Genomic DNA, 118,016 nt, shown 5'->3' with positions numbered 1-118,016 from the left:
GCACTTATTCGAGTTGTAAATGATGTGCTGTTATCCTCTGACATGGCCTCACCTTCGGTTCTTTACTAGATTTAAGTGCTGCAACAATATTGATCATTCTGTTTTAACTGATTGCCTTAAAAATATGGTGGGATTGTCAGGTAGTGTCCTGTCTTGGTTTCGATCCTATCTCTCAAACAGGCTTCAATTTGTTAAAATTGAGGAAGAGACTTCTTTTTTGTCGAAGGTTACATGTGGGGTCACTGCTAAAAATATTTTGAATACCTGTCTTGCTGACATCCAAAATTGGATGTTTAAAAAACCTTTAATGTTAAACTCAGTTAATGATTTCCATTACATGAGAGTAGATGTTAACACTTCATGCTGATTTGAACTAGGCTCTCGCCACGATAAGCACCAACTAAGACATAACTTTACAGTAAACTAACATGATCCATCTGCATCTCCATCCATTTGCATTTCCTTCCATCTGATGATGTAGATATCCTTCTGCCTGGTGTTGATGGCTGAAGTGTAATGCTGGCTCCAGGGATCAGTTTATTTTGCCTCCCCAGCGCATCAGCACACACAATGGCTGCGATGCTGGCTCTGGGGATCAATCACAGTGAGGTCTCCCCAGCGCATCAGCATGAGAACCGTCTGGATTGAGCTAAGTAGGGTACATCTCTGGGGTCTTCAAGTGGGCACCAGAGATGTACCCTACTTAGAACAGAGATGATGATTCTGGGATCTCAGAAACAATAAAATAATATACATTTGTCTGATTTCATCCTTGACGGCTTTGTTCCTGAATTTAGAGTGGAAATGAAAAACGTAGGTGTGATCTTCAACCCATATTTTTCTTTTGAACCACACACTAGACATCTCTTTTTTTCATCTAAGAAATATTGCCAAATTGAAAAGTATTTTTTCCCAACCAGATGCTGAGAAACTGATGCATGCTTTTGTATCTTCAAGGATTGATAACTGTAATGCCCTATTCTCTGGCACTCGTAGTCATGTTATTTCTCGTCTGCAACTTGTACAAAATGCTGCTGCTGAGTTTTAATAGGGACTAAGAGGCAAGAACACATTACCCCTATGCTAGCATATTTGCACTGACTTCCTGTCCGGTTTAGAATAGATTTTAAGGTGCTGCTTTTAACCAATAAGGCTTTAAATGGCCTTGCCCCATCTTACTTAAATGATCTTTTAACCCCATATGTTCCGAGACGCTCACTCCAATTACAGGTGCCGGGTTACTTACTATTCTCAAAACACAGGCGGTAGAGCATTCAGCAATAAAGCCCTTAAAGTATGGAATGACCTGCCTAGCCCTGTAAGGAAAACTCCCACTATTGCTGCCTTTAAACCTAGATTAAAAACACATTTTTTATAATCTATTTTATATATATTAAAATGTTTTCTTACCATGTCTTGCTTGTTTTACTGTTGTGCTGTTTTGTTTTTATTTTGTTGTTCATTTTTACTGCTTATTGTTACTTTTTGTAATATTTATTAATGTTTGTATCCTTGTAAAGCGCTTTGCAGCGTTGAAAGTTGCTATATAAAACCTTAAAACCTTTAAACAGTTACTATACCAGCACCAATACCTTAATCTGAGGGGCAAGGTATTCAGGATATATTGATCACACATGTGCAAAGTGAAGTGATATAAATGTAGGGTGGAGGTCAGGTGTGTGCAGCCTGGAAATGATGTCTTATGATTTCCACTACATGCCTTAAAGAGATATAAAACTTTATATTGTATACATTTTCACCAACCTTTACTTTATCATATTCTAATGTGTGTGTTCTATTTCATTTTCTATTGTGGCTTCTGATTAGATCATTATTGACCAGGCTTACTAACTATTCCAGCAAAACCTTATATTATGAAAACTGATTTTCTAAAGCGAGATAGTTTGAAAAATGGCCACCGAGTATGTGCAGCTGTAATTTCTATCCCCTCTGAAACTGTGATTCTTGCACAGGGATTTTTTATTTACTAACTCACAGTTGCCACAGTTGCAGAAGGGCAAAACTTGTATTTGCACATACCATGGGACACAATCAGATGGTATGTTTCCTGGCCATTGACATGTAATTCCTATTTCTGAGGCTCTCTTCTGTGACACCAGGTCCACAAAGAGCTATTTGTAAGGGTTTAACTAAAAGGGAAACTATAATATGAAAGATTGTTTTATTTCTTCCTCTAGTGCAAGTAAATACTTAATCCACAAATCCATGGCTTTTCAAAGTTATATATAGAATATAGTATAGGGTAGTGTACAATATGAGCTGATATGTACCCCATTAGAGACCAGAGTGGCTATTGGTCTTACTAGCTTGTATATTACACAGCTCCTTATACTGTATTTTTTATAATACATTGTAAATAAGAAACATTGAACAATAACGTTCATTTTAAATGTCTCCCATTTTCCCCATAATGTCATGCACTTGTATTCTCCTTATAAGGCGGAGCACAAATTGGACATTCTCTTACCTCCTCACTACTGCATTATAAAGTGGGAGCACTGTATAGTGGGAGAAATATTTTAAAAAGTGAATTTGGTAATTGTTTGATGCCTTGTCAAGTGTTGTTTTCAGCTCTGGGTTAGCTTTATCTTAAAATAAAGATGGAGATGATTTAAATGTCAAGTTACATTTGTTAGCTGATGATTAAGATGTCCATCCCCTTGTTATTAATGTAATCAGCTGATGACTGAGATGTACAAGGAACGAAGAATGTGGTCATGAAGGTCTTTGGCAGAACTGTAGTATTTTTCCATGCGTGACACACAAAGAGATGAAGTTCATTGGGACAACATTTGGCCTTTCGCTGTTTTTTTTGTTTGGCACAGGATGTATACTGGATACATAATTATCAGAAATGTTAAGCTCCTCAAAAATATTTTGAAAGTACAGTTATTTATTTTACTACAGTACTAGACATTATGTAATGTGCCCTGGTGTTTAATATCTGTAACCTTAAACACAGCGTCCAGTTTGAAAACTGTCCCAGTTCTATCAAATAAACAAAACACAGCAACGGCTCCAAAAGACTGCTGGAATACATATCTGAAACATCCTATATATGTAATGCTGTGAAACAACACAAAAAGAAACAGTCCCATCCTTACTCACATGTACAATTTGGCACCATTGGTTGTTTTTGCTCCAGGGAGGGAGGCTCTTCATTGAGCAAAACTACTGACTACACTGTGTTTATCTGAGTGCTAACCCAGTGGAGGTTCATTCATCCAACAATATGTTGTGAAATACCCTGTCACCCAAATATACCCAATACAAAAATCCATCTGCTATCCATTGTTAATATGAAGCTGGTTAAATGTTTTTAATATTTTTTAAAAATGTTCATTTAAAAAATATATTTCACCAGGTTCAAAACTTGAGATGCAACATTTTGTTTACAAGGACATAATAGACATAAAACAACAACAGTAAAATAAATATGTTATTTTTTTTACTTCTGATTTAAAAAGCGGTAATATGGTAATATTAAAAAAAACACACAAAAACAAATACCAATCATTTCAATGCGTTTCAACAGGATGAATACAGCGCTGTATCCAGTGTGTTTTAAGTCCCACTGGCTTTCATACCAGTACTCCTCAATTCCTAAAAATGACAGTTACCTTGAAGTTCAAAGACATTTTATAGGAAAGCTAACTACAAAAGAAACCTCAACTGAACAAAGCTGGTAGCTAAATATTCCTAGTCAAAGGATGTTTATTATACAGTATTCTATACAGTTAGTCCAACATAGATTTTGTCAGATAAACAATTTCATATAGTAAACACATAAGAAGATTAAGTTGATATACCAAATTTGAATGTATTCGGTTTTATAAAAGTTTGAAGGAAGGTAGATCAAGCAAGATACAATATTGCACATTACAGCACAACAGCCATTTGACCATTTTGACTAACTATGTAGTTTTACTTTTATTTCTTTCTTTTTTTCCCAAACAGCCCCACATTAGGAAATTGAAAGGGGATAAGTGTATTCCTGCTCCCCATCCCCCATGGCCCCCATCCTGAGTGTGAATGCAGGCCGAATTAGGCCTGAACAAAGCCCATTGTCTCAAGCCCATGAAAGGCCCATTAAACCATGCTGGAGCAATAAAAGCCAGGCTTGATGGGTACTGCTGGAGCATGTGATTAAGTAGGACTGCGGAGAAAAATGTACTAACCCGTATCCAAATCTGAACTCACAGAGGCTTTGTGTACCAGCACACCTGTATAGACCAGGGAATTTAGAGAAACAGCAGCTTTGGAATGTCATGCCTCCAGTAACAACAACCGGTTGTTTTGGTTACCATGCAGTTCAATAATGACTGAAGGAACACATTTTGCCTGGTTAAAAAAAAAAAAAAAAAACAGGCTATATATTTTTTTTTGTTTTGTTTTGTTTGTTGTTTATTTTTTTACAATTCAAATTTTGACAGAAGAAAGATCTGTTTATGTTGTTCAGCTGAAACCTTAGCTCCCACTCAAGCATGTTTTGTCTTTACAAAAAGTTGTCATCCCCAGTTACTGAGATTTCAGGTTAATAAATAAATGTGTGTAAGTGATACTGCTTCCAGCTCATGCACCAAACTGTGAGCCTTTAGGTCTTCTATGAAAAGAGGAGACTTACCCTGATTTAAATGGATACCATGGCAACCATTCCCCTACTATGTATCAGGTTCTGACCTTAACAGCTGTGACACTTCCTAATGCACTTCCAAAAGAGGGACCAAAAGAACCAAATGAGGCAAAACTACATGCAAATGAGCACAGAAGCCATACATGGCAACGAGTCATTTTAGCTGTTTTTTATGTAAAGGTTACCTATGTCTCTCCATTAACACAAAATCAATAGCATGTAACAAATAGCACTTAAACTGTGTCAACAAGTTTTAAAAATGCTGGGTACCAGTCTTAAATCTGTTAGATTTTTTATTTTAATTTTAATAAAAGATAAAGCAATAACACAGTTTTAAAAATATATAAAAGTAGACCATATTACACCATTATGGAAAAGTTTAGGAAAGATAAGAAGAAGAAAAAATGATGCACACATGCCAATCCATTGCATTTTTTTGGCCTGTAACATCTTCCTTGTCTCTCCCAGCAAAGTTAATTGCCACTACTATGTTTACACGTACAAGTTAGACCAAAGTCAATGTAGGGCCTTCTGGCTGTAAAGATTTGTATCAGTTGCAGCTTTCGTTTAAATGTACCTGGTCCCTTTATTATTATTTATTTCTTAGCAGACGCCCTTATCCAGGGCGACTTACAATTGTTACAAGATATCACATTATTTTTACATACAATTACCCATTTATACAGTTGGGTTTTTACTAGAGCAATCTAGGTAAAGTACCTTGCTCAAGGGTACAGCAGCAGTGTCCCCCACCTGGGATTGAACCCATGACCCTCCGGTCAAGAGTCCAGAGCCCTGCTACTCCACACTGCTGTCCATTTAAGCAGGCTTTGGTCCAGAATGCCCTGTGACGTCATACATGGGACGTAATGATAATATGATTATCTGTGTTACAAAATAATTCAAATATCCCTTGCCCTTATTTGGCCACTAACAAAATATATATGACACAATTGTTTTCCTTTTGATTAGTATGCAGAGAGAGCATGCAGTAGCACATTTTCTATAAGTTACTGGTTGCTATGTGGTTAAATGCATCCATTATGGTAATGCATCAGTGCACTAGTAAAACATACACAGTGTCTGTTTAATTGCTAAAGTTAGTCACAGTTTTTGCAAATAAATCAGTGGCTAGTCCTATAGTACTAATATATAGCATATTTGTTTGAATATGAAGTGTCTTTGTTTGCATATGATACTTATATTCATTAAAATCTTGTCAACATACTAAGTCCTGCTACATACAAATGATACATTAATTCAATAAACAGAGATACTGATGCAGCAGGCTTTGTGGATTTTTTTTTAAAATATTTAATTTTAACCAAGGACATGTTGGTAAGTATTTAAAAGAACAAGTATAAAATCAACAACTTGGCAACATTTAATGTTAGCATACAAGGTGGCTCTATGTGAGGGCTGGGTTCACATTTACAGTAGAGACACTGTGGCTCTGTGGTGTCTGAGCTGATCCTGAGCCCCCTCTCGGGGTAGACTAACTTTCAGAGTCAGATACCTAATACATTTTTGTAAAGGGACCAATGTCTTTTACATGCTTACTGTATAATTGTAATTAAGTTAAGGGAATGGCAGTTTATTTGTTTGCCAGTACTATAGATTACTGTATTATTTTTGCACATGGTGTAACTGTATCCTGTAAGTTGTATAAAATCCCGTCTGCACCGCAAATGGAATTGGGCTCCTTCAGTATAGCAGAAAGTCTGTTAGTCTGAACTTGAAAATAAGAGTTTGGTCCTCAGTCGTGACATCTATATTGTGTTAAGAATGCTGGTGCATCACCGCTCCAGGCACAGGGATGCACCCGGTCCATTGCTTATGAAGTATTCTCACTGCTTGTAGACAGCAACGGACATGTTCTTCAGAAAGCTCTCATCCCTCATATTCACCAAGCCTGACAAGTTGTGACTTTATTAAGATTACCTTGAAGAATGTCTGTTTTGCCTTCAGTGAGACTCTCCAAGAAGCTGCAGAGGAGTGGTAAATGGATTGGAACTATTTGAATACCCCTTATATTTTTTCTACCTGCATAATGAGAACGAATATATACCCAGACCCTTGCCTGCAAAACCTCAAATTCTGACAGAGCTTGTCAGAAACATACCTCAAGGAGGTAGGCAAGATACTGCAAGTCTCTCCTGCCCTGGAGACATTTCATTTCCTGACATTTTTTTTTTTCTCCGTTTCGTAAAGTGAGCTCAGATTGCAATCTGAGAATTTGATTTGGGCTGAGGGGGTAATTCCTTCCAGATGAGGGCTGGCTTTTTAATTGGGCCTGGAGCCGTGTGGATTGCAGACTCAATCAGCACAACAGCACATTAATATCCCTGAAACTTGGCTGGGGCTCTTAGGAATAATGTAAAAAAAAAAAAAAAAGAAATGAATGCAGGCAATGTCTTGATGGATGATAAGGACCAGGTCTGTGGAAAAGCACAGCATCAGCTTTCTCCCATGGAGGGAAGCTTCCTTCAGCAGAGTCAGGAATACTTTGAGGGGGGACCATTTGAGAATCCCTCCAGGAGGGGACTGAAGGTTTGGGCCTCAGCGCTGTCCCATTAAACGTCTTCTGTTACATCTTTATCACAGCTTGCCAGCCTTAAAAGAAACGTTTTTATTTCGGAAAGTTTTCACTTAAGAGGGTTTTCACTTTCAAACTTTTGTCTTAAAGAAAAAGAAAAATGTTTTTATCGTCATGTTTCACAAACAGCTGTTTTTGCTCTTTGGATTCTAGGGTTTTTATTTATTTAACTAGGTCAAGCAGACAAACATCATTACACTGACAATGGCATTAGTCAGAAAGTTTAACCTAAATTCATTGTTAAGTTATGTAATAAACAAAAACAGATGATGACTTGGTGCCCTCACTGAGGCAACTTGCCAAAATAAATGTATCATGCTATCTGTTCCTCTGGTTGCTACCGCTGAGCCCAAGGATAGAAAAAAAAACTAATGGGGTTTAAAAGCTCCACACGGATAAGATAAACATTAATACAGCTATTCATCCATAGGAAAACAAAACATCCACTTTGACAACAATCTTTAGCAAGTCTGCACCTTTCATAAACACGGGGATTCTGCAATCTTAAACCTAACCTTGATGTTATTGAAAGAGGTGCAGTGGCATGAGGGTAGAGAGTATTCTGCTGTCTCACATGCATGCTGGGGTAAATGACCTCACTGGGCATAATGACAAGTCTGTTCAGTTGATATCTCAGTCCCCAACACAGGGTGGATTGCTTCTTGCAATCCAACCTTTCTTCCTAGAGGGATAACACAAACAGGGGCAGCCTTCACTTTTTATTGGTTAATTATTTTGAAATCAGATGTGGTCAGCTTTATCAGCAACCGTCTTTTGGCATTCAAATATTACAACAATGTATGTATTTATATATTGACACTTATTTATTCTGTTATCACATTTTATTGTAATGCAGTGCAGGGTGTGTTTTGTTTTATAAATGGCATTGTACTGCCTTTCAATGCAACAAGAAAGCTGAGAATCCCCAGAACCCTCTGAAGATTTGGAAATACAGTTGATGGGTTATAATGTCTTGTTACAGTTACTTTAAAATGTTTTAGGAATAACTGTAGAAATGGTTTCATTTATGCAGATTGGTTTATAAATAATAACTGCATATTGTAAACTATCATTTATTGAACATTAATATAGCTATTACTTAAAGAGCAGAGTCAATCATTCTTGGGTTGATATGGGTCTAGGAAGGAAAAAGATGACAGGAAGCTACACCCAAATCCTTCGAAAAATTATTTTAAACTCCACCCCACTAGAGATTTCTCAAAATAATTTATTTTAAAGGACTACATTCTGAAGCAAGTTCAATCCTTCAAATAACAAAAAAAAAGAATACAAAGCCGTAAAATTACTGCAAGCAAGATTCTGGTCTCTTCATGTCAGCAAAGACTGTACGTTATTCCTTGGGCTGCCGAGTTGGATTTGAGTCCAGGGACTGAAGCCAGGCTAGAGAGGAAAGCATTTGGTTTGGGCAAGCCTGTGGTCGTTAAGAATAAGAAGTGAGCAGTGTGCCAAGCCCAAGGTGAAGTCTGTCTTCAACTATTTATTTTCCTACAAGAAAGACTAGTGTTTTCAAGTTTTAGACCACAATGCAGGGTGGAGCACTCTGTTCAGACTGTAGGGGCTGATGTCAAGAAAGTGTTAGACTACGCCAGACCAGCCTGAAGGCATCTACAGAAGAGCGAGCAAAAGAGCAGGCAATAGCAACAGGACAGGATGCACTATGGGGGGCATTGCTCGGCCAGTTTCAACCTTCTGCCCCCCCCCCCCCCCCCCCCAGTTTGTTCTTCTCCCATCCTCAATAAATCTTCAATAATGCTTTTTAGTGTGTTTTGTATTTCTGCTATGAAGTGTGTCTGCTTCAATATTTGGGGCAGCAGTGTGGAGTAGTGGTTAGGGCTCTGGACTCCTGACCAGAGGGTCATGAGTTCAATCCCCGGTGAGGGACACTGCTGTTGTACCCTTGAGCAAGGTACTTTACCTAGATTGCTCCAGTAAAAACCCAACTGTTTAAATGGGTAATTGTATGTAAAAATAATGTGATATCTGTATAATGTGAAATAATGTAATATCTTGTAACAATTGTAAGTCGCCCTGGATAAGGGTGTCTGCTAAGAAATAAATAATAATAATAATTTATCCATGTATTTCCCATTTGCAATGCCCAGAATGTCTGCTCCTGAGAAACCCCCTTTTATGGTCCCTTTCCATGTAGATAACTGGTGTACGTTCAGTAAATAGGGGTGGGCCAATGAAAAAAGTATACATATTTTAAATATATCAGTATATAAACTAAAAAAGCTACAATGATGGATATTAGAAAATTGATAAATAAAAGAGTGTCTGCTACTAGTCGTAAATTCGTATCTGAGACTAGCGGCAAGGAAGTTAATAGTGGGATTCCTGATGAACAGCACGTGAGCATCGTAAACAGCTTTCAGGATGCAGCAGCAACAAATCCCCTGGATGATTTAGGCAATGTATTTAATTATGTTGGTAGTTGTTATTTGCTTATTTATGCTACCTGCTCTTGTAAACTTTTATGCACTGCTTTTCAACCCCATATTGTTTCATTAACCCATTTCATGAAACACTTTCACAGGGAGGGGATTTAATTTGAAAGCCAAAGTACAGGATTCGCATGATTCAAAATATACAACAAAGCAGAGTAATTATTCCTTTCGACAGGAATTATCCAACCACTTTTCAAAGTGCCCAAATATGTGCAAAGCCAAATAAGAGTGCAAGAAATTGGCATGCAAACAGCACACAAACCATAAATTATATGTTATACATGCAAAACTGGAAAATGTGTCAGCAATTTGGTACAGGAACCCTTCCGCCTACACAAATAGGTGAGATAGAAAAACACATTTAGCCAAAGGGCCAACTTACAGCATACCTCTGCAATAAAACTAACAACAACTTAACCAGATTCTGATATCAACTAGTAAAAACACGAGCTTGCATTATAAAATACCAGTGCACCGTTAACATTTTTAACATGCTTTATCCTTTCTTCTTCAGAAAGAAAACACACAGATTTTTTTTTAACTGTCAAATTTAAATCGTTGGATTTTTTTTTTTTTTTTTAATGACACTTTTTTTTTTTTTTTACCTGCACTGGTTCTGTGGCATTGTATCCCAACATGTTTGGATATTCAGTTCAAGAAGCAGTTAAGACTAACTTTTGTAATCTCTCAAGGAGTTAACATCAGCTGACAGTGTCCCAGACCCTTGCTGTGTCCTATTTTTGCACTGCCATTTTTGTCAAGCAGTGCTGGAACCAGGGTTTGAAACATCAGCCTGTCAGTGTTAATGGCCCCAGTCGGGCAATCGAAAATTTGCAACGGCACTTTAAAATATATATGTTTTTTAAATGCAAAGAAATGTACGTTTAAAAAAACACTGATGTTTACAAAATATTTCGATTCTGTACTGCAAGTTGTGTGGTAGGAAGAGGCTGTGAAGAGATACAAGCTATATTTCCGCAGTTTATGAAATGTTCTTGAAAGTACCTTATCATTAAATTGAAATGCGCCAATGACTGAAGCAATGGTAAAAACAAAATTACCCTCCTTAAGCACTGAATAGAAATTCTAGCACCAATACGACGTAATTTGTTTCTCAATTAGCTATACAATTTCAAACAAAAAACAGTCCTACAAGTAAAAGTACCCCACGGCACAGCTCAGACAGTAAACAGAGCCTGCAGTCTTTCTCATGATACAGCCAGTATATGGATATTCCTTTTAAATTAAAACTTGATCAAACACAATTGGATTCAGTGAAATCAGGGATTTACAGCAGGGCTTACCAATTAACGTATTATATAATTAATAATAAGAAAAAAACACACTTGGGACAGCAGTTTAATTATTGTAATAGCTTTTAGCTCTATAGCCTTATAAAATAATCACTTTTGCATTTGCTTCAAAATAAGGCTCCTGGACTGTATTAGTGCCGTATTATATGTTCTGTGTTCATTGTTTTTGAGATGTTTTTTTGTAGGAATTTGACTGCTGCTATCTACCAAGACCCCCTTGTCTATGAGATCAATTGAATGTCAGACCATACACATTTTCTCAGCTTACAAAATTCCACACCACCAGTGAAGCCCCTGATTACATTCCTGCTTCTTTAATTTAAAAAAACAACAAAGGCTGTGACAGCATTTAAGCAAAGGGAGACCAACCGCTTAGAACTAGCTGGAGTGCCGAACATCTTTTTGACTTGATTTTCAGTTACTGGCAAAAAGATGGAGATTTTCCACTTGCTGCAATTAATCTAATGAAATGGGATCACGGCAGGGACACCACACACATAGCAACGTGTTGAGAACTTCAAAAGGCAGCCTGAGCTTGGGTTTAATTAATAACTGGCAAAGCCGTGGCAAAGTTCTAATTTGCTTGCTGCTTGAAGGTCTCCCAAATGCCCTGTTCTGGGGGGCCTGGGTGACTGCTGTGGCTTTACAGGAATATTATGGGTATTTTTGATGAAGTTATTCACGTGAACAGTCATATTTAACCCTTTACTGTATTTATAAAAAACGCTTTTTTTTGTAAAGCAGGGCAGGGCATTTGGTACCATAAAACCTAGGATATTCAATTGTAAATATTGTAATGCTATTAAATCTATTAGTATACCTAGAAAATAAATTGTCAGGGACTGTTTCTCCTCATCAGCGGACCCTATCGTCCGCTACAGCGGACCCTATCGTCCAGGTACCTAGTGAGCTCAGGTGGACACCTGCAGGGCTGGCCTTTGTCCTCCAGAGGCCGGTAGCTCGCTGGCATTGCGCTCTCAAGTTCCTGGGAGTAAAAGAGGTAGCTGGCTTGGTCGTGTGTTTGGAGGACATCCACTGAACCATCAGTTCTCCTGAGCTGTGTGAGGAATTGCTACGATGAGGGCAATTTGGGAGAAAATGGGAGTTAGGGAGGTAAAATAATTGGTTGCTCTAAAATTTTTAGAAAAAAAAATTGTAAATAGGTAGGTAGGTTTCTTCAGTAGGTTTCTGGATTCAGCATCGTGCACATATCATGCCAAACAAATCACACATGAAACTCTGTGGTCTGAGACATGCAATCAATCATTTAACTGCACTGTTGCTACATTCTTAGTTGACTTCCAATGATGACCTTGCTTTTAATGACAACGAATATTTTTTTTTTCCCAGTGAGCTGATATCTTAAACACAAATATTTAAGATTAAAATATGGACTATGGAAAGTCCGAAAACTACATAGACGTAGGTCTTTCAAATATTTAGCCAGCACGTACTGTAGTCTATCTATGATGCAACGTTGTGGTTACTGCAGGGCCATGTTTCCTGCCAGTTTTACAACACAAGGAAGAAGCTCAGGAACGCAACCAAGCCCAGCTTCACACAATGAGTAAGTGGTTAAGATGGGATTGAAACCCACGTTCTATTGACTAGTCCATTACACTAACCACTATAGACTAAATTGACTCCAGTAGCCACACTTGGAACTAAATACATGTAGCAGCTGGGCTCTGAGGGTATGTTTATCCCCCATTTTTGCTTACTGCTTAAATCCTTGGGGAAAAAAATGATATTCTTGTTGCCAGTGTGAATTTTGAATGCTTGTGAATGTAGGGGGCAATGGTACTGTATTGGCTACAGTGAAACAGAGGGCAGGAACCACAAGAGCTTCCCCTCATAACTCTGCAAGTGTACCATAAACCTGACCAGGACCCCCCCTGCCATTCTGTCGTCAAGCAAACACAGGGTGGCTTTGTGATGGGGGGGGGGGGGGGGGGGATTCAAACTGGTGAAAGGCAAGAAAGGATAATAGATTAGCTTGCAGCGCTACCTGGTCCCCTTGTGAAGTTTTAGAGCGGTCTATCTAAATGTATAGTCTAATTATTAGGGGATTTAACAATTAGTACTCATTACAGTACGGAACTCTTTTGTGATATCCTCTGAAGACGTGGAACAGTGGTACTACTAAACAGCTTGGTAGCCGTTTCGAAGACAAATTGTGATTGCAATTGATCTAATATACTGTACATATGGCTAGCCCGTATCAACGCTCACACTTCCTTTGAAGTGAAGGTGTTAAGGCTTCTCCTGCTAGGTACTGTTTTCATTTAGTTCCTGATGACCTTGATCAAGGAAACCTTTTGGTCAGGAGACTAGCCAGAGGGTCTCTGATTTTGTAGATTTATCTAATTACTTAGATTGCTTAGTGCCTGCATTGTTGATGAAGGCAATATGACCTACAATGGCAACCCAGACAGGGCAGAAGCATTGGCCCTTAGCCTCTCAGAGACAGAAAAAAAGGCCGCTCTACTGACCAGAATGGAGAGTCCTCTGGGACAAGGTCTTCAGATTTCAGCTATCCATTACTGTTACAGATCTAGGACAAGCAGGTAATTCAGTTAATATGCAGTCACCGTACCTCTCCAAAACAACCCACCCTTGAAGAGAATCAAAACCTTGAAAACATTGAACTAAATGAGTAAAGCAGTGCTCTCTTCAAAGACTAACAAGGAGCAGCTGCTTGGCCTTGCATCTGGACTGTTCAGAGAACATCAATCTGCACTTATCTCCAAACCAGACTTCAGAAGAGCGGCAAAGGTGGAGGGGATGGATGGAATAGGCATTACCGGTGCTGGAATGAGGCCCGCCACCTCATTGCCCTCCCTAATAGTTTCTCTCGTTCTTGCTTTACTTGGAAGACTGCCAATTGCAAAGGGCTGCGGGAGAGTACAGCACAAGGGAAAAACACCCTCTCCCTGTTTCCTGTGTTCACCCCGAGCCAGACGGACACAATTAAAAACAAAACCGATCGGGCTGCTGGCCATCTCCCTTGTGACCGTCATTAACAAGAGGGACCTGAGAGGGGGCAAGGAGGCCGTCTCGGACACAACCCAGATCCAGGAATGGGCTGAAAGAAAATCAACATTAGTACAACAAATGCTGCTCCAGTGATTAAGTATTGTGCTGTGAGCTATAGTTATGCTAACAATACAATTTATAAAATTAGATATACTATACCATAGATTAATTAGAGTTGTTACCCAAGATGCTGTTCTGACACATGGAGGTAAACTATGTCAAAACTGGATTTACGTCCCTTGAAACCAAAAGCTACATTTTGACTTTACATGTCTCACAGGAGAGTGTCTTACAGCTCTTTTCTTGTTGAAAGTGGTGATCACTTTTAAAATTCTTAAAATAATATATATATATAGAGAGAGAGAGAGAGAGAGAGAGAGAGAGAGAGAGAGAGAGAGTTAAAAGAAAATTCTGTAATAGAGGATCTTACAGCTGGAACAGATTGTCTGGTGATGTTACAAAAGCCTGTACAGCGTACAGTACATTTATAATTAGGGCTTCTGATTTTCGGTTTTAACAAAAAAAATGAAATCGGTGGATAGCCAATAAACACCGGAAAACACCGGAAAAACTGTGGAAATGGTTAATCTATTCACGATGACTTTACCCTTTTCCCATTAAAAAATAAAACCTACTATAAAAATAATAATAAACACATTTCTCAGTACTGCTGGGCAATGTCCCGCCTTCCTGACTTGCATCTATCAGTGATTCGTACTTTAAACCCACCCCAACTACAGAATGACAGCACATTCCTACATTTCTATTGGAGACACCGCTTGCGAGATTTAAAACGAGATTACAATCAGGATGGAGGCTTGTTAGCGGGATTTCAATCTGTATTACAGTTAAGATAGGGAGGATTTAAAACAGAGTTGTGGCGAAATGTACAAAAATGCCTACACACAAAAACCCTAGAAGAATGTGCCCGTGACCATAGGGATTTCGTTGTGGAAGGCAGTAAAGGAAAGAAGGTACAACTTAAGTGTGCAAGTACTGTCGAGTTACTATACATATTGTGACAGAAAAAAAGCATTTTGGAAAGTAACCGAAAACACAAATTTCATACAGTATATCAAAAACGAAAGCCCCGAAAAAACCCGATTTACATAAAACTGGAAAATAGCTAAAAATAAGCACCAAAAAATACAATTAATAAAACCCCCAAAACAGAAGCCCTATTTATAATTAATATTACCTAGGTTGGTTAACTATAGTTTTTTTTTTTTTTTTTTAAATAAAGCAATAACTACCATAAATAAAGGAAAATGACATGGCTGTGAAAACTCCCATTCAGACTTACTGCAGGTCAGTTGCACTGACGTCCACCTTTGGTTAAACTTTGTTAGGGTCAATTTAGAAAAATATGTATGTGAGCAGAAGGCACGAGATGATCTTCAGCAGTCTAGTTGATGTACTGGATGTAATAAACAAACTAAGGCAAGGGAGTCATTAACAAGTAGGAGTCACGCTATCATTTCTTGCTCATGACAAGGTGACCTCACTTTAACCTCACTGCCTCTGCCAACCTGAACAAATGAAGGAAGCGTGGGAGATAGAAGCCTGCACCCTGTTGTGTTTCAAACAGCTAAGATGTATGATAAAGGTTATCCCTGGAACCGTACATCACACACACAAGGCCATTCTTGCCTGCTGAATGTTTCTAGAAGCATTATTATTTCATCAGTGTGCAGGTCTTACCAAACATCACACATGGGATTGAACGTTTTGTTCTGAATGCCCAAAATGGATCTGGGTCTCCTAACAGACTCCTAAATTTGACATCTCTCCTCTCTGCCCCCACTGTGGGCACTGTAGAAAAAAAGAAATAAAGAGACTTCATGAAAATGCACTAAACCTGTGCAGTAGAACAAATGTTTTTCCACCAAGAAAATAATGAAACCTGATGTTTACAGTCCCCTTTTATATCTATCGTACCTCTAATTGAAATTTTTTTTCAGTTCAATACAACTTGATTGTAAAGTTGCCTGTTAACACAAGATAAGCAGACAGACCAATCTCTTATACGACTATAACTTATCATATTTCAGCCTTTATTTCTGTGAATGCCTACCGGTTCTTTTAAAATGTTTTTTTTTTTGTTTTTTTTAACAAAATGCCTGCAGTTTTTCCCTAGAAAACAAACCAGAAACCGCTTCTTCCTTTTCTGTCTTGTGACTCTTCCATACTCATGTCCATGTCAATATTTCCCCCTGTTCATCATTCACTATAACCATTCAGCATGTCTGCAACAACAGCTAGGTCTTTAAAAAATATAATCTGGAGTCTTTCACAAGTTTGCTTTGGACTTGCTCTCCTGAAACATTTCTAAATAGTAATGTGTATGCTGGTGCAGATGTGTGAAATTAAACATTTGTTATGGTCAAGCAACAGTGCTTCAATGCGATAGCCTAGAGGCATTTGAGTTCCTGTTATTTGTTCCTTATGAAAACAGTTTTCTTTTTGAAAAAATAGCGTGTTTTCTTTTTTATTTGCCTTTCCTGAGCTGGATAGACAGCTTTTTAATTCCAGAATGTCATACTAAGCATGCCCTTTATCATGTCCCTCAAGCTGTATTTTGCAGGAGGAGAAGGATTATCTGTTGCCTTAAACCTATTATGACAAGTGTCCCAAAGGTTGTTTTTTCTAGTTCACTTCAAAAAAGACTTTTATAATATATGTGGTATCTCACTCTTACCGCAGCCCACGGCTCACATGATAGCAAGACTTTAAAATATAATTTTTCAATCATGTTTGAAAAAAAATAAATGACACTGCTGAGCTACTTGTTTTTGTTATTTGTTCTATTCCAGTTATACGACTTACCACCACATTTCGAATTTTCCATCTTATCAAGTAAAAGTGGTGTGAAATGGAATGTTGGTCAGTGGAAAACATTTAGAATTCTGTGATGACATTTTGAGAGCGAGATGACACTCAGTCCTTTGTGCAAAAACACAATAAGGGCATTTTTTGTTATTTTGAAAAAGTGATTTGCTGTATAACTTTTTGACAATGGATTCTGGTGATATGCCCATGCAAGGACATGAAAAATGCACAAACACGATTGTGTAAGCTCTCATGGAAAAACTAATGGGCTTCCCACTATCAAATTACTCAAGCTGTGGTTCTTTGGATGTCACCCTCAAAACCTTGTGTAACAGAAACTCACGACTGATAACGCTGCTCTGTCTCAATACAATCCAACATTCTGTTTTAAAACAAACACAGCTTTAGAGAACATGAAGCTAAAAAGTAATGATCTCATAAATGTATGCATTTTTGGTCCAGTGCAGTTAATCAGTATGTGGATTCAATCTCCATAAACGGCCAGTGGAACCCATTTTTCCAACAACAGAAAAACGTGGGACTGATAAGGGTTATCTTCAGCGTCCATGGATTAATGTAGCCGGAAAGCGGTTGGTCTGCCCTGCAGTGATTACTTTAAACTTGGATGTAATTTGACCACTATCCTGAGTACATATGTTAACAGGCCAATAAGTCGTACAGATGAGACATGAAATTGAGGCCCTGTCTACTCTTTAGATACGTATTAAAAAGCACTGTGTATTATGGCCTACAGTCTCGTCCTTCCCAAATTGTCCTTATACCCTTGAACAAACAAGCCTTCAGATACCAGACACCTAAAAAGGACCCTAAAATAGGGGGGAAAAAGACCATTAGGTATTTTATGTTTAAACGCTTGACAATAGTAGTGGTAATATCCATTGACCTTCAGTTGCAGTAAGGGAACTAAGTTGAGGAGAAAAACAGGGGTAAAATAATTGGGCACTGTAAATAAAAAAAATAAAAAAATAATGGCAATACAATTTTAAAAGTATGATGTGCTATATTGCTATGTAATAAGTTTCACTACAGTATAGTGCAGATTTATTTTTGAATCGTTTGGTATTTAATCTGTGTGTAGTATTCTTTTATGTATCATGACGCTACAACTTTAAACAAGGTCCTTGTTTGCTACTTTGTAAGAATATAGCCAGGTCACCAGGTTTAACAGTGCAATTTGATTTGAATCCATTTGAAATTAGCCTCTCCTGACAGGGTTCCATGTGCTCCTTGTTTAAAAAGGCGCCACAGGAATTATTAAATCGACAAGGGGAAAGGGCAAGGTCCACATCTGCTAAAAATGTATTGGGGGCCCCTTAAATAATCTTTAAAATACCTCAGGTATGCGCAGTAATCAGAAGCACCTTTCGTGTGCAGCATATTTTAAGAGGGGTGAAAGGCCCACCTTGACCCCGTTGAGTTCTGCCTCTAACCTCTACATTTTAACAAGCTCATTTCCCTCCCGCACTCTGATTTATTAAAGAAGAAAGATTGGAGCCCCCCCCCCCCCCCCCCCGAGCCATTTTATTTACAGCCGTCTAAATGGTGAAATATAAGACACCTCAGCCCCTTCAACAGGCCCCGTCTCCCGGCCTTCTACCACCTGGAGGTTGTGAGCTCTTGATTACTGATAGAATGGTTTACAGACACATACGGCACAGAAACAAAAAAACTCCAGCAAACCTGTTTAACATAAATGAGGGAATGTGTGCCTTTTGTATGTGTTTCTGTGTATTGGTGTGCGTGTACGGTTTGTTTTAATGTGTTTTGTATTATGAAAAAAAAAGTTATAAATAGTTTAATGCAAAAAGAAATGATATGGAAGTAATTTTCTTTCTTGGGTTTAGTTTTTGGTAAGAGAATAGTGTAATTTAGATATCGCACAATGTCACAATTGTATTATATCTTCAGTAAGTATAGACTAGACATGTGTGTGTGTGCCCATGTGTGTCTGAAAGGGTAATACGGCATTCACAACCCAATTAAGATCAAGCTTCTGTAAAAAGAAAACTCAGCTGACATTATATTTCACTTTAAAAACAAGTGTTGAAGTTGTTGAATATCAAATCACGTCATAGTGTCTTCACCCAGACTATTGCATGCATGAGCGTATTAGCGTCTGTATAGGTGCGTATGTAGGGAGTCTTGTGGAAAAATAAACAAGAGGACAGCGGTCTTCACGTGGCACTCATTATCACGACTCTAAGAAAACATATACGTTTTCCCTTTTTTTCTTTAAAACCCTCTCCATCTTCTCCCCACATGTGCTTTCAATAAGCTCAGTTATTTTTAGCAGTTTTGGGTTTGCTGTGGAATTTCAATAACTACTTGTATTTTTGTTTTCCCTGAAAGCGGTGTTTATTTATTTTTTTTAAAATCAAAATCATTTTGCTATGCTGTGAAATCCGTTTTTATTAACTAGCTGAGATTGTACTAACAGTGGCCAAGGCAAAAATTCATCTTCTGCTCGATACACACAACTTCATTCACTGTGAGAGAAAAGACAAACAAGCAAAAACACAGGAACTGGAAGCATTGTTGTCTTTTACACTTAAGCCACTTAAAACCAGCAGTAAAAAATAAATACCACCGCCACAGAACCTTGCTTTAGTCCCATTAAGCAAGCTAATTTCTGCTACAGTAGACAACATGCTGTTTGATAAACAGCTGAAAGAAGCTGCAGGAATACTAATGCAGTTTTTAACTTAGCTGAATTTGCAATGTGACCTTGTATTTTTACCTTTGTTTATAGATCCATTTATTTTTTTAACACAAAAGCATATAATTTATATCACCATTTTTGATATTTGGCCTGCAGATCCCTGCTGTGAATGAATGGGAATGTCACAAATGAAATGCTCATTTATGCAAAAATGAAACTCCGGAATGGCCTTGTTCCTGAGAACACACATGTAGGTTAGTGGATATTGTAATACAACCTTGTAAGACAATACTATTATTTTTTTTTTCGGAACGTTTTTTAACATAGGTGTTTAACATTAATCACAAGCCAAATGTTACATTTTAAACATAAAACTTCTGAAGTGGTTTTATGTTTAAAGTTAAATATTTTGTCAGTAGTTATGTCTATTTGTGCTGAATATTTTTAAAACCATTAAACTCCATTTCTTTGAGTACCAGACTACAACCATTACAAGTTAACTATTGTTTAAGAATTCAAGAAATACTGAAGTAAGATACCCTAAATCCAGGATAACAAACTCGAGTCCCTGATAAATGGATAATGTATTATATTAGCTCAAACTAGAAATGTACCCAGTAAGGATGAAATCCAAATTATAGCCCCACAACAGCAATCATGGCACTGGTATAATTAGCTTAACCAAATTTTTATTGGCACAATTCTTTACTCAAAGGCAAAAACACCAAAACTAATAAGTAACTACTTATATGCTCTTTAATTAAATTTGAATAGTTCATTTCAGATCAGTTAACTTTGTGGAAAATATTGTGTTAATGATGATTTGGAGTCAAACTTAGTCAGTATTATAATTGTGGCTGTGAGAAAAAAAACACTGACATGTGATGAAATACTTAAAATGGGTTTCTGTGAATAGCAGAACCCCCCAAAAAAAACAAAACTTTGAAAAAACTATAAAACAGCGATGAACTGACAGGTGGCAATTTAGTACTTCAAGGATGAAGCTGTCTACTTGTCATTTTAACTCTCAATGCAAAAAAAAATCAAGTGAAATATATATATATATTTTTAATTATTTTAACCAGAAATGCTTTGAGGTAGGCAGTGGTCCCAGCTTCTAAACCTCATCGCAGATTCTTTGAATGCAATTTATTATTCGCCAAAAAAGCTCTGATTAATTCAAAATGTTCATTTGCCTCGTTCAGTCACATCTGGTTTGCATCCTATTTCCTCTGTACCAAAAAACAAAATATGACTTCATCTGCAAAAGCAACATGTTCCGCAGGAAGCAGATTCCGTGTCAGTGTCATCCTGATAAAAACAAGCTCTAATAAAGACTCTCAATAAGAACCTAAACTGTGTCAGTGTGGACTGCAACCAAACCACTGTTGGCGGACTGAAGGAGTAATTACACCACACGCTCGTGAAGGACCAGCATAGCAAGGAAACAGATGCAGTTGTGTGTACAGTATCTGCACTTTTATTGTTGGCCAACACAAAATAAACGATACAGGCTGCATCTTTCAGGATTAAAAGGAAGACACAGCTTCCCCTGTTACATATACAGAATTAAACAGCATTCTGTTAGCAGAGACTGTGATTCTAACAGACAGCACTGTTATCTAGTAGTTTATACCCTTTAACAGTGCTCGAAACAGCTTGGTTATTATCTAAGCCGTTTCTAAAGTCTACTGCCTAGTCCCGCTTATCTGACAGGGCAGTCCTTTATTTTTAATTGGCTGCATTTTGCTACTTTCTTACCATGATGCTGTAAATTGTTTTAATGTTTGTGTTGGATTCAAAATCACGTCTCTACTGAGCACCCATGCTTATTGCATAGGTCTGCAAAGTACCAAAGTGTGCCCAACTGTGTGTTAGGTTTGCCATTTGAATAACTGCACAGTGTGAGTTCATCAAACTCATTTCTCTGAATTTTTAATCCTGGTATCCACTATGCAGACTTGAAAGGACAGTCTTTAAACCACAATGTAATCCAGACCTTCAAAAGATGAGGATTAATGAAGTGAAACCTACTTCTCAACTCAGACAGTGCCATTCATGCTGACCAAATGCAAGTGTTTACTTTGGATTTAGGGGTTTATAAAAGTATTTATCTAACTAACTAAACCATCTCAAATATTTGTTTTTCACTTTTTTTCTGTTTCAAAAGTGTGCCGTGATGACAAAAGAGAACAGAGATCATTTTGTTATTCACATGCACACTAACCCTCAATTGCTTTGAAAATACTTTGTGGAACACTGAGCCTTATTGGATCCAGCGCATTCATGTTATTTTTTTAAAAAAAATTGCATTTACTGCTACTTATTACAATGTCAAATTAATACTGAGCATCAAAAGAAACGTATCACTTATATTTAAGCAACAAACTTTGTTTTAGAGCAGGTGCAATGACTTTTTATTGTGCCGATTAACAATTGAATCATAAAGATGCTGCAAAATGATCTGTCAGTCTTGGGCAGGTGTTGTGACTCTTGGTCTCCCAGTTCGTGGCCTGTCATTGACAGTGTGTTTGGTTATACCGTCTCGCCAGGTTTGAAATTGCTGGCTGTGAGCACCCAAGACAACAAGCCACAGTACGCTGCCCTAGTCCAGCCTCCAACATGCCGATTGCACAAAGGCGCTGCTCTCTTGACAGACGTGGCATATTGTTTTTTTTTGTGATTTTCTTTATTGCTTTTACTCAGGCTTGCAATTCAACAGCTGAAATCACTCCATATCCAGTGTCCAATCAACTTTCTCACTAATTAGGTGATTAAGTGCATATGCTTCAGTCATAGTCACTCAAGCATGTCATGGTCAAGGATGAATGATCGAGTGATTAAAAAGAAACCAAAAACAGTTTGTCAATGTCCATCATTTATATATATGGCTCTGGACTCTTGACCGGAGGGTCGTAGGTTCAATCCCAGGTAGGGGACACTGCTGCTGTACCCTTGAGCAAGGTACTTTACCTAGATTGCTCCAGTAAAAACCCAACTGTATAAATGGGTAATTGTATGTAAAAAAAAAATAAATAAATAAAAAAAATAATGTGATATCTGTGTAATGTGAAATTATGTATAACGTGATATCTTGTAACAATTGTAAGTTGCCCTGGATAAGGGCGTCTGCTAAGAAATAAATAATAAATATATGACATATTATTAAATAGAATGCTGTGACGGGGTACGCCCCGCCCCTATGTTTATTTGTATTTTTGTATTATTATTGTTATTATTGAAATGTATTTTGTATTATTATTATTGTGGGGTAGTGGGGCAGGGTGAAAGCCCTGCCAGTGCACACCTGTGTATATGTTATTCCTTTTGTTTTGAGATATCTTTTTTTAGATTTTATTCTAACAGAAGGCTGTGGACACAAACATGGCAACCACACACTCTATCAACCAGCGTTCCAAAAGCTGTACGAATGAGTCAGGCTTGTTTGCATGAGCAGTTATAGAGCTTATAACTCTCTCTCAACTGCAGGGGTCAGAATCCTAAACAGCAGTTACTTTATAGTCCTGATTTCTAGGGGGAGTATCAAAAGAATGAATGAATGAGTGAAAGTTATTGTCATAAAAAACAGCTGCCTCGATATATTTGTATTTTCTTTTCGGGCTCGGACCTTAATGAAAGATGCTGATTTAGTGAAAAACAGAACAGGCCACAGAGCGTGTTTTTGCGTGGTTACACTGTGAGGATGCCTGATTTTCTCTCAATAGCTGCTCACATGTATTTTCCTGGCTCCTTGTACCCTGGATATGGGAATATTTTAGGATGTGGCATTAACCAAAATCCCAAAGGATAATTATTTATCTGTGCAGCTTCAATAAACAACATTATTCTGCACAGCATCTCAAAACAGGCTTATTTCTTACTACCAAACTGTTCTACACAAACACTTTTTTTTTAATTAAATCCCTCCGCACACAATATAATGCCCCAAGGAAGAAATCTTATGGAGTCAAGTCACACGATGCCCAACCTGCATCATTCCAGGAATTCTCATCCCTGTGCACACATGGAAAGCTTTACCAATTCCAAACAATGCTGCTTTTTTTTTTTTTTTTTTACAATATAAATTATAAAATGTGTGCTTTCAAATGTTATGCAAACGGACCAATAACTTCAGACTCCAATAAATCAAATTGTATAACCAAATTGTTTCAAACAATCAGTGAACCAGTTGTGTGATGTATGCCACCACAAATTTTAGCTTCCACACTCATAGTGTTTAAACAAACCACAACAAATAGCCTCGGTCAGTTCCTTCATACAACCCTACACCGTCCTTAGACCTTATACTACTTTACTATCAGCATCAATTAGTTCAGTTGCTTCACGTGTCATGAAGTGCCTACTTGATATACTGTTTGTAAAAAACTGACCACACCCCCTGCATTACATATAGATTTAGTTTCCCTGTATAAGCAATGAGCATTTAACTGCCCTTTAATCTTCTTTATGTATAAACTTCACTGTAGAGAATGTGGAAATTGTTTTTTTTCTCAAATTCAATGCTGCCCTCAGAAACCTCACAGTCTGCCCAGTTCTCTTGAAAGAGCTTCTGAGAAAACAAACAGAGAAATCGCTACCGCAGCCTCTCATCGCTCCTGAGGATCTGACTCCAGGACGCAGGCACAGACTCTGAATCTGCTCAACTCACAAGAGGGTTCAAAAGATGCTTTATATCAGAGGTGTCAAACTCAGCTCCTGGAGTGCCGCAGTGTCTTCTGGCTTTCGTTCCACCCAAGCTCTCAATTACTTAATTAGTCTAATTATTTGATTAACTGGACACATTTAACACTTCTCTTCAGGCCTCAAAATGTTTCATAGGTAGTGTACCTTGAATCAAGTGCATTTTTAAAACCATTAACTGTAAAATACCTTGACAAATATTAAATATGTCAAATTCAACAAATAATTAGATTAATTATGTTAATTGAGAGCTTAAATTGGAATGAAAACCAGAAGACCGTGCAGCCCTTGAGGACTGGAGTTTGACACCCCTGCTTTATATCATCGACATTTTCATAATATTTGACGTCCTACCTGTTGTGTTCTGTGTGTTCTCTATGGAAGGCCATCCGGGTCAAAACATATTATTTAGTGCGTATTTCAGACATTTAGTATGCATATTGATTTGGACCAATCAGAATACATAAAATACTACGTGTTCTAAATAAATGTAAATTAATTATATAGGGGCTGGTCATTTTACAGTAGTGCCCATGTAGTGGCTGGTCATTTTACAGTCATGTAGTGTAATTACTAGAGTAGACAATCACTGTCGGGATAATATCTTTTTAATTTCAGACACGGAATACATTTTAAAAAATAAAAAATAAGGAAAATTGCAAATCATGGTGGCGAGAGATTTTCTTCTACTGCGCAAATATAGATTTGTCTTGAGACAGACAATGTTGACCGTGACAGTTTGTAATAACAATGTACACAATTTATTTTTTATTTTCTAATTATATTTATTTCAGTTTTACACTAAAATATTGAGTTACTATGGCTAATATTAGATTCAATCTCAGATATTTCAATACTTGTTTAAAATTACATATTAGTTACAGTGGGTTTACCACTGAATTAAAGCGATTTCTGAGGCGCTGAAACCGTTGGTTGATGCTCGTCTCGGAGGTTCCGGGTCTATCCATCTTTCACTAGACTTTACCCAATGCCAAGTCCGAACACCGCCACGAATTGGGCGGGAATGGCAACTGTAAGGCGACTTTTAATTGGATAATTTACTACACATACTATTTTCTTTAAATTCATTTGTTCTCATTTCATGTTCAGTGATCCGATTGGCCAAATTAGTATGTGTAATAATTATAATTACAACACTTACTAAATATCTGAAACTTGTACTAAATAACACGTTTTTGACCCAGATGACCTTCCATAGTCCTCTACCACTCTGCTGTCCTTTTGATTTCATTTGCCATTAAGCATTCCAGCAAAAATTCACTTTTTTTCTGAAAGCTGAGGTCATTTGAAAAATAACCACTAGGGGATTGAAGATGGTATTTCTGTTCCCTGTGAAACTGTGATGTTTGCACAGAGATTTTACATGTACTAACTCACAGTTACAGAGGGGTTAGAATTACAGTAACCTTTAAAAACACCTTACCTTACCTAAAAAAAAATAAAAAAAATGAAGTGAAAGGAAAACACTAAAATATCATTTGGTTACAGCTTTTGATACTTTTACTGATCTAAATACCACTGTTGTGCATAGCATTAAAATAATACAAGGATGTGTACTATTTTAATATTTAAACAGTGGCTGTATGTATTTTGATCTGCTGCGGTTTAGATCAACTGACCACAAAGTGATTTACTGGAAAAGATTTTTGCAACTTGCCCTGCTGTCTGTGCCCCAAGGATATTCATTTGAGGTATTCCTGGACAAGTTTCCATATTTTTGGTCGACAGTGATTTTTTTTTATTTTTAATAAAATTAATGTGTGTGTGCGTGCGTGCGTGTGTGTGCGTGCATGTCTGTGAGTGACTAAGTCTGTGTGAGTGTATAATTATGTGCAAGTGTGGATTGGTGTTCAGTGTGTGTGTGTCTGTGTGAGCGAGTGTGTTAATTGGGGGGGGGGGGGGGGGGTGTTCGGAGAGGGAGTTGTTTTTCGGGTTCATTAAAAAAAAATGTACTCCTGCCTGGTCTGGTGTTACACTCACAATCTTCCCTGATCTATGCTAACAGACGCACTCTCTATTTTCCTTCCTGACCCCCTTAAATAAACTGTGTCATTATTATCTGGACGGCTGAGAGCAGAGACCACCCCCCTCCCCCTCCACCCTCCATGGTTTGATTAATCCGTTATGGGCCGAGGAAACTGCACTCCACTGGGCACTCGAGAGGCCCAATTCATGTCTCAACAATACCAAGGAGAGCCGTCAGCTCAATCACCCAAAACGGTCTTCAGCTTTTCTGAGACAATTAACATCAAAGACCCTGGGGCTTTGCACCGGCAACTTCTGGAGTTCCTTTCAAAAGACATTTTAAAACGTTTTCTTTACCCTCCCGCTTTTAAAATACAAGAAAGAAAGAAAGAAAGAAAGAAAGAAACTCCTACCTACTATAAGGAACAGACGGCCATAAATGAATGTTAGTCTCTCTTGAGATATTGGGTAAACCTTTTCTTTTTTCATCTGTTTATTTGTAAACATTTTTTAACCACTATACCTACTACATCTTTCCTCTGTTGGTTTCAATGGAAGATTCAGACAGCATTCAAACAGCAGCAGTTACTTATAACTATTTTTCTACATTATAGTTATAGTAAAACAAAACAAAATAAAAAACAAATCCTGTGGCTCTCTGTTTGTGTTGTGTCTTTAAAAAAAAAAAAAAGAGATTGTTTTAAAATATTGTATTGTGCTGCTGGGTTAGCTGATTCTGAAGACATTGTTAAAACAAGGGGCAGCAGTTATATTCAATTCATTTAAACAGGATTTGGTAGGCCCCAAATAAGGTACATTTGTGATAAATTACTTTCTCATTATTATTATTATTATAATTATTATTATTATTATTATTATTATTATTATTATTATTATTATTATTATTATTATAGAGACAACTTGCTGGCCTCCTAATAGCCTTTTAGATCAGTTCAGTCATAATCCTGTACCACAATTCCATAACACAAATGCACACACCCAAAATAAATCACACAGAGATCCTACAGTATGTGGAACGATATTTAAACATCCCTGCAGTAACTGCCAAAGAAAAGATTATTCACTCCTTCTGAAAATCTGCTGAAACAGTGACTGGAATTAAATAAGAATTACGGCACCATTGTGGGTTTTGGAGAATTCTTAGTTAATGCCTTTGCTATGTAGGAACAACCATTTTGATGTAAATCAAAACTAGCCTTTTATATTAAAAACGAAGAAAAAACAGGAATACTGAGAGGTTTACAATAAGGGACCAGTGGCTGGAGTGGAGCTGGTTACAGGTTACCTGTTTTCAGTTAAGCCAGAACAATCTCTTACATGAAGGTATAACAAAGCAGAAGTGACTCGGCTGAAATGGTTGGAGGCTCTTTTACTCTATAAAGGCCTCCATGTCCTGCTTGGTCAGGATTGCGGTTATCAGTTTACAGTTTTTCTGAGCGTTTTCCACGGGGATGTTGGCTTTGGAACTTGAACTACCTAACAAGACAGAACCTCATTCATGAAGAATGGAGGGAAGGAGTAAATCCCACACACTTAACTTGATTTGTGTTGGAGGCGCGGGAGGAAGTGACTGCACTGACTTTTTTTTAAAGATGGGCCAGATATAAGTCTGTGTATTAGTCGCCACTGACACCCACACAACAGGGGAGAACTCAAAGAACGGGCGTGAAGTCTAAAAGAAGGTTCTGTTTTAGATGGCAATCACTGTGGGAGTGAAGACGTAAAGGAAGGGTTTGATTAATAACGGACACCTAGTTTGAACATGCATGCATGTGCTATAATATATTGCTTTATCGCCTCAGCTTTCAACAGTCTGGTGCCTTTCGCTAATGGGTCTCTAAGTGAGGTGTCCTGAGATGTTACATTTTATAAGTCCATAAATTGAATGTTCATCGAATGGACTTCTTCAGCAGTCGTCTTGGATATTGTTATATAATACAATACAATTATGATTTCTTTACGTATGTGATTCAATCACCCCAATGCAGCAATGAAAGTAGACACCTTAAACTGTGATCTAGAAAAAAACAAACAAACAAGCAAGTCTGGACCACCTGATCTCCAGCAGTAACACGGAGTAGAATTAAGAATGCACTTATTGTAGACTAGAACTCCAGATAGGAGTCACAATCATGAATTACCCAAGAAAGGACATTCCAGAGCTTGGGTGTGAGCCTGCCTACAGGATCTCCATTCTCCTTTATAAAAGTTTCCATTGTAAATTGATGACATTTTCCCCTCTTCTCTAACAGAGTGTATAAAGACAAAGATGCAGCAGAGCTTATGAATATAATGTAAAGTGTGTCAGTAGAGGTTCATGTTGAACCTCCAGTCTGTAAAGTAGCTTTTCCCTTGTATAAGAGATACCCAGCCACACAGGTACTTAGATATCTATCTATCTATCTATCTATCTATCTATCTATCTATCTATCTATCTATCTATATAAGACTCAACAGGGTGTTGAATATTTTTCTGTGAGTGAAAGACGCTGTTTTTCAGCAGAATGAGAGTAAAGAAATTAATTAATAATGATGTCACAGATGTCTCAAAGTCTGAGAGGGGTGGATACTGTTTCTCTGTAACGTTTTGTAGCTCTGGCATTTGCGCTGTTATATATATTATTTTATTTATTTTTTTTGTATTTTCTATCTGTTTAAGTTGTATGTCAGTTGGTCCTGCTAACCCTGGTTCTTTCGGGCTGTGTTCACAGCAAATGAAATCTGGCTCAGTCTGCAATAAGTATGGAAGCTGCAGTGGAAGACGCAGTGCATGTTCTGCAGATGTGATCACTGGTATTTGGGGCAAATGCAGCAGATAAGCCCACATGAAAGGTATCTCAGCTGGACCAATCTGTGCTGCTAACTACAATCATTGAAAATGCTTATTATTCGCATGCTGGAGAGGATGAGGGGCTGGACTGTTCCATATCGCCATGCTTTGTTCTCTTTGAAAAAGTTTTGTTTTCTTTCATCAGTTCTTTCAAACGGGTTATGTTTGTTTCCCTGCAGGCTAAACTCCATGATAAAGTACCCACTTACGGTTCTGATAGCAAGACGAAAAAAATACAGAAACAGAATACTACTTTTTGCCGAACAAAAAGCGGACTGTTGTAAGAATTTGATCCTGCACATAGTGGGGTCGCTGTTGAACGCTCATTAATGTGGTAACTGAGGCCCCTGTGGGGTTCATAAAGGGATGGAAATCTTTGTGAATTATCAGTCCTCATTCAGGTGGCTCTTTTGTTAAAAGGTTGCACTGAAGTAGGAAAGCACTAGAAGTGGCCCTCCTCAGAACACCCACACACCAGCAATAAACTCACCCCCTCCTACCCCTTCTACCTCCCCATCTCCATCCACATACACGCAATACAGTGAACCCTGTATTAACCAGAACATTTGTAGCTACTTAAGACAAGTGGCTATTTCAAGGTGCCCTAACTTGTAATGAAGAAAGAAAACAGCAAATCTCTCTGGGGTTTACTGATTGATGAGAGGAGGTGACTGTATAATTCATGAGACTGTTAATGCCAATTTTACTGTACTGAATCCATGCCTCATGTTGCTCTAGGTTCTGCAAGTCTAATTAAAGTTAAATGATCTATGCTGCCCTCTCAAAACACACAATGTAACCCAAACTGCCCTCGTTCATGTAATGTTGCAACCCGCTCGGCGGTGAAGGAAAGGAAACCAACAGGTGCGCTACGCCACAAAATACTAGGCGTCCCATCCACTGACAATGAAACACTACCGCACAGAATCCAGCTGACAAAACAGAGGTCTTATAGCCTCCGGGGGGACCTGAAACCTCAACCAGCAAGGCTGCCCAGACCTGGTATAGGTGGTACTGGAACTGGAACATACATCCTCACAATGCCTGTCTGCCAACAAAGTAGCCTGCCAGCTCTACTGTCTTATTGAAAATAATCCCTTTACAAAGCATTGCTCCCCTTTTTATCCACAACAACAATGTGGACATTTTAACTAACTAAGGAATAGCGGGGGTCACAGAGTCTTAAACAAACAAAAGAATCCCTGCTGTACTAATTAGAAAAACGAGAGGACTCATTAATAACCAGAGCCAAGCTCTTTAAAAAAAACAAGAAGAGGGAAGAAAAAACGCTCCAGCGGCTGGCTTTGTTCGACCCCTTATTTACCTACCGCAGTTTTTTTTTCCAAGCCAATTTTTTTCCCCCTCTATTTTGCCTTATTTCATAGCAGGGTAATTTGATCCTTATTTTTTGTGGGCCAGGTTTAGCTTTGCCAATAAAAGCACATGTTCCCAGTTAAGAGCCTCATGAGTTTAAAATGAAACACAATCTTTCATGAAGTTATTTTTCTCATTTTCCAGACTCCATTAAAAATCTTTCGGTGGTTAGCTTGCGAAGAAGAAGAAGGAAAAACAACCATGAGATTTTTGTGGCTTTTGCTGATTCTAGAATTGGAACCGTCTAAAGCAAACACAAAATGAAAGAACAATGCACAGTGTTGACCACAAAGAACTGGTTGAGTCAACTGGTTTGACATCACAATACACGCTAAAACACTAGCAGCTCCTCTCTGCAAAAACCTCAACAGCTTTTTAAAATAGACAATAAGGTTCCAACACAAAAAGCGTGCTTTATCTTTGACTAGTTAGTAGCTTGCAAACCAAACATTTTTCTTTTACTTTTTAAGAATAAAAACCGTTGAACACATGTTGTCAAACTGTTGTCAAACATGCATTAGGTGCCCCAATCCTAGTAGTCACAATGGAACTATTTAGGGGATTTCATTCTATTTTAATGATCTAAACAACATCAGCTCTTAATACTGCCATCCCTACAGTAATCCTACTCTATCATAGACCTCTTTCCATTTAACTTGCATTGTGATGTTATATAAACCAGCCCTTGGGGGAAACACACATGGATTAATGTAGAATTAAAATGTGGCTGTATTTAGATCTGCCACAGTTTAGATAATTAAAATAGATCCCTTAAGTCTGTAAGAGAAGTGCTTCTAGGAACAGCTAGCGCCAGGATTCATTCCCGAGTATAACAAACTATATATTACAAAACCACAAATGCAAAGATTTTCATTTCTAAACAGCACTTTTAAAGGGCTTTTTAAAAGTGCTTTACAGAGAATGCAAATCGCAGGAGTGAATACATGGGACACAGTTTCCTATGCTTTTACTATTTATATGCTGTGCTTCATCATGCTTTACCATAAAACCATCTTAAAACTGAGATACATCATGATATAACTCATCTGATTTAGAAACAAGCACAACCTATTAGAACACTGACTAAAGCAATACAATACGACCGTTAGCCTGAAAAAAAAAAAAAACAGGAACAAATTATATTAAATAAGGTTAAACTGTTCAATAAAGTGTAAACATACCAAACTAATAACTGGCAAAAAGTAACATTTTATTGGTCCCTGGACTGGCCTCAATACCCTGTCTTATATTTGAATGCATGCATTTACAGTATGTACAGTAAATATATTAAAGACAATATTTTTTGTACTAAAATAAAAAGGTTTTAAAATCGCGTGCTTTGGAATTCATGAATATTGATTTCTATAATATCCTTTTTTAAATTAAATTTGCTGTGTGTCAGCAGCAATATGATATGATGAATCCAAAAAAAGTTGTTGAAATTTAAAAATAAACAGCCGCTTTGAAAAAAGTAATTTTGCGTTGGTGAAAATGGCTCTTTGTACTCCTCTTCAAGGTGAGCAAGTGGGGATACATTTAAGAAGTTTACCCTGGCATGCCAGCCGAAGTGTGAGAAACTAAATTAAACTGAGGAGTCTCAGGGGTGTGGCCACCCATGCAAAAGTCTAAACTTTTGTTTTGTTAGATTATATTTAAAAACCACAGGCCTGGTTCAGAGGGGATAATATAAACAATGACCCATTATTTGGACAAATGAATTAAATTTAACATATGAATCATTCAACTGATTTTAAGCTACAAATACGATAAAACTAATAGGATGAAAAACTCTTAAGAAAAGAGAAACTCTTTGACCGACATCGGTTTCTCCCCCAAACCAGTTTTATTATATATATATAAAAAAATTCTATAATCTTAAAATATGTTAAAATGTAATATAAGTACATTGTATCTATCCCCCGCACAAGCTACTTGCACCGTTTTTCTCCCAATTTGAAATATCCAATTGTATTTTTTAGGCTTATCTCACTGCTACCACTCCTGCGCTGATTCGGGAGTAGCGAAGACGAACACACGCTGTCCTCCAAAACGTGTGCCGTCAGCTGACCGCTTCTTTTCACTCTGCAGGCCCGCCATGCAGCCAACCCAGCATCGCCCTGTGGGAACTCCCATCCACAGTTGGCAGTGGAATAGCCTGGACTTGAACTGGCGACCTCCAGGATATAGGGCGCATCCTGCCCCTAAGTTAAAATATTTTAAGACATCAATTGTATGACTGTGTTTATCATATAGAGCCGTACACAAGGCAACCCTGCAGAACACTGCCTTTTACCCCAGTGGAAAGATAATGCGACAAAATGAATACAAAACACATTAGCCACCTAACACTTCAGAACCTCAAAAACTGTTTTCAAGAAACAACAACGTACATAGACTTTCCTAAAAATCCAGCACATATTATTTGAAAATAAGAATGTGCTAAACTCCATTTACATCTTTCATCTTGTTAAATGTACTTTTGTATCTTAAAAGCAAAAGCATAACTAATGGGATCCCGGTCTGTATTACAAATCAGTTTTGGATTCCTTTCACTACTAAGAAAATCGGTCCCTAATATATACTATAAGGACGACTCTGGTTCTCTGTTTTACACTTGTAAACCTGGTGTCTTCGAGTCTGAACCAGACAGGAGTTGACAAGACCAAGAGGCATCGTGGAGGTGAACTCTGAGGCCTGAAAGGGGAAGTCAGCAGGCATCACCATTAGCAGGATCCATGCTGTTCACTGCAAAACCCTAGCTGGAAATCAGAGAAACCTGTGAATCTCATTAGCGCCGTTACAGCTAAACATAATCCAGCACACTAGAATGGCATGTTAATAGGGAGTAGCTTTTGTGGGACTTTCAACTGACTTGTCCATATCCTTTGTTAATTTTCACCTGTAATAGTTGAGCAAAGAGGAGCTGTTACTTACTAAATTACCAAAATGTACCATTTAAAAAAATAAAGAGTGCAATTAATTAGTGTGTGGTTTTATTTAACGGAATCTGTTTAGAGTATTGTTGAAGGCATGTCTGATTTCCAGATGGTGTTTTATCACGGCTTGAGGCAGCGGCTTGAGAATCATAAAAACCTTTGGAGCGGGCTATAAATTTCAGAGAATTTCAGTGTGGCTCATATTGATGAAATTACTTTTCCTTGCCTCTACAGAGCTAAATCAAAGGCTTCGTAAGATGGCTTCTCATGTGTGACACATCAGGCCTGTCTTACTGGCTCAGGTGTGCATAGTGAGCTCTGGTAGACATTATCATAAATGTCATAAGGAATGTATTTAATAGTAGCTACTACTCAGACAGCAATCTCACTGATGCCAGTTATTTATTATTGTACTAATGGTCCTACCTGAAGTATAAAGGTTACAGTTTATAGATTCAGTTTTGTAGCCATGCCGTTTATTGTCTTCATAACTAGTTTCAGACACCTTTCTTCAGACATCAAGGAGTAGCTTTCCTTTCTTTGGTTTTCTTTAGAATTTTGGAACTCAATCCTCAATCTTCTGTCTATTAAAAAATATGTACATCTTCTATAGCTTTGTCTGTTAGTGAGTTGATGGAGAGGGTGAAGCAACTTTTCACAAGGTGCTCGCTATCAAACATCGCAACCTCGATTGTGGCATTTTCTTTAAACAATACAACTAAAGTACAGTTGCAGGGGGGCGTATTCTATAGTACAGAAGCGACTGGCAGCCAGAAAGACTACTTCAGTAAGGGGGAAAAAAAAGGTTAAAAATAAATTATCTTTGACTTCAAATATTAAAACACAAAAATTCTGAGGTAAAACTAAGAAACCAAGTCAACATAACATAACATAACAAACATTTTGGCTTAATTTTATTTTATATAAAATATTTAACCTGTTGAAAATCCCTGCAGATTGTTTACATGGGTGATAACAAAAGGTGGCTTGCAAGCTCATTCATAAGTTTATTTAGATATTAAAGGTCATTCATGCTAAAAGATATAGTACCCAGTCTAGTTTTCACACTTGTACTCTGGGTAATGGCTTGGCATCTCAACCCATTGAATTGGGTGGAGGGCTGAACACAAAGCGCTAACCTCACGGTTCATAGACAGACTTGATTAAACTAAAGCCACTGTCAAGCCACAACATCTGCTAATGACTAATTCATAATCTTACCCTTGAATTAAAAAAAAGAATACTAACAACAATTATACTTTTCAAAAAGACTTTTACAAGCGATCATGTTTTCATCTCTTTGAGTGGCTAGTCTGATTTGAAGCGAAATACTGTTATTCATTAACATTGGTATTACAGTAAATGTGGGGAACATGAAGACAGACAGCTATGCATGTCTTAATGCCAAGGCAATTTAAAAATGAACTGATTGTCTGGGTCAAGTGATAAAAAAAATAAGATGAGATTTACAGTTTGGGTCTATTCTGTTTGGACTGGTTGCTGTTCTTTGATGTCAGTTAAGATGACATATTATGACGGGGCATATGCTTGTAATTCTTTAGGGATTTTAGCATGTTATCTATGATCTGCTTGTAAGAACGAGATATGATGAAGATCATTCCTGCGTTTAATAATGATGTCAATTAAGAACATCTGGATGAAATATGCTGCAATCCCATGCAGCGAATAATCCTGCAGAATGCTGAGCTGGATGATTCACAATGCTGATTGTATATTAAATGCAGATGTTGGAAAATATTAAAAGGTTTCATCAATCCATACATGGAAAGCCAAATCATTTTATTTGAGCTGTGTTTCACGCTTGAATTGTAACTTATGTAGATCCTGTTGTCAGAATCTCATCGATCACTTTGCGATCCTTGCTGTGGAAGATCTACCATCCAGAATTCTTCCAGGAGTACTTCTGTCCCATTACTCAACAAATAAACAAATCCATAATCCAATACTGGTTCTTATCCAACAGTCTTGGACACCACAATCCAAGACTGTTAGGCAAGCACCAAATAAACGCCTCATAGTACTTATTCACAGAAATAGTTTTGGTAGGCCTTATTTAAAAAGTATCGCAAAGACTTGAACCCAAGTGAAAAATCAATGTCTTTAGGTGTGTGTTGATTCCAAACAACCCCAGAATTGTGCACATACCATTTCAACAGGTACTTTGTCAAGTGGATTGTGCCAAGCATGCAAAAACTGCCAGACAAACCACTGTACTACATATGCTTTCAACTATAAAGTAAACCCAAACCCTGTTTACATGAAACATTAAAAGGGTTTCTTTAAAAGCAAAAGCACGACTAATGGGATCGCACTATTCAATCCTACAATCTCAACAATGTTTTATTTGAATTCTGAAGCACTGTGTGGTTACTGCCTTGACCCTGACTGGAACGATATCCTCCTCCAGAGGCCAGATCCACAATCTCCATGTAGATTCCTAGCCAACCTTTTTTTTCCAATAAATATTTAATTGCACTCACATGGGCTGATTATTTAGTTATTAACATAATTGTTTGAAACGTATACCTCCATTCACCCAGTCTGACCTGGGGGGCAGCAGTCCTGGTGAAAAATGTTTCCCTGTTAAATTACAGCCAGCTTTTGACAGAACGCTGTTTAGAAAGTCCAGGGCCACATGCATAAAGCATTAGTGTGCCAGTAATTGAAATTGGGGTTTGTGGCAGAAGCCCTGCCGGTATAAAGGGTGTGTGTGGGTTGGCAGGGAGGGGGTTAAATTTCTCCCTGACAAAAAGCATGTGGGAATGTGGCTGGGGCCAGAATTGAATGATTAATGGTTAATGAGGCTCCAGCCCCAGTTTAATGAAGGTGAAGGTGAAGGTGAAGGTATGTGTTGCTGTGCTGTTTGTTCGTTGTTATGTCCGTGAGTTTTTGTAGACCTTTTACTCTGGCCCTTGTGCCTTTTGATTTGTTAATGTGTTTTTGCCTGTACTATACCGTGTGAATATGCGTGCACAATATCGCTTAACCTACAGCTTCTTCCTTCTGAGTCTCTCTTCCTGCCAGTAACAGCTTGGGCCGTGACGCTGCGCTGTCATGGGGTTCTATGCATTGGCATGTTAATACTTTATGAATAGCCCCCCACGTGTTTTAATCTCGGATATGTTGGCAATATAGACATGCAATAAATGCATTGCAGTTTGACTAGCCTCTGTTTTAACTGAACAAAGAAGAACATTATATAAGTTATATTTTCTCTTCCTGGCAATTATAGTTTGGCATACCAATTCGGTATGGTTAACATTCAAATTGTTTTCCGGTTTCAGGTTTGTTTACATGCCCATTTAGCCAATCGTTTGTCATTCGGTGAATGCCAAACTAGCACCGATTTGAAACATTATTAAAAAGAACTGTACCACCAGCATAGGAACTTGCCTTCAGTTCAGCAGAGTAGACTACTGAGAAATATATTGCAGTTCAATGCCTTTAAAATGACTGCAGATTTAACTATTTTGTAAATTACAAGTTTTAAATTTTACCACTTTGATTTTGTATTCAGTAGTACGTTTTATGTTTGGGTGGCTTTTTCTCCATATTGGGGGTTACATTAGAATTGTTTACATGTGTGAAACATCTGTGCAACCCTATTTAACCAGGCTAACCAAACTAAACCCGAGTGAGGTGACTCCCCTCACCCTGATACAGGCCTGGATACATTCATATTAGGGTAGAGTTGAGGTGTTAGGGAGTGTCATGACTTTCACTAAAGGATCACGCTCTAGGTCTTCAATTCCTCAAACCCTGTTAACAATAGCAGGGTATGCCTGAGTACTAGAGCTTTCACATCAGTGGATCTACGGTGCTGTATGTTACAAAAATACAATAAAAACAGCATTTACCATGGCTAATGTACCTCACAACAGGCAGCCATATATATGAACATATATATTTATATATTAGATCTTTTATTTAACATCATGTAATCAAAGAAACTACAAAATTATATCGCAAAAGTCTACCGGTAGCCATCTACCGGTAGCCATAACAGTAGGTCAGTATTTAATGCGATATTTGAAAATGTCACATTTTTCACTTTTTGTCAGTTTTTCATTAAGTACTACATGGAAAACTACAAAGTGGTAAGTAATTCAATATGTTAATGTAACATTTTTCAGCAGGTTTCATTAGTTCATTCTTTAGGTTGATGCTAAACTTTTGGCTATAGATCAACCATTTTTAAATGAAAGCTCTTATTTTGATCATTTCTAGCAACCTCACTTAAATTCTGCACAACATGAGCACTGCGGTTTTGCTGATTGTATTAGTACAAAATGTATGGGCTTCTGTAATTCACTAGGAGGGAAGCAAAGGACTGCCGTCTGCTCAGCAGATCAGCTTAGCCCATGACTGAATGGAAGCCATACTTACTGAGAACAAGGTTAGTTAGGGAGTTGAAAAAATGTTGCTGAGTAAATCCATGCTCAGAGAACCCTTAGTTTGTACAAAAACAGACCGAAACTCCAAAGTGTTTATCCAGCCAGGACTACGGTAAACTTTTTCATTTTTATCCCTGCCCTTTTTTCTTTTTTTTTTTATATTAAATTGCATGGAGTTCAGGCGAGCCGGTTTAGAAAGCATGCATTCCCCCATGCGGAGAGATTTCTTTTTTTTTGTGAGAAAACTTTACTTCAATTGTGATGTGCTGGCAGGAGGCAATTCATTCAGAATAACCTACTGGGTGAGGTATTTCCATTCAAGACTGACTGATGACCATATAAAATTGATTTATGAATTGAAACAGCCATTAATTGATTATATGTGCTTTAAGAGAAGAAGAAAAAAAATGTTCATACACCGAGCAATATTCTCATAGCTCTTCCTGACACGTTCCCTCTTCAGGGTTCATTTTAAAAATACACTGTGATGGACTTAGCTGAGCAAGCCATTATTTACTGATTTCAAAGGCTCTTTGAGAACATGAAATCAAGTACATTAAGTAGGTTGTCTACTCCAGCTATAAGTGCCAGCACATTTCAATAGGCATGCAGCAGACAGCATTATTTCAATTTGCAATTCATTCCCCCATTGTGCAAGGATGCCAGGACGTTTTCATAGCGCTTTCGCAAAAGCTGGGTTATTAAAGCTTTTATAGTCTGTGACAACAACCACAGGAAGTTTTGTTTTTCCCCCCTCCTGATTGATTATTATTAAAAAAAAACGTTTGAGAATAGCATTGGTTATAATTGTCCCCCCCCCCCCCAAACAAGTAAGATATTTAAAACTGAAAACCATCCATTTTCTTTTTTTTTTTTTTTGAAAAATAGCTACTGTACTTTTTAAATTGCAGCATTTCGAGCTGTAGTGGTTATAATGGAGACATTAGCTGGCACGTTGCAATGTTTTGAGACAGATTTTCTCATTAACTACACTGGCTAGATTTATTTTGACATGATTCTCTTCCCAATTGCATTCCACTGATCTATGCTAAGTAAACCATCCATGCTTGAATAGAATATTATAACACAAACCTTGGCTGTGCAGCATGCTGATCATGCACAGTAAACCAAAGCTGACCTTGAAGTAAAACTATAGTGAGTACTGTGCTGTGGCTTTTTAATATACAGTAATATAAATATCAAACTCTAAAATGAACTGGAAAAGGACTGGTTAACTCTGTTAAAGTTCTGCTGGTCATTCCAATACTTGTTTTGACCACAAGATCCTTAGTATTTTTATAGTCTTGTTTTATTTGTGGAATTCCAGGGGTCGGTTTTTCAAAACTTGTAATCTGGATAAAAGAACACTTTACTCAGTCGAACATATATATCCCAGAAAGCCTGTTTGTCTTTAGGCTCTTTTGTGGCAGGTGTTGTTTTAGATTCCTTTACGTTTTCAAGGTAATCAAAGCCACTAAATGTGAGCGGTGGTATGTGATTAACACAGTACGCAGTTAAACACATTCAGAAAACATCTACTACCTGAAGATTATACTGCTGTTCATCAAAAGTTCAGGTATGGATTATCTAGTTTTGTCAAAACTGGTGGCTGCCTGGCCAGATAAAATTGTAAAATAGTGGTAACTCAAATATTTATATATTTGCATATAGAATACAGCATCAGTGGTATTCTTAAAAAAAAAACAAAAAAACAAAAAACAGGCTGCACAAGAATTGCCTATCAGGTTGACACAGACTAAACTGAAATACTTTATTCCGTATTAACAAGTTCTTGAATGCATGATATGCAGAAATCTATAGATGGAGAAACCTCATCATTTATTAATCAATACAGTGAAATTTCTTGTGTCTGAGAAAGTGATATTTTTTTGCTTATGTTTATAAAACACAAATATGCAATTTACAAATTTTAAACGTGAATTCAGGAAATCAACACAACACAGCATGATAATATATTTATTGCATTTATATAGCGCTTTTTATACAAAAGTATCGCAAAGCACTGTACAGTACATAGCAGAAAAAAAGAACAAACCACAATACATTTGTATAGCATGTCACACATACAACTGCCACAATCAGAGCATTTAAATAACAGATTTAAATAACAGTATACACATAATAATACAAAAGCAGCAATTTTAAAGTTACATTAAAACCCACTAAGATAAAAAAGCCATTTTACATATAGGTAAGATTGGCTGTTTACCACTAAAAACTGCAAGCATTAAGAAAGCTGAAGTATTACTACTAGGAATCTTGGATATAACAATGAAAATATGAACCTTTGAAAGACTACACCAAATCTGAATATTTTAAATCTTCTTTTATTTTAGACTGAAAATGGAGACTAACCTATCATGTGTTCAAACTGTTTATTGGTTAAGGCATTTCCATTTTCTGTATGTCTGTATTTGTATTTATTATTGAACCCTGCATCTATAAATTAATAGGCGTGCACATCAGGGCCAAATGGTACAGAACGCAGTTTTGTGGCATTTCGTTCTGTGCTTTCTTTTACTTACCAGGTAGCCTGCATTCGAAAGAGGCAAATTGTGCATCATATTTCAGAATTCAAAAACATGCTAGTTTTATTATCAACACAACACTGACTGACCCAAATAATCTAAACAGGGCATTGTGAAAACTGAAAGCCGAAGGCTTCAGATGGCTAAGATGCTTAAGGTGGACTTTATGCTGTGCCTAAACTTATTTAAAAAGCGCTTGTCTTTTTCTTCTATGGTGTGTGTGGAAGGATGGTGGGTGGAGTTTTAAGTTGCATGCTGAGAAAGGTATTTCTTTAGAAGAACAGCACTACTCCATTTGAAAAGGCCCCTCTTACCACCCCCAGAAAGAGACCATTTTTTGTGCCTTTGGCTGAGCTGTCACAAATAAATCCCTGCGCTGTTCCGTAACTAATCAGTGGTAATAGGGGGCCTTCAGGAGCGCGGGGATACAAGGCATTTACTACCCAGCATGCACCACGGTGGGAAGGAGTATTGTGGGAACTGAGAACTCTGACTGAGGCCTGAAAATAAAATATGGAAATGGTACTGAAAAAAAACTTTTCAACCCCCCTCATTTTTTGCTTTTCATCCCTAATAGTGCATGTTTGTTACAATAGAATCACTTGGAAAATAGTTTTTTGTATATTATTGTACTGTCAAAAAATGTTCCTTAACTTCAAAGTGTAGTATTCCACTTTTGGACCTACAGCAAACGCATTACGCATGTAGCCTGTTTTAAACAACATCAAATGTCAAAATCATGACTCATACCTCACAAATTAGATTTGATAGATTAGAAAATTCTGGTTTAATTAGGATTAAAGGGAGTCAGTTTTACATTTTATATTCTATTCTCTATGCATTGTTAATTTTTTTTTTTACCATGCCTTACCAATGTTCCTTATCATCCTTGCCTGTGCTTTACGTAGTGTTGCGTTTTTTTATGGAACCAGCTATTGGATAAACCATTAAAAAGTGGTAATTAGTTGCAACCTGGCTTTAAACTTGGATTATAAACTGCTTGGTTCAAATGGCAGATTCTCTCCAAAGTGGGGAAAACCTGATGACATCTGATCTAATTCTACTCCAAACACACGAAGAGCAGGAAATCCCCTCTGTGCTGGAAGAAGAGCCGAGTGTTTACACTGCAGATGGGCGCACTCTCCAAAACTAACCATTCCATCGGGGGGGGGGGGGGGGGGCCTTTGCACTAATAACCGCTTCACATAGGCAAGATTACCTGGCTGGATTAACCTGGAAGAGGTTAAATCCGCTACCTTAGTGTTGGGAATTGAGGGGCAGCAATCCAGCTGTGAATGACACCTGTGGGTGTGGATATAATCACTTAATCTGCTGTTGTATTCATAGTCAAAGACTTGGGGGGGGGGTGGGGGGGGGGGGGGGGGTCTTTTACATGTAATTGATACATAGATCAAATAAAGTACTTAGCAGCGTTTGCTTTATTTAGTTATAAACTATTACGGACTTGCAAAATTCTGCCTAGTAACCATTCACAGATTTAAGAGTGTTGATTGAAAAACTTACTGTGGGGTCTATTTAATAAATAAATATACCTTAAAATGTATCAAGCTTTGTTTTTTCGTGGACCTCATTTCACTGTATTTGCAATCCTAGCAATAGGGTCCATAAATCAGTCTGGGGGGTGGGGGGGGCTGCCAGCACCAGTGATGTTTGTAACTGGGGTCACTCTACAGTATTTGAGCACATGAAGTGCACGTTTTCAAGGACTCCCCCCCTCTGCTTCCCAAGTTCCAGATTTGAATCGCAGGCACTTCAGTTCAGGGAGACAAACTAATCAAATGCTTCTGAGGGCTTTTCCCAAGGGGGCCCTCGATGAGAGAAAACATTGTTCTCGTTCTTTTCTGCTTTGCCTGTCTTCCTTCCACTGGCCCTTTAATTACTTCCCTCAAAAATGTTCATTAAATGTGAACTATCATGAACTTTAAAAGAGAAACAAAAAGACTGGAGGAAAACTCTGCAGGGTCAAACACAGTCTGATTTTGTTATAGAACAGGAATGTAGTAACATATGAAAGCGTATTATAGCACTGTAAGAAACCCTTTAGCGCTCATATGCTGTTGCAATTTGGGTCAGGTTTTTTCTTTTTTTTTCAGTGCTTAAATACATTTTACCATAAGTCAAAAAGGCTAGAACTCAATAGTCAATGTTTTGTGAAAGTAATTTAAATGACACAGCTAGTATTTTATTTTAAATTTGGTAACAGAGGATTAAACTCTGGTATGAAACCTGCAGAACTTGGATAATAAATGAAAGACAATATAAAAAGAGCAGCCTCATGCTACACTTAGATACAAGGTGCGCTGATTTGCCTTGTAGCGACTTGCACCCATCTGGGGTTTAGTGCCAATGTCTTCAAGGCTTTTCTTTTTTTCCCTGCTAAATAAACACTAGACGTGTGAAAGAGGTTTTAAAGAAACCATAGAGAGGGCTTTCCCAGCCACGTTTTAAAATAACCTAAATATCCACCTGTGGTGCACTCGTTGATTTGTCCGATGCCAAATGCTCGAGGATCATCCACACCTCCACGAGAAGCTGAACGTAAAAACATCACCCTAATCCTAACCTTAAGCCACACTTGTACCCCATCTTATCCTAAACCTAAAGTCACTATCAGATTGCAAAATGACTATTCCGTCCCCCAGGTCATCAATTGTATAAAGGCAGAATAAAGCCTTCTTGGCCCAAGTTGTTGTTGACATTTACTGAATCATTCAGACAAAATAAAAGGTGGTCAAATGATTTGTGGAATATTAAGAAAGAAAAAAAACACTCATTGATTAGCATTGTCATACCTGTATTGCCACACATTGTAAATATCAGGACCCTTTTTTTTTTTTTTTTTAAATAAATAAATATTAGCAAACGATTTTGTACCATCAACCAATCAGCTTCCAGCTCTAGCGGGCTTCGATCATACGGTAGATGTCCGCTGCTGCGTCACACCATCAAATGTTAAACAATCCGCGCAACTACCATTGTTATTTCAAAGAAAATAATAAGAATTGTATTTTCTAATAGTGATACCGCCCTCTCGATGAAGGCTTTACCATGTGGTAGTTGACCTTGACTCTCGCCTTTGGCACGGGACGCATAACTCCAGTCGCGGTCAATTGCCACGCGGTAGAGACATTCATCGACGAGCACTATAACAATGATTACAATACCATTCTGTAGCAATAGAAATCAGAATCACTCAGAAAGAGTAAAAAGGTAAGGGAAAGATGAAATGACAAATAACATTTGAAGCTACTTCCCCTTCATATTATAATGAGTGAGTCAGTATAAGATGCTCGTTCAGGTGCTGGAAATGGGCTTTATATCAAACAGTGGTGCATCATTATTAAAATTAAAAAAAGCTTGGTAGAAACAACATTTTTCTATGAACTGATGAGCTGTTGTGTTATGCAGCAACTGTGAAAATATTTTTGACAGCAGAAAAAAATTAGATCGATGTTTACTTGTCAGCTCCATATCAACTGGCCTTGTGTTTTGTTTAAATTGTAATTTTATTACCCCGCCCCTGGGTAGTGAGACTTGACTGGCAGTGCAGAGATTTCATTCCTGGGATTTTCAAGGGCAAGAGGAGTGATTAATCTTTGTTTATAAAATATAAAACAAATAAAAAAATCTTTCATTCCACACGAAGAGGATTGTAAGTGCTAGGTAGGAGTACAGACATGTTTCAGTTGCAAAGATGCCTTGTTATCTGTGCCAATCCCTCTGGGGTTTCAATGCAAAATTACTTTCTTGGGCAGAATTTTGAAACTCAAGGCTGCTGGTGTTGGAGATGGATTAAAAGGGATTTTTAAAAAAAAGAAACAATCCTAGATGATCAATCACTCCCTGGTGATAAGGAGATGAAAGGTACACAGAGAAATGTTAGCTAATCAAAGTTTGCAAGAGGTGACTAAGATTAAGGCTATAGCCTATGTGAATCTGTCTGTGGCCTAAATTCCTCCAGTTACACTTGCATGCAAAATGTCGAAACTGTACCATATGCTTTGGATGTGCCATTTTATTATAGAGAACTGTCATTTAGAATGATGCTTGACAAGTTCTTAGAAAGTAATTATATCATATTTATAAATCACACTATATCCACACATGCTGTTGCTTACAGTATCTAGCCAATGTAGCATGCAGAGGACATTGCTGAAGCCCATAAATGCATATCAAATGATAAAATCAAGTAGCTGGTTTATTTTTGATGTTGTTTTATCCCCCCCACCCTTCCCTTTTTATGATGTTTTCAATCAATCATTCTCATTGGTTCTTATAGAAATTACTCAAATACGGTCTTTTAAAAGTATTTAAGTCTGTTTTAGGGTGCTTTCACTTGAGCTGAGGAGCTGAACTTCAGTAGTAGATACCTGCCATAGATACAGTATATGTAACTTTAGATCAGTCCATGTCTATATGTCTAGCAATACAGTGCTTTGCAATAGATTGTGTTGGTGCTTAGTAATATATCAACAAATACCTGATACAAAGGAAACATGAACCTGTTAGATGAAGTAATTACAAAATAGTGAACAATATATCACCCCATAACACAGAAGCCTTTGCATGTACACTACTTGAAATTGAATTACCTTGCTAATAGTTTTGAAAGATACAAATAAAAACATTTCAAATGATGTCTGTACCACCTTTATCAACATTCTGTATTTCAGGTATTCTAATATGAGGTCTTTAAGCACTGAGTATGCACTGTTAAAAGCATAATTAGTACTTCATTGTTTTGTTAACATATTATTATTACTCAGTCTAAATCAAAACAAGCTATTCAAAGATATGCCTCTCAAGAATGAAAACTCAACATTTGTGTAACCTATGGAAAGCAAAGACATGATATCCGAAAACAGGCTCTCACTGAAGTGTTTTCATTCATCCCTATCAAAATGAGATCTTCGATGACCTTATCATGAGTAGTAGACAAGCAAACACATACAAAAAGGGGGTGGGGGTGCATTTAAACAGAGTTGTCCCCTCCCAGCGTCGCGTAACCCTCATTAAGGTTAAGTAGAAGTATATTTAAATGAGAGTTAAGCAAACACTCCAGTGAGTGACTGGCCTCCAAGTCCTTTTAATGCCTATTTTTGTCAGACAAAATTTTTTTGCAGAGGAGAAGGGAGGGGGTAGTGGCAGAAGGGAAGAAAAAGGCAGGCTCTATTGACTCCTGAATAGGGAAGATAAAGGGGACCACATGGGAAACGTCGGCAGAATGGAGAGAGCAAGAGCCCTGTTCCTCGTTCCCATTTTCTTCTTCTTTTTTTTTGCCAGTCCTATTCAGGCCCCACTGCTTTGGCCGTTGAGTGAGCTTAGGATCCTTTCAGAATCACTGGATCAGGTTAAATCCCCATTCAAGCCCTCATCAGCTGTGCCTAGGTCTGAACAAAGGGCTAGGCCGTATAATTAATGGTCTCCGTGGCGACCCTGCGCCCTGCATTTACCTCAGCTATTCCAAACCTCTTTACAAGTGCACATAGTTATTATGTGTAATATTTACTCCCTTTGATATTTCTACTGGTCATTGTGATGAGAATGCACCCCCCCCCCCCCCACACACACCAACTTTTATACTACAATGATTTAATTTATTCGGTTAATATCTTAAATATCCTTTTGGGAAGGCTAAAAGTAAAAGAAAAAAACGAACTACATTTTAAATTCTTACCACCTACAAAACCTTCCTTATTATAACTAAAAACATATCAGAACACATTTAAGTTTATCCTAGTTTGCTTATGTAAAACAAGTCCTGCCATTTGCATCATTTGCGAAGTTACATTCTTTTGAAGCAAAAAGTTTAACAAATAGCTTCAATATTAATAAACTGCTGGTTATGCTAAAAAAAACAAAAAACAGTTACAGCATATTAGGTTATGTACAAAAATAAAGATACTATAATACAAAGTGGGCCTTTTTTATTTAAGTTTCAGTGAAGTTTAAAAACCAATTGTGTTGCCCCATGAAAACAGTGAAAGTTGGTGAAAAACTAAATTTCCGACGGAAACCAATACCAAGCAAACAGCACCATCTGTGGAACAACCTAAAATCCTAAATAACTTGTTTAGACTAAAAGCTGGGTGCTTCCTGATAAAATACATTTTACATCAACAAAATAAACAAAGCAAAACAAATTTTTTTTGCATTTAACTTTATTTGCAATGTTATTCAGTGCTATTTATATTTTGCAAGTGATTTTAAATGTTCCCTAAATTATATCATTGAAGTTGCCACAAATATGTGAAAAACAATAGCTTGCTATCTGTTTAAGAAAATAAATTAGTATCTGTATATCACTTATTTTATAGTGTAGTAAGAGGGTTCCTAGCAATGGGTGCTAGACGACGCCCTGGCTGCTTGTTGGGATGGGTGGCTGGGCGGGTGGGAGGATGTGCCCCCCCTTCCTGGACAGGAGGCTGATCTCCTCTCTCAGAGCTTGTATCTCTTGGGCCTGCAGCTCCACCAGCTGGATCAGCCGCTGCCTGTCCTTTACCTCCTCCTGCCGCTTCCCCTGGAACTCCGCGGCCTGAAAATCAGCAGCAATTTCAGGTTAAAATACTGGCCGTTTTATTTATTTATTTATTTATTTATTTATTTATTTATTTATATGGTTATTTAGGAGAGTACCAATTAATGCTGTGCTATTTACTTTTTTACATATTAAATATACGACTCTCAGTACTAGTATGTTTTAATTGAAGCTTATGTAATTTGTTATTGTACTGTGTAACTTGTCCCCACTCAAAAATGACGGTCATATTCACTAGGGGTAAATGCTTGTGAATATGGTCCTTAGTCTCAGTGAGTTAACTTCCCAGTTATCATTTTATATAACAAAGGTAGCTGTGATTATTTTTAATCTCTTCTAACGTTTTATGGCTCTTCGCTCTTGTTTTGCTTTTATTTTCATTTTCTGCAAATAATTCATTTATTTAGTTTCTAATTTTCCATGTAATTCTTGCAAAAAGCGCAAGTTATGAAAGCATACCATTTTCTTTTGACGTGTGTCCAGGCTGGTTTCAAGCTCCTTCTTCTGATTCAGCAGCTCGTTCATCTGCACTAGTTTCTGGGTGTGCAAGCGAGTGACCTCTTTCAGGCGATCCTTAACCTCCCATATCTTATCCTGGATTTTTATGAGAACAAATAAAAAAAAAAAAACATTTTCAGATTTGTTTATTTTAGTACTCAATCATCTCATTGTTTTGTGTCAGGATCTTATTATGTCCAGACCAACTGCCGAGTCAGCCAATCACAGCCTGTCGGGTCGACTAGAGCTCAGACACAGCATCTTTCAACAACAACAAACAGACACACGGACAGTTCAGTAATATTGCTCCATTCAGATATCTGGCGCTGTTCAGATCAACTATAAGTAGCTCTGACAAGTAAAAAAGTTATTTGTTTAATAAAGGTTTTTTTTTTTCTCTAATTATGTGTGTGATCCTTTATGAACATTTTTGGGACTATTTTCCTAAAACGTTTCTCAGCGGAAGGGTACCTGACTAATCATTACAAGTTCAAGGTAAATGTAGGTTTTAAAGTGAAAATCATGAGAATTGTGTTTTCTAATAGTGATAGTGCCCTCTCGATGAAGGCTCCACCATGTGTTAGTTGACCCTGACTTTCGTTAGCGCCTTCACCTTCAACTCAACTTCCACAAGGTAGAGCCTTCACCGATAGGCACTATCGCTTAAATAGAGTTCAGTCACTGACTTAAAAGCGTTTAACCTAAACTAGAAATTTCCATTTACCAAAATGAAAGTTATCTATTATCATTAAAAGCATTTACCTCCCACAGTTTTAAGTCTCTGGAGAACTCTTCTTCGTTGATTCTGGCCTTCAATTTCAATTCCTCCAAGTTCTTGTTCATTGTGATAGTTTTTAGGGCCTCCAAGTCCACCACTTTGCCAAACTTCGCCAGCATCAGCTGCTTGCTCTTCCCCTCCAGCACTACAGTGTCATAGGCACAAAACAAAAAAAGAATATATTGTTCTCCACAATAGAGACTGCTCAATGCCTTTTTAACTACAATCAAAAGGGGAATAAAACTAAATGAGCAACTGACATTTTGTGATGATCATAAGTCAACTGCTAAAGATGTTTGATAATACAGGGAACATCACCATACAAGTACAATCTACTTTGTGCACATGATGGATCACATAATTTCCATATTAACATCTCTCTATTGTACTTATTGCATTCCAATAAAGGGTTCCATTTGCCCTGTCAAGAACAGTTTCATAAATATCAAACATTATTTTATTTATAAAAAACAGAACTTTGAGTTAAGGAACATGTTATATACATTTTCCTAATATGTATTTTTTTTACTGATTTTTTCTTTTTTTATTTTGCTGGAATAGTTTGCAAGCATGGCAAATAATGATATGCGCAGAAACAACAATAGAGAATTACACAGGACATACATGACTGGATGACAGTTAATAAATGTCAGTAAAATGTATATCACTCAAACTGCATTGTGATTAGGGCCTGATGCATGTTAAAATATAGCGAGAAGTGCTGACTCTGGATCTTAGCCTCCATGTCCCTCCTGTCTCGGATGAGCTGGACATGTTGCTGCCTGGCCAGTTTGTAGAGGTGCCTCTGCTCTGACTTCTCAAGCTGCAGCTCCTGGATCCTCTGCTGCAGGGATACCAGCGCCTGATTTGTGAAGACCAGTGCTGAGGACAGATCGCCAGGGACTGTACCGTTGGACACAAACTCGATCTGTAACGCCAACCAACAAACAAACTTAAAAGCTGTAAGTAACACCCAGCCAGTGGTAATCATACCAGAGTTCCAATGGGTAAGACTGCTGTCATGTAGGAGTTTCAAAACTGGCAAATCTTTACCAGAATTTTTAACAGCATACCTGATGCAGTCTCAGTGGCACAACGACATTCAGCTCATTCAGTTTCTGTTGTTTCTCTCTTTGAAATGACTCAAGATCGCCCTCTGCTGTTTTCAGACTTGATTGAACAATTTTCACCTGGCAAAATATTAACATCAGGGATGTGGAATAATGAAATCAGCTCTTTTAAATCAGTTTGATACCTCTAGAATGTTTCGGTGTTATTTTGCGTACTTTTTTGGCCAGTGAATCATTCTCCTTCCTAAGGTTATCTGCTATTTTCTTCTCCTCAACCAAAACCTCTTCAATGTCAAGACGTTTCTCTCGAAGTTGGATGGTGTTTTCAAAGAGGGCTGGATCACAGTCTACAAGTAAGGAAATGTTTTTGTATACAGTCTAGGTTAAAATCTCTATGTGGAACATTAAAATGCAATTATAACTATACACTTTCAATCATACTGTATATTACTCTTCATATTACTAAATTGTGTTTGTTTATTTGGGAATTGTACCAGTATTACTGAAATTAAAATAGAGCTGTGGCAGGTTGGCTGCACTTCAGAGTTGGTGTAGGAGCGCAGCACTGAGCTTACTTACGCGGTGGACAGACACTGTCATCGAGTGCACCACTTTCTGATCCTGAATCATCTTCATTGCTGTCCCATGCTGACTCTTCATCTGATTCTTCACCACTTTCCTCCTCTTCCTCTGTGGGAAAAGAGACAAATATACATAACTGGGCCCAAAAAAGTCATCTGGATTTGGCTAGGCATACTATTATTACTACACTATAAAACTGTGCAAAAAATTACAATATATACAACAACATACTATCCTCTAAAATACTGTGGGTCCTTCTTTCCTGTGATGAATCTTCTGATTCAGGTAATTGCTTTAGACAGCAGAGACACTTAATTGGGCTGAGATTAATAACTCTTTGGCTGCTGTGTATAATAACTAAATCTTCATAAGATCCATATTTAAGCACAATTTTCTGCATGTATGTAAGACCGTGTAGATTGTATATTGTGCTCCTATAGTATAATGCACACCTCTTGTATATTACTTTGGCTAAAACACCAGAAATGATAATATATACATAACTACAACCCACACTCATATACTCCTAACATTTGTAAAAAGGTTGTGTGCCACTATCTGACAATTACGGTATATGGCAGAGAGAGAAGGGGACACACCTTCATCTCCCTTTTTCTCCTTCTTCTTCACTCGCTTGATTTTCTTCTTGAAGACTTTAGTGAGAAAGTCTGCAAACTTGTTGTTTTCTCCAAGGGAGACATGGAAAGTACTGTGCAAGGTTTTCTCTCGTTCCTGCAGTTTGGCAATGTCTCGCTTCTTAGCCTCCAACTGCTGCAGACATTCCTCTGCCTTGTCCTGAACCGTTAAAAAAAACAAAACAACAAACAGCACAAATTAAATGTGAGTTTATGGTTAAGCCAGTAATTTAAAAGTATATATAAGTACTATCTTCCTAAAAAAGAAAATAATGCTCTTCAGTCCTATAAACCATAGGATACAGGGCCTAGGTATGAATGTCTTTCTGTAATGTGATTGTTTTGCAAGTCAACCCCGTCTCATTTTGAGTGTCTGACCTGAATCTCCAGCTGCTCCTCGATGCGGCTGTTGACCTTCTCCAACAGAGAGTTCTCTCGCTTCTCAAACTCCTTCAGCAGCAGCAGCTCCTCAAAGAGCGTGACATGTCGCAGGTCTGCCATTTTAACATTGATATCTGCCTTCAGCTTGTGGTGGCGCAACAACCGCAGCTCTGCATCAAAGTTCTTGATGAGATCCTTAATCTGACATGAGAAGAGAAGGAACAAAACATAAAGAACCACTAACACCACCACAGCACCCTACCTCTAAACTCTGTGGAATGGATTTACTTCTTCAGGGTCCTAGAACACAAATACTATGCTCCAACAAGTATTGGGGCTTATCAGACCTTTGTAGGACAGTTTCACTGAAGTGTGTCTCTGAATTCTGCTTAATATTGCATGGTTCTGAAGAAAATAATATTTACCTCCAGTAATCAAAGTACAAAGCTTCTTGGAGCAGGACTACTAAGGATGACATTTTGTTCGCAAAGACTAACAATGGTTTTGCCGAACTGAACCTGGCATACATTGGTGACATTAAACTGTACTGTAATTCTAAATGTGTTTATTATCCTAATGTAATAATGAATTCCCATTAGACACTAAAAGCAATAGCATTTTGTCTTATTTCACAACATTTTCAGGGCATGGATATACAGTAACATGAGTTTACATGAATTTGTTTACTGTCATTTCTTACCTTTTTCAGCAGACTATCTTGAAGATAGAGGTTTTTAATCTCCTCTGCCTGTATCACTTCCAACTCTAGTTCTGAAAGTGGCGTCTCTTGCTGGCAAGCTTGGCTGGTATCGGAACAGGCTGTGTCTGCCCTTTCAGAGTATTTACTGGGGGATATCATGTCCCGCTCTTCCCCTGGTTCTTCCAATCCCCTGCTGAATCCTCCAAACCCCTGCTCTCCTTTATTGGCCTGTTTTGCTTTGGTGGAAAGTTCTTGCTTATACATGAGCAGTGTCTCTGTGGTGTATTGCCTCTTCTTCTCTGGTGTTTCCTCTGGATGAATTCTGGGCACTTGTGGAACAGGCAGACGTTTAGAAGGGTTTATCTTGGCATGCACTGCCTTTAGCTCGTTCACATGGCTACGGATCTTCTCGATTGATTCAATTTTAAAATTTCGAAGGTCAAGGATTTTTCTGTTCATCTCAGATTTTAGCTCATGTGTCTAAATAGAAACAAATTGAATAGAGATATCTAAGAGATTATTGTTACTCCATCCCCAACTGTAAATGACTTCATAAGTCTACAAGTAGGTTTCCATTATGACAACTCAATAGAAGAAGAAGAAGAAGAAGAAGAAGAAGAAGAAGAAGAAGAAGAAGAAGAAGAAGAAGAAGAAATATTATTACTGGATGTGGGTTAGAGAGTAAGCTGTATATTAAATAGTTTGTTTCCCAAACCTGTTTTTCTAAGATAACAAGCTGCATTCTCTTTTTCTCAGTGTTGATACGCTGATGCTCAGGTACAGTGAAGTCCTTTGCTGTCTTTAGTTTGAAATCCCCCATGTGTTCACGAGCCTCTTTAATAGCCATCACATCCATCGGGTCCTCGTAGTTCTCATCTGGCTTCCTGGCATATCTGCAAATTGATTGTTGTGTTTACACAGATTAGGTGACATCATCACTAATCATTTTTAAGTGCAATCTTAAAAATGATTTTGGCCATGTTATTTTAGTAAAAACTTTCAATAAAAATCTTGTTTACTTGATTATATATATTAGGTAAATGAGATTCTAGGACACCCTTTGTGTAATAAAACTACTCACAGCTGCTCCCACTCTCGCTTCCTCTTCTCCACCTTGGCCTTAGCTTTCTCTGCTTTCTCAAAGTTTATTTTTAGTTTTTCAGCCTGTCGACTTCCAAGTTTGGTTTGCGCACCTGGTTTCTGAAGCAAGCCCTCCTTCTTCAGTCCATCTCCCTGGTCCACATCATCTGAAAGAGAAGCACATGGCTAGGGATATATCTTGTATTCATAACAAGATTTTGTTATAGCATTTTCAGTTGAAAGGCTATTAGATTTGTTTTCATTGTGGATTTTCAACACAGGTAAATTGTTTTCTCTACAGGCACTGGGGGTTTTGTTAAGGGGGACACCATCGACTGGTAAATATATAAATGTGTAGTTAAAGACATTGCTTTAAGAAATATTTTTACAGAATGCTTTTGAAATTGCAAAAACACTCAATGTCGGAATCATGAATAGCTTAGCAGGGTGGACCATATGTTTTCTTTAGAAAAGACTAATTATAATGAAAGACCGTTATTTGTCTAAAGAAATATAGTATAACAGAAATACAATTTGCTGTATTATAATAAATAAGCAAAATAAACTGTTAAAATGTCATTTAAGCCTCTTTTTCTTTGTAATAATAACAAAATGTTCAGATGCATAGATTACTGACAATTATCACCCATAACATCCTTAATTACAATATATACTTGCCTACTGCATCTTTGCTGCCGTCTTTCCAGGACTCTCCTGCTTTGCTCTTCCTGCGATCATTCCCTTCCGGGCCTTTCTTCCCAATCCTTTGCTTCAGCGTGTGGTATTTCTTCGACAGAGCCAGGAGCCGGTAAGTAGATACTTTGTGTTCACTTTCAAAAGCGCTCACCACAACTGTGTCAGACTCCAAAGAGTCCCAGAACCTGCACAAAGCGCACATTCATGTTTTATATATTGAAAGAAATACCTGTAGTACTTTTTTCCTTAATTACCAATAATTATTTTTTATTTTTAGGGTGCTCATTAAAAAAATGGGGATTCTATGTACTGATCTTGTCTGTCTTCTGTCCGTCAGTCATGGTAAGCATGATAATTGCCTTTACCCTTCCTCTAACTTAAGCAAGGCTAGTTCTGCCAGATTTTAAACAAGTTCTAAAATAATTTTTAGACCAAATGTATTAAGTATTTAAAATGCATTGTTGTTCGGCCCATTGAAAAATATGCATATCCATACAATGAAAAGTGTAGCAAGTCAAAGCCTACCTATTAATAAATTTCACAAAACTCTGGCTGTCTATATTGTACCATGTCAATTGTGCTGCTAGCAATGCAGAATGAAGCAATGATGTACGAAAAAAGTGGCAGTTATTGCGCATAGACTATTCTATTATCTATTATTGTCTGTCTTCATTAGATGAGCCAACTAGAAAAATACTGTTTAAAATGTTATTGAAAATGACACCCCGGTGTACATTAGATTGTGATTCTGCATGTTTTACCTTGCCTGTAGTTTCGCTAGCCCAATTCTGCACTTCTCTTGCTCCCACGCTAGCTCTTTGCGGACTAGGCGGATTCTCTGAGCTGTCAGCCTTTCTGTCTCCTCTCGAATCCGGGGGTCCAACTCAAACTCCTATATATCACAGGATGAGAATGAAGCTGAATGTGTATCACACAAATAAAGACACATCCACGGATCCATGTACACAAAAACACATGACACAGCAACACATTTATGCACCGATTCTATTTTAAATGAACTGCTACCTGATCAGTTGTGATATTCCACCGACATCAATTGGATCTGAGGAATCACTAAATTGTTCTGGATTGATTTTCTTTAAAAAACTATGCCAGACACACTTGTATAATTCAGATTTTGCTGCTTTTTCAGAAGTCTAATATGTAACTGTAATCTAAAAAAGACAAAACCTACAGCTCTGTCAAGTCGCACATGTTCAGGAAGCTTTTTGTTCTTCAGCAGCAGCTGTTTAAAATCATTCTGCAGCTCGATAAGCTTCTTTCGTTTACTGGCTTTCTTCTCCTCTGCCTCTTTCAGCATCTTGTCCATTTCAGTTTTCTGCTTGGCGGTCTCAATGCTAAACAGAAAAGAAATAGGGCAAACTTTCTAAGGTCTTCTTTTTTATTTATTAAAAAAAAAAAAAAAATTATATATTTTGGCTCTGGAAGTTGGCTCTTTTGAGCAAAGACTCTACATACCTGTATGCATTGGGATCCACAATATCATCTGCAGCCTTCTCCTTCTCAAGATTAATCTGTGAAAGACAATAATCAAAAACATTATAAGTAACAATAGCCAGAGTTCTGATATATGAGTTTATATTATAAATAACTGCAGAAAAGCTACAAAATATGTAGACCGGTGCAAACATTTTTTTTTAATATGCCACCATCTTTTGCATCAAAAATGCTTTGTAAGATAACATTTAAGAATCCAAACTATTTAAAATATTTTGTTAATGTATTTATTACTGTTTGACTCATTGTTATATTTATTTTTCTGTCCTAGTTATAGTGCCCCTGTGTGCTCACCCTAGGAGAAGGAACCTTTGCCCTTCTGTTCTCTATGGCTTTATTAATGTCCTCCTGCGGAAGGAGGCTGAAAACAAAGATGTTGCCGTCCTCTCCAGTGGTCAAAACAAACTGGTCATCGTAGCTGCTGCGGATGTTCTGGATGTGTCCATACTGGTTATCGTGGACACTCAGGACCCAGAAACCCTGCATGGAGCTTAGATTTGGGTCGTTTGTTTGCACGGTGTAGACCCTCACTTTACCACTCTGCATCCCACACAACAGCAGCTGCCCATTGAAGCTGCAAAAAAGACACAGTCACATGGGGAATTAGACAGTGACATTTTTTTTCTATGGCCCTGGGGAGGCATATCCTTGCTGAAGAATATAGTGCAGGCGCTAGCGCACACTTAAATATATAACATTTCAGAGTTTTATAATTGTCCTATTGTGAGAAAAAAGTTATGTATTTTTGTCTTGGGCTGTTTGGAGGCTGTCTGTCTGATTGTCTGTATGTCATGCTTATATTTTTCCACATATAAATCAACAAAACCATTTATCTAAATGTGATGAAACTTGCCCATGTCCATACAGTGGATATAGAACACTGTACTATCTACTTTTTCATATTATTAATAACCTTGCTGGAGATAAAAGGGTGTTTTGCTTCATAGCTAACTATTCTAAAAAGCATGCTTGAATACAAAATCACAGAGGTAAGCCTTAAATGTTTTGAAAGTCGCTTTAAAAAAGTGAAATATTGTGAATGAATACAATACACCCACCTGAAGCGCATGTTTCTGATGGCATCATTTTCAGAATCCTGAATTGGTATGAAACCGAAAGGTTGGTCCTGTCTCTTAGAAGGGTCCATTTCAGGGCCTTGCTGCTCAGAGAACCTACAGTGATACAAGAACCCGGAATCATAGTCCCCCTACATGGAGAAAGAATAGAGTGAAATAGTCAACAGCAGTAGTGTTGTGAAAATGTGGGCTAGGTTTAAAGGAGAAGCTTCATAAAGATGTACAGTAATAACAGTACTCAGGAAGTACTAAATAGCAGTACTGCTAACTAGTACTATTGTATTTACAACATTCTGAGTCTCTAGACACAGCTCGTCTCTAGCTCTTTGTTTTGGGACCTTGCATTTTACTTCATTGTCTTGTTTTAAATCTCTCAAAAACAAACTTTATTTAGACTATTGTGATTACAAAAGCGCTGTGATAAGGAAGACATGAGGCATCAATCACAATTTTGGGACATATTCAGTATTGGTAACTATTGTATGAGAAAATTAGCAGGAGTACAAAAAAGCCACGTTATTTATAACTTCATCTTTAAATAACGTGAAGATCTGGGATAACTTTGTTATTATGTAAACGTATACAAGTCTAGCAGTTATGAAATGGATTGGTGCTGTACCAAAGAGAGCCAGAATTCCCCTGGACTGGAGTAAAAGCCACAGTAAATGGGGCTGGGCTTCTCGGGGATGTAGAGAGCTGGCAGCTCTTCTTCCTCAAGCTCAGGCTCCTCTTGCAGTTCCTCCTCTGTGATCTCCAGGCCCAGGTCCCTCTTCCTCTTCAGCTTGGCCTCCTTTTCCTTCAGCATCTGCGCCTTCACCTTCTGCCGCCGCTCAATCTCTGCATTTCTCTGCAGAACAGAGAAGCATATACATGTTTTTAAATATAAAACTATACCATTTAGTTGAATAACATTCTCTATGTTGGTAATGTAGGTTCTGCTAACAAACAAGCCTAAACATAAACAAAATAAAAATGACAAGCTTATGAGAACATGCCCTGGGTGGTTCAAGCTAATTTATAACATTGTGTGACAGCAAAAGCCCATAAACACATAACTGAATGGCAGACATTTAGTGGATGTGTTGATTGCTGATAGTTACCTTGATCTTAGATTTGATGCTACGGAAGTGGAAGTGCCGACTGTAGATGTTTTGGATCTCAAATGTGACGTCTGTGATCTGCTTCTCAGGATCAGGGGCCTGGACCTCCACAACATGTCCATTTAAACAGAGGATCAATAAGGTGTTCTTCTCCTAAACCCAGTAGAGCACAGGGCTCAGTTAGTAAAACCAACTTGTATAAATAACTTCTAGCAAATAAATAAATACATAAACTTAGTTCCTACATTACAAAAGCTGCCACCTACTGATCACATACACAAAATCATTCATGCACTGCCACAGTTTACCCGTCACCACTGCCACGCTCTCTGACTTTGGAATTGAAATGTTACCTCTCCTTAGCTTTCAAACTGAATAAAAGCAGGACAGTGTTAACAAGATGGGTACATTTCAATTGGGGTACCCAGCCCAAGATGTAATGAAAAGAAGAACAAAAGAACAATTTAAATTCTAATTTAAATAAAAAGTAAATATTAGAAAAGGACGTACGTAAGAGGATGGAGACCACTCCAGTGCCTGCACCGGTCCAGGTACCCTGATAAACCCTATGGGTTCATAATTGTCTCCGACAGTGAAGAAGAATACAGTATTGTCCGAGCTCTGAAAAAAGAACATGCAGGCACATACATGAGGGTCCTCATAATCTTGTAATAAGTGTAAGGTTACAGTGAAATGCATTCTGAAACTTCTATAGCAGGTAAAATAAAAAGAAAGTTTGGTGGTGCAAAATTGCGATGAAGAGTGTGACAGTCAGTTAAATAGTTAAAGGAAATATATCATTTACATTTTAGTAATACTAACATAAGTCATGGTAGATATTGTACTTTGTAGAACACTGATTCTATCTATGTAACAGTTTAAATGTAGTTGCATTATAGTCATAGGCGTGGACAAAGTGGGTATTTTAATCTAAATTAAGGAGCAACAATCTATTTGGCTAAAAATGCTGCCTAATAGTCAAAATAAATTAGTTGTTTAAATGTGTATGCACAGCAACAGTACACAGAACAAATCAATAAATAAATATCCCACTGCATTGTCACTCGCCAATGATAGAAGGATGATTGGTGATACACATATCTACCTTTTATGAAATAAAATATTGTGAAAACCAAGAACATATAACCATGAATGTTTGTAAGAATTGCATTTAGGTTTTCATGTCAATTAAACTCTGACCCGAAATCCCTGTCGATGTCAACAAAGATCGGTGCACTGTTTCATTGTAAAACTACATCGGAACCCAACAGAAATACATGTCGCTTACATCATTACATGACATAGACATGTTTATCAGCATTTATTTTCATTTACCATGCAGCAATGTAAATCTGTGTGTTTAATCACATTGAGGGCTTAAAAATAGTTTTGCCTGTTGCATAGAAGTATAATTGACATTCCCCCCTCCCCCCCAAGAAATAATAATAATGATAATAATAATAAAGACAATAAAGACTACGGGTCTCAAAATGTGACTACCAGGTAATTGACGGGTGCAGTAACAGTGACTTACCCCAGTAGCCATCATCTCCCCATTCCTTTCATAAGCAATGGCAGTGACAGGAGCAGTGTGAGGTTTGAAGGCTTGTTTTAGACGGATTTCGGCATCTCCAATGTTGGTGCGGCCAGCCACTAGAGTCAGGCCTTTAGGACTGTAAATCTCTAAAATACGTACAACTCCATCATCAAACCCAACAGCAATCAGACCTCCCTTTGGGTTTACCTTAATAAAAAAAACATGCATAGAAGACAATGCATATCATAAACATATCATTACAAGAAAAACATTAACTATATTTATTCATAAGAATGAGCTGGAACTTACTCAATTTCAAAGGCTCAATTCATAAAGCATGCATATGTGCTACAATGTACCAGAGTCTGGAAACAGAAACTGAAGTCATGAAGTTATTGTCTGCTGGTGCTGGTGTAAAATACAAATTGCACTCTTTTTTTATTGAAATGCTAGTCTCCAAATGTATTGTGGTTGGCTAATGAAAAAACTTGTCTTATCATGGTTGAGCACACTATCTTAAACTCACCACACGTGGCGCCCAAGTAAGTGTTGTTCCTCCTTGTTTGAATCGGATATCTGTCAAGTCCTTTTTAGCAATGAAGTCAAAGATTTTCACTGAACCTAAAAGTACAAAAGCTTATTGTACTTTCACTATATGTTCTTTATAAGCTGGTAAAAGACAGTGAGGGAATTTACCTTAAAATGACTGTGCAGGAAGGAGGGGGCAGGGGTATGTTCAACGCATACCAAAATAGTAACATTATAGGTTTAAATTACATTACTAGAAAATGATATGAGGCAGTTAACATGGGTGTCAGTATGCATGATAATAAAAGGGTCGTTAAGTGTGAATCAGGTGTCAGAATGCATCTTTCTCTTACGGTCCAGAGCAGTGGTAGCCATCAGATGCGTGGTCAGAGAGACGTCCATTCCCTGGATCTTTCCAGAGTGAAATGAAAATAGACATTCTGGATCTTGAGTCTGTAAAAAAAATAAAAAACTGAAACCAAAAGTGTCACATGACATTCATGTCAAAAACAACATGCTATGACATAAAAGCAAAATTAAAATGTAAGCATAAATCTTTTTATAACAATCTCATTATTGTTGTAGCCTCCTGCAAATGTATTTCTAGTAGTTTCTGTGTTTTTATCTAAACTGTTTTAAAATAAGTGTTTGATAATGCTTCAATATGTAAAGAATTGCTAAGTCTCTTGCTTTCAATGCGTTTCTGTAATAAATTGCATAGCAAGATATTTGCTGGGATTTTGTCTTGGGAATTATCCTAAAAGTGACAATTGAAAAATATTTTTGGTTACATGCAGTCCATCTCACTTGTATATTGTCTTGTCAAGAATTGCTCTACAGTATTTATTGCTTCTAAAAAATAAAAATAAAATAACTTACAATATTTGAAAAGGAAAGATCAAGTTTCCAAATTCCTCCATTAGCATCCTAGAAGAGAACAACAGATGAAGTACTTCATGAACATATATTGTCAGCTAACATATCTACACAGAAGTGTTTTTTAGAATAGGGTAATTGATGATCTAGGTATACCGCCCAGTATCAATTGACATAATTTAGTTTTCCATAGATAAATCAAATTATTAAAGGAGAACAGTGTTTAGATCTGCTGCTGTTCTTTTCATCACTAGATCAATAAAAAGATGAACACACTCATAAGAGTAACCTACTTGAGCAAACCATATGACTGAGTCTGGGTCACACGATTTAACCATGGAGTAGAGGTTAACATTCTTATCAACCACCATTTCATTCATGGGTTCAATCTCAAAGAGTCCACTGTCATCCACTGAATCAGCAGCGTCGATGCCCTCAAAGTCCCACACCTGATGAATGTAAAACAAGAATTAATGAGCAAAATGCTTTTGTTTACTTTTGTGTTTACTGTTTTGGAGCACGTTGTTCTCCTTTAAAAAGTGACATAAATTTTACCAAGTAAAAAGTGTAGACAAAAGCTTCAAAAGTAAATTCCTCACTTACCCTGATGCCCCCATCAGCTCCGATGGTGATGAGCTCTCCTTCGTCCAGCACAAACTGGTGGATGGGGCCACTGTGGCAGGATTTACCCCCCTTCCTGCAGATCTCCACCTTGATCAGCCCTCCATCCCAGAGCAGCATGTTCCCCCACTCTGAGCCTGACACAACCTAGCACAGGTAAAACCGCACTGTTAATCTTACTCTTTTAACTGTGGTTCCTTTAAATAATTATAACATGGTACTCCCTACTATCTTGCAAAGCATTATTTCATCTATTTATTTAAATACTGTTGGGCCGTTTGATTTAATGGCCACAAAATGAGAAAGTATATTTGTACCCTTTCAAAACATTTAAAACATCTAAAAGTTCTAATAACGGTTAGTTAGAATAAATGGGCCATATGTACAGTATAAAGATGAAATATTATGTTTTTATCTTTTAATTTTGTATTATTTACCTTTTTGAGACCTTTCAAGTGTCCCCAATTTGAAGTCTATAAAGTGTCATGAACTTTCTTCTTTATTTTGCAACATGTTTAGTTTCTTCAAAATGAAAAGGAATTTTAGATAGTAAGGCCGAGGCAGGGAAATCATGTTACATACTTTAGTGAATTGGTTTCCAAAGCATGAACCTGGAAAGGACTGAAAAGACCAAGCATGGCAATGTACAAACCTTCCCATCTGGCAGTTCTACATATCCTTCGATGTCCGTCAGTGCTGTTTTACCAAACCGTCCAAGCATACCCTGGAGTTTAAGGCCAGTAAAGGTTCTTGCCATCTTCCAAAATCTATACAGAGGACAATGTAATAATCAAATACTAATAGCTAACATGGGAATAGTAATCACATTTCAAATAAATTACCTTCACCTCAAGATATTCATTTAAACTACAGTATAGGGACCCAGAATTTACAAAATCTTAAACACAGTTTTGAACACGTTTGCTACTTCACATACTTGATGTGACCAGCCCCAGATGTAGTGAGCTGCCCTTCGTTGTCAGAGGAGAAGGTGACTCGAAAGACATCCTGGGAGAAGGCTTTGGACCTCAGCACGACCTGCTCCTGTTTCCAGTCCCACACTGTCAGCATGAAGTCCGGGCTGCTCCCCACACTGGCCAACAGAGTTCCAGAGCTATTAAAATCCACAAAACTGTACGCTTCCTCTGTTCCACCTAGGTACAGAATATGAAAACAAATATAAAACCTTACTGTTGAACAATAAAAAGAAAATGGTAAATACATGTTTTCATTTTAAAATAATTATGTCTCATCTGGAATGGAAAATTATTTTGCTGCTTTTTAGATTAACCCACCTCTCAGTATTCTGTAGGGGCGCAGGGAAGGATATTCATAGATGATAATGTTTGGTTTCACACCATTTTCTGCAACTACAAAGTACTTTTTACTGGGGTGTACCTAGAAAGATGTAAGACAAAAATTAAATAAAAGATCGAACAGTCAAGTGACAAGGATTTTATTATTGCTAGAAGGCCTGGTTTAGTCAAATCTCAGCAGTTTTACAGAACATGCAAATGGAAGTGATACAGAAGATATGAGCGTGTCCACATCTCTTTTTTTTTTTTTACAATATAAAACACAGAAACCATGTAATAAGATTATACTTTACCATTAGAGTGCCGATTCCTCTGCCACTGCTGCTGCTCCTCAGGTATTTCTGTGACTTAGTCTTTATATCCAGAATAACCACCAGGTTTCCTGCAGCAAACATCAGAGAGCAGTCATCCAGGAGTTGTAGGTTGGCTCTCTTAGTACAGTCATAGCCAAAAGAATGACTAGAATTAAGACTGTTAAAGAAAACTGAACATTGTCATAAACTAGAACGGCTATTTCTATCATAGTAACAGAGTATGACAATTCAGACTCCTTTTCACACCCACCACTAGAGATTAAACTGTTATGCTTCTAATAGAAGGATACGTTAGATGAAGCAGGTTTGAAGGTATTTCTGAATCAGGGGATACAAAAGGTTTGGAGCAGATGTCTTCATATTCATAGTAAAAGTCTTCTAGGATTTTGTCCTGCGCCTCTTTGTCCTTTTTATCTTCCTCTTTGTTGTCTTCTCCTGCTTCTTTTCCTGGTTTCTCCTCCTCGGCCTGGTGTGGACCTTCTGCAATCGCTTTGTTGAGAATACATTATGTTACATATTCATACCTCATCAGGACAAGCCATTTTTGACACATAGCTGAGAAAGTAAGATCCAAATAATTGTATACTTCTACATATCTGAATGTATAAGGCTTTATGCCATTGGAAAAACATTCCATTACTTCAAATGTCCATCTTAAAACTACAACACTATAAACTACTCATACAGTAACTTAGACAGCTATTTCATTTCATATTCTAATATAACATTGCTTTTAGATTTAGGTAGCTATCCAAAACAGGGCATGTAAATAGCATACAGTTCATCTCCCCAAGACCTGACAGGTGTCAATATTATGACCTACAGTACATCAACAATAAGTGGAATAGAATCTTCTAATAAATCCAGTGGAGGATAAAAATGAGACATACCAGCCTCCTGCTGCTGCTGTGTGCTTTCAGACTCTGGTCTGTCTGGACCCTGGGCACTGACGTCATGTTGATCTGTTGTCCTTTCACTGTCTCCGGTTGATGCTTCACCATCAGTTTTGATGTCTTATAAAAATCACAAGATACTGTAATTAATATTTATTGAAACACAATTTGGAAATAGTAACCTTATGTTGTTTTGTCATGGTTCCTGGTTCTTGACCTTATATTGTGATTGTTTTTTTTTTGTTTGTTTGTTTTGTTTTTGGCTCCTCCAGCTTTGTAGTATAGCAAAAATTGAAAGGCTTTAAGTTATACTGTATAAGAAAAATAAATCTTACAATCATTCAGGATTATTGCACAAATCATGAAAAGGTAAATTAAACAAAATTTTAGATGAAAACCCTAATATTGCAAAGTGTTCTAAACAGTTGAATGATAAAGCATTCCTGCAGCATTGCAATATTAGCAATTTCACTGCAACTCTTTTGATGTTAACAGGATGTTAACAATGAAAAGAGAAACGACAGGTATGTGCAATATTAATTTGAAATCTGATCGCCTACATGTAAAAATGGATTGGATGGATTCACATTTTTTTTACATGAAAATATTGTGTCTCAGATTAGGAATTTCAGAAATGCTGTAGCACTACTGGATTTACTATGAACTGTAGTTTATTTAAAGTAATAATTATGTGTAGCACGCACCAGGGCACAGAGGTTTAGCCATATTCTGTTAGAATTATCCTTACTCTCAGGGGAGTTCATGCATTTTGATATTTTAGATATTTTAGAACAAATGCCTTTTCTAGATCTGTTTATATTGTAACATCTAGGCCCTACTAAATCTTACAATTCTTTGGAATGGCTGTACAGATTCAAATTTTAACTAGGATTACGTTTTAATTATGTCACTGCCACCCATATAGTTTTTTTTTTTTTAAGTAAAAAACAAGAACATAAGTTTCTGCACTTATTCACGCTAACACCTCATAAAACAAAAACACCGCTATATAAAAATGGTTGTTTCATTGTAAATGTACTTGTTAAAAGACAAAATAAAAATGTAAACCAGGGATTTGTTTTATTTATTTATTTATTTATTTATTTATTTATTTATTTCCTACCGAATGTATTGTATTTTATAACTGCTCTTCTCTGTAATGTGATACTTTGTAATGTGATATTTTGCAACAACTGTAAGTCTGTTAAGAAATAAATAATAATAATAATAATAATAATAATAATAATAATAATAATAATAATAATAATAATAATTTGTAAACTATATTTTGTCCTTTTATTTGCAAAAATTAAACCACAGCATAATGTGTAGGCCAATCTCTTTTTTATATATAGCATAATAATCTGAGAAAGGAAACTAAAAATGACAAATAGTTCTAAAATGTAATGTATGTCGTCCTAGCACCGGTAAAACTGGAGAAATTCAGTTATTAAGGCTTTATAAAGCACCGCATTGGAACACTTTATAAAGGATATTAACATTATATGCTACCAGATTATACAATCCTAATTATTATTTTTTACCTTTTTCTTCAGCACTTTCTTTCCCCTGCGGTTCTAAGGAGTCCATATTCGTTTACTACCGTTGCTAGGTAACAGTTACTCAGTTTTCTCAGCCGGATAAATGATGGGGACGCGCTGTGGATTATGGTAGTTGTAGTTCTTAAGGTTTGACGACGCTCGATCTGTATAATTAAGAAATCCGTAGCAAATAAATTAAAATAGGACTGAACATTTAACTTTAGCTTCCAGAGCACTTTTGCGACTGCAAACTAGAATCTGAAAGGAAAAGCAAGGAAGGAAGTAGCAGGAAACATTCATGCACCAACTTCCTATTTAAAAAAAAAAAAAATTCTAAACGTATTTATAATTCGTCGTCACAGTTACAGTTGTGAATTACCACTGCTTGTACAGGCTGTTTTATGAACAAAAACTGTATTTAAAAAAAACAAAACAAGCAAACCCAATTTTATTGTCATGGTGGTATTGTTTTAATTGTCCAGCAATAAAACAGGAAGTGTGGCGACCTGGAGGTACTTTACATTGAAAACAAATACAGCACTTCCGTCCATACAGTGCCACTCCTGACAGCTCGCGGGGAGGAGGAAAACATGGAACAGGAATTATTTGGAATAATGCCACGCACTTGCTTATATAAAAAAAAGTACTCTGGATACTAACTACAAGCATGTGAGTATTCGTTTTATTGCCATCATTTTATATTTCAAACTCATTGTATTTATTTAGAATAGCTGTACAATATCCAAACTAATTCCAACAAATAGACGCATTTTAGTCGATATATTGTTCGTATGTTTCGTGGATCATGCTCAGTAGTAGATTAGACTTTTCTTTTTATATACATATAAACTAAACACGCCAGTATCGCCAATGCAGTTATAAACCGACTGGACGCGTATTTGAACTATATTTAAACACTACCCTGTGTGATTAAATATAGTTTTCTTGTTGTTGTTGTCATTTTTTTTATATAAATAGTTCTCATTCACCACCGGAGCTGAACCCCTTTCAAATGTCAGCTGCGTGTTTTTTTTTTTCTGCCAAACGAGGTAAAGTTGTAGAAATCTGTTCCCTTTCTCTAAACTGAAAGCTAATACAATGTTTATTTAAATCTTTCTTCAGTCATGAGGATGTTAATCAGTAAAAACCTTTCCCGGCCACTTGATAAATTCCTAATCCTAACCTCTGATGTTTACTTTTAGAGTTTTTAATATAACTACCCATCTCCCTTTCTCTAAACTGATGGGCAATACAATGTTTAACATCTGTTTCATTTCCACCCTAGCTGGGATGATTTGATCAGTTTCTTTACTTTAGTGGAAATGTTACTTGTGCATTCAAGAGAGGGCATTCATTTAGTCCATTTTCATTTCTATTGCATAATCGAAATTATACTTATGAACTTGCTTGCCAACGGTAATATCTGTTTCAAACTTTTGTTGCCTGTTTTTCAGCTGTAAAAGCTTGATTCAGAAGTCTTAGCATGATGGCATCCCCACCAGAAATGAACAAAACTAAAGGTAACTCTATTACTGTTTGTTTTATTTATTTATTTATTTTATATATATTATTATCCCCACTAGGACTGAACAAAAATGGTGACAAAAGGTGGAGATGTCTTCATCAGAAGTTCACCAAAACCTTGATATAAAGCATTACAACACAGAAAAACAGTTAAACAAATATGCCAGTTTTCCCGTGGACACATAATAAAGGTGTATGCCATGTGTTGCAATTTGTATGCCGTAGTATTTGTCTCGGTTAACGCCAATTATTTTCTGGGCAGTTTTTTAAAGTGAGTAATTTCCAATAAATCATATAGCCACGCCTTATGTGCAGGGAAGTAGTTGAGAATAGATGGAAATAATTAAAGATGTGTCATATATGAAGTCATCCTACTCTACTACTTGTTATGCTCCTATCAAAAACCTATAAATACCTCCAATGTTTTGATTCAAACACAGGCTCCCTTGAGAAAGATATGTACAACATATCGAAACGTTGGGCAGCTGGCTCTTTGAGCTAAAATATATATATATATAAATAATGTTTTGGAGCGCCCTATTTATTTGTCTCATCTTCAATGTGCTGGTAGATGAGGGTGTGGAGCCCCTGAAGAAACACATCCAGAACTGGCAGGACCTGCTGGTGGAGGCTCTGTACAACATCGCACCGCTGCTGGATCACATGATCGCCGCACACCTCCTCACGCAGGAGAACTACTTTGACGTGCAGGCTGAGAAGACGCCCCAGAACAAAGCCAGGAAGCTGCTGGAAGTGGTGCAGCACCAGATGGACGAAGAGAAAGCACTTCACTTCATTGAGTGTTTGAAGAAGTGCAAGGAACACTACCCTCGACTGAAGGACTGGCTGACAACAGATGCAGGTACATTTGTGTTTTAGGTTGCAGTGTAAATGACCCATGTACTCACTAGGGTCGTTCAAGCTAAATATTCTAGGAGTGTACTTGCATAAACAGTACCATTTCCCATTCCCATCCACTCTATGTTCGAGTGTAGTTGTATACATTAATAATATATTTTGGGAATAAAATATGCATTATTTCTTAGGTTCATAATATATCCTTATATTATTATTTATTTTCTTTTTCTATAGGAATCAAGCGTGGACCAACAGGTATGTTTGTATTTAAATCTCATATAAAAAGTATTGATTGTGTGGGGGCTCCCAAGTGGCGCATCCGGTAAAGGTGCTCCACGTGGAGTGCAGGATGCGCCCTATAGCCTGGATGTCACCGGTTCGAGTCCAGGCTAATCCACTGCCAACCGTGGATAAGAGTTCTCAAGGGGCGGTGCACAATTGGCCAAGCGTCGCCCGGGTGGGGAGGGCTTAGGTCAGCCAGGTGTCCTTGGCTCACCGTGCACCAGCGTCTCCTGTGGACTGGCTGGGTGCCTGCGGCCTTGCCTGTAAGCTGCCTAGAGCTGCGTTGTCCTCCAACTCTGTACCTCTGAGGTGGCTGCATGGTGGGCCTGCAGAGTGAAAAGAAGCGGTCGGCTGATGGCACACGCTTCGGAGGACAGCGTGTGTTCGTCTTCGCCACTCCCGAGTCAGCGTGGGGGTGGTAGCAGTGAGCTGAGCCTTAAATAATTGGCTATTTCAAATTGGGAGAAAAACAGGGTAAAAAATCAATTGGTGACTTCTAAATTATAAAAAAAGTATTGATTGTGTAACTAAACTGTGCTTTCACATACAATGTTTTAAAAACATGCCATACTTCTACTTCATAGTTTGTGGGTTTTCTTAATATTATCTCCCACAGAGGATGCATGTAAAGTATCACGATTCATCGATACACATCTAAAGGTTACAGCCCTGATCACTGCTGTTCCTCCACAGAACAGAAGCTCCGCAAGCAGATGAGCGAGCTGTGCCTTCGTCTCGGACACCTCGTCACCCCGATCTCCATGAGGCTCTTCTCTGGCGGGACCCTCTCCCAGTTCGAGCTGGAACAGGTGCAGGCCAGCACCACCCCCTTCCTCCAGAACAAGACCCTCCTCAGCCTCTGCCTGGCCAAGGGGGAGAAGACCTGCCTGAGCTTCTACCAGGCCTTCCACAGTGAGGACAGCATGCTGGCCAAGGATATTGACGGTAGGAGAACAGATCTCTTCACTCGTGCCTCCTTTTGTTGCACGTGACAAAGTTTGTATTATTTTTTTTTAGTTGTATTTATTAGTGCGTTTATTATTTGTGAGCATACTTGCTGTCAAAAATCATTTATCTTTTTTTTTTTTTTTTTTTAATGTATTATTATTATTATTTCCATAGAGTGTTCATCATCCTCATCTTTAAAAAACTGGGATTGCACATTTAATCCTGTCCAATCAGGTAAATGCAAATAAATAACCTTCTGGGGGGTTGTGAGGGTTTACCAAACAACCACATATCTAGACCAAAGAGGTTTTAAGAGAAATGGATGTATTGCTTCACGCATTACACTATGTTTAAATATGGCAGTCTGGTTCTAGGTAGTGATACAATATAGTGAATAAACTATTCTGTGACTCAGAAAGGCTTCTTCCTGTATATTGAGAAAATAAACACAAATGCCATCCTTCTTGTATTGCTGGTTTGTGTTTGCAGAAGCAGGTTTCCAAGCACCTACAGGCAGTCTGGACTTTTCAGTTGGACATCCTGTACCTGGTAAGAGATGGTTAATAGTGAAGTTTGTATCCACGGAGCTGTAAAAGGGGTCTCTGTATCTGCTGAGACAGAGGTTTGAAATGCTGCTCCGGTGTCTGCCTCATTCACAGTCACAGATATTGCAATATAACAAGCTGTCGCTGGGGTACCAGCATTGATGTACTCTGCTCATCCTGGTGTTAAACAAACCCCTCCTTTTAAAGCTTGCCTTTTAAAATCCCATAATAATCTAAGAACTTGACCTGGAAGTACTTACTCTATCATTGATATGGCTAGATGTAAAAACAAAATGAACAGTACTTATTATTGTATACAGTAGAAAGCAACTTTGCACCAAATGAGTTTTAAGGGTGCTTGGTGCAATATACTGTACCACATGGGTGTTTATACTGTGTATTTTGTTTTTGTAGTAGTAAGCAGACCATTTGAATCACTGCCACCTTTAACAACAGCGAGTGTGGCATCCTTATCCAGCTGCTCAACAGCAGTGGAGGAAACACACCCACTTTCTGCACGTATGTATTATATTGAAAAAATCCACTTGTTTTTATGACATCTTGTTTGCAGTCAGATTGTCCAGTTTTAAAATTCTCAGCCACGAAGCCTCTCTACCACACCACAGAGATATACATACTGTATACATGTGTCAGTATGTCTTTGATATAAGGTTGTGTGTTGATTTGGAAGATACTGGCACTGACCTGCCAGAACCTGGACCACAAGGTGTGTTGCCCTGAAATGAAACACGATTTTAAACCTCAGTATGATGGGCTGATGTTTGAATTTTAAAGGAATTGACCAGTTCGGTACACCTTTTCACCAGTTCTTTCATGTTTCACAACAGAGCTCCAGGATTTGACCCTGAAAATGGAATATGGGGGAGAGATTGAGCTTCGTCCAGAAGAGAAAGGTTGGTTTCCTCTTTATTGACATGTTCTTGAATGGCTTGTTTGAAAGAAAGATTCAGTTTACAGATGCATCATGCAGTGAGTCATTCCAAGCTTTAGTAAGGGGGCTAGACAACTGCTTCTCAGCGCTACTGTTGGTCTAAACAACGTTGCAGTTTCCATCCCTGCATTCAAAGCAGAACAAGTAAGGGTTTTCAGTATACCAGCACAATATGTTTAAGAATGCAGTGCTACTTAAAGCCACAAATAAGAGCAATTAAATCCTTACAGAAGGTACGATAATGCACTTATTTTCCTTGCTTAGACCAGCACAGTTAGTCAAAGATAGTGGATATCTGCGGACGTTCAGCTTTCCACATGGCTAACTTGAGATGCTGCCTCAATGCGGTAGTTTAAAAACAAGCTTCTGGTAGATCCATTCAAAAAAGCAGTTTTTTGTATTTCTATTGTGTGTGCTCTCCTATCCCTTGTTTATGTCTTGTGGCCCTGGCAGAGCTGATCAGGGAAGTTACCCGGCTGCTGGGTCTGGAACTGGGCTCTGGAATGACCCTGAACCTGTGTGAGCTGGGCCTGGCGCTGGGCCTGCCTCGAGGTGTGGTCAGGGAGAGCCTGTTTGAGCTGGAGAGCGCAGGGGACCTGACTCAGCTTGCAGCCATCGTGCACTGCTTCATGGAGAAAACCCAGGACCAGAACCGACTCCTGCACAAGATAGGCGCCTGCAACACCAAGAGTACGCCTTTTAACCAAAAATAAACAAATATCTTGTTTCCAAAGTAAATGTACCAAGTTCATATATACTGTGACATGCAGTTGATGTAGGCATATTTAAAGATAGCCAATAACATTTTAACACTGCTTCTAACCTTCTTGGGTTTGTTGTGAAGAGTTGCCAGTAAATACATATTTCAGTTGCAGAGGCCACACAGGGAAAGTTTTACTTACAGCTGGTTTACACATTTGTTATAACTGCGATATCAATTTACTCGCACAGTGCCAGCAAACATTTAATACAGTCAGCACTCGGATAGCCATTATCCAGATACACGTCAGTCGCGTTTTACCGCCCTTGTATTAAGAATCATTCCCCATAAATATGTAACAAATTAATGCTCTTGCCCACCAGACGCAATTTCCGATTCCGTCACCAGTTTTCTGATACAAAGCCCATCTCTTCAATGTTACAATTTATCTGAATATCTGTCACAGCCTGCATGTCTCTCTAATGCCAAATCAGTCTGTCTTATGTTGTACAGTTTCACAAAATAAAAAAATCAACATGCCCTTTTTAATACCAAATTTCCTAAATCTGTAGTTAGGATATCCTAACTCTTAAGGTAAGATGGGCATGGCAGTTACTTCTATAATGTGAAAAAGAGAGGCTCATATAATAGTAGCTATGTGCTAAAGGCTAAGCAGGTGGCCACATACAGTTGTGGACGGAATGTCAGTGTGTGGCACATGTAGAGTAAGTTGACTGTTCCACCTCTTGTGCAGGGCTGATGCTGTCAGAACGGGGGAGACTCCTACTGGCGCTGCTTCAGGAGGTGACGGCAGACATAAACAGCAGTTTCGAAGATGTCTTGCAGAAGTGCCGGCACCTCTTCCACTTTGTCATGCGGGACTGCTTTGCGGAGGTGGAGGAGGACCCCTCGGGGGCGTCCTGGACTGGCCCGCTGGCCACGGTGCGGCTGCTGAAGGAGAACGTCCTGGTGGACCGGGCTGTGATACAGGAGCTGGAGGACTGCTGGGGTGAGGAGACAGCAGAGAGCTACCAGCAGAGCCTCCGCATTCTGGCCCAGCTCCTGAGAGACCTCTTCCCTCTCCTGGACTCTGTGGAGTTTGACGGAAACCTGCAAGGGGAGATCTACCGCTGCAAGCCACGGCGACTCCACAGGGTCACAAAGTTTAAAGGACTGCCACCCAGGATTATTTACAGGGTTCTCACTCGAAAAGGGGCTCACTCCGTGAGCAAGGATGCCACTGGCTCGGTAAGCAGAACTGCGGTTACAAGGCAGTATAAAGACATTTGCCTCAAAGTGGCCAATCTGCTTGCTAAGGTTTCCACAGAGGGGAACAGTAAAGACCTCATGCAAGCCGAGATATCGGATATAATCCGGGAGATTCAGTTAACCCTTTCCAAACCAGAATTTACGTACGATTCCTTTGATGCTGGTATTAAGCTCAGGCTTCTTTCGCTGGTTGAGTTTGATCCCATCGCCTTGGATATCCCAGCCTTAATCACACTACACTGGAATACGGTCTCAATCCTTGCCAAGTACCTGAAGACCAGCGATAGGCACGCTTTCCAGTTCAACATTGAGTATGTCCGCATGCAGCAGTGCTTGGCTTCCCTTCAAGGAATATGCAGCGTCCGCGATCCAGTCACCATAGATAATGGGGTGGAAGAAGTATTTTGTTTCTTGACTTCAGGACCAGCTCTGTTTCTGGTTTGTCTGCATTGCAGGGGCTACAGAGATGGCAAATATTTTATGTGCAATGAGCCGCTCTGTTTCCAGGTATTCGGCCTGCCAGAAACTGCAATGCAAGAGGTGGAGAGCTTGGGAGGAAAGGTGTTGACTGTAGAAAAGGGGAAAATGTGGCTTCGGGAGGATTGTCAGGAGGGTTTAAAAACCAGACTGGAGGCAGTGAGTCAGAGCCACTCCACGCTGCTGCAGGAAGGCAGCTGCTGTTTTTTGGTCAAATCCTTCAGCACAGAGTGCGAGGTCAAGTTCACGTTCAAGAACAACAAAATCACAGCTACAGCAGAAAAGAACTCAGAAGTTTTATAAAGCCATGTTCTGTTACTGGATGAAAACAGAGAACATTATTCCGTTATAAAAGCCCAAGTTTCTATTGACCTCTGGAAGCACGTCCAGATCCAAAAAGTGTTGCTGTGATACTGTAAAAAAGTCTAACTTGACTCCACTGTCCACATATGGGACAACGTTAAAAAATATATATAAACTTTTTGTTTAGTTTTTCTTAAGTATTTTATATGTCAGGGTTGTACATTTATGTACAATGAGTTTATCTATCATATCCAGGGGTTCATGAACAACACAGTGCAACAGTGTTACTTCTCTGTGGAGAGCAAAACTACTGTGAAATGTTTAAGGTCACTTCTTTGTCAATGATGAAGTTGCATTGACCCGCATTGTCTTGTTACACAGTTCGGGTCAACCTCATTCTGTCCTGTACCTCCGTATGTATTAGATTTTCAAAAGCATAATCTGTTACTGGATAGTATAATGTACCAGAGTACCGGCCAAAGAGTATCATTGTCTCATGCAATGCTGCCCAAATAGTAATTTCTTGCACTTTATGAAATGCTATGAGTCTAAGTGTACTGTATATGAAATGTGTGTGTCCTGCTGGAGTTATCCTCCCATCTAAACTTTGCGGTGCTTGGTTATTTTAAAATACGATCCGGCTTGATATTTTTATTAATATTGCTGTACTAAAACTGTGTATTCAGCATGTTTAAAGCTATTTTGTATTCTCAATATTTCTTTATTTTGTTATTCATATTTTAAAAAGGCACATTTCATATTTATATATTTTAAAGTAAAAACGACAACAATAATGATGATGAACTGGAAACATTAAAAGGGGTGTTCATAAATGCAGTGCTGGTGCAAACTGTTAGAAACAGTAATAAATCTAAACGTTACGAAGGGGTGTACAGTGTGACTATTTTTTTTTGTTTGTGATTTCTTTGTATTTTATGTTGGTATATTTTTGTATAATTGTATACTATACAATCCTTAAAAAACATAAATAAATAAAAAGGGTCAACAAGGTTAACCCTGCTCACTACTAAGCACAGCACACAGACCAGACAGCTGAATATTGAGTGCAGAGTGGTTAGTGGAGGAATGGGTTACTAAATAATCCCTAATGAAAACATTCAGTATAACATGGGTTAAAAACAAAACCAACAACTTAAAATAATGGCCTTTAATACAAGTAAAAACAGTAAAATAACTATCAATTAGGTTTTCTTTCAATGTTCCTTTAAACTGCGTAAAACATCTCAACACTTAAAACTATAAAACAAAACCCCTTACCATGAATACATAACTTACAAAAGGAAGCATATAAAAAATAATATAATATAAAAATACTTTCAAGGAAATCCTCAACAAGCTTGATGACTTCATTAAGTCTCTTTTAAATTACGAGCCTGCACACCTCTTGAAGCTAGTCTTCTCTGCCTAGATGAGTAGACAATTTAATTGGACTATTCCGTTTAATGACTGAAGGCAGAAAGTCCATCCAATTTCTTTCTTTTTCAGGGACCGTGTCACTTTATTTGCTGTTCATTTAACATGAGTGGACAAAGCAAACCACCCTTCTTCTTTTAATGTATCCACCTGCAATGAACGCAATAGAATTGTAAATGAGTTATTCTTTGAAATGGACAGTTGCATCTCATCAGTGTCTTTTTAAAAGCAACAGTGTGTAAGTGGTGTTCATTACTGATATATCCCAAACACAAGCTGCATTGTATTTTATAAAACAAATGCCTACTTTTACTTGAGTTAAAATATTTGTTCCACGTACTTTTGCCCTTGTGCTGACAGGTGTTGCTCTCCCATCACTTAATGGGGAACAGCTCCTAGCAGCCTCCCCTGCAGACCTAGAAAAGCAGAAAAAAAGAACAATTCAGCCATAATGAAACAACGATCATGTATCGTGTATCATGGAACACTTTATCCCTTCGATCAGAATGTAGGAACCTGAATAAAACATCTGGAATTATTGTTTGTATTCCAGAACCCTGTGAAGTCTGTATACAATGTGCTTAAGCTGCATGAAAATACCCTTTGGTTGAAATGCAACATATTCACCAAAAGACTCCAGAATAAGTAAGTATAGAGATTTGATATTTAAAAAAAAAAGAGATTGATTAGAACTGAAGAATAACTTACCTTCTCCCGCTGGTTCTACTGACAGAGGAAGAAGGGGTTGTCCAAGCAGAGGAGTCCATATCAGGCAGTGGGATGGACACCTCAATGGTCCTTCCTCCATTTCCTAAAAAAAATAATATATATATATATATATATATATATATATATATATATATATATATATATATATATATGCTACAATACTTCTGAGAATGCTTGCTGTGATAAATAAATAGCGGCCCCTTTCATTTAAACGTTTTCAAAGTGGGGTAAATCACTGAATAAAATAGAACCCAAATAAAGACTATGTCCACTGAAATGATAAAAAGTATGAAACTAAATATTAGTTTATGTTTTGAAATATTAGTAGAGCTGATCAAATTTAAGTGTTTTTTAATCTTTTACCGGTGCTCCATCTGCCCTGTGCTGGGGGAATGGGAGAGACAGACGGTGAGGCCGCACCAGCAGCTTGCTTTTGCTGCTCAATCAGTTCCAGGAGTTTACTGCGTGCCTCGACACTCTGTCTGTTAAGCTCCGCTATACGCTGCTCCACACTGCCCGGGGATGAAGAAGGTAGAGGGCTCTAGAGAAAAAGAATTGAAAATATTACATCAAATCAAGTCAACCTCCCAAAATACTGTTTTCTGTTTGTTCTCTTTTCATTGTGCAGACTGGATTTTTCCTTTTAAAAGAAACATTAAAACATAAAATAAATAATTTAAACAGCCAGCCAACATTTTTATTGCACATCCATTTCAGCCTAGGGATTGACCTTTGACGAAGCGCCGTTGTCATTTTGTTTGTTACAACAGGTAGTAAAAACAAACAAGTCTTCTAATTCTGTAGTTACTTGTTTACATACTGTAGGTAATTTTCAGGCCAATTTTACAACAAAAATCTTAATCTTGCTTTTCTGCACTGGGAAATACAGCACTTTATCTACCATTTGAAAGTACCTTTCTGCTTATTGCATCAGTCCCAGGTTCTGTGACCGCTCCGGTCTTGTGGGTTTCAGTTGCTTGCTGCGAAGACTTCCCGGCCCCCTCTGGCTGAGCCCTGAACTGACCCAGCTGGGCTTTAATAATGGAGTTCTGCCGGGTCAGCTCTGCAATGTGGCTCATCAGCATCTCCTGTTTCTTCTCCTCATCAGCGGATACACTTCCTGGTTTCTGCTTGGCAGCCTGAAACACTGTGACACTGTGCTGGCTTCCCTGTGTTTTGGAAGGAGGACTCGCCAGAGAGTCTGGTCTGTGGAGGCCAACCTTTTGGAGGGGGTTTGCCTGGGGTAGGCTGGTGAACGAGGACGCCATGCTGCACTCCTCCAACTCATCCTCTGGATTCCCACCCTTCCACTGCTGCATTTGAAGACGAGTCTCACCCAGGCCTCTCTGCTCCTCTGCTGGGGGCCAGTTATTTGGATGTAGCTCCCCCACCAGTGGGTTCATAGCTGGCACCAGGGTCTCTGGATACAATGCGCTGTTGTTGGGTTTGCTGATGTTCAACCTTTGATTTTCTTGAAAGACGTTTCTTACAACTGAAGAAAATTCCAGAACATCCGTCATATTCAGATGTAGATTTAATTATTTGATACAAGTGTTCTCTCTATGAAAATAGACAACTTATAAAAACAATATAATCAGGGTGATAGTATTTAGCACAAATCAGGGCAATACTTATTCTGATCCAGTGCAGGTATAAGAGGTGGAGTTTCAGGATACGTAAAAATGCTATGGTAACTTGATTGTCCTAAACACATTCAGCATAATAACTGACAGTAACCAATGCACTGTAAACATTTGTGCAGGTAAAGAAGATCTCCTACCTGCTTTTGTTGGTAGCTGTGTTTGGCTGTCCCTCTGTCGCGGTGGCGACAGTAACACTGCTGGCTGGAAGAGGCGCTCGGGTAGAGGTTTGCCTGCTCCTGCCTTCAGAGGGCTGTCAATATCCCTCTCTGGATAGTCACTCGGAGCAGGGTCCAGCCTGTCCACTCCGCAATAAGGCATTCCACGTGATGCTGGTCTATGCTCTGGAAAAAGAAAAGGCTGTTTAGTCTTTTTAATTAAAGCTACCATATGTCCTGTGGAAGGCAAATGATCAATCATTTTTATTTACAAGCCCTTGAATTAAAATTGAGTTATTTATTTAATTTCTATAAACATCAGCACCTTTTTAACTAATTTTTCATTTGAAAAGGTGGTAAGCATATTAAACCTGGCTCGCTACTAAATAAGTAAGTTCATACAACTTACAAAAACATAGTTAGGGCTTCTGATTCTCGGTGTTTTATCCAGACTTTTCTACTCTCCATTAAATGTAATTGATACCTGGCAAGCCATTCGTGTATCTCAATCACAACCGAGAGGTTTTTTTTTTTGTGAAACAACTAAATCAGAAGTCTAATAAAGTGTAATAAAGTGTGTCCAGCATAAAATACTTTATTTTTCATTATAGCTTTAATAAAGATTAGTCCCGTATTAACATGCTGCGACCTCGTTTGTAAGTTCTGCTTTTAAATTAAAAATGAAAGCGTGCCCGATTTAAAAGGCCAAACGTTTCTCAGTTGTTGCATATACCTTGACTTATTGCTGCATTAGCTGGAACGCTGCTGTTCACTGGTCTAGCACTGAATCTTTCGTTGTCTGTTCGCCCCGTCAACTCATTTAGCTCCTGCTTCAATGAGATCAGCTGTTCATCTGCGACAATCATGTACTGCTGCAGCTTGGCCTGACCAGAAAAGAGATGCTCATAATATGTCACACCTGAGAAGGGCCTCACAGCCTGGAAAGTGTTACTGCACTCATAAAACTGCTGGGAGATGGCCAAGATATTGATATGGGTTCAGATTTGGGGGATTTTGTTTTTCATTTTATGAAGCAAATAGAACCATGTTTCAAGTTCATGCTTCTCATGACGTGTATATTTAATATCAGAAAAAACAGATAAGTACCACGTGTGCAATGTAATGATATTCAATTAGCTTACCTGCAATTACCAGTGGCAGATACTATAGGCAGTCAATCACGCCCTGTACATTTTTTTTTTATGTAGATTGCCAAAAAAACACCCAATTACATTTTTTATTGAACTAAAATATCTGTAGAAATGAAATACAACTACTTTTAAATATTTGTTAAACCACCTGATGCTACTGGATATCAAAGCGTGCACTGAAAGGAATTTAGATTTTTAAAAAGTCACACTTCAAGACATACCTGCATAGCTGCGTTCTCTTCTCTTACTGCAAGCACCTCTGCTGTCAGCACGTCAATAAGCGTGCGCTGCTCCTGCGACTCCTCTGCCAGTCTCTGCCTCGCCTCCGATTCACGATTCAGCTGGATCCCACTCTGTCCACGAAAAACAAACAGTCATCAAGATGGTTGGTTAGTGAGTCTCCTGCCCCTTTCAAAACCCTTTCTGACACTATACAACCAACTGGTTCCACTAAAAACTGACATTTTTAGCAAACAGCATGTTTTGCAGAAAGTAACAGATGCCCTTGCCCTATCTTTCCCATAAGTATCCAGAACACATTAAAATGAGGGAAATCATATTATGAAGTAAAAACAAGAAAGTCATGCGACTCAGAGTAGAAACCGAGTAGAAACCCCTAAACTAGAAACCATTATAATTCGTAAAATATCTAAAGATTTTTAAATAAATGGTCAAAAGTATTTATTATTGTAACAGCTTATCTGTGGTTATGCACAATGTCTTGTTACCTCCTTGAGAAGGCGCACAAGTCTGCTGAGAGTTGACACCAGCGAGACTGAGAACCCCGTTAACCCCTGAGCTCTTGGCAGTGTTGTGCACTCGTTGACCTCTCTGCCTGTCTGCTGCTCGAAGTCCTGCAGATCCAGCTCCACCTCGCCCATCATGTGGTGCAGCAGCTCCAGACTCGACTGGTTCCCGCTCAGAGAGCCCAATGCTGTGCTGTCCAACTCTGGAAGCTCAGCACGAGACCTTGAACTGGACGACGAATGTTTACTTTTTTTACCTGTAAACACACACACAGAGAAACACATTTACCTGGATATGTGTTTGTAAAAGACTGGATATGTATTTGTACAAGACTGCTTTGCAATCAGAGATACACCTAACTTTATAGGATTCCCAAAGGTACAAATAAACTCAGTATATTATTAGCATTTATGACAATATTTTGTGTGTTTCGGGTTGCCATTGCAAATGAGAATGTGTCTTCAATTGACTGACCAGGTTAAATTAACGATTTATCGGTTTATTATCCCATAATCATCATTTACTACTATTTCTGCACCTATGGATATTAGGCATGTTTAATAAAGCCACAACCATATATCTTACCTTTGGACAATCAGTTCTACTTTCACAAGCTCAGAACAACCCTGGTCAATAGAATTAGCTTCAGCCCCCTATCATAGTACCAACCTCTTTTCTGATTTTTGGGGTCAGGGTTCAGGACATGTCCAATCATTTTGGATGGCCGTGTAGACGAGGAGCCATTCAGTGGCGTGCAGCTCCCCTCTTCATTGTGACGCCTGGAGCGGACTCTCTTAACTGCAGTGGTGGCGTTCAGCGCAGCTGGACCACACAAATAAAAACAGTTACATTCATAGTCTTATGCATGGTTTATTATTACTTATTTATAAAAAAAACTCCCCCATTGTCCTCAGTAAAAAAAAAAAAGTTCTCTTGTGGTTCTTGGGATCCCTGGGAGTTGCACCAGTCTCTATGAGAAGTATGGTATAGTATTTAAAAGCAGCTCCACATAGGGTTTAGTCACTTAACCTACCCTCCTGGTTCCCCAAGGATGTAGCTGGCGTGTGAGGGGTGCAAGGTGTCTCAGGGGGGTTCTCGTTTGTGGGTCTCTCACACCGAGGAGCTTTCTCCTGTAAATAGCGACTGTACCTGGGGACAGAGATGGGCAGGGAATCAGAACTATCTAAACTGTAACAAATCTCTCTAAATGTCTGTTATACACTATCCAAAGAGTATGCTGCTAAGAATGTGGAAACATTGCCTGGAGTAGGGCTGCATTCAATCTGTCTGTCCTACCTGCTCATGTCCATGTTGGAGTTGAAGGTAACCGAGTCAGACGCATCCACTTCATCCTCACTGCGCTCGGAGTCTCTGAGATACAGGCTTTCGTCTTCGACTTCATTCAGAGCCTGAATCGCACATCAAGAGGCAAAATCAGAGGTGCGCAGAAGAACAGATTGTAGTTTCATCATTATAAATGATTTAGTCCATCCAACTTGCACTATTTCTGAATGTTTTGAGATTACTTTCATCATGTGCACGGAACTCAATCCCTTGACAAACATTTTGAAATGATCTTAAAACTTTAAAATTGTATGTACTACTCTTTCTAAAAAGGAAATGTTGAAGATGATAAGTTATTACATAAAGATGAAAAGTAGTGTCTTCTTGCTCACAAAGTGCTCAGAAGAACACACAGTACAGGGCCAACAGAACAAAGTATAAAATTCCAAACCATTTATAACATTTGGCTCTGAGGGGCACATTACAGCAAGTTAAAGCAGGTACAAACCCCGCAAAAACAGTGAGGTAAGTTTTGTATTTTCATTTACATTTTTATCTGGGTTCAGTTCTTTTTAAAATAACATTTGAATGTTGGTATTTGTTTACATTGATCAGATAAAAATGCAGATACCTGAGAATCCATGACCGACTCGCTGAGGATGGAGAGCTGGGTGGGCGGGTGTTGTTTCTGCACCACTGGCAGCACAGAGGAGTCAGGATCACAGTCCGGAGCCATGGTCACATTGGGGAAACCTAGGGACAGACAAGAAAGATAAAGGGGCTTGGCTTTATTGAGATACTGCAAGAAGAAAACTTTGAAGGTAAGCTATAACTGGACAAGCTTTATCATCTGTAACTAATTTTATAAATACAAGGTCAGGGGGTTGGGGAGTCAATTTAAGTGACGATTATGGGTTTAACAAAACACCAATGATACATATAACAATATGCAAGCTACAATGTAACATGCATGACAGTAATTTGATAACAACAAGACAACATGTTTAAAGCACCTCTGTGGCCTCAACAGAGATCTCAAAATGATGTCTAATCTCCAAGTACACCACGATATAACTATTAACCCCTATGTGAAATGACTTGTCAATATAAAGAGATATAGAGCTACTAGAGGCAAAGAGTTGCAAGACGACAGGTTAATATTACACTCTGGTGTGCTAGCTGTACTAAGAGACAATTTTCAGAATGTAATGAAGCCACAGACAGCTTTAAACCTCTGAGCTTTATAGTCTCCAGGATGTGATGACTGAAATATAATGTGAATCTAAAACTACAAGAAGAATATGTTAGTAAAGACAAATCTGATATTTCACTCCCATGCCAAGTTGCACTTCAGGTTTGCATTTCAATACACATAGTGTAGCTGGCAAAGATCTTCTAAAAAAAAAGTGGATGTGCATACCCGTCTGTCTGCGTGGTGCATCTCCAAATATATCCTTCACCACAGCCATCGCCCGGTCTGACCTCTCCAACACATCCTGCATGTGGTACTGCTCAGACAGGTGGTACACAAAACATACTACTGGTTCTTATGCAAATATTAAAAAAAACACTATTGATAGATTGCTGTATCTTGGTAACTTTGCTGTAGGTGAGATGGTCTGATTGCTGCTACACTATTGGAGCGAGATTGAACTACAAAACACAAAGTCCTGATGTATGGAAATTGCAAGGCAATGGTAAGCTTGCAACCATTTCCAGGTAATCGACTATGGGATGCATACTTGCAACAACTGGAATCAGAACAATGCTGCATATCATTACTAAGCATTACACCCCCCCACTGTACCTCTCTCATGATGGCCAGTTTCACTCTCTCCAGGGGATCTGGACTGTCCTGGCCTTGCTTCCTCAGTCTCCTCTGCAGCACCTTCTCTCTCAGCTCCCACTGTGCAACCGCTTTGTTTTTTGACTTGTGCCTCTCATGACGCTGGCTCTACAGAAAGAAAAGGGCATTATGAGATCAACGGCAGCTTGTGACAAGGGCACACTTTCACTCATTTAACTTGCTGATCTTGGTCTAAGCAACAGCCCTGCCCATAACCATGGCTGGGTTTTTCAATCAAGGCCCTATCAGATGAACTTATCCAGGAAAGGCACCCTCATCCTACTCTTATTGTTCAGGGCTTTGGAAGAAAATTGGTCACTTATACCTCAAGGAACCTATAATATACATTCGTTGTACAAGTGTGTCAACACTGATATAGCTGTAAGAGGTGTTCAATGTCCTCATTTATAGCCAGTAGAGTACAACAGAGATAATGGTTAGAAAGAGAAATGTCAGGTGTATAGGTGTACTTCTGTAGCAGTGTAGAGTGGTGTTTCAGATCTACCTACCAGTTCCTCTGGAGTTGCACGGTGTACACTCAGGTCATTAACAGTACTCTGTAAAAAATAAATAAAAAGAACACATTCTGTACAACAAATAACTTTTTATTACAAAAGCAAAATAAACAAAACATGCATGCTGTAAATTATATGTACAGGTATTGTTTTTACACTTCAAGTGTTTTTACACTTCAAGTGTTTTTACACTTCATTTTTCACAGAGAGGGGGAAATTACTTTTGATAACTGGATTTATCCAGAACACAGGCATGACTTCATCAACAAATTTGGCAGGACAATGGTCAGACACACACACATACTCACAACCCATTCCTGCTTGGATGCTGGCTTCCTCTTCACCTTGACAGCCCTCTTCCCTACCCCATGAGGGTGGTAGGAACGGTTCACTTTGAGGAAGGACATCTGTAAAAAGCTGAAGACTGGGGAGCAAATAAATGAAATGCCCTGAGCCTGCAAAATCAGCAAAGGTAGATATAGTAAGACCACAACACGGTACACTAATGTCCTCCCTATTCTGCAGTAAAATATATCGATTTTTTTCTTGTCAAATACGCAAAGTTTTACCTTTTTACTGTTGCTGTGTAATTTTGATACAAGTCGAAAACGTTCAGTTTCGTGAAAACTCAAGGCAGTTAACGTGCTCATCGTTTGGGTGTAACTAACACAGGACATACGGACACTTCCACTACATACGGTCCACATTCTGAATGAAGACCCAATAATATAAACACCGTACAACAGCGTTGCATTAACACACATTCTTGCGTTTAACTCGAAAAATGAAATGTCTTACCTGGTCGTTTATCCTTTTTAAATTATTGCGTCAATGTTGAACTGAGCCATGCATAAAATGCAGTTCTGTACAGAAAGCAACTCAACTTCTAGTTACGTGTGTATGCTGTTGTTGCCGTTTGCTTCAACTCTGCCGCTTCAGTATCTCCTGCACCCGCCAGTAGGTTAAACCGGGTTCATTTCCGCATGTTACCAGGACAACCGACGCTTAAAGTAGTTAAGGATTGTGGGAAATGTAGTTTCAAGTGTTTTGAATTCGAAAATACTTCCACTGGCCGGTTGTATAAATTCACCAATGATTCCCAGGTTCACTCCCAGTGGAACGTGTTGTGTTGATATTGGCGAGAGTAAACATGTTTGTGTTATCATAAAGCAGGCCTTGTTGATGTATTGGTTGGTTTACATTTACCAAATTGATTTAGAATTTTGCTTGTCACTGCCAAAATAAGCACGCTCCAGCTTCTGTTTGCAGCAATGCAATTCTTTATGTGTGATGCACACACAGGCACGTTGCACGTCCTCTAACACGCAATGTATAACAACAAGTTCTTGTGTTGTATGTTTGTATAATGTCAAGATATATTTTCCATGAAAACATGCCCAGAAAGCGCAAATGCTGTTTACAATGTATATGCTAAAGGAATCACGATTGGTTATGTACAAAAATGGGCGTGTCAAAACAGAATAAATTAGAACAATGTCCCAAGATGTATAGAATCATGAACAGACAATCTTTTCAATGAAAATCTTACAGTTCAGCTACACGAGGACATAGATTTTATTGGCATAATTCTTTTATTATTTAAGCAACAAAAAAAAAGAAAAGAAAAAAGCAAAAAAATCTTGTTTTTTAAAGAAGCGTTATATATATATATATATATATATATATATATATATATATATATATATATATATATATATATATATATATATATATAATTGCTGTTAGTTCTGTTTTTCTAGTGTTGTCTTCAAACTGCTACTGCAAAGCAAAGCCAAATACGAGGGATGATTTTATGAATTGCCAAAGAATAGTACCTCCTTGTTTTGATAAAAAAAAAAAAAAAAAAAGAATGATCTGTTTTCGCATCTGTGAATCATCGGCTCTGAAATCCAATCAACAAGAAAAAGAATATTTCTTACTGTCTGCCTCCTGTCTTTAAACCATCAATATTTTATTAGATTACATCGGGCAAGAAAACATATAAGACGGTTTGCACTGGAGAAGAAACCAAATTACCAGCGCCTGTGTTGATCGCTAATCACAGACAACAAAAAAAGCCAAGTAAATACACCGGTCAGGCATCAGCTGCGTTATTCAGTTAGACAGCATACTGTACATTACTAGTGAATCTGTATTGTCACTGGGTAGTTTACTTGGTGAAAAGGATCGTAAAAAGAATGATTTTAAGAGCTACTGTCACGTCTGAAAAACGGACTAGAATAGCTGGATTTTCTCCTGTGGGTTTCGTTTGGAAAGCGATGCTCGTGCTGTCAGTTTTGCATCGGAAATGTGAATGTTCGGGGATTCATAACACTGAAAACAAACCTACAACATCCAAGGGAGCCGAATTCAACCGAGTCTACAGTGGCTATGTGAACCGGGGAGTGGAAGAAATCTATTCCTTTAATTACACCACGAAGCCAGAGAAGGTAAGAAAAAGAACGATTTCAATCATGATTCACTCTCAAATTCTAGTCGTTGTAATGAAATGAGCGTTCGTTAAAAGATAGCTATAATAACAACGCGTATTGTGGAGCATTGGTAATATATATTTAATGAATTTATTTGATGTTGTTTTTTTTTTTTTAGATTTCAATTTTAGAATTTTTTCCCCACCTTAAATTATTAAACAAAAATCTCTCTCTCTCTCTCTCTCTCTCTCTCTCTCTCTGTCTCTCTCTCTCTCTCTCTCTCTCTCTCTCTCTCTCTCTGTCTCTCTCTCTATTTTTTTTGGGCGTCTTTTGTGTGTGTGTGTTGGGGTGAGTATATTGTTTAAGTGTGTATGTTTGTGTGTTGTTTGTTTTGTTTTATTTTAACGCAGGGAGTAGAGGACAGGGTCCATTATGTTTTTCTCATAACCCTTAGCAGGCTATAACCCTGTAATAAAAGCCCTGTGGACCTCCAAACTGCCAAGGAGTAAGCTAAAGAGGGGACTCGATACAAAGATATACTGTACTACAACTTATAAGAAATATTACTGTAGGCCTACCTGCACTGCTGTCTTTGTTATATTTATACCATTTTTAAAATCGTTTCTTTTGCCACAAATTACTTTTTCATCAGTTGCCTGCCCTTACTTTTTGAAATACCACCTGCAGCTTTGACTGTAATCTATAGCCTTTCTCCTGAAACCTGGTCCTGTCAGGTGACCAGCACAGCGTGGGTCTCAGGGATATGGCTGCATTGTTTGTTGTGGTAATACTAATGTCTGTACCCAATGGTTTCCCAATGGCATCATCATTAGACATTTCTGAATAGCTAGCAAGGAGCTTTACTTCGTATTCATAAACCTTTAGTAATGTGCTAGTACATGCATATGCTTTTAGCACATCAATGCATTATGAACACATCCCTCAGCTATGTACAGCTTTCCTTTATGGCTTTATTATAAGGACAACATCATACAACCACCGCCACCCTGAGCCTAGCTTAATGATAACCCAAGGCTGGCATCCTTTGACTCGATCTCAAGCCCAGTCTACCGTAATACATGAATTGAACCCCATTCTCCAATGTGTTCTACTGGGACAGCATTCCTGACAACCACAAAGAAAAGGATTTCCAGCAATGTTTCCCTGTCTAATACTGTGCCTGTGTTCAGTGTGTGTGTTACAATATTGTTGCAAGATAGATGTACATCATCACCCATTAGCTCAATCCAGTACCTCTTCTAAATAAATGTTAATGTCCATACTGTTATATCTGCTGTGCGGCCATTGTCCAATCCACCACTCCACTGCCTGGCCCCTAATGTACTGCTGGGTCCCCTGGGTCCTTCATACAGAATATGCAAAAAAAGAAGCATGACCTAAGAACTGGCAATATTGACCAACTCACAAAGCCCTGATTGTCACTGGTCATAGTATGCACCAGGTCTGGGAATCATATCATAGTTTTAATTGATTATCTGATTTGTATTTTAAACAGAAGAATCTAAAACATTTGTTGTGCATTTTACAGTACCAAGCACAGGTGCACATGGTAAAGAATCATGATAAAGCATGGGAAATGCATAGTACTATATTAGCATGGAAGCCCAATTAAAGAAATAATTGTCTGTAATTGTATCAAGGCTTAGTTTATAATTGCATAGCTCAAAGCTGTTGGTGTCATATCTCAGACTTATTTGCCTGACTTAATTAGAATGAATCTGTCACGATCTATTAGATTTTATAGAAATCCTAATGAAGTTTTTATGACGAGCGATTGCTGACCGTCAATAGGTTATAACTTGTTTTTAATGAAACGGCACACTTTAATACAACCTTTACACACTGCGGCTGTGAATATTCAGGTATGGCTGTGTGGTCCAGTGGTTACCTTTTCCTCCAATGTGTCAGAGACGGAAAAAACAGAGAGTGAAGAAGAAAGAACAGAATCAGAAAACCTAGCATGCTCAACTGAACGCCAGTAACGAAATTTTACTGTGCATGAAGGGATAAAGTGAGAGACTGGAAGTTCCAAATCAAATAAAATGGCCATGTGGTCGGATATACCCAAGTCTAGATTAGTCAGATGAGAAGCAAGAGGGCAGTTAATAATAACTAAATCCAACTTCAAGTTACTCTTTAAGGTGTTCACCTTCCACCCTCTGAGGGTTTGAATCCTGCCACTTACAGTAATCACCTGCTTAAAGAAGGCAGTGATCTTTTGTTACAAATGCATCTCCATTGATTTTTCCTGAAACGACTGTTTAATGCTCTTGTTAAAAACAGATCTGTTTGTCAAGAGGGAAAAAAAACAGTGTAGTTTTCTTATGAGCTACTGAACTCGAGGGTACTGCAAGTAGGCTTTATTAATGACTTTTCATGTCCTTCGGTTCTTATGTCCTTTTTATTGATTTTGTTGTAAATGTTTGTGAAACTAACAATGTTATTGGATTTTTGACTGTCTGCCATCTTCCAGGACCGCAGTCTACTATGTGGAGTAAATAACACCAGAGTAAAGACTAAAGCTAACTACAAATGAATGAGCCACATGCTATATATGCTGATATTTTCAAGGAAAGTCTTTTAACCCGTGTGTGTGTGAGCCTACAGTATCACAAATACCTATCCCTGATCTTTCCTTATCTGACCAAAAACTGTTTGGGTCAGATATCAGGTGACTTACAGTAAGGTTCCTGTTTATAAACTCTTTATGCATTCCAATAAGTGTATAGTATTACAACTGACAACACATTGATAATTGTGCAGCAAAATGTTTTCTCAACAGACTGGCAATTTATTGTGGCTACATAGTGAATGCAGCTGCAATGGTGGTGGGAGGCCATTCCACAACACCATTGAACCTGTAATTTAACATTAAAACCCAGGATGTGCTAGTCCTGAGACACCTACCACAAAATGGGGACGTTTCAGGGAAAATTACATTAGGACAGGTGGTATCATACCTAGTTGGGTGTCAGCTCTGTGAAAAACTTTTTTTCAAGGAGAGTATCCTCTCCTGAAAAAATAAATACCTTCATTTTGTATTCTCCTAATGCGTAGAAATTAATTATTTTTAGAAATGTGATTGCCGTGAACAGCCAATGATACCAGATGGTTTTAAAGAGCCAGGGGGCAGCAGGCCCCCCTCTATTAAATCAGATTGCCTTGATCGGTTGCTATGGCACAAGTACATCTTGAACCGTTGCTATGGACACGTGGATTAGTTAGTGGTTTAAGATGGAAAAACTGAATGATGGGTACAGAACGTCAAGAGGACTTTTGTTTTGCCATGGAAACTAATGAAAGTAGGCTGCAAGGTTGAAGGGGGAAAAAACTAAGGGAAATAAATGAGTTGTGTATGAGATTAATCTCAAGTATCTTGTAAGATGAGCTGCGAGCGTATAATAGCAAAAACTCAATGGGCTCTAATGCCGTGTGTTGTTTTGATGAATTCGAATGTGGTTTGATATTCATGACGCTGCTGTTAGTTTGTTTAATATCTTTAATGTCAAACTGGAATCAAAGGGCCACGTTTCCAAAGCCTTTACAAATTCAGTTTATCTAAATACTGCTGTTGTTTAAAATAGGACAACTTTTGGAGTTTAACACATTTTACAGACAAAAATATGCTAAAGAGACTAGCATACATGTGTTATGGACAGTGTTGTGTTATATACTTCCATTACAGATTCTGTCCCCTGTCGGTGAGATGAGATGAGCTTAAAATCACTTAAACCACTGACGAGTATTACTCTTTTGCATTGTGGTTAAGATGCTTGCTTGCGGTGCACAAAGTCGCCAGTTCGCCCCCCTGCCTCCCCCGTTACATTGGTGCAGTGATCCGAATTTCATCGCCGAGGTTAAAGGGGAGAAGAGTATAATGGGGCAGTGTTATGTGATACACTGCCGTTACAGATTCTGTCCTGTCCCCTGTCAGTGAGATGAGATGAGGTTAAAAGCTCTTAAACCATGCATGCGGACAAGCCTGGCTCTGTTGCACTGCAAGACGCTTGCTTGCTGTGCTTGAGGTCGCTGGTTCTCGCCCAGCCACAGCCCTTTACACAAGGTTAGAGGTTTGATTTTCATAACTGTGATAACCTCCCCTCAAATTCTCTAAACAGTGTTTGTTCCTCAGTTTGTATTAAAAAAATTAGGAGATTAATAAAGATTGCTCCCTCTGAGCAGCAAACACGTCCTCTTTGCCAACTTCAGTGACAATAAAAAAGGAAATATACACCTTTGACCAGTGGCCAGTGGCCAGTAACTGAAAAGGTTCTGTTGTTACCCTGTGTAGCAAAAAAAACTACATAAAAAATAAAAGACATCCACTTGGCTTATGCTCATTGTTAAAGTATTTCTTGCAGACAAAATTATATTTCAAATGTCCTGCTTACACCCAAGTACAGTAATCAGCTTGTTAAAGCTTGCTCCAGGCTGAGAGCAATCGATAGAAAAATCATATAAACTCGACTTAAGTACAAGAACTAAAAGGCGTAACGCATACACCAATTAAATAGTCACAACAACATTGTACAAGCTAACTTCTGGAGGCATAGGGGATTATTCAGCTGATCAAAAAAGTGGCAGATCAAGGGGTCCCCGTGTGACTCCCCTGGTAAAAGCACAGCCGTGTGGTGTGCAGGGTGAGTCACACAATCAGGGGAGCGCATTCAACAAACTTCATTATTTTCAAAACTTGTTCAGGAAGAGTGTAGATTACAAAGCTTCAAAGATTAGGCTGTTACTGTATAATACTTTAGCTGGTTGGTGAAAAAAGTATTTTAATGCAAGCCTCTAAAAGAAAAAAAAAAACATGCAGTTGCTGATTAAAGCCTAGGCTTTACTTGCTTTGTTCCCAGGGGATGCTGGCCAGAAACCCGGCAGAAATTAGACCCATAAATTATTCCTTGAATGTGAGAGATGAGTCATGGCTTATGAAAATCAGTAACATGTTTAACTGTGGAGGCCCTTATGGGAAGAAGTATTACGGCCCCAGGTGCCAGAGATTGGATCTTGAAACCTCGGGCAAGACAGAAAAATGATGATGATGTGCGGATTGTTAATAACATTGCTAGCACAGCAGTGATGCTTAGGGACGAGCAAATCAGACTACTGCCAGCAGACTGAGAGGAAGGGGGGTTCCTGAACAGCAAGCTGTAATAGAGCACCCTGTAAAATAAGATGAAATGCTAACTGGGGCATAGCAGCCTAATTAAAGGACAAGATGAGGGTCTTGGAGTGCCAGATGATGATGATGATGATGATTATTATTATTAGAATTAAAGGTTGGACATTTGTCTTGTTTCCGTGATTATTTTTTCACTATTTCAGTACTGTATTAAGGAAGAATAGCTGTAATGGTTTCCACAAGATATTACTCCCAATAGGTTGTGATCAATGGATTCTGCTTTGTAAATATGCCATATTGCATTAATTTTAACACAATCCTTAAATTCATGTATAATGTTTTCTGCATGGAAAATGTAGGTACGGATTTATATCGGTTTAAATAATTACTCCTGGGTCTTGGTATTTTTCGTTTGTTTGTATATAAATAATTTTAGAGGAATGTATTAAAATACTGTGCAATTCTTACACTAGTCATTTGTTTCTGATTTAACTTAATAAATGGTGTGATTTGGTAATTGGAATATGGTTTGCTGTTGTGGAGTATTCAAAGTAAGGAGTTGGGTGTGCACAAGCCCAGAACAAAGCAGATTTGGGGTTATACACTAAGGTGAAGTTTGTAGTGAGTTCTTTCATGTCTAGCATTATTTAAATCAGATATAAGAAGCTATAGAGGATCTTCCCATGAACTTATGACAATGCCCATACTGTAACCCTAACACGATTTTACTAAGTCCCTTATTCATTTGATTTATTTTAGCAACTGTTGGCACCAATGTCGTATCTGTCCTCGTGCCTTTACTAGTTTATTACAGCTTAATATCAAAATAACTGACAACTCAGGGCAACAGAGAGAGCCAATCATCACTTAACCCAGAACTCAGGACAAATTCTCCTTTAGGACATTTTTCTGGCACCCAAGTAAATTAACATTGTGAAATATTCCTTCACTGTCATTTATTTTAAAAACCTATACTGTTGATGGACAGAAATTCAAGGATATTTATTACCCATGTTGCACTTCATACTGTAATTTTAGCTGCTTTCCTTTTTTGTAATTTCTCTTTTTTATATTTTTCATTCTTCATTGGTTAATGGGCAATGAATGCCCCATCATGGCAAACCAGCCCAGGTTTTTCAGTTGTTGATAGGCCAGGGCACATTTACTTCAGTGTGAAGTGTGCAGAAAAAAAAAACCCTCTCCCTTTGTCCAGGTGGATGCTGTGCGGGTGTACGTCAGCGCCAACTCGGATGACCAGCACTACCCAGTGATCTTTGTGATTCGGCAGCAGAATGGAGTGCTTTCATGGCAGGTGCCCCTGGTGCTGCGTGGCCTGTGAGTAGAGCTCCTCACCTTCTTTTGTTCTTGCACTGCCAGATCTGAAGCCCTTGACATCTGAAGGGGTTGTGTAAGAAAGCAGTGCAGACCTCTCCTGCTGTGCCACACTAAAAAATATCACTGGCTAAAATTCTATATTTGATCACAGTGCAAATTGACTTATAGCTGCTCCCCCCCACCACCATATGAGGCGCTGCAGTTTTGCTTCTGTTTAACCCAATTTGTTGCATCTCTTGAGATTTAAAACGTTTTAACAACGTTCACCAATATCTTTTTGAATGACACCACTCTTTGTGGGGGCTTTTAAACACTGTTAAGACCTATAATTTTAACAATATGTTTATGTAGACTTCGCTGTTCATTGTTCCATGAAGAAGGACAGTAAAAACAGAAGCCCTCTCGTCAGAGGCACTGATGAGGTCTGGATGTTGAAGTTTGACTAAATAGCACAACAGAGCAAGCAAATAATATCAGTCATTTTTTTTTAGATTGATTTGCTGCCTCTGATTCACTTATATATGAGATGGGCATGCCTGTACACAGTTAGTAAAAGTAAATAGATTTTAAAGCATACAAAATAAAAGCAACCTGAAAACATTTAGAACAGAAAGTTGCAGCTCTTAGAATATTGTATAAAGAATATATGACATTGTGTGTGTGTGTGACAATAGTTGTTGGCAAATAACCATGAATGAACAATGAACTAAATGAACAAACAAAACTATTTTACAAGCTACGGTTTCCACATTGTAAATTAACTGCATGCTTTAATGGCATTGGCTAATGCATCAGCAATCTAAGTACAAACGCCATTTTTCCTTGGCAGTGTATTCACTTAAGTGATATGTACATGCTGGCAGCACAATCAAGGCCAGCCTCCGAGACAAATTCAAATAGAAGTTACTAAGAGAAAGAAAAATGTTTTATTCGCAGTTGCCTCTTGTGTGTGCATGTTGTCTCATGAGGCTCTTGTAACAATTATATGGAATATTACACACCACCTTTCTTGCTTAATAATGCTGTAATATCTTTTTATTCCGATTTTTTTTCTAATCTGAGGAACAGGAGTGGTAGTTTTTTGCTGTTTTGCCATTTGGTGTGTAAACAAATAGTAATTTTCTTCCTTAGACATCGTATCCTAAAATATATTGTTACAGTACAATCTTGTTATTTAATTCTTGGAACAGGAAAGCATTATTTTTTTTTTTTGCAACAAGAAAAAAATATATATATATTTTTTCATACGGTTAGTCATTTGAAAGCTGTATGTAATTCTTGCCTGTCAGACAAAAAGGGTCCGGATCTGGGATCTGGTGTGATCTGGCACACATTAACCCCTCTGCTTACTGTGTACCATAACAACCTATACTCTACTATGTGTACTATATGTCAGGATGTTTAAGCCATGGCCTTTGTTTACATTGCCTATGTGTTTGTTTCCATAGTTACCAGAGAAAGTATACCTACCAGGAAGTGGGCCGCACACTCTGCCCTTTGGAGCCAATGCAGGAGGAGAGGTCCTCAGAACAGTCCATGTTTATTGACGTGGCCTCCATGGCTCCATTCGATGTGCGTTATGAGCTGCTAGTCACCAGAGTCAACCACTTCACTCTGGAGTAAGAGGTTTTATGGGTATTTGGCTGCATGGTCATAGGAATAACATCTGGTTTTCCAACATATTGACTTTACATTTATAGGTGCTGAATTGAGATTCCTGCAGACTAAGAGTAGTCATCTGAGTAGCTAAATGGCAGTGATCTTCCCCAATGTGCCTGAACAGCCCTGCCCTGGAGGGATCACCCTTTCACTTTGGGGGTTAGGGAGTCGTTCAGTCTCCATGCTGTTCTTTCTAGGGACTATACCATTTAAGTTACTATATGCAAGACTTATATACTTTTTTTGTACAGAAGCTCTATCATTAATTGCAAGGAGCTGTTCTTGTTGCAAAACAACAAAAGAACAAAAAACATAAATCAATCCACTATTTTTAGTTTGGACAGACTGGACTTGTTTATAGTACATCACCCTGCCCAGGGAATTAAACAGAATGAAAACAGATGTAAAGAATCGGATGCAATTGTAGGCTCTGAATTGTAGCCCAGTCTGTACCTGCTGATTGAAAGAGAGTGAGCAATGCAGTGCATGACCGGTCAAATAATTCCAGACACAATTCATCCAGTGATAGTTCAGTTTGTCTCACAGACGCACCAGTTCCAGGTACAGTGTAGCATGCATGTGCTAACGATGATTCATCCACTCACTGATGAGAATACATACTGCAGTTTATTACTTGAAATGTCAGATTTACTTCAGTGAGTTTAGAAGGCCAAACTGTTAATCAAATCCCTTTACCGTAAAACCACAAATTGGATTGATCTCTGTTTCTGCTATAGGAAAGGTCATTCCTAACAAGGGAACTGTGAACTGAGAGACTCGTTCAAATGGAATTAGCATAATAGCCACCTCGGCACTTAACAGCTGCTCTAGAAGGTATTTGCAAGAAATCTGATCAATAAAAGATGCAGCGGTGACTGTATATGCTGCGGCCTAAAGCATAAATGTATGAAGGATCAGTATAACATTAATTATTCTCTATTTGCAGGACGGGAGTGATGTTTAACTTCAGTGCTACTCCATCCCAGCCTCGGGTGTGTACTTTTTGTTTGTATTTTGTATGTATCTGAGCTTGACTTTCCCTTCCCTTCTGTGTTAATTGCGTTAACTGTAACGTTTCAAAATAGAATGACGCATGCACGAAAACACTTAATTTATTTATTAGAAGTGGCTAATGAGGTATGAAGTTGATGTATAGATTCTTATAGATTTACATATGTGTCGTCCACAGTACTTTTTATACGAGTTTCCAGACAAAGCCGACTCTGTTGTGATCAAGGTGGTGTCTAAGCGGGCGTCCCCCTGCACCGTGGTGTCTGTGCAAGATATTTGGGTGAGTCCCGACAGGAGCTGTTGTGGTGACGGCTTCAGGAGAGTGGAGGGGGGATCTGAGCATTGCTTTTTGCCCATTACAGTTGGTACAGTTTGCCTTTATTCCGGCATTGGGCTCTGTAAAGAACAGTGGAGCCACTTCTAGATAGCCGTGCTCTAAAGACTTCATACAGGAGGAACTTTGCATCAGAAACAAGGGTGTTAGTAGGGTGCATGGTGCTCCTAAACATTTGGCTAATCGCATAATTTGGTGATGAATTTTTTGTACAGATTTGACCTTTCAGAATAGAATACAGTTCAATGCAAGAAGAAAACATGATATCCTGGTCTTTCTCTTCTAGTGCCCAGTTTATGATCAGGACCACAACGTGGAATTTATTGGGGTGTACCAGTCCATGACACTGAAAGCTGCAATCACTGTGCAGGTAAGGGCTGCTACACCTGAAGCAGAACGAGCCATTTCTGTACAGTGTAAGAAAGACCAAGGGCTGAAATTCAGTTGCAATCACATATGCCCCGGGAACACCAACATTTTGGATAGATCCTTCTCTTTATGTCAGCTCTGATTTGGAAGATGACTTCCTGTCATATGGTATTGAGAACCTGTGGGATACATACTGTACAGCCTCAGTAATTACACTTTTGGAAATTCATTTCAGTTCCTAACACAGTACAAAGGATACTATCATTGTCAACAGCGCTGAATTTGATACAGCTCTATCCATGTTACCAGTGCTGTATGTCTTGAGATACCTAATCCCTGGGGTGTCTAAACTCTTAGGTCCTGCCAGTTGCTCTGTGTAATTCATAGGCTCGTCTGACTGTCTCTCTTGTGGTTTACAGAGGAAGGATTTCCCTGGAGGAAAGTTCTACGTGGTTTTTGTCATTAAGCCCGAGGACTACACTTGTGGGGGCTCGTTTCCTTCAACAAAAGGTGACTTTCTGAATTCTTAGAGCAATAGTTTAATCTTTTTCTAACAGTTGAACACACTGGGCCTGATTTGCAGAGCTATTTGTCTTGTTTTCATCCTTTTTATCTCAAGATATTTTTCCCAAATTTACAAAAGAGCTTCATTTTAACTTAAAATCTCCATTAAGGATGTGTAAGTAACGTTAATATGATCAGATTTAGCTTGTATCCTAAATAACGCAATGCTGGGTAAAACTAGTCTAGAAGACCATAATCTGTGACATTGAGTGTATAATAAAATCTAATTTGAAGACACTTACTCTTTAAGTAAATGAGGGACTTAGACCAACACAGTGTGACCTTCTTTTTTCTACCAGGTAAAGGAAATCAGACATGGAATCAGGATCGTATAAAAGACCTTCACGTTACCATAGTGCCTTCCATAAATGGTGAGTGTTTGATTCCAGGTTTGATGTAAATTGAGGAGAAAATACATTACACAAGAGCAGGGGAGTCAAACTCAGTTCCTGGAGGTCTTCTGGCTTTCATTCCACCCGAGCTCTCAATTACTTAATTGGTCTGATTATTTGATTAATTGGGCAAATGTAACACATCACTCCAGGCCTCAATGTTTCATAGGTAGTGTACCTTGAATAAAGTGCATCAATTGTAAAAGACCTTGAAAAATATTACATATGCCCAATTGAACAAATAATTAGATAAATGATGTCAATTGAGAGTTGGAATGGAAACCAGAAGACCCTGCAGCCCTCGAGGCCTGGAGTTTGACACCCCTGCACTAGAGAATATATAATCTGTGAATGGTGTAACGTCAAAGCTTTTTACTCCAAAGGGTGCTTTCTGTATTGCTTTATTGATGTTAGTTTTATAAAGGATGATTATGGAAGCACAGATTTGATCTCCCTTGATTTCTGTTGAGATTGTCATGCTGGTTCATGAATGCATGTCAATGTGTTTTTCTGCCAGAGCGGGTGTATGTTCATGCCATGCTGTTCTCCTTCGTCATCTTCCTGTTCTTCTTCTTGGGAGCTGTGATCATCGCCTTCGTTCACTATGTCAGGTACCCCCACGACCTTCATCTCAAGGGCATGGATAAAGAAAAAATGACTGAGCACAAAAAAATGGGGGATGCAGTTTTTGTTCTTTAGTTGACATTTTGGGAAACACAGTATACCAAGCCAAGAGCATTCTAAGTTGTGACATGTTGTATTATCCCAGTGCTCACCCTGTTTCTTTTGTTAGACTCCAAAGGCAGGAGTTGGATGGACTCTACAGCCCTGACGATGGTAATCCAGTTTTTAAAATGTCCTGTTGAAGAGTGTTTGTTATACAAGCTCTGCTGTGCGTTGGTCTGAGCTGCATTTTAAAAACCTGCTGAGCTAAACAAAGGAGGACAAAACAGTAGTTAATCCAGGTAGCCGGACAGCACCTACTGTCCACCGTTCATTTGGATCAGACGCCACAGTCTGTGGGTGTTTTCGGGAGCTTGATGTCTTGACTGCCCAATGTTTATAAACTATACTGTTAGATAACAGCAACACAGCAGCATCAGCCTGCACCTGGTTCACTTCTTAATCTTTCTATTCTGAACACAGCGGGGGGTTAGAACTTAAATTGGATTTTGTTTCATACACGTGCCATTCATACTCCTTAGGGCTTTCTGAATTCCAGGAAGGACGGTGTGATGATAAAGGGCTGTTCTTCTTCCCCCAGGCACTGGAATGGTGGCAGCGTCTCATCCCCTCGCCAGCAGTGCCTCGGAGGGGGGGAGCTATGGGGCGATTGGTGAGCCTCAGTCATACCGGGTTATTGACCTTGCACTAAGCAATAGCCTCTGGTCAGCAGAGATGCTCGGTTAAAACACTTGCTGACAGTGTACTCCCTAAAGGCTGTCACCCCCTATTACTCACATGCAAAAGGGCATTATCATTACAGACATGAATAGAGATATTTAAGGTGGTCCAATCAGGTATGCAGTATGTGCAATCCAAACAATGAATCATTACGAAGCTCTGTTCAGTGCAGAAACATGGACTGCTATGATAGAACATATGCAAATATCGCCCTCTAGTGGAAAATAAGCCTTTAAATTCAAAAGGCAACTGATTTTATTCTGAAAACTCACTTCTCCAGTGGAATGTATATAACAAACCTACTGCAACCAGAGTAGAAATATTAGTACCCAAGCACAGGGAATGACCTAACCTTAACCTAAAACCACAAGCTAAAGACCTGAAAGGACAGCAAAAATTAATAGAATTCAGAAAAACACTCTGGACACTTTGAACTGATTTTCTGAGCTTTGCTAATGCATTTATTTATTTCTCTTTTTTGTAATCACCTAATTTGAACTCAAAATGTACTTTATGCATTCTGTTTCCAATTCTTTGAGTACATTTTTACGGAACGTCATTTTGTATGTGTTACCATGCTTGCCGGACCCTGGGAAGGCAGATTCTTATGTCTCCTGGTTCCTCCCCAGATGAATCGAGCCCAGCAGCTCCTGGCAGCCACTCTGCCTCCCCAATGGACACAGCGCGCTGCCGCTCCTACTCCGACAGCTCTGCGGAGGAGGACAGCGATTTAGATACGCTCCAGGACATGGCCTGTGACAAGAACGTTGTTACAGCCAAGGTATGAGGATGATAAAGGAAGAACCATAAACTACTACTTGCCCCCCAATCTCTATTCACTATTACCGCAGAGGCCCATTTTAACACCTTTACCTGCATTAATAACCACTACTTGACACTTAATAGCAAATGAATCCTACAAAAAACCTCGATGACATAGACAATTAATTGGTGGAAGTCACAGTGACATATTTATTTTTAAAAATTGTGTTTTTGTTTCAGGCCTACGTTTATGTGTCAGACTTGGCTCGTAAAGACAGCAAAATTGTCAGCAAAAAGTACAAAATCTACTTTTGGTAAGTTTTTTTTTTAAATGTATGTTAAATTTATACCGTGTTTAATATTAACCCCAAAGTTTTACTGGTTCTTACCAAAAGTGTCATCATCTTATGAAGCTAGACTTTGTGTAGCAGGGAAAAAATTGTGTTTTTCTTTTGTTGTGTTTTACCACAGGAATATAACCACCATTTCCGTGTTCTATGCACTTCCTGTAATTCAGCTGGTCATAACATATCAAACTGTAAGTATGTGAAATGCAGTTTGACTTGTGCTGTGAAATGTTTAATTTCACAATAAATAAAAACAAACATATTCAATAGTTTGTAAAATAGCATACTGTTGCTGAGTCTTTTTTGTATTTTATTTTTTTTACTTCAGGTGGTGAATGTTACAGGAAATCAGGACATCTGCTACTATAACTTTCTGTGCGCCCATCCGCTCGGAGTGTTAAGGTCAGCGCTGTATTCCCTGAAGCGTGTAGATGCTGTTAAAGGTGTACTAGCTTATCATTAACATCACAGCATTCTCACCAGTGACCTGTTGTTTTGAAGACCTCCATTTTCATTTTCATAAGATGGAGTACAAAATGGTGGTACTAGCAGCTGTTAAAATCTTCTTTTAAAATGATTTGGAACTGTTACCGTCGATCCAGAGGCTGTAAAGTTGTGTAAATGAGAGCAATTGAAAAAAGAAAGAAACTAAGTTAATGCATTTATAATTGTTTTTTTTGTGTGTGTTTTGTTTCAGTGCCTTCAACAACATCCTGAGTAATGTTGGTTACATCTTGCTGGGTTTCTTGTTCCTGCTCATCGTGCTCCGAAGGAACATCCTGCACAAGCGCGCCCTGGAGGCCAAAGATATCTATGCTATGGTGAGTGGAAAGCTCTGAAGGCACTAGCTACGCAACAAAGATAACTTGGCTTTTACAGTAAGGCACACCTGAGCATTTGGAGAGAGATGGCCTCTTTTATGATGTCCCTGTGCCCCGTCACCCTCGGCCCATGTTGTTTTGATGATATTGCAGGCCCACATATGGAGGATACCTGGTGTCAAATGCAGCCCTTCCTGTAATCTATTGCTCCGCATTGTCACTGAAAACAACCCGCATTTTGCTGTTTGCATACAGGACTATGGCATCCCTAAACACTTTGGCCTCTTCTACACCATGGCTATCGCGCTAGTGATGGAGGGGGTGCTGAGTGCCTGCTACCACGTCTGCCCAAACTACTCCAACTTCCAGTTCGGTAAGGAGAGGCCACAAACACCTACCAGTTGTTTTTATGTTTAACAACAGCAATAGCATCTTTGAGTACTGATGTCTAGTTAGTTATTGCATTGTGTGTAGGGTGCCTGAGATTTCACACAACACGAGCTGCCAAAACTGCACAGCTTCACTTTACTGCTCCCATCTCGTATAAGAGACACACGAAACACAAAGGATGATGTTGGATAGTAGCTCCAATATCACAAACAGTACCTTGCAACAGTTACTGGAGCACGGGATTATCTCTCCAGCTTTCTCTTTACAGAAGCCTTTTTAGTGTATATGATGACAGGGCCCTGCGGAGCTGTCTGTATGAATAATTATGTTAATATTGATGTCTGTGTGCAGATACCTCCTTCATGTATATCATCGCGGGGCTGTGCATGCTGAAGCTCTACCAGACCCGCCACCCTGACATCAACGCCAGTGCCTACTTTGCCTATGCCACCTTTGCCGTTGTTATACTGCTCACGGTCCTGGGCGTGGTAAGAAGATCCTCTCTTTAACTGTGACAGCCTGTTAGCACACAAAGCTGCCAGCAAGATAGGACAAGCCCACAATTGTAATAATAATTACTTGCCAAAATATAGCAAGTAATTTGCCAATACTGTTTACAAACTGTATTTGAAGGCTCCTGCCTAATTTTCAGTACGTTAAATATGTTAAAGTTGAGCATGTAACTACAGCCAATAATATGTCAGCTAAGTGTTCTGGTTCTGTGGCTTAACACTTTGTGCTGTTCACAAAAAAAAAAAAAAACCCTTGATAATCTTCCCTGTCTACCCGTCTGCTTTGCAGATCTTTGGAAAGAATGCTACCTGGTTCTGGATTCTTTTCTCCCTGATTCACGTCATCGCATCCCTGACACTCAGCACACAGATATACTACATGGGCAGGTTCAAGATAGGTACGTGTCAATAAGATCCCATGAAAGAATTCCAATTCTACTATAGACTGTACTGGAGACTGGAGGGGGGACTGCTGGAGCAGCAGCAGTGCTGATAACATGAACAAGAGCACGAGCTCACAGACAAACATACAGATACACACATTACCATCAACTCCAGTGTAGACGCCACTTACAAAGGGTGTCCCATAAAGCAGACATGTGAAATGGGGTGGTCACACCCTATTGACTACAGTATCAGCACCACGCATCAAAATGATCTGAATTGTTCCTCTGGTTAAAAACATTTCACCCTTGAAAGAAACAGAGACAGCCAATAGCAAAGCCTATTTTGACAGTCTGATTCATGGGGCATCCTGTGGTAGAATTTAGTAATATGAACTGAGTAAAAGAAATCACAAACACCTGTGAGATTTATCATAGAACAAAAAGCAGAATGGTAATGATTCAACAGTTCTTTCTGCCTGTCAGTAAATATCATCACCTGTATTGAAAGACCAATTCTGAACCTTGTTTCTCAATTCTCTTCTTTTTTCAATGATGTCCCTCTTCCTTCCCCGCTCAAGATGTTTCAAATGCAGGTATGGTTCAATATTACAGAGTAATAAATACAGTAGCTTACGGGTATTTACTGCTGTCTACAGTGAGAACATACCGAAGACCTGAAGTCCAAATCAGCTTATCGTTATTAAACTATGTATATATAAATATATATATCATCCGTTTGATGGACTTTCCATGGACTGCAATACATTTTAAAACATATGGTTTTGTGTGTGTGGGTGTGGGTGTGGGTGTGGGTGTGGGTGTGTGTGGGTGTGGGGATACCTTACTGATTTACTAACTCAAAATGTCCCCCTAATCTCGTTCCCACAGACACCCTACACTATATTGTGTCCCCCAGTAGTTCAGTTGATTTGTAAAGCAATCGAAAGCAGGACAAGTTGAATCGCTTTCCCCTACAGTACTGTACTGCGGCTTGGTTTTCTCGGAACAGGTCCCATATTCATGGGAGGGCTGGGCTGTAAAGGAGCAGCAAAGACAGCAATAACAGCCTAAATTAAATTAAGCCAGTTAGAAACGAGTCATCTCTGGCATCATGCAATCAACATCTAACAGCTTTACCCATAACACAGATCCTGGAATTTGTAACGGAAAGTTAAAGAATAACAATAGCTATTGTGGATTGCTGCATACTTGACTACAAAGTGATTACATTTCATTTTCTCATTTCTAATACCAATAAACATTTAAGAAAATGATTGGAATTTGGTTCATATTAAGTCAGTTACTCTTTCTTTCTCTCCTTCTTCTAACTTCTTGCCAAGAATTCAACCAAATAAGCCCTTGATATTCAGGCTTCAGGTTGAATCCTGAATGTCTCCTATTCGGTACGGCTTTGGATTTGGCTTTGTGTGCACCTCAAGCTGTAACATTATAGATCGGCTGAGGTGTTAGTTGGGCAGGCAGCTACAAATAAAGTACTCGGTGTTGGCATATGTGATAGGGTTTTGTGGGTTACCCCCTGACAGACGGGGAGAGACACAGAGGCTACGCCTCTATTGAAGGAGGTCCTGCTGACACACCTCACTGTACTAGTGGGATTTAAAATCCCTAAAGTAATCCCTGTTCCAACAAATAATAAAAAACCCGACCCCGCTTCCACACACGGTGGTCGGCAGTTTTTGTCTTATTGGCCAATCCCCAGCTGCTTTTCCCTGCAACCAAACACAGTAGGTAGCAAGTCCCAGACGGAGTGTCTGACTCACAGCACCCCACCCAAACCATAATGAACAAAACACAAACATTTCTATTTCATGTACAGGGCCTCAGCCCTGACACAACATTATATACAGCTCACATTTCTCTGGGAGAAACTGCTTTCAAGGTTGAAAAGGTGATAATGATTGGTGGAACAAACAAAATGTTTTTGACTGTTCGTAAGTTTATATTGCCACTGAAAGATGATTTCAGTTGAAAGTCGTGTAACAGCCATTGACAAGCTGAATCTTACTGTTCGTCTAAAATAATGTATTTCTTTTTCATTTCTAATACAGACATTGGCTTTTTCAAACGCATCGTGACAGTTCTATACACCGACTGTATTCAGCAGTGCAACAGACCAATGTACATGGTAAGCGATTCTACAATAATAGTACAAAACATTGAGATCAAAACTACACAAATCCAGCCATATAAGGATGGCTGTGTTATTCAACCATCCTCATTAGTGGAATAACTACAGAACTCCATGATTGTTTATTGTGTAGCCTCTAAATATAATAGTATAACCCCAAGTATACTGTGCACATCATATATAACATGAAACCCATTAACCTAAAGGGTATGACAGAAACCCTGTAATACAGAGTTTTACTTTACAGTATACAGCGCCGTAAAGAGTAAGTTTGTGGGTTTCCGAAAAATCTAGCCGATAAATATCAAATATGTCCCCATGTGTTGCTACAACTGTTTAAATAACGTACCTCTAATTTTTTTTTCATTGTTAACATCCTTACAACTTTCTACACTTATAACTTTAAAGTCGGTTTCAAAGCTCTTTTCAAAATGTCTGCTTTAGAGCACTGAGTGTAAGGATTATTGCCTACATTGTAAAGATCCATGATGTGGTACGGAACAGAAAAGCCAGAACACTTGTTATGGTTTTTTTTGTTGTTGTTTTGTTCCTGCAGTGATATAGAGGACAGACCTCAGTGCACTATAGCGGACATTTTGAAAAGAGCTTTGAAACAGACATTAAAGTTATAAGTGTAAAAAAGTTGTCAGGATGTTAACAATGAAAAGAACAATGACAGGTACATTACTTAAACAATTGTAGCAACACGTGGGGACGTATAACGCTATATTGTTCGGAACCCTGCTACTTACTCATTAATAGAGGAATATTGGAGAACAAAAATGCAATAGGGGGCAGGTCATGGTGAATACATGTCGAATTGATCATGAATTGATGATTGTTTTATTAGAATGCATTTTGAATTACTGGATCCGCTACTCGTAGTCCCCCAGGATCACTAATTTCATTTAGGTCAGTTTGTGGTGGGAGCCATGACACGATGACCATCAATACTACTGTAATGAACACGTCTGGAATTACTTTAAACATTGGGGAGGGGGCAACTGGAAGATTGGGATATATCCAGCATATTTTAGTCCACTTTTCATTTTAATTTCTTGTTTTACAGTATGACGACAAATTTAGACATGACGTTTGATAAAATAATAATATTGAAAACCCACAGTGTGTTAAAGGGGGTTGAAAAACCAGTATGTTTTATGTCTCTTTAATTTGTTTAGGACAGGATGATTCTCCTGATTCTTGGGAATCTAGTCAACTGGTCCTTGTAAGTAACAGAAGTATAAGATATCAGCAATACTATAACTCACTGGCTGCAGTGGTGTGTTTATTAAAATAAATGTTACTCTAGTTTATTTTTTTGGCATGCGCTTCACATTTTCCAAAATGTTTTGTCCGTGCTTAAGCAATAAATGATTTTGACCGATACTTCATATCTTTGCTGCTGTGAGGATTAATCTTTAATGTTTTTCAATAGTTAGGCCCTATTCACAAAGCATCAACTAACATGTATTATTCATAGAAAGTATGGCTTATGAATAAAATATAGTTTTATTTTAGAGTAATAAAATGCAAACTATAAAGAATATTACCGCTATCCCACAACCCGCCCCCCCCCCCCCCCCCAAAAAAAAACTAACAGCTAAATGTTTCTGTTTTTTTAACATCAGAAGTTTATTTTATTCATGAATGCATACTTTAAACAGTCTTTAAATCAGTCATAAAGCTTTGTGAAATGGGCCTGTTTAATCTGCATTCCACCCACTGACCTCACAGGCATCGTTTTCTTGCAGTGCTATCTTTGGGCTGATATTAAAGCCTAAAGACTTTCCCTCCTATCTCCTCGGCATCTTCATTTGTAATCTTCTGCTCTACCTGGCATTCTACATCATCATGAAGGTAATGGACCACACAGGAAACAGCTTCTCGATGACATGTTTTATTACACATCCTGTCTACCCGAGGTCCACATTTCCTTGTTTGTTTTTGGTGAAATGTACAATGATACCAAAATAATTAGAAGATACTACAGTAGGAGACAATTTGAAGCTACAATTTGGAGTAAAGACTTAAAAATCTGGTAAAATCCAAAAGCGTATTATTATTATTATTATTATTATTATTATTATTATTATTATTATTATTATGTTTAAATGAGTACATTTTGGTGGTTTGTAGAATTTCTTTACCTTGGTGTGCGTTTTGGCATGCGAAAGTTGTGCAGGTGTCAAATGAGAATATGAGAGTTTGACACAGTAACACAAGCTTAATATCCTGCCTCTGCCGGGGGTAACTTAATGATGTTGTTTTGTCAGTAAGTAGGGGCCTGTGTTGGACTTCCTGCCCCAGCCTCAAACTCTGCACTTTCTTCATTGACAGCTCCGGAACTCAGAGCGTTTGCGGCCCATCCCCCTGTTCTGTATCATCGCCACAGCCGTGATGTGGGGGGCAGCACTCTACTTCTTCTTCCAGAACCTCACCAGCTGGGAGGTGAGGAGAAACAAAGCGAGAAATACTTTACAATGCAATGTATCCTTGCTGTCAGGTTCACAAACACGCAGGACGCTGTGGGGACCCTCATCTAGCGATCTGTCAGGATGGACACACATCCATTCACACCTCATCAAAACTGTACGGATTCCAGCCAAAGACACAATACTTCATGTTGTAAAGAATGGTACTTACTTTAACAAAGCTTACCCTTTAGCATACACAAACCCAAGCTCAGAAGGCTTCTGTGCTGAAAACGTTGCTGAGGCATCAGACGCATCTTTTAATTACTCAACTTAATCCCCATTGTGAAGCAGAGGAGCAGGTGGTCAGTAGAGTTGAATTTAAAGGTCATAATATCACGTGATTTCTCAAGACCAGGAGCCAAAAGATAAATGGAAAATGATGCACGCAAGCAAGATGGCAGCCAGTTAGATGATAATAAAAACCTCAGAGCAACAGAACCATTCAGAACTACTGTAGACGTCATAAAGGGTGAGCTGTCCATAGTATCCAACTCGGTTCATTTTAACACACGTCCCCAGTGAGCTGCCCTATTCAGATTGGATGCATTCACCACATGATATCTGAGAGGGAGATTTATCAGGAGGTCCAGATGTCCTGTGAAAACAGGAGAGGTAGGGGTCTGAAATATCTCAGTGACAAACCGACATGGCTAGTTCGCTTTGGATATTCATTATAAAGGCAACATGAAAGCCTGTATCAGTTCATACAGTTAAATTTCAATAACTGACACTGTTACCCGATGTCCAGTCCCATCCTCCCATCCCCCCGTCCTCGCGGAACTGCTGGACATTTTGTGCTGTCAGTTTAACATCTTGTTGACCTCAACAGGAAACACCTGCCGAATCACGGGAACAGAACCGTGAGTGCATCCTGCTCAACTTCTTCGACGATCATGACATCTGGCACTTCCTCTCCGCTGCAGCGATGTTCTTCTCCTTCTTGGTAAGTGGGGAAACATCTTTAAAGAGGGGGCATTGAAGAGTAATGGAGTTTGTTTACTAGGTTTGCTTTTGCTGTTTGTTGCTTTGAAGCTGTTTATACGGGGTGTCCCTTTGAGAGTGTGGAGGCATCTTCTTCCCCATGCTGGGTGGGACGGGATCCAGGCCAGGATGCTTTGGGAACTTTATCAAAGTGGACAAGCCATCTGTTTTAATTTCAATTTGGGAAACGTCCAGTTTAACAGTGGCGTGCACTTCCCATGCTCCACACATACAATATACCAGCGTAACTTTGTGAATACTACTTACTCATGTAACATAAAATCCATGTTTGATCTGCATGACTAATGTTACGCTCGCTTATATATATATGTAAATAACATTCATACCGTTTTGATAAGGTAACAAAACAAAGTAACAAACTAAAAACGTGAACATTTTCACTCTGTAACTAAATCATATTATCTGGACACTTCTGCACACTCTTGTCTTGATACAGGTTAAATTTGGCTTTTTGTAATATTTTATTTGTTATTGTAGGTTCTCCTAACTTTAGATGATGACCTGGATTATGTCAGAAGAGACAAAATTCCCGTATTCTAGACTACGGACACGTGGGAACTGGAGGTACCAGTCAAGGATATTCACACAGGGCAGTGGAAGCACCTGAGCAATTGAAGCATGGAATCAAGTGGAGCAAAAAAAAAAAAAAAAAAAATCATATAATCTGTGCCTTAGTGGCAAAGGGAAGTATTCAAGATCAGCCAGCATTGGTCTTCTCCTCATATTCACCCCACGACACATTGATTTCACTTGAATGAAACAAGAAGGAAATAGGTGAGAAGGAAGGATACTGTTATTAACATTTTCAGTTTTATAGCGTGCCATCTACAGAACAGTGGTGCCACAAATTCTAAAACAAGGAGGTTTGGGTTTTTTTGTCATTTGCTTTCTGACTTCAATTAGCTTCAACAGTTTCACTGTCTATAATATGCATATACAGTATTGAGTGTATTAAAACTGCATCTCAAACAACCCAAGCCTTTATCTACTGACCTACTGGCATTTCCAGGTAGTCCCTAACAAGGGAGGAAGTAGAAGAGTGATTTTGTGGTAACCCTGTACCGAAGGGTTTCAGCTGTGAATCTGAATTGAATAAATGCTGCAAGACGCCTGTGTTTGGGTAACACCTCTGTAATATAAAATAGACCAGTGCATCTGCCATCCAAAGAAACTGACATTTGGATCCTATGAAGCAAAATACCCTCCATTAGTTGTCTTCGTTTAGCAACAAAAAAAGATAATATATATTTCTCTTGATTATAATTTTGTGAATTACATGTATGTGAAGTTTAAGCATAAGTGACCTGTGTGAAATATTAAACTGAAAACTAATTTTTAGTCAAGACTACTGCTGCTGCTGGGAACTGCCAAGTCACTGCATGACAACAGATTGACAGGACAGCCAAAGGTGTTACTCTTGCCAAACAATTGATCTGTGCGCTCAAGTAACTACAGTAACCATTGCCTTGATGATTTTGTGGTGTGTCTTTGTTTCAGGGTATTACTGCAAAACAATTATTTGCACGACTTGCTACATTATTTGTTTCCAAAATTATATATGTTTTGTGAATCCTGATATGAAAATGTCTCTCAAAAGTGTGACCTGGTAACTGAAGCAAAGACTGATTTGCTGGATAAGTGCTGTATATCCAAAGCTTCAGCTGTTTTAAAGTCTGAGGGTCAGACTGAATTCACCAAGACGAGCAAGAGCAGCCAGAAAGACCTCCTATTGTAAAAAGCCAGCAATGCCCTCAATATGCGACCAAGAACTTCCAGCTCCAACTGGACTGCATTTTTCCAGGAAAACACTCCTTTTATTTACCTTAAGGGGAGTTATCTTCCCGTTTCAAAAAGATAACAACTGATGTATTGTATCTGTTATTTATGACATGTCCTTGATTTGTACGTATGGTGTGTGATTCTGTTAAGTTTGACAGTGAAATTATTTGTGAAAATGTTTACATTGCCTTTTTTTTTTTTTTTTTTTTTTTTGCAATGCTTTCTCTGGCATTTAAATTGAGAATGTCACTAAAACTGAGAAAGCCTGCAAAAGAACTCACCCAGAAAAAAACAGCATAAAAAGGGGCTAAGTGCTCTGACAGGTGTGTGCCCAACTGATGGAACATTTTGCAGTCCCTATTGGCTCCATTACATTCATCTGCCATTTCATTGCATGGTTTAAACAAGAATAACTGACCAGTTGACCTTTTAGATCTGCTACGTGCCGAGCCAAAGAGAAAATGCAAGGTGATATGATTTTTTTTTTTCTTTTTAATGACTGGCACAGTATTGCTTTTACCTTGTCTGCTTTTCAAGTTTTTGTTTAGTTGGGCTGTAATGTAAAACATTTTAGATTCTGTTTGTAAAAGTGTATTTCTGTCCTTATAAGTATAAGGTTTTCTGATTGCATTCTTATTTATCTGTTTTTTGTATAACTGTATTGTTGTGTTAATGGTATATTCAATTTGAAGTTGGACAGGTTTGAAAACGCATGCCTTTAGTAATGGAACATTTTGCATTTTAATAAAGGCTGATATATGACATCAGTTTTTACATATTTCTTTCTTTATTCATGCATGTATTCTAAAGCTAAAGGCTTCTTTAAAAAGCACACTACAGAACCACACACTTAATATAGCTCTGCCTCTATATTGATTTTTGAGTTGTCCTGTTGCTGTTCTTTTGAATATAGTATATTCAGCATACAAAAACAAACCTGTGTTCTGTAGAGCTCCGTTCTATTAGAAATCACTGCTATGCTATCCCAGATGAACACCCTGGACTTTATTGCAAGGTGATCCCCATTCACCCTCGCTGATAAGGTCTCCAATAGGCCAAAGACATTCCATCGTTTTGCTGTGACTGAACGGCTTGGTAAAGACAGCCAATATGGACTTCCTAGCTGCAGACCGGACTCCAAAAAGCAGCTGAACAGAGAAGAGGGGCAGCTTGTACAGGAGAGGGGAACTGGTCATCTTGACTGTCCAACCAAGGTGAACAAAATGAAGATAACCAGCGTTATAAAAACTGTTTATATTCATTTTTAAGTTTGTATATGAAATTCACAATAGGTGCATTTTTTTCACATTTACATTCCCTATGCGCTATTGGGTGCCAGTCTCACCCACGGAGTGAAGTAAAAGGAAGCAGCAAAGATGCTTCAAGAGTATTCGAACAGTTTGTGTTTGTTTGTTTGTTTGTTTGTTTTATTTGATGGGTGACTTTAAAGCCAGTAAACCCTTACAAACAAAGTCTAGAGTGGTTTATACGGCTCTTACAGAACGAGTTGGATTCAAGTAATCTAGGTTTGTATCTAACTAGTTGCTATAATGAAAAGACGCAATTTCTCTGTATCCAAGATATGCACTATTTGGCGTATTTTCATCTGATATCTTTAATGTCTAATGACTAAGGGGTGATTAGGATCACAGATTTAGATGTTGCTATGACAGTTGATTGCAATACATTTGTCATTTTGTCCCATATGAAATGATTAAGTAAATACAAGCATGAATCTGTTTGCGCTTCGCTAATAAAATGTAAATAGCGGAAAGTCATAAATAATGTTGCTTAGCTAACAGAAAATTGCATGTGTATTTTTTCCATCGGAGGTGCAGTAGGTTATTTACATTTTGTTTTTGTGTGGCGGGGGGACAAGGGGGGGTAACATGTGGAAGACACTGTGAAAACATATTAAAAATACAGTTAAATGCTACTTGAAAAGGACGTGTTTATCATGTGAGACGCTTGATAGGTTTTTAATATAGTAGATATGTGTGTCATTTAAAACATATTATTATTATTATTATTATTATTGTTATTATTATTATTATTATTATTTTACTTTCAAGTATCATCATACTCTTAATTACCTCTACAAATCCTAAAACATTAACATAACACGAGATCAACGTTCCATTTGATTTGCGTACAAATGTCCACTACCGAATAGTACCAAGGGATTACACATCAAAGCGGGTGACGGTAACTGCTATAATACAAATGTTAAACTACACACATTGTACATTTTATACAATGCCCCGTTTAGAAAACTTGAATTTAAAGGATTAAAATGTACAGGACATCTTGCGTTTGGTCTCTTTTAATAACAATTAAGTTTCTATCAATGGAGGTTTCGTCGCGTTTTTTTTTTTTGTTTGTTTGTTTGTTTTTATTGGCAAAAACATTAATTTTATTACGCAATTAAAAGTACAGGCTTTAGTTTGAGTCTATGGATCCGTAACACATGCAGTGTTCGCGAGCTGTTTCCCACAGTCATAAGGAATAGACTGCCATGGCATGTAAAGTGTTTGTAAATGAACTTGTAAGTGTTTGGCATATACAAATAAAACTACATTACCTATAATCCCATTGGCTAGAGGACTAGTCATGGGAGACAACAGATGTGGAAGAGAGACGGGGTTGGTGCTGCTGTGCATCATCGGTATTCGAGTTGATGCAACTGCTGAATAGTACGGTACATATCAGTTATCAGATCAGGGCGTCAGAGGAAGCAACACATCGTTAAATGTTTTAAAAGGATTTTAATAAGAAGTTTGAAAAAGACTATCCATCGATTTACTGGAGTGGAGTGAAGCTTCCAAAGTAAGAAAGATTGTGCATTTATCTGGTTAATTACGTTTGTGTTTCTTTTATTATTATTATTTATTCAGTTAATGTATGTGTTTCACTACTTGATATCTAAAACTTGTTTTTGCTTATTCTTAAACGTGATTCTTTTTTAAAATGTTAAATATGACAGCCCATATAAAAATACAACAGTGTACCATGCAAAAAAAAAAGCTGCAGTTTACTATAGGCTAGTAAGAGGGTTTATTGGGACAAAGATTAATGTTGTGTTTTCAAAACAGTATTTAAGGAAGTTGTTACATTGTCATTCCATGGTGTAAGTAAAAGCTGTGTTGGTTGAACAAAGCTACAAAAAAACTGCAACCTTGTCTGATAAGAGACCTAGTCTTGTGTGTCTAGGCTTTATTTGGACACCATATTGCATTTATTGTAGTTTCCCACAGTATCCACCTTCATAAATCGTGAAAGAAATTATAAAACAAATTGTTATAATGCTACAAACTAATATTATTTAATAGATCTCAATACTACAGTACAATTGTTAATGAGTAGGAGTCACCTACACTTGAAAAGCTGAATTTTTAATTACATTACATTTGGTTTGGATTAAATGTTATGACAACATATTATGAATATGTATGAATGTATGTTTTTAAATAGATTTTAGCCTTTGGATGTACAGTAGCCTTTATGAAGGTGTTATAAATGCCATGCCTTGACCAATTCAGATAAAGCGGTACTGGTATCCTTGTTGATAAGCCACACTTCATGCAGTCTACACAAACAACAGTTTCATTAATATCAAACATTATTAAATCCACCAAAACAATCTTTAAGAAAAGAATATTTCATAACTCTGCTGAAGTTTTATTGAAGGTCCCTTTTTACAATTCACCTATCATCCTACTCAAATCCGAACGAGCATGTCATTATGACAGAGTGATTCTTATTTAGGTAAGTTCAGACTACCCAGGTTTTGTTTAGTCTACCATACTGTTTCCTCCAAAAGGATTGTATTTTACTTCTGTTGGTCTATACGCCGTGTTATTCATTTGGCAAAAGTAAGAAAAGTATCAACATTAAATACCAATAAATAAACACACAAATATAGTGTTGTTTTACTCTGTTTATCGCGAAACGAAATCGCCACGTGACTCGTTGAGAACCCCGCCACTGATTGACGTGCTTTCATTATAGATTAATAGCATGTCGTTTTCATTTCAGTGATAATATATCTGCTTTGTATACGCACATCACGAGCGCCCTGTACCTTATCTGGCCCTCCAGTGAATCTAATTGAGTACCACTGGTCTGTAGGGTTATGTGTTAATGTTATGTGTTCCTTCATAGTTTCAAGTTCGATAGTGGCTATCATACAAGAACAAACACTAATGTGTTAGTAGGCTTACAAATCTGCTGCAGGGTGATATAAACTGTGCAGGTTGATACTGCAGGGCACAGCATTTTTACAGTTTTATCATGCTTTTCCCATACTTATACTATGCATTTACTATAGTTTACACTGGTTTGCCTTGCTTATTAATATAGTTTACACACCTCACTATTCTTTACAGTGCTTACCTATACCTTACCACACTTTCACTATGCTTACACTTGCTTACTATGGTAAACTTTTGTATATTGTATCTGGACCACAGATTTGAAACCTCTGTAGTGTTGTCTTTTGGAATGGTGTAAATGTTTAAAATGTACAATAGGATAACAAGGTGGTTCTTAGTACCCTTTCCAGGATAACACAGTGCGATTAATAAATAGCTAAGGCAAGGTTGCCCAGGAATAGGAAGGACTTAGATTTAACCCTATAGATTGTGTACATCAAGAGCAGCCATACCTCCCCTTTTAATGATACACATGCGAATGAAGTGAGCTTGGAGCATGCAGCAGGCAATCAGCGCATTTGCCATCCCCTCCAGGCATGTGTAATGTAGTTTGTAGTTGCAATGTGCTAGAATAATGTTCAAACCAGTAACAGGCTGTTTTCACTAGTTTGTTGCCTTTAACAGCGAGGGCACAGGGTCACCGGACGCCCCCGGCTCCACACAGGCACAGCTTGTAATTTCCACCTGAACCAAAATAACATGTTGCTGGTGACTAATTAGCTAATCAGGTGTGTAAAAATGTGGCTGTGTATCCGATAAACGGTGTATCACAACGATGTAAGTTTGATTGTAAGTTTTTTTTCTTATAGTTTTTTTTTAAAATAACAATTAACCAATTGTCCTTGACTACATCTTTCTGCGCTATAGAAAGCTAAAAACAAAAAAGGTATAAAGCATTCAAAAACACACTCAAAGATGATTTAAACAGTAGCCCAAGGAGAAGAAAGATACTGACTCTATTCGTTTTGTAGCACTTGGCCTAATTTAGTGCAGGTCAGAGTGTAAGTAACTCAAGAATTAATGAATGGGGCCTATTATTTGTTTTTATTTATTTTTCGAATGTATCCCACTGCATGTATAGTTCTACATTTATTCATCTATGTTTTTTTTCATACCCTATATAAGGATGCTAAAGTCATTTTAAAGTCTGTGTATTTCAATGAATATTGATTGAATACATATTAAATATACCCTACATTGAATAAATTAAAAAAATATATATAAAAAATGGTGTTGTATTTGAAAGGAATTGAATGTTTTACCATTTAATGGTAAATATAGTTCCACATGTATCTTAAAAACATGCAAATTAAAAAATAAACACAAATGCACTATATGCTTTATCATTCAGTACGAGAGTACAGCACTTTCCCATGTGAAACACTGTTTTCAGACTTGTATGTGTATTACAGTATGGTTGGTTGCTGTTGCCCCCTGAGTTACGCACCACACTTTCTGGCATTTTCCAAGAGCGATGAATTCGGTCATTCCTGGAAATATTTTGCATAAATGGAGGTCCTTTAAGGATCCTGTTCTAGGTTGAATTCCGTCATGCACATCAGAGCCTAAACTCACAATCAGGATTTTCAGGCTGACAGTGTTAAATGTCTTTTTTTACAGTACTCGGCACTTTCTCAAAACATGATGTTTAATCTGCAGGATTCTGTCACGTTAAAGATGAAGCTCCTCGTAATCATGTATTTTTAAAGGTTTAAAGGTAAAACTAATAAAAAATAATAAAAAAAAAATAAATAAAAAAAACTAAGTACTAGTGCCTTCATCAGTGTGTTGATTCAGATTGTATGTGGCGACCCCTACCTGTGAGAGCTAGGTGTAACAGCACCCATCATCAGGATTATTTATGTTACTGGAGATTAGTTATTTTTTGATGTCTATCCTGGTACAAGTTGGAGATCAAGCGATATCAGAAGGAGATGCTGTTGGCAATGGTGTGTGAAGTAAACTTGGCAGAAGTGTACAGTTCTGAGTTATACCAAGAGGCCATTGCTGACGTTGATGCTATGTGCACTGCATGAAATCAAAATGTAAAATGTATCAAATATCTTTAATAATACAAAAGAAGTGTTGCATTCCTGTTGTAATGTTTTTGTTTTGTATTTATGTATTATTATTATTATTATTATTATTATTATTATTATTATTATTATTATTATTACTACAGTTTGCACTAATGGTATCTCTACCCTCTTGCATCTTGGATTTCTTCCTATTGATACGAATGTAAAACACTGAAGATGGGTGAAGTTTGTTTGGCTCTACCATAAGGTGAGACAAGCCTGCTGATTTGGAATTGAAATAGCAAAGAAAAACCTTTTAAAATGACATCACCACTACGGAACCTTCCTTCTCATGTTGAAAAAATACACAAGAAGCAAAAAGTTACTGTTCCAAAGCCATGCACATGCCTTTTTAAATGTGTTTCTCATTTGAATAGATATTTTATTCCATCGATACATTGCTATAATGTGAGTGAAAAGTAATTTTCCAATTAAAAAAAAGAGCATTTTCATTCAAATGATACTTTACATATTACAGTGCAGTAGGTGTGACAAGCAGAGTTGAAAGGTAACGTTGTCACATGATTTGTGTGGCATGTGAAGAAGAAAGCAGTAAACACAGACAGCAAGGAGTGAGATTTCAGTGTAAGACATGACTGTGGGACACAGCGACTTGAAAATAAATCTGTCACCAAAAAGTGCCTCAACTCTGAAATGCTTGCCCTCACAAAGAGGCTTCTATTAGTGCCACTTGAGTTACTGACTAGGCTGAGGCAACACGTTTCACACAGGCCATCCAAAGTCATTGTACAGAAATTATTTTTTCTGTCAGTACTGACCACAGCTGGATGAAAATATTCAAAACCCAGATTATGTTGACTGAGGTGGGAGGTTACTGTCTGTCATCATCCAGAGGATTGTGTGAGTCCTTAGCGCTGCTCATTGCTCAAGAAGACACCCCCTTATACACAGCATTTTCTTGGACTGCTGTGTTTTTGCAGCTAACGGTCAATGTGACCAGTTATTACAAAGCTGGGCAATGCTAAACACAGGCTTCTTCTCCTAGGTTAAAGGGAAAAAAGTAATCTTCTAAACCAGTAGAAAGAGGCAGGATTAATATGTAACTAAGGTTAGAAAGCAATGCCCTTTTCTGAAAGGCACCGTGCAATGAATTAATGCTCAAAGTGGGCGAAATTACACAGAAAAACTGTGAAAGAGACAAGCGTTAGCTGACACTACTGAAAATGAAATGTTTCCAGTGCCCTTTGCAGGAATGGATTAAATGTTGCTGATCTACTCCAGCTACTAGGATGCTGAAAACATCAAAATACTTTTCTTGATTAATGTGTAGAATCTAAGCACATGTACTGGGACATCTTCTAAAAGGTAAGATCTTATTATGATAATAACTGAAAACTTTCCTTAACCTTGAAAGGCTTTCTCATTTGCGTTTAGGATTTTAACATACTTCTTAAAGCTCTAAACAGAGATTAAAGAAGAGGTTGACTCGTTCAGGTTTTTCCTGGTTTGATAAAAGCTGGGTACTGTATGTGTGGTCCGTGCAAAAATCTCTGTACCAGAAAAATGTTTGTTTTAATCAAATCTCACCAGAAAATCATAAGAGCTTCTACTTCTTGTTTTGTATTTGTAACATGACTATGTTTTTTGTACTGGACTAAAAAGTGTATTTAGTTGGTTATTTTAAAAATGCATAAATTTATATTATAACATGACATTAAGCAATGAACAAGAAACTTAGTTTCATTATTCATCTTATACACTATATATATACACAGAAGCATTGCCTTACATTTGCATTTTTTTAAGAGAATACAAAATTGACTGTAGGTGAAAACAATTTACACCAAAATCATCTCAATTCATAATTATATGATAATAGTATTTTAGTTTAGACTAAAATGTATTTCATATGTCGCTTGATTAATAATAATATTATTCAAGAAAAATACTACAGCTGTGGCCAAAAGTTTTGCATCACCTAGAATTTTAGGATTGAACCATAATAAAAAAATATATCTATATGAACATAACGTAGATCTTTTATTTAACATCATGTAATATAAAAAAAAAATACAAAATTATATCACAAAAGTCTACCGGAAACCATAATAGTAGTACAGTATTTTCATGCTAGAATTTTTGTCAGTTTTTTCATTAAGTATATGGAAAACTACAAAGCGGTATGTAATTCAATAAGTTCATAAGAACATTATTCAGCAGGATTCATGTGACTTTCTGAATCAAAATGTGTTAATTATACAGGGTGATGCAAAACGTTATGCCATAGCTGTACATCTGTGACAAGCATTAGCTGTGGTTTAATTACTGATTAAAGCTCTTATTTTGTAACTGTCCATCAAGTATAAAGTAAAATCCCAAGTCCATTGTCGTCACATTTTGTATTCTTATTACATGCTTATATGATCCAGTTTATACAGTTATTACAGAAAAGTTTACAAGTCTTTTTTTAAATTTATTTTAATTTTATTTTTTACAGATTTTCACCCAAAATTTGGCAGAAATAAATTGTGAATTATACCAAAAAATCAATTTTCCTTTGGCAGATACATTTATTTCAATGAATTTGTTTTACTGCATTACGGGTACTGTCGGATAGCGGCACGTTAACTTCACCAGCTTCAAGTGGTCACTCAGATAATTGTTAGTAATAAAATGATGTGCACTGATTTTTGATGTTATAAACCCCCAAAAATGTTAAACTATAAGTAATTAAAATGGGGTGGTCAATTTTGCCTCTGAGCCCTACTGTTCAAGGTACCCTTTGATGGCAAAAACAGGCATTGCTATCTTCAGGTCAGCCCAACAGAGGATAACAAGAATGTTTTATTATTTAGTGTTTGTAATTCAGAGTATTTAAAATGGCAGCACTGGTTTGCATGATCTCCTTCAAGAAAACACAAAATGCTACCACAGACTAACAGCTGGTTTAGTAAGAGTATCTTCAGTCTGGCTTGTTTTTGGCTTCCCATCACAAAATAGACAGAAACGATCAACACATCTGATGCCTTGTTTGTAAACGAATACTGCTTAGAAGGAAAACTAATAGTGATGACGTGTTTTTGCCAGTAATGAGCTTGAGCTGAAAGGGCCTTGCGGTGGGTATTATTGCTGTTATACATTATAGCAATGTGACTGCATCTCTGCCCACTCCATACCACGTGCTAAGCCACGAGAAACTCTGGTGCCATTGGAACCTCGTTAATAACTGCCGACTCCACCTCCGATGAATTTGGGGTTTCTGTGTCACTGGTCTTGTTCAACAATGAATGTGTTTATTTGGGCCCCATCACACAGCTATCAAACACTAGTTGCGTGCATACCAGGAGTCCACTGAAGAATTTAAAAACAGTAAATATTGCTTTGTCTCTTATTAGAAACCCTTTTGCATCCATTCTAAGCAATCGCATTGCTCAGTTGCAGTAAATGTTCTCACCTTACATCTAATGGAACAAAAAACATGCTGTCACACTGCTATGGAGACTGCTGTAAAAATAGCGCACTCTTACTCTTACAAATTATAAATTAAATTAGCACCAAAGGATACAAATCATTAGTTATGTATTAAATATCCTTGTGCACCAATGTGTATACAATATGTTTGTAGGTGTCTGTAAAATGTGTTCCTCTATACAATCTGTGCTCAATCTTTTTCCTACTGCTAAAAGAGCAGTGCTCTGTTCATTTTATCACGGTCCTGCCGCTGCATTTTTCCAGTGCAATTAGCCCATTACTGCAGCTAAATGAGGCATGGCGCCTGCACAAGTCACACCATCTCCATGGTGATTGCGCAGGTTTGCTGTGGAATTGGCAGGAAGGTGAGATGTGTGGGGTCGCTCAAGTGTGACCACCCTCTTGTCACCTTCAGTGTGAAAGGACCTCATTACAGACATCACATGGTCACTACAGTGGGACGGGACCTTGTAGGGATCTTAGTGGACAATAACTGCATGTAGCTTTGTCACAGGTCTTGCAGTCTTTGAAGGTGTAGTCTCTGATTTGACCTTGGTATGTGTTTTTATGAAGAACCAAACCCGAAGTGCATTTTACAGTTTGTAATCAGAGAGCAAGATAGTTAAACCCAGCTGCCCTTGAAAATAGATTGTTTTGTTGAAATATAAGCATTAGTATGATTAAACCAAGACTTGAAACTTGCAGTAAAACGCATTGAGTTTTGACGCTATGTTTGGATCCAAAATTTCAACCTCCAAGGTACTTTATTTAGTAACCCCATTGCTGCATCACTACAGTAGCCATGTATCTCAAATTAAAGAAACCCACAAAACCAAAAAATAAATAAAAAGAACAAAAGTTTAAAAAATGGAAAGGGGTCCAAGCGCATTGTGTGACATCCAAGATCGGTAACTTATAGGAAACCATAAGGCTACCGTTCCCCAATTTGTCGTGCATGAAATATTGAAATATTGC

The 118,016-nt window shown here is 38.2% G+C and overlaps 4 protein-coding genes across 8 annotated transcripts; 2 read left to right on the top strand and 2 right to left on the bottom strand.

Moving 5' to 3' along the window:
- Positions 1-46,538: 46,538 nt before the first annotated feature.
- Positions 46,539-65,134, bottom strand: LOC131737710 (cilia- and flagella-associated protein 44-like). Its single transcript, XM_059028400.1, has 34 exons — positions 64,691-65,134; positions 63,144-63,266; positions 62,544-62,742; positions 62,233-62,398; positions 61,919-62,021; positions 61,561-61,777; positions 61,276-61,390; positions 60,606-60,770; positions 60,296-60,451; positions 60,006-60,053; positions 59,480-59,579; positions 59,125-59,219; positions 58,596-58,805; positions 57,572-57,682; positions 57,062-57,214; positions 56,581-56,808; positions 55,944-56,092; positions 55,180-55,459; positions 54,847-54,902; positions 54,563-54,725; positions 54,129-54,259; positions 53,350-53,552; positions 52,673-52,838; positions 52,307-52,484; positions 51,592-52,071; positions 50,889-51,092; positions 50,475-50,670; positions 49,873-49,983; positions 49,510-49,640; positions 49,297-49,413; positions 48,950-49,151; positions 48,208-48,368; positions 47,407-47,541; positions 46,539-46,944 (listed from the first exon to the last, which is right to left on the bottom strand). Exons 1-34 carry the CDS (start codon positions 64,734-64,736, stop codon positions 46,756-46,758), a joined length of 5,487 nt encoding a protein of 1,828 aa, XP_058884383.1. The 5' UTR covers positions 64,737-65,134; the 3' UTR covers positions 46,539-46,755.
- A 2-nt stretch (positions 65,135-65,136) lies between these two features.
- On the top strand, positions 65,137-73,426 carry LOC117972770 (uncharacterized). Of its 3 annotated transcripts, XM_059028404.1 has the most exons (12): positions 65,137-65,356; positions 65,666-65,736; positions 66,142-66,207; positions 66,783-67,073; positions 67,304-67,324; positions 68,045-68,296; positions 68,474-68,533; positions 68,789-68,848; positions 69,259-69,363; positions 69,693-69,758; positions 70,250-70,486; positions 71,251-73,426. In XM_059028404.1, exons 3-12 carry the CDS (start codon positions 66,171-66,173, stop codon positions 72,543-72,545), a joined length of 2,424 nt encoding a protein of 807 aa, XP_058884387.1. In that variant the 5' UTR covers positions 65,137-65,356; positions 65,666-65,736; positions 66,142-66,170; the 3' UTR covers positions 72,546-73,426. The 3 variants fall into 3 exon arrangements, with proteins under 3 accessions (XP_058884387.1, XP_034778820.1, XP_034778819.1); XM_034922928.2 differs by lacking the exon at positions 65,666-65,736 and having other exon boundaries at positions 65,138-65,356; XM_034922929.2 differs by lacking the exons at positions 65,666-65,736; positions 68,474-68,533.
- A 209-nt stretch (positions 73,427-73,635) lies between these two features.
- On the bottom strand, positions 73,636-83,043 carry LOC117972688 (spindle and centriole-associated protein 1-like). Of its 2 annotated transcripts, none has more exons than XM_059028403.1 (18): positions 82,848-83,043; positions 82,358-82,473; positions 82,044-82,091; positions 81,496-81,642; positions 81,109-81,196; positions 80,320-80,441; positions 79,701-79,813; positions 79,438-79,553; positions 79,074-79,226; positions 78,386-78,660; positions 77,879-78,010; positions 77,240-77,390; positions 76,489-76,692; positions 75,623-76,200; positions 75,072-75,249; positions 74,688-74,790; positions 74,320-74,395; positions 73,636-74,129 (listed from the first exon to the last, which is right to left on the bottom strand). In XM_059028403.1, exons 2-18 carry the CDS (start codon positions 82,454-82,456, stop codon positions 74,076-74,078), a joined length of 2,637 nt encoding a protein of 878 aa, XP_058884386.1. In that variant the 5' UTR covers positions 82,457-82,473; positions 82,848-83,043; the 3' UTR covers positions 73,636-74,075. The 2 variants fall into 2 exon arrangements, with proteins under 2 accessions (XP_058884386.1, XP_058884385.1); XM_059028402.1 differs by having other exon boundaries at positions 82,358-82,504; positions 82,848-83,042.
- A 774-nt stretch (positions 83,044-83,817) lies between these two features.
- On the top strand, positions 83,818-108,087 carry LOC117962458 (SID1 transmembrane family member 1-like). 2 transcript variants are annotated; one of them, XM_034922457.2, is made up of 26 exons: positions 83,819-84,499; positions 90,841-90,962; positions 92,411-92,581; positions 93,568-93,613; positions 93,811-93,912; positions 94,253-94,336; positions 94,755-94,845; positions 95,199-95,270; positions 95,809-95,902; positions 96,085-96,128; positions 96,556-96,627; positions 97,325-97,476; positions 97,698-97,771; positions 97,929-97,995; positions 98,133-98,206; positions 98,502-98,625; positions 98,881-98,998; positions 99,367-99,503; positions 99,817-99,925; positions 100,492-100,506; positions 101,983-102,059; positions 103,244-103,290; positions 103,817-103,922; positions 104,403-104,513; positions 105,369-105,482; positions 106,019-108,087. In XM_034922457.2, exons 1-26 carry the CDS (start codon positions 84,248-84,250, stop codon positions 106,079-106,081), a joined length of 2,538 nt encoding a protein of 845 aa, XP_034778348.1. In that variant the 5' UTR covers positions 83,819-84,247; the 3' UTR covers positions 106,082-108,087. The 2 variants fall into 2 exon arrangements, with proteins under 2 accessions (XP_058884382.1, XP_034778348.1); XM_059028399.1 differs by lacking the exon at positions 96,556-96,627 and having other exon boundaries at positions 83,818-84,499.
- The last annotated feature ends 9,929 nt before the right edge of the window (positions 108,088-118,016 follow it).

The sequence above is a fragment of the Acipenser ruthenus genome, chromosome 8 (assembly GCF_902713425.1).
Source record: "Acipenser ruthenus chromosome 8, fAciRut3.2 maternal haplotype, whole genome shotgun sequence".
Taxonomy (NCBI): Eukaryota; Metazoa; Chordata; class Actinopteri; order Acipenseriformes; family Acipenseridae; genus Acipenser; species Acipenser ruthenus.
This window is presented reverse-complemented; position numbering and strand designations above follow the sequence as displayed.

What these genes read in the sequence shown, in the direction of transcription:
- LOC131737710 (XM_059028400.1), bottom strand. Translation starts at nt 64,736, where the DNA reads ATGGACTCCTTAGAACCGCAGGGGAAAGAAAGTGCTGAAGAAAAAG. An exon ending in GAGCTGATGGGGGCATCAGG is followed by an intron (nt 60,452 to 60,605) that starts GTAAGTGAGGAA and finishes TACATTCATCAG; the next exon opens with GTGTGGGACTTTGAGGGCAT. An exon ending in ATCAGAAACATGCGCTTCAG is followed by an intron (nt 55,460 to 55,943) that starts GTGGGTGTATTG and finishes TCTTTTTTGCAG; the next exon opens with CTTCAATGGGCAGCTGCTGT.
- LOC117972770 (XM_059028404.1), top strand. Translation starts at nt 66,171, where the DNA reads ATGATGGCATCCCCACCAGAAATGAACAAAACTAAAG. An exon ending in AGTTGGACATCCTGTACCTG is followed by an intron (nt 68,849 to 69,258) that starts GTAAGAGATGGT and finishes TTGTTTTTGTAG; the next exon opens with TAGTAAGCAGACCATTTGAA. An exon ending in GCTTCGTCCAGAAGAGAAAG is followed by an intron (nt 69,759 to 70,249) that starts GTTGGTTTCCTC and finishes TGGCCCTGGCAG; the next exon opens with AGCTGATCAGGGAAGTTACC.
- LOC117972688 (XM_059028403.1), bottom strand. Translation starts at nt 82,456, where the DNA reads ATGTCCTTCCTCAAAGTGAACCGTTCCTACCACCCTCATGGGGTAGGG. An exon ending in AGTCGGTCATGGATTCTCAG is followed by an intron (nt 79,814 to 80,319) that starts GTATCTGCATTT and finishes TGTGCGATTCAG; the next exon opens with GCTCTGAATGAAGTCGAAGA. An exon ending in AAGAGAACGCAGCTATGCAG is followed by an intron (nt 77,391 to 77,878) that starts GTATGTCTTGAA and finishes TTTTCTGGTCAG; the next exon opens with GCCAAGCTGCAGCAGTACAT.
- LOC117962458 (XM_034922457.2), top strand. Translation starts at nt 84,248, where the DNA reads ATGATTTTAAGAGCTACTGTCACGTCTGAAAAACGGACTAGAATAGCT. An exon ending in CTACTCCATCCCAGCCTCGG is followed by an intron (nt 93,614 to 93,810) that starts GTGTGTACTTTT and finishes TGTCGTCCACAG; the next exon opens with TACTTTTTATACGAGTTTCC. An exon ending in AAGCTGCAATCACTGTGCAG is followed by an intron (nt 94,337 to 94,754) that starts GTAAGGGCTGCT and finishes TGTGGTTTACAG; the next exon opens with AGGAAGGATTTCCCTGGAGG.